At 38.1% G+C, this 115,163-nt stretch overlaps 5 protein-coding genes across 10 annotated transcripts; 1 reads left to right on the forward strand and 4 right to left on the reverse strand.

The window, feature by feature from the left end:
- The first annotated feature begins 4,630 nt into the window (after nt 1–4,630).
- On the forward strand, nt 4,631–7,029 carry ndr1 (nodal-related 1). The gene is made up of 3 exons (XM_056263087.1): nt 4,631–5,234; nt 5,957–6,705; nt 6,807–7,029. The coding sequence occupies exons 1-3, from the start codon at nt 4,964–4,966 to the stop codon at nt 6,957–6,959; spliced, it is 1,173 nt and encodes a 390-aa protein (XP_056119062.1). The 5' UTR covers nt 4,631–4,963; the 3' UTR covers nt 6,960–7,029.
- Nucleotides 7,030–7,496: 467 nt separating this feature from the next.
- Nucleotides 7,497–11,211, reverse strand: eif4ebp1 (eukaryotic translation initiation factor 4E binding protein 1). Its single transcript, XM_056262926.1, has 4 exons — nt 11,028–11,211; nt 10,730–10,929; nt 8,972–9,166; nt 7,497–7,988 (listed from the first exon to the last, which is right to left on the reverse strand). Exons 2-4 carry the CDS (start codon nt 10,866–10,868, stop codon nt 7,957–7,959), a joined length of 366 nt encoding a protein of 121 aa, XP_056118901.1. The 5' UTR covers nt 10,869–10,929; nt 11,028–11,211; the 3' UTR covers nt 7,497–7,956.
- Nucleotides 11,212–15,306: 4,095 nt separating this feature from the next.
- Nucleotides 15,307–96,740, reverse strand: ank1b (ankyrin 1, erythrocytic b). 5 transcript variants are annotated; one of them, XM_056262925.1, is made up of 44 exons: nt 96,377–96,740; nt 63,672–63,770; nt 59,290–59,391; nt 52,928–53,026; nt 51,731–51,829; nt 51,524–51,622; nt 51,262–51,447; nt 50,943–51,041; nt 50,759–50,857; nt 49,818–49,916; nt 49,509–49,706; nt 49,162–49,260; nt 48,457–48,555; nt 48,185–48,283; nt 47,898–48,095; nt 47,137–47,235; nt 46,931–47,029; nt 46,585–46,782; nt 46,310–46,408; nt 45,016–45,114; nt 44,810–44,908; nt 44,428–44,520; nt 44,174–44,246; nt 42,958–42,978; nt 40,339–40,462; nt 40,155–40,218; nt 38,500–38,612; nt 38,032–38,256; nt 34,867–35,021; nt 34,467–34,678; nt 33,887–34,091; nt 33,514–33,610; nt 32,851–33,079; nt 32,317–32,445; nt 29,035–29,154; nt 27,613–27,697; nt 26,535–26,609; nt 26,307–26,438; nt 25,113–25,271; nt 19,710–20,364; nt 18,311–18,596; nt 18,123–18,203; nt 16,960–17,051; nt 15,307–16,784 (listed from the first exon to the last, which is right to left on the reverse strand). In XM_056262925.1, exons 1-43 carry the CDS (start codon nt 96,500–96,502, stop codon nt 16,983–16,985), a joined length of 5,895 nt encoding a protein of 1,964 aa, XP_056118900.1. In that variant the 5' UTR covers nt 96,503–96,740; the 3' UTR covers nt 15,307–16,784; nt 16,960–16,982. The 5 variants fall into 5 exon arrangements, with proteins under 5 accessions (XP_056118900.1, XP_056118899.1, XP_056118898.1 ...); XM_056262924.1 differs by lacking the exon at nt 63,672–63,770 and having other exon boundaries at nt 19,710–19,779; XM_056262923.1 differs by lacking the exon at nt 63,672–63,770 and having other exon boundaries at nt 18,443–18,596.
- Nucleotides 96,741–105,811: 9,071 nt separating this feature from the next.
- On the reverse strand, nt 105,812–107,473 carry LOC130096544 (uncharacterized). Of its 2 annotated transcripts, none has more exons than XM_056263090.1 (6): nt 107,381–107,473; nt 107,252–107,281; nt 106,630–106,908; nt 106,409–106,513; nt 106,163–106,218; nt 105,812–105,965 (listed from the first exon to the last, which is right to left on the reverse strand). In XM_056263090.1, exons 1-6 carry the CDS (start codon nt 107,400–107,402, stop codon nt 105,852–105,854), a joined length of 606 nt encoding a protein of 201 aa, XP_056119065.1. In that variant the 5' UTR covers nt 107,403–107,473; the 3' UTR covers nt 105,812–105,851. The 2 variants fall into 2 exon arrangements, with proteins under 2 accessions (XP_056119065.1, XP_056119063.1); XM_056263088.1 differs by having other exon boundaries at nt 107,372–107,473.
- Nucleotides 107,474–108,398: 925 nt separating this feature from the next.
- On the reverse strand, nt 108,399–114,038 carry ftsj1 (FtsJ RNA 2'-O-methyltransferase 1). Its single transcript, XM_056262927.1, has 11 exons — nt 113,929–114,038; nt 113,494–113,634; nt 113,280–113,349; nt 113,057–113,156; nt 111,174–111,252; nt 110,780–110,832; nt 109,902–109,955; nt 109,681–109,783; nt 109,501–109,584; nt 109,254–109,357; nt 108,399–109,154 (listed from the first exon to the last, which is right to left on the reverse strand). The coding sequence occupies exons 2-11, from the start codon at nt 113,612–113,614 to the stop codon at nt 108,951–108,953; spliced, it is 972 nt and encodes a 323-aa protein (XP_056118902.1). The 5' UTR covers nt 113,615–113,634; nt 113,929–114,038; the 3' UTR covers nt 108,399–108,950.
- Between the last annotated feature and the right edge of the window lie 1,125 nt (nt 114,039–115,163).

A 115,163-nucleotide genomic window follows, 5' to 3' on the forward strand; every position in this document is an offset into this window, starting at 1 on the left:
AGCGTTTGACGTAAGCATTGCCCAACATGAGGACAAGAGTCTTAACTCTAAATTTAAGACTGTCACCGCCAATCAGATCAAAATTTGTTGACAAGGAGAAATGGATACAGCTCTGTAGCATGATAAACCAGACTGACAGTTTATCCAAGAAAGCATAATTCATCTCTCATAAGCCTCTTCCGCTCAAAAGAGTGTTTATTTCTTATTCAACAGTAGAAATATTTCTATCCAAAGCTGCGGTGTGGTGGTGCAAAATAAGAGATAAGGCGCTGTGCTGATGCATCACCCACTTCTGTGGCATACACACATCACAAACACACTTCAACCTTCAGAAAGTAAACCCTGTTATCTGTCGAACATTCATGCCGCTTTTTGAGTACAGAAAAGTAACCTCAATTTACGCACTGGGCCTAAAGATATTTGTCTGGACGTGACATAAGGGTTCTTGAAATCTTTGATTTAAAACATCATAGGAAGGTTGGTAGGAGAAGAGTTCCAATTTGTGGAGATGTACACCTTTTAAATGAAAGGAAATGCCTTTGATCTTAAAAATAAGCCAAACACTTTCATCTACGGGATGTAACCTTTGTTTACACGCGTCACCAATTTCTGTAACTCAAAGCTAAATTTTATGAAATGACCAATCGGCTTTAGATTGCGGGATCTTTTGAGAAAGCTGGCAATTCTAGATCAGGGGTTTTCAAACCTTTTAATGCCACCGGTCCCCATTTAGGACGAGCCCTTTTGCAAGGGACCCCCTTCCTAAAATATAAAGATAGATATACATTTTCCTCTATATTTTCATCATACATACATACTGGCCAAATGTTTGGGGTCAGTTTTTTTTTTATTTAAATACTTTTAATCCACAAAGTTGCATTAAAAAGCCTTGACAGTAAAGGCTTTTACACAGTAACAAAACATTTCAAATAAATGCTGTTCTTTTGAACTTTCTATTCATCAAAGAATCCTGCAACAATTTATCACTTTTTTCGCAAAAATATTAAGCATGTTTTCAATATTGATAATGCTACGAAATGTTTCTTGAGAAGCAAATCAGCATATTAGAAGGATTTCTGAAGGGTCACGTGACACTGAAGACTGAAGTAATGATGCTGAAAATTCAGCTTTGCCATCACAAGAATAAATTACATTTAATAATATATTCAAATAGAAAACCGCTATTTTAAATTGTAAAAATATTTGACAATATTACTGTTTTTACTGTATTTAAAACTGTGTACTGTCTTTAAAAACATTAACATTTTCTACTGCCTGCACAAATTTTAACAGTAGTGCATACAGTAAAAAAAAAGAGAGAGAAAAGATTATAAACGCGCTTAAAATAATATCATATTTACTTTGTATTAAGTTGGCACTGAATCTTTGCCCTCCATGAGAGTACCGTTAGATGTATAAACCTGAGGAGAAAACTAACAAAACTATGGCTGTCAATGTTATAAATATTTATAATTAATAAATTAAATTTGACTATTTTATTTTATTTTATTTATTTACATTTTTACATTATATTTAGAACCTTTCCACTGGCATCCCCTCATTTGAAAACCTCAACAGAAGGTTTTTCAACAGAATTTATTTCTGATCCTCACAACCATGGCTATTTTTCCAAAAAACAGTGAAACACAGCCATATTCTGACATTTTCATCTGTGATACTCCTTTTGAGTCTCTGAATCACGGAACAGCACTGAAATGCAGCAGCAGTGTTTAGAAGTGAGCATTTTGGCCAAATTTATAAAATCAAATCAAATCAAATAAATAAACAAATACTCATAATCCTGTCCCGGAGGCAAATGCTCTATTTCAGTCAATTCCAGCTGCCCTGAAAATCTTGATGTTTACCCTGGCAGATTCAGAGTGGCACATGGCTGGCCGTAATAGAGAGAAAATGACAAGATTCCTGACCATAATAGTGCAGACTAAAGAAAAGCTTTTACTCAGCTTTCTAATAAAAGCATTGATAAAGGATCATCTATGACCCACACCAACATTAAAGATGCATGAAAGTGGATTCCGTAAACGGCTGGAAATCAGCTAGCATTTAGCTAATAATAATAAACGAAAACTTAAATATATATTGTGCTTTCTCAGCAAGAGTTAAAGGTATGGTACATGGACCCACATCATTCTGGATTCTGAACCTAAAGCCATATTGACCTGTCCATGGTTAAAATGAAATCAAAGTGTCCGTATTGGAGCACATTGTGGTGTGGGATTCAAGCCCCTAACAACAATGATCTTTGTCAGCGTACAGTCCTGCCTCCAATGCTGCTAGGACAAAAAGTATAAAGAAAAAAGAAAAAAAAAGCGTACTTTCTGAGCTATTTCTTTGCTTTCGTGTCCCTGCAATTTCTGCTATCAGACTGATAGAGGGAAAAAAGCCATTCCTAGCGAACAATGTCAGGACTGTGGTTTAATGAGAGACGCTGATTCATCTATGGATTCCTGGCAGTGCAACCAAATTAAAAAGAGATAGCTTTGAAGGTGCTTAAAGACTATCTGTTTATCTCCTATACTGAGATATGTGAGACGCATGACATCCAGCCAGCTTTGAAAGTGTCAGGTCTGGCTAGAATTAGTAAATAATAATAATAAAGACTCATATCTGCTCTTCGATAATGAGGTGTTTATTAAACCAAAACAATGTTGTTTGCAGCAAAGCATTAGTTACACCAACCGTCACCATGCTGTTTTTGTGATGCAAATCTATTTATCATGGTATATGCATTCAAAGGTGTGCAGTCAGTCTGTTGACAGAGTGATCTCTCCAGCTGCTGTAAAGACAGAGACAGCATCTGCCTGAACCTTAATCAAATAGCACCATCTCACTGGATTTAAGTTGGTATCAAAGGCTTATTTCAAATGCAGGTGCTTCGCTGGACAGAGGGTAATTATCCCCATTATTCAAATGACACAAAGGCAGGCCCTTTCATATTTCATGGCCTTTTTGTTTTTTGTTGCCATCCCTAACGCAAGTGTGCACTTTTCTTCCAACGCCACACAAAGGGCTTGATTCTGTTTTCCTTCTCGATGCTCCCTTTTTTTCCCCTATACCGGAGAGTCCTGAGGTCTCTGTTTTGCAAACCGATTCACAGCAATCAGGGTCTCTGGCGATTAATTAGGCCGTCTGCCCAAAGCAAGGCATGTCTGTCACAACAGGTCAGCATCACCTATAGTTCTACCATATTATACCACACGCACACAAGCAATCAATAGCAAATACACTGATCTTGATATATGGCCAAAATCAGCAGTAGATCACTAAAAAGCTACCTAGACAGACAGACAGACAGAAAGACAGACAAATGGATAGATAGACAGACGGAGTCAGCTAGAAAGCTTGACAGATATGGATGGATGGATTATCTTAAGGTTCAAATGCATGGCAGAAAAGGAGCAATAGACAGCTAGAAAGCTATAGACAGACAGACACATGAATGAATATACACAAAAAATGTACTACAATTTCACAAAATTTATAATGCTATAGGACAATGAATTTATAAGATCTGACACTTATTAGCATCAAATGGCTAAGTATGTGGGAGGAAGGCTCAGTGCCAATTTCTGTCTTGCTTATTATCAGTGTTACTATGTGTGAGATTGCCACTGACATTCACAGCTGGTCTGCTTCAATTCTGTGACGAGAAATAATATGTGTGTGTGTGTGTGTGTGTGTGTGTGTGTGTGTGTGTGTGTGTGTGTGTGTGCGCAAATCAGAATCAGCACAAAGCTTGTCAACACATCACACGGGCAGTGTCAGGAGAAATAAGTGACGCAAGGATGAACAGTCTATATTTTAGTAGCCTACAGAGATAATCTTTGAGCTTTATCACTTTGTTAACGATTTGGCAAATCATTTTCGAAAGTCAAGGAAGGTAGCAAAAGGTGAAACTTTGAAGGCAGCGCCCCCTGTTGTATAAGATGCTTCAATACATGTGGAAAGAAAGAAAGAAAGAAAGAAAGAAAGAAAGAAAGAAAGAAAGAAAGAAAGAAAGAAAGAAAGAAAGAAAGAAAGAAAGAAAGAAAGAAAGAAAGAAAGAAAGAAATTGTCTGTGGGGTTCTGTGCTTCTCAAATCTATGCATAAAAATAGGACCTTAATGGCTGGGAATTTTCGGTTCAGAATCAGATTAAGTTGCTTCTTTTCGACCGGGGAGGTAATGCATTTAACATTTCATTGGTCATATATGGCTATAAGGTCACGAATGGCTATGTCTATGAATACAAAAAAAAAAAAAAAATTCAAATTTTATATAAAGCCTATAGGCTATATAAAAAGATAGCCTATAGGCTAAAATATTGTATTTTGACCACACTATAGCTGGACTCGGTAACAAACATCTACAAGAATATTGTATCATCATCATAACATTCTAGGTAAAGTCAAGCAGCCAAATGATGCGGTAGGCTATATCATGAATATAACAATGTTGCTGTTATAATGTGGAGATTTCCAATGACATAGGCTAATTACTATTTATGGTCTTCTGATATGGAAAGGCATAGAAACGACATTACTTCCTCTATTTTCAATCAAACTAAGAAATAATCCAGCATTAGGGGTGTTTTTCTCCTTTTAATCAAATGGACATTGATGAACAAATGTAGTCCACTAATATTATTGTTTAAGTACACTTTCAAAAGGACCTTCAATACACAGCGCTCGAGGAGAAGAATTAATGTTTTCACACCCTTCGACGCACAAAAGACTGCTGGTTTCGATACACGACGACCCAGGGACATGTATCCCTTTATGGATCACAAGGACACTTCAAAGACCCAAAGGACCTCACAGACCATCAAAAGACTTCAAGTTTCTATAAGTGAATTAAGATGGCCAGGCAGCACTCATGACACTCACTTTCCAGGGGACGGTGAAGGAGCAGGATCTCAGAGACAGGCTATTCCTCTGCGTGGTGGATCTTAACCTAGATTTGACATGTGGTTTATCTGCGGGGTCCTGAGCGCAGTTCTCGCGCTGGTGAACTCCACGGTGTCCTTTCCCGGATTCCACGATGCGTTGAGGAATAGGATGCGAGCACCTGGGAAGAGCGGCGGAGGTCAGGCGGGTCAGAGCCGACACACCAGCAGGTATCCGCTCTACATGATGCACCTCTACCGGACCTTTCTGACCGGAGACGACAAACAAACCAGCCACGAAAACCCAACTCTTTACGAGTCCGATTCTGTCTTGAGTCTCTTCGCCAAAAGTGAGTAGCCTACATTTTTTTAATCTTTAAATGAATTTTAAACATTACATTATACGTCGTTTTACAATAGGCTATAGCCTATGCCGATATTTTTTCCTAATTTTTAGATGTTTCTGATGATAATAAATAGGCCTATATACATACTAAATTGAAAAAAATATTTTCTATAAACAAAGATGTAGCCTAATAGCGACAGGTATTTTATTGCACGATCAATCGCTGCATTCGGCGGTCAAACATTTAACGTATCGCCAAACGGAAAATCTTTAAATGCTTCCTACAGAACAAGTGTAATAGCAGTAAAAAAAAAAAAAATTTAAAACAATATGCACATTTATTTCATAAGTAGCCGTGTATGCGGCTTTATGTAAAGTCAGCCGTCGGTCATTATCGCAAAACAAATCTCTTCAGGTTGATACAAGACCCCCGGGGAAAATAATTTGATAGGTAGTAGTTTAGCTGGTTCTAAGCTATAGCCAAGTCACGTATTATGTTTATTAGTTAGCGTGTGTATTAGCTGCAAGACGTCTGTTTCAAAGTGGCTTGGGCAGCAATACACATCTCAACAATAAGAACATTCTACTTTATTAATTGCTTGTCCCGAATATACCCATGTGTGAAAACATCCTTTAAGATAATTAAGCACCACACTTATCCTTTCTAGACCGCTTAACTAACTGTCCCTCGACCAGTAACTAATTTCTTGTCCAAATATTTTTCAGGTTGCTATCAGGTTGGTGACAAATTAGCCGTGACATTTGACATGTCCTCCATATCAGCAAGCGACGACGTCCAGCGGTCTGAACTTCGCATTCGCCTTCCAGAATTCACCTCTGAGATTGCGGTGGATATCTATCATGAATCCAAACGAGAGTGTGACAGAAGCCCCTGTGACGAAGTACGCCTTCACCTGGGCAGTGTGAAAGCCAACCCAAGTGACCCAACCTCCCATTCCTCCTGGAGGATCTTCAACATCACAGCGCTGCTCAAGTACTGGTTGCACCAGGGTGAGAGCGTTTCCTTGGAGGAATCCGTCCAGATGTCTTCGACTGCTGAGAAAGAGGGGCACGAGAGTTTCCAGCATCTTACAGCCAACAGGGTCATGATGGTGGTTTACTCCAAGCAGAACCAGGCAAAGACGTCCACCCTCATCCAGACTGCGGAGCACTCCAAGTATGTCGCTCTGGACCGGGCCGGTGGTGGAAGTGAACCTGTGCCTCGGCGTCACAGGAGGAACCACAGGACTGACGACAGAGTGCGAGACGCAGCTGCTAGCATGATTCCAGGTGTTTCGCAAGAAGGGGAGAAGAAACCTCTCTGCAAGAAGGTAGATATGTGGGTGGACTTCGATCAGATAGGCTGGAGCGACTGGATCGTTTATCCAAAGCGCTACAATGCCTTTCGATGTGAAGGTAACTGCCCTACACCCGTTGATGAGACCTTTACTCCAACCAACCATGCCTACATGCAGGTAAGAGTCTTTTTAAACCTTTGATATAGTTGTGATAATTACTTTAAAATGTTTTCTGTTTGCTAGACTGACTCTAATGTTTGTTGTCTTGTCATTTGCAGAGTCTTTTGAAGCTGCACCACTCAGACCGCGTCCCATGCTTGTCCTGCGTACCCACCCGTCTGGCTCCTCTCTCCATGCTCTACTATGAGAACGGCAAGATGGTCATGAGACACCATGAAGGGATGGTTGTAGGAGAATGTGGCTGCCACTGAGTCTCCAAATCCCAAATGAACTCAACACTAGCACTTTGGATATGCTCCTCAAACCCGGAAAAACATATTTAAGCACGAATGAATCTAAATTGTTTTCATTTGCACAGTATTTTCACTTGAAATAATTGAGGTATCCTGCACTGAGGCACCTGGATTACTTGATGCTATTTTTTGAAAGCTTTGTGTGTTTACCTAATTTGTAAATAGTAGAGTATGTAAATTACCCACTGTAATAAAATGTTTTCATAATGGTTATGCATTGTGTCTTATGAGTTTGAAAATCATCAGCAGCAAATGAATAAGCCACACACACGTAAATTCTCTGGTGTTTATTGATTTTTTTTTATGCTTAAATGTCTCTTACGTAATATCAGGGAAGCTAAGATAACTTCACAACCCAAAAAAAAAAGAAGGCATTTTACATTCTGTTGAATGACACTTTAGGTGAGAATACTCTTCAGGATAAACAAAAATTAGATTTTACCATTACAGAAAGTATCAATGCCAGATGGAAAGTGGTCAAATTCAGGTAAATTTATAGGAGTTGGCAATCTGGATTTTCCTCCACATGACTTTTGTTGAGACAACCACCAAGAGGTGTTGCTCCCCCTACTGATCATTCTGCAAAACTACACAAACAAATCTGTATCAAATAAACAATGTCACATGGTGGCCAGTTGAATGTCCCCCATGTCTTAGGCAGATGTATAGCGCTTGGGATGCACTATCTGACATCTGAGATAGTGGCTCTTTCAGGCACAACAGTGTTAGCTGATGTTGAGAATCTAAAGTAATGGCTTTGTGCGCGTCTTGAGCGACAGCATCCGTACAGAAAAGGAAAATATCATTTGGACAGTAGATAAATGAAAGAAAAAGAAAGACAGATGACATGGAAGGAGAAGTCTTCTGTGCATTTATCCTCTCAGGGAACAGTTGTCATCACAGTAATATTCATTACAGTCGTCGCCTCCTTCGTGTGGCAGGTCCTCTATTGTAGTTAGATATCCATTTCAAACTGGGCATCCTCCCCTTGAAACCACAGAACAAAATTAATATTTATTGAACATATGTAATCCTATAAAGCCTACTGTATCATATTTTATAGAGAATTTCACAAGTCCTCTAAATTGTCAACATGATCAAAACTTTGCTGAAAACCTGCTGTACACAATCTACCACATGATTTCTTTCGTCTGATAGTTTATACTTTTTTAGAAAGCAAAATGCCTTGTAGTATAGTAATAAAACTCCACTTTTAGGCTGTGGTACACATCTTTTTTTGCTGTGAAATCTTTAATGATTTTTATGAAGTAAATGCAAGAATAACTTTTATATTGTTCGTAATATTTCAAAATGAACACTTACTGGACTAAAGAAACTTAGGTTTACTTAAATATCCCCCTTTTTTTTTTTTTTTAAAAGTCATGTTAAAATGAGAGTATGATGCATTAGGCTTTTGAGGAATGTTTAACTGAACAATTTCTGTATTATCATTGTATAGCTTGGCATGGCATTATAGGTTTTGATCAGCTTTGAACAGCTACAGCTTTGATCAAAGCTAAGCATTTAAATATCATTTAAAAAAAAAAATCATATTATTGGAAGATATTTATATGTACTGTATATAAGCAGTTTGCTATACTGTTATAAAGAGCGCATCAATTAACATTACAAACCATCAGAATTTCATCTCACTTTTTGAGCATACAAACATCAGCAATCACACCAAATTGCATTTTGCAGTTTGGGCTTCTGAACGAAACTTGAAATATGAGGTCCATATTTTCATTCATCACACTACTACACAAGCCATAAAAACCTGATGTTTCAATTACGAAACTCAACAAAAAGCAAGTACGCAAATGTTTTTTTTTAAAGACTGTGTCTAAAGGTACAATAAAATGCTCCATTTCAAATAATTCGCTTTTTTTCTTCATATTATTATTTAATATGTCAGTCTTTACAGGGTTAATAACTTTTAGCTTCAGTGCACATCTGAAAGTTGCTTTTACCTGCGCTCTTGTCCGCTAGGGGGCTGATGCTGTTATTATTGACCGTCTGTTTGGGGTGGGCCTTGTCGTTTTTAATGGTGACCGAAGGAGGACTGGTTACCCCCGGAATGTCAGGGAGGCAGCAGGGCGGTGTGCGGGCCAACGGGGAGCTGCGACAGTCCAGCAGGAACTTTCGATCATAGATGATCCGGGTGCCTATATATAATTTAGTAATCAAATAAAATACAGCTGAGGTTAAGCTATGTTAAGGAAACGATGGTCCTGTATCAGGGTACAAGAGCAGAGTTGACCAACAAGACTGTGAAAACATGGAGGCCAGCCATGTGCGTTTGGGCGGTGCCATGTTAATGTTGCGAGCAGCATTCAATCCCAGCATGTCTAAACATGTCCCTATGACGGTGCATTTTACAACATTCAACAGTTGCATCATTAAAGGGTTGAGCTTTGTAAATCATCAATGTTTGACAAACTGCTTTCTCACATTTTATCCTAATCAGAATAGTGTTAAGAGAAAAGCACAAGACAACAGGCTGAAATGGAGCAGTGAGAACACGCTATCAGCTCTACTCATATCAGCCCTGTTGAACCTACTGTGAACCTTCACACACACACACACACACACACACACACACACACACACACACACACACACACACACACACACACACACACACACACACACACACACAAACATCCTTGAACTACATTCACTCAGTGAGGTAGTGCTAATGAGTGCATTACAGCAGCACCCAGAAACACCCGTAAACATAACACATAGGTTTATGCATAGAAATCAAGCTTGTACACCAATGAAAACACAAGTGATAAACATGACACACTATTTAGCCAATAAAAAGTCACATGACAAAAATTCCCCAGGGCAATATAACACACACCTAATTTGTCCCATGATGTATAGAGTGTTACATCATGGCTGAAATGATGATCTGGACAAACAAGCAGCTATTGATACACTGTTTACAATGCTAAGAACAGTTGCCCTTATGAGCTAGAAAAGCAGAAGTGTGGTGTACATTGGGAAACCAACAAAGTCACATGCTTCGGGTGCTGTCACATCCTCTTTTGTGGACTGTTTACAATCTCTGTCAACTAAAAACAACAACAACAAAAAAACTATACACATATAGACATTATAGAACATGCATTTAAATCTTCAGTTTTTCACAATTGTTCAAGAGCCTTAAACACCATGTCAGCATATCCAAAATCCACTTGAAGGTCGTTCAAGGCCATGATGTTTACTCATAAATGAAACGGTTTAATTTGACAAACGGACAAAGTTTCAATAGGGAGGTTATTTTATTACGGTCCCTTTCGACAATTTATAATTATTTAAATTAATATTTAAAATTAATCAACCCGTGTTTCTACGTTCACAATTTTATATTTAAACATTTTAATAACAATATTTCTGCAATTGTAATGTCTGAGCAGACCTGAGTGCAGAACATTGTTTTGCAAAGACAAATGCAAGATGCAGTCGTGTCAATAAAACAATGTTCTTCTTATCGTGACGATAACATTCCTGCATTTATTACCTGTTCACGGCTACAGTTAAAAGGCAAACAATACAAGACAAACAGGCTGAAGCATTTTGAGCACGCGCACCGCAGTCTGTCAAGCACAAAGACAATGCGAGCGGTGCGCGAGCTCTGATATGCATCGCTATGTCGCGATCAAAACAAAAACAATGCCTGCACTGCGACAGCTTCCAAACTGCAAGTTCGTGACATTTACCTCCAGGAGTCGTGCTAAAAAGGGTCCCTCCGGGAGTTGTAGAGTAATCATGAGGCATATGGGCCGCATCGTTGATTATGACTCGTCTGGTGGTCGGAATTGCCTGACTGGTGGTGGTCTTCTGACTGCTCATGGACATTTTCAACACTATTGCAACCACAAACTCAGCCAGCTGCCTTTATCAAATAGTGTATTTGCACCTTAAAGTAAATGAATAATACAAGTTAGAACAAATTTTACTGGGACATTTTTTTATACGTTAGCAGCAGTTTAACGTCAAGTTTCCCTAATTATTTACCTTGTCCGTTTGTGGCAAACTTGACTACATACAAAAATAAATACTACTAAATATTTGAGCCTGTATTACACTTCATTCACACACTCACACTCGCAAACTAGCTAAATGCTAGGCTTATCCGCGACCACGTTTTCTCTCTCACTCCCTCATGCACACACAACACCACGCACTCAACAAAACATGAGCAGGAAAGGGCTATTTAAAACGGAGAATCGATGCAACGGCGCCCCCACTGGTATGCGTTAGTACTGCAAGAGAGCGATGGGAAATGTAGTTTTTCCGATTTTTACAGGAGCTGTAAACTTCCGTTATACCGATTTAAAAAAACTACTTGTCATTCATTGTTTTTTTTTTTTTTTTTTATTGCAACATTTCCACTGAAATCAATCAGAGGTGATCACTAGAATGCGATTGTCTAGACATTCGACAGATTGATTTTCTCTTTATCAAATCAGGATATCCTAGTTTAAAAAAAAATCTTTATTTTAAGACGACAGCATCAGAATAACAAATTGGGGTACCCGCAGACTTTTTGTCATCACTTACTCTCCCTCATGTTGTTCCAAACCTATTCGTTTTTCTTCTTCTGCTGAACACAAAAGAAGATATTTTGATGTTGGTAACCAGACTTGACGGCATCCATTGACTTCCGTTTTGTTTTTTCCTACTATGGAATGGTTACCGTCAACTGTTTGACTACCAACATTCTTCAAAATATCTTCTTTTGTGTTCAACAGAACAAAGAAACTCATACAGGTTTGGAACAACATGAGGGTGTGTAAATGTTGACACATTTTTTATTTTGGGGTGAAATCCGTTTAAATTCATGCGCATCAAATTTAAGGCCATAAAAAGTCTTAATTATCTTAAGGGTATAAGAAAAGTCTTAATCATCATTTCAAGAGGTCTTAAATTTTGGGACAGAAAAACAGGATTCGCGATAGCCTATGGCTTAAAGCGATGATTAAACATCAAAAGGTAATGATTAAACTGAGAGCTGTTTCAAAGTAAAAGCACGTGTTCGTTCTACAGGCTCACGGTTTCAGAGCAATTCACAATGAATAAGTTAACTTACCTGCCAAGCGATTGCTTTGATCTGTTAACGAATTTGGTCAATGACTACTTAAAATGTTTTAAAGGCTGAAATGAGGTTTAGTAGTTTATAAAACTTTTTGTTTTTGTCAGAACATATAATTTGAACTGTAAAGTTGTTGAAATATTTTTTTATACAGTCATTTTATGGTTTGGGTGTAATCGACATTGTCCTACCTCGTTCATGCTATTATTTATTTGTGCAGGTCTTAAATTTGATTTTAAAAACCCTGCAGATACCCTAAGCTACTGCATTCATATAGTATGTGTTATGCAAAATAACAAATTTAGTCAACAATAAGATTTTCTGTGTGACTGTGGTAACAATTCAATAAATGGAGCTGAAAATAAGTTTAAACCCATCCTTTACATATTCTATTCATTCATCCTTTGAAGTTAAAACTACATTTATAAATACCAAAAATATTTGGCAAATTCTCTTACACACGCACACAGTGTCACAATATGTCACATCTTTCTTTATTAACTTTTGTAAATGATCTGAGCTGGTGTGCAGGATAAATGGTCTATACATTTCTTCATATTAGAATGATTCTGAATAAAAGGCTTGTGTACATATTCAATGTTCGTATTTCCTCTCTCCATTACAATAATAAAAAATAAAAATAAAAAAAAGGAAATTAAAACATGTTTAAATAGCAACAAAGCCTCTACATTCCCCATGACATGGGCATGTTCGTATTACTGGATTCTAACTAATTTACTTAAAGTACAGCCATAACAACTCTAATAAGGGTGCATAGCATTCTAATTAAATATAGTTTGTCATATATTTATACATATATTCTTTATTAAAAACATCTTTTTCTGTGCATGTGCGCAGTTGCATTCCTTAGTACAGAGTAATATGATATTGCGTTTATAATGTCATTAATCCATTCTAAAGGAGTATAGGTGAAGTCTAGATTTTTGCAACAGTTAAACATTGTACATAAACTCTTTTTTTTTATACATAATGATTGCAATGTCAAATCGTTTTGTTCCTTAAACCAAAAATAAATGAATGAAACATTCTCTTCCTTTACCCCCTTTGTTTTCAGGAACTTTGTATCGATCAACACTTACAGCAGCGACAAGATATTGAACAGGTAGGCTATCTATGTCCTTCATCACTCCCATTACGCACTTCCCAACACCCATGATAATCCTTATACTCCTTTGAGTGGACACAGGATTTACTGTTAAGTATGTATTAACTAGAATCATGGAAGAGAAATCATCTGTCAACACAAACCTGAGTGAACAGTAGAAAACAATATACAGTGAGGCAGAACTCATAAGTGTTTTAATGCGTTGGTGAGAAGGGAAGTGTGCAGTCTCACAAAGCACACTCATTTCATTGACTAAACAAAAACACTAGGATCTGATTAAACACTTTTCTTAAATATGAAAGTACAATCATTGTCATTCGTCCAATTGTCCATGCATTCCATAAATATTTGTTTGTAGTTTGGAGGATAAGTTCATTCATTCACTCACTCACTCACTCATTGACATCCATCGAATTAAACTACATGAGTCAGTATATCACGGTGTGCTCGTGACTATGTAAGCTACTGTGCTGTGATTAAATGCTGAGCACCATACCTGATTTCATTATGCTTGCCAGCCGTTCAAAAAAACCTTGTCCATTAAAGTGAAACAGCTACCGTTCAGTGAACTCGAGTTGGCATGTAGATCACGTAATTGCATACGGTGTGAGATACTCATGCATAGGGATGGGAATCGAAAACCGGTTCCACTCGAGAACCGGTTCTAAATTTTACGATCCATCGATATTGTATGCCCTCGACGTTAACGAGTCCTCTTATCGATGCTCCTGCTCTGAGTCAGCCATAGTATGTAGGCTACAGACCGTGAACTCACAACTGTCCCTTTTGTCCTTTTTCAAGCACCATAGCACCGCGTCCAAAGCTAATCTTTGTCCTGCAAAGTCTTATTTGATCAGTGAGTAAAATTGTCTCTCTCTGGTAATGTAGATGAACCGCTGCGCTTGTGACAGGGCGCATGTTAAACTGATCGAGCAGAGAGAGAGAGAGAGAGAGCCCCGGTCGCGCGCACGCACTCTCTCTCTTCGGAGCAAGGCAGAAGTAGGCTTCACAGTCTCAAAACTAAGCGCTGTCTTCCTCTCTCCCTCGCACATATTAATCAAAATAAACGACACGATGGTAAGGTAGGGAGACTAAAGTTTCATGTGGAGCATTCGGAGATTTGTTTTTCCTGAATTGCCGCTGGGTGTGAATTGTGCTAAAATACGTTGCCTTATCTTCTCTGAAAAGTGTTCCGCACATTCAGCTGACATAATCACACTTAAAAAAAATGATCCAGTGATGAAATGTTTTCTGTGATGACACACATCTTGTGAGATGTCCCAACTGCCGGGATAATCACACAACGCGCACACGTCTGATAATGACACGTCCAATTCGCGAACTAATGACTCATTTGAACCGATTCGTTTTAATTCATGGTTAAAACAACTGATCTTTCCAACACTGAACTCACGGGACGTTTAATCGGTGTATAACTAATCGGTAACACTTTACAATAAGGTTCCATTTATTACATAAATTACATAAAAAGTACAGTTTGCTTAGTCAAGTGTAAGCTTTAAAACAAATAAAACAACTTGTATTTTCCCCCGAAAAAGACTACTTTTTACCACACAGTGCTATCAGGAATCGATAAGGGAATCGTTAAAGAATCGGATCGATAAGCAGAATCGTTAGTGGCATTGATATTGATAAAATCTTATCAATTCCCATCCCTACTCATGCATGCTGTTATATCTCTTGAATCGTATACGTCTTACAAATGCTACTAAAATGTCGGGTTAATAGAGTATACACTGAACACACAGGCGCTCGAAGACCGAAAAACACACACACACACACACACGCACACCGACAACAACGCAGTATTCCAACTGTTGCAGCACGTTTGATATTATTGCTTTGGTAGACTATACTTCAAGAGTTTTTGTGTATGTTTGGGCTCTTTCATAGTAAAATAAAAAAGAATAACGGTGAAAATGCACATGCGAATGACGTTAATAGGGAACCGGTAACATGAAGTTGCAGTTTAAGCTTCCCATTGTTACCATAAAACCTTGTTGGTATGTGTTGTGAGACATCAGAAGCCAAAAAGTGAGACAGACAGTTGTGAGTTCACAGTTCAGGGGTCAATTTTAAGGTGGACTTTCACAGTGCTGTCTGTATATTTATCGGTCTATTTTTAACTGTACATCTAAATGAAAAAAAATGAAAAATAAATACAAACAAAAAGAATAAATCGAAGAGCATCATCAAAGTTTAAAACGCTTCCTTGTCACATAACTCAATCTGAAATCCCAAACATTACAAAGGCAGTTACTCAGAGATAGTCCCCAAGCCCCACACGTCACAGCTACAATAGTTTTTTTTTTTTTTTTTTTTTCACCAGCACAGCTTGATTAAAAATATAAAATCAATAAAAATGTCCGGGCCGAGTGCAGGCCCAAGAGAACAGCATGAAAAGCGGTGTTAGCCTGCATGCAATGCTACATTAGTCTCTGGAAATGGTCTGACGTGACGGTTTTAGTTGAGCAGCTGAGCTACATATGAGGGTGAATGGATGGTCGGTAGGTCGGAGGTTAAGGTTGTGAACTGTCAGACAGAGAAAGCACGTGCCCTCCATAGGTTGCCATTTGGGTGTTGTACGTACGAAGCTACGCAACCTCCAACAAACGAATCGGTTCGGATTTGAAAGGAGGGGGCCTTTGAATTCAAAACAAGAGATATAAAAGTAAAAGGTGGCTGACAGTTCAAAGGAACACGGATACGCTTAACAAAGTGAAAATAAACACACGCGGACGCTCACGAGTAGGAGAGCACAGTGGCTTGTTGTCATTCCCATGGCAAACACCAAATGAGCTCTGACCGATCCGGAAAAAAAAGCTCAGTACCAAGCCAGAAGCGAGTACACATGCGTTAGATACCGACACACACGCACACACACCGACGCACATTCACATAGCATTAGAGTGCATATATCACATTGAAGAACAGGATAAAGGGCCTGTGGGAAATGACGTGACGGGCTTAGCATCCACTATGCTGCTGTGTAATGACAATCTGTTTGACAAAATAAAGAACTGTTGCTTTTTTTCTTTTTTTTTTGGGCTGTTGTGTTCCCAAGACCCCTTGTTTCAAGAGTCTCTCATTTTCAAGATCAAAGGTCCAAAGGTTTCCCCCTTCCAACTGCCAGTCCTGGAACGGCCCTTTACCTTGTACCCCTTCAGTTTTTTAGATAATGACAGCTCATAGGTCATGCACCAGCAGTCAGTCATGCGTTTACAGTTGACAGGAAGCACTTTTTGTTGCTTTTTTGGGTGGTTTTCTTCATGTTTTTGTATAAAAAGTTCATGCCCTATGCTAGTTGTATGTTTTTATCTTCTTCTGTTAAAAATGTTACAAAACTACAGGTAGAGAACGCCTCGTCCTTGTTTTCCAGTGACACTCCGTGGTTGCTTGACTGTAGGACTTGGGTGCGATGTGTTGTTCTTTTGCTGCATGTTTTTTTTGGGGTTTTTTTCATCGCTCCATGTATCGTTCTGTCTCCCAGTCTTGTGTAGGTGAAGGATGGTTTGGCAGTGGATGTTCGACCCTGGAAGAGCAATCCTTCATGAACAAATAGCTCCTTCAAAGAGACTGAAGCAAAGTCACTCAAGCTAAAACATAAAACTGATGTCTGTATCGTTCAAGTTTAGCAAAGCTAGCTCGCCCAATGGGTTTTAAGTTGTTCCTTATGTAATGCACCAATCATTTTCCCTGTCCCGTACCTTCAGGACAGTTTGTGTTTATTTCAGTGCTTTAATCTCCGCAGACTGGAGCGCTTCACAGTCTGGACATCCCTCTTCACATCCACACCCAACTGGAGAAAAGGAGGGAGAAAAAATATGACCAAATCGAGTTTGAACAAATTTCATGACCTGAGATATCCTCACAAATAAACTGTTTCTTGTTTTCCCTGGCATTTCTCATTGTTTTGAGGACTAGTGCATCTTTGAGCCAACATTCAGTACAAGTAAAATACTTGTGTTCTGTTAAAATCAGATACTCTCTAAGACTTTTACTCGAGTCATATTGGAATTGGTAGGGGCAACTGAACAAAACATTGAACGAATCTGAGCAAATCTTTTTGGTGAATGGGTTCAAAAGAAGACACCACTACAGGACAGCCAATAGCCAATAAAAATATAGACATACTGTAAGAAATGTCTCATAAAATAACCTAAAAATGTACATTGTGTGGTATCAAAATTTACCGCAAATTTTGTAAATAAATATACATCCATCATTCTTCATCATAAGTGTAAGTAGTGTAGTGTAAGTGAAAGTAGACATTTATATTTAAAATAATGCTGTTTTTTAAACTTTATATTCATCAAAGAATCCTGATAAAATGTACCAGTTTCCACCAAAAATGCCATTTTAATAACTTTGATAGTAACAAGAAATGTTTCTTGAGCAGCAAATCAGCATATTTCTGACGGATCATGTGACTCTGAAGACTGAAGTAATGATGCTGAAAATTGAGCTTTGCCAACACAGGAATAAATAACTTTTTAAAATAAATTCAAATTCTATTCATATATCAGTTATTCTAAACTGTAATAATATTCCACAATAGTACTGATTTTACTGTGTTTTTGATCAAATAAATGCAGCCTTATTTTAAAAACATTACAAAACACAAGAGTCCAAAATCTTTGAAAGGTAGTATATATAGAATTAGTGTAGTTTAACAATAACAAATAGACAAAAAAAAGGAACAAGTTAAACAATTATTAAAATAATATTTATGAAATATTAGAAAACAGAAACTACATTACCCATCAGAATTGATGAGGATAATCTCAAAAAAGGTGAAATATAATCAGCCAGATCAATCGATATATTGGTTCAATACTATTATAAACATGAAAGAAAACGGAGGACCCACCTTGGTCACGACATTCCCATGCTCATCAGTGAACTGCTCTTCGTGTAGATGATCACTGGTGATCTCTATCGGATCATCCTTCTGCAAGGAGGGAATAATAGTTCAAATATCATTATTGACTAATTGAAGTCAAGACCGTGTCCAACAACATGCTCTTTGCTCAGACTGGACAGGCCCAGGACACACACCTGTGCCTTCCGCCTGTCCTGGTCCCATGCCCGTAAATCCCCCTCCTGACGGGAGAAGCCCAGCCCTTTATCAAAGGGCTGAGTGCCCAGCAGACGCCCCCGCAGGACCTCCGAATGGCCTGTATCACATACCGGTGTAAGCAGGGCCTCCTGTGCTACACGGGACTGATTGTGGTCCTGGGACGATGACATCATGGCCTCCATGGTCGGCCTGGCTTTGGGTTGAGACCAGCTTTGGAGGGGGTCTTTCTCCTGTGAGTAAGGCTGGAAGGCGCCGCCCCCGAGCCTGCGGAGGAGGGATGGATAAAGATGGAGTAAATGCTATCCGTCTAAAGGGCCATTCACACCAAAAACTATGATATCTATAACTTTAAAATGTTAATAACACCGCCCTGCATCATATTTGCTGAATGAAATCCAATACTTGTTTCTAACTAATTTTGGGGTGCTGATCCCAAAAATAGTGCCTGCTTTGCTCTAGCACCTCACACCTTCTCACAAAATATAAAGTGCATTTCGTGGCGTGTTTGCTTTCAACAATCATTTTGTAAGGTCAAGAAGACGTTTTTATTCCTTAATCACCAGAAAAACTGCCAGAAAGACATGGTTCTCTATCTTTCTCTGAGGCAAGTAAGAACTATTTGTTCAATTCTCAGCCGATTTTCACACGTATGACATTATTTAATGCCTAATCGTGATATCAAGGTTAAAATTATGGCCAGTGATAGAAGAAAATGCAAACATGACCCTGAGGTTTTCTGCTACATCTGTGGGTGTTTTACCACATCCAAACAGCGACAGAAAATTTTGCGAAAAAATACAGATTTTGTGAAAGAAATTGTGTTTATGAAAAGTTCCTTGACATTATTTACTAACATATTTGTCCACTCCTTTGAAGATTGCAAGTTAAATCAAACATTTTTTTTACTTTGTTTTGTCATTAAAACAGAAACGTTTGACATTTGATGGCTTTTGAAAAATCTTCATTCTTATTTTGTGAAAAAAACTGTAAGTGATTAAAAGTTTTTATTTATATTTTCTATCTCAGCATCCTCGAATTAGGTACTATTAGGCCTTTACAAATCATCAGATTTCCTCCCCCCCCCCCCCCAAGATCCATGGTTGATATCGTGTAATTCTATGAGAATAAGGAAGTCCACATAACAACAATAACGATGAAAGAGAGGAACGATATTGTTGGAATCACTTTCAGAGCGATTTTTTTCCTGCTGATCAAAGAAAAAAACATTTACAGCCAATCAGAATCCACCCGAGTTTAAAGAGCTTGAGCATTTAAAGCGTCGTTGTGTGTTTTGTGGATGCCAACACAGTTAGTGTTCTTGGTGTGAACAGACCTTAATGCTTGTGGAGTAACATGGGATACTAAAGTAATCCATACCTGTCCCCGTTGTGTTCTAGCGCTCGGGTCAGTCCAGTTCTCTCGCATAACTGAGCGTAGAGCTGTTGCCCTGTAAGAACAGAAAACTTTTCCTCTGAACTTGCCCCTTTTCCACCCTTTCCTCCTCCTCTAGTTACACCTATCACACTGCCGCCCGCCGCCGCCGCCCACTCTGTCCTCTTGCCCTCCGACCTCTGACCTCCAGCCTGCCCGTTGTTTGCCTTTGGGACGGCGCCGCTAGCCCATGCCTTTTCCGCACTTGCGGACACTGGCTCGTGCTGTATGTCGTCTTCCTCAAGCTCCTCTTCCTCCTCCTCCTCTTCCAGCTCCATGATGGAGCCGCTGGCCCCGCTGGCTCCACTGCTGGGCCTCCCCAAACTACTGCAGGGCAGGCTCAACGTGTTGGCCTCGGAGTCGTCTGCGCGGCTGCTGCCGTCCAGGGATGAGTCCTCCACGGTCACCAGGGACGGACTGACCCCCGCCGGCCACACCTGTACATCCGACATCTCCATCATGGTGTCCTCCTCAGTGGTGGCGATGGGCGCACACTCCAGGCTTGACACCTCCTGCCAGTAGGGCTCCGCGCCGAGCGGGGAGGGTAGGCTGTACTGCATAGAAGCGGGGGAGAGCAGCTCCTCCTGCACCAGCCCGTAACCTGAGGGATGGCCAGACAAGAAAGGCAACGCTAACACCACACAGACACAGTGGGGGTACGTGGGGAGTCCTGACCCTCTCAGAAAGGTCATGCAGAACACAGTGCTCGGAGTGCACTCAAAGTCTGGAAATATACGTGAACGGATGTGCTTAAATGCAAGGAGTCTTGATTTTAGCATTAGCATTATAACAAGGCCACAGAAAGGTCATTCTGCAGGTCATTCTTGTTCACTCACAACAAGCAATCCACTTTCAAAGTAACCTTTAAAAGAATATTCTGGGGTTTTCAACCTGGGGGCATTTGAAAAATAATGGCTTTAGCATAGTGCATCCTCGTATCATATACAGCCCTGTTGTTCCTGAATAGACTTTTCGGACTATAAAGGTAAGAATAAAACTGTTGTTTCTTCACTCCAATTCACCTGTTTACCATCACCATTTGACATTTTCCCTCTCAAACGCTGAAACAATGCGCTGTTTCCGTGATTGACCAACGCAGGTGAATATGACACACAATTGGGTGTATGTTGCCATAACATTCTAACTTCACATTGTTTCATACTACTCCAGAGCAGGGTTTAATAACCACAGTTAAAAAGCGGTGCTAACCCCAGGTTTAAAAGCAGGGTTCAGAACGCAAGAAAGCCAGGGTCTGGGTCTTGGTTCAAGCCATCAGTTGTTGACTGGATGGAGCTTGCGGTCGATTGTAATAAAGGGGTGGGGCTTATGCTGATGAAACGATTGGAGAAGATTGAGTTATGACATGTTAATTAGACTTAACCGTGTGGGCAAGTGCTCTCACATATAGTGCGGTTGCACTTCGGCGACCCGAGTTCGAGTCCAGGTCCAATTACTCTCTCTTCCCTCCCATGATTTCCTGTCTCTCCTCCTAATGATCTAAATAAAGGCAAAAAGCCACCAAAAAATATAACTTAAAAAAAGAAAATACATGGATGAACCGTTCAAAATAAGTTGATATTAATAATAATAACATGAATTTACTAAATATATAGGGTGAATTTTTATTTCATGCCAACTTTAATGTATTATTCATACGCTAAGGCAATAAAACATTTTAAAAATGTTCATTTAAAGTAAACTGAAATGTTCCCAAAACATTTGCAAACAACGAGGGACATTTAAAATATATCAATATGTTGAAAACCCAGAATATTCCTTTAATATACCTTCCCCCTCCCACATACACACTAATATGCTCGGATTCAGGATTGACTCATGTCTAATCTTTCTTTCTCAAATATGTATGAAAGTTGTGTACATGACCAGCTTAATGAGTATGCAGCAATGGCTTTTCTCTTGTATGTATGGTCAGAATGTAGGATATACATTCCTGGAAGTGTTCAAATGAACATGGAATTGCAATATATATATAACTGATTTGTATTTGCATGATGTGTGCAATAGTATGCATGATTAATACCAACACACAAGAGTATTAAAGAGACATTTTGCATCTTCAGGGTTTCTGCAGGTTTTATAAACGTAAATTTAAGACCTTTTAAGACCAATTAAGGAAAATCAATATGTTCTCTAAATGTAAATGTCTAGGAAGCACACAATGAGTTGTATTAGCAACACTTCAAAGTTTGAAAATACAATTTCCAACAGATCTCCATTACTTTAAAAAAAAATTTTTTTACAAAATAAAAATAGCTTTAAGTTTGAATAGCTCTGCTCGCAAACACATAATAATGGGTAACTTTTACTGTACTTTCCGATCACACTGGAAAAAAAAAGTGATGTTCTTTTTAGTAGTTTTGTCTTGTTTTCCAGTGCAAATATTTAAAAGATTAATACGGACATAAGATAAGAAATCTTGTGAAAATGATTTTATGATTAAAACAAGAACAAATATCTGTCAATGGGTTCAGAAAAATCTACTTAATTCAAATGAAAAAGTCATTTTCATACCCATTGACAGATACTTGTTCTTGTTCAATTTCTCTGGTTTAAGCTAAATTAAAACTTCAATTATTTTTTAAGCTTCACAATGTAAGCATATAAACAAAGTATGCAGAGATATATAAAACATATATGATGATATGACGTGATAGATAACTGATTCCTCATCAATTGTTTTTTTGTAGCATTAAGCTATTATTACTTGTATTCATTTATCAAACAACTGGCATCATATGAGCAAATGTTGTAGCTGTATGTAGGTGAATGGATGCATGGATGGTTGATGTTCCACTGTTGTAAGGAAATGATAATGAAAAGAAGAAATGAAGAAATATCGAAGAAGAGAATGAGGATGATTTATAGTGATGACTTAGTGGAGACCTTCACTGTGCCCCCAGTAATGAGAAAACACACACGTGAGTCCGACACACACAGTGCACACAGTGAGACACAATTCATCTACTGTCACTCAAATACAAAAAAAGCAACACATGTGGCAAATGTGTAAAAGCTTCGTTGATCGTACAAAAGCCACATACGAAGACATACACCTAAACACACACACAGGTACGCGTGCAAATAAATGTAAACACACTCAAACACACATCACATTACAGCACAACCCACAACATAATGCAAAACACAAAATCATGGCTCTGAAACATCTTGATTTCACACACAACATCATTCTGAGTGATCTGATTATGGCCTGACAGAGAGGTTAGATATTTCTCTCACACACACACACACACACGAGATTAGGACTGCGTTCACATCTTTATATTTAATATTGTGAATATTTTTCCAAACGTTGTTTCTATTGTTTAATTGTTCTATGCAACCATTTTAGCCAGATCTCTCTTAGATTTTAATCTTAAAGGATTAACCAGGTATAATAAAGGTTATACAAGTGAAATGTTATCGATTCAGTTTTTAGCCACTAGGGGCCCTAATGACTACACAATTTCCTTTTTTGTGAATACAGTCCATGACATCAGCAACATCACAGAGCCCTGCAGTTGAAAATGGTGTCACACAATCATTGCGTGACACACACAAACACGTTGGAAAAACACCAACAACAGCAATATATCAGTTAACACATAACATTCCAAAAATGCTTCTGCAACATGATATGGTCACAGATCCATTTTCCAGAGCATTATGTAAACTGTTGACAACAGAACAGCAGGGCCTAAAACAACAACATCAATATATTCACCAAAGATGAGAAGAAGAGTTACTGAAGTTACTGAAATTCAGGAGTTCAAGCGCCACTCAGTAAAAATATAAACAGGAAGAAACCCATACGTTGAAAGCATGCCATGCATACACAAGTTTGTTATAGAGCAACATAAACGAAGGCCTCGTTTTAGTCGAAGGCCCAACAAATACCTTTTTCCCCAGAAAAGACAAAGAAAGAGCACGTCAAGCAGCATGCGCATGCGTACAGACACATCACAGGTCCCACACAAAATAGGAATTAGAAAACAAAACAAAACAAAAACTAGAATGACAGGAAAAGAGGAGGCCCAGAGGAGGTCATTATGAGGTCGGAGGTCGAAGAGGAGAGCAGTGAGGAGGAAGAGTAGGGCGGCTGGGCTGCAGATGACATGTTTGGAGAAAGAGAGGAGGAGGAAAAGAGAGAAGGAGAGGTGCAGACACAAGTATGGAGGCCTGTTGTCTTCTCTTTAAGTAATCATCATACGAGCCTACATACTCCTATCTGTGCCTCACTGGCATATTTTTAAAAACACATTCGATTTGTTTTCTGGAGCATAACTGCTACAATATCACTCTCGCTATTTACTTACACAACTGCTCCGTCCTATGCCCTATTTGCATGCTTTTAAATATAAATATATGGGCCTGGTTTCACAGACAGGGTTTAGATTAAGCCAGGATTAGGCCTTAGTTAAATTAGGACATTTACATAGCTTTTACAAACATGCCTTAGAAAAATACGTTACTGGTGTGCATCTTGAGAAATAATGGCACTGACGTATTGTAAGATATATCAGTGCAAGTTGCTTTCGGTTAAAACAGCTCAAACATGCATTTTAGTCTAGGACTAGGTTTAAGTATTGTCTGTGAAACCAGGGGATGATATGGTTTCCCAATGTCATTTTTGCCCAATATCATTTTTCTATATAAAGTTTTATTGAAATTTGCATAGTATTTGCCAATTGCATTTCACCAAATTATACTATCATGCTATGCGTATTGCAATTGCATAGAACCTTTTTGTAAGTTTGGACGAGAAAATATGAGAAAAACATATATACAGTATATAAATATTATGGTAATGGGAAAATTTTTAATAAAGGATATAAACTGTATAACATTTCATACACACACACACACACACACACACACACTCCCACTCCAATGTTCCCATTATCATAATTACTTTGACTTATATATATATTGCTATACAAATTTGTATTTGCATTTGTTATGTACCTGTTGCACTGAAGCAAATCTCATATTTGTCAAGTAATGCCATCACGTGATAACAGTTTTTCCCTACTGAGAGGTTTGTTTAGTAATAATGAATGGAAAAGGCTGAAAATGGTGGCATTGCCATGGCATGCCTGATTAATCAGTGGAAAAAAAATAGATAAATAGAAAAGAATTCTCATTAAATCCTGTCTCGTACCCAAATTTCATGCTCTAGATTTTGGGAGACTAGAGCTAGTATGCAATTAGCGGCCAGCCCATGCAGCTTCAAACATCTAAGCCTTGCTTTACATGGAGTCTAATGTCAGTTCATTGATAAACGGACAGAGGATTAGAAGATCAGTGCAAGCTGCAGTCTGTTCTTACCATTGATGACACTAGGTGAAAGCAGAGTGGAGTCCCGATCATCCAGCCTGCAGGCTCCTTCCTCCACCGCCCCGGGAAGACCCTGTGGAGCCTGAGCCTCCAGACACTTCACAATATCTGCCCGGTCAATGTTCTTCAACGCTCCATAAAGGTTCTCCACTGAAGATATGATGATGGAGGAAGTGTTATAGTAGCATGCAGAGACAAGGAAACTGTCATAAAGAGTAAAACTAGTTTCTGTAAATGAAATAATTCTGTGTATGTTATAGTTTTGTGCTTTTAATTTCAGTTTAGTTTTAGTTCGTTTCAGCAGTGCTTTGCAGTTAAATTTACTGTTTCTGGCCATGACAACTTTTTATGGCAATAGTTTTGCTTAGTTTATAATAATAATACTGATGTATCCACCGTATTTTTAACACAAGAGTGGATGTGGCCATTTGTAACTTAAATGTGCAAGGCTTCTGGTCTCATCTGCTTTGTTATTTTAACTGAACAAAAACAGTCCATTATGAAACGCTGGTAAGTAGAGCAAATAGTTTTACCGTTTTATTCATCTTTGTTATTCATCTGGATACTTCCCTATAGCGGCTGATGAGTCAGAAGTCTCGCACGTTCACACAAAGTAGCTTACTAACATGTTGCCACACCCTAATGAAAAAAACGTATACCAAAATATATTTTAAATACATTTATTTCATACTAAGTACACTACAAGTCCATTTATATATTTACTGACATATCGCTTGAGACTTACTGATATAAATATTATAATTAAACTTTATTTGGAGTACTTCTTTAATGCACAATGCACATTCTTTAATATTAAGCCTAAATGTGTTTTAATATCACTATTAGTAAGGATATTAAATGCAAGATATTTAAAGTGTACCTAAAGTATATTTGCAATAGTTCCATTTTAGCATAGTATATCTTTAGTTGGACCACTATTTCTTGATATCTAAAGTGCATTAAGTACAAAATTATTTGTTCCAATTTAGCAGATTTGAAGCATACCAATTTAGTATACTAAAAGTACAACTGCAGGATAGTTATGTTACATAAGTTCATAAATATGTAAATGTATTTGTAGCATAAAATAAATGTATTTCAATTACATTTTAGTATATTTATTTTTCACTAGGGAAGGCGGATAAAGTCACAAAGTGGTAGAGTGTTTTTATTACGGATCCTCACTCTTGGCTTTCTTGCCCTCTCGACTAACCCACAGGTTGAGCAGAGCCAAACTCTGGTCCAGGAGAGAGTTGGGATTCTCCACTCTCATCCGGTTAATGTCATCCACACTGAACTGTAGTTCCCTCCCAAGTTCTACAACGAAACCAGACGGAAGCAATTATAGAATGTGAGTTGAGGGGAAAAAGACTGAGAGGTAATGAAAAGAGATACAAGAGGCAAAGCTCTTACCGGTCCAGCTCAGTCCCAGCTGTTCTGCTATTACTGTGATCTTTAGCTCAGTTCTCTCCATGACATTTACAGTGGCTGAATCAAAGACAAAATATACCACAGTTTTCACAGACGGTCCAATGATGAAACACTTTAATAACATACCCAGCTTACAACTTTATGCTAGTGGATAATATATATTACACTGTGGCTTTTCCTGAAAAACCCAGGAGACTTAATATAATAAACACTATACTATAGATCACATATACAATATAACCATATCCTTGGGTTGGTTAGTATATGGTCTTATCGGTCATATATAAATATATATATTTATATATATATATATATTTATATATGAATAATGAACATGTTCAGTAAAGATCTTGTCAATAAAGACATGAAAAACAGGAATGTAATGAAAACGGCCTCTTCTTGAAAGGCATCCATATATTTTATTGAGAACTATATATGAAATCAATGTAATGACATTAAAGCCACTATACTGTATGGTAAAACATCCTGTAAAAATGACCAGATCCAGTAAAATGACTAAGATTAGTTATAACTGATGACTGAAACTATAACGTTGATCGATACTTACCAAGAACTGGTCAAAATCTGCACACTACATACATTAGTTGGCTTCATCCGCTTCGAGAACAATGAAGATGTGATGCGTTTCGGACGGCAAAGCCACCTTGAACCTCCCGAACCCCCTCTATAATCACTCCTCCAACCTTCTACACGTCTAAACAGGCAACTTTTAACAGTCCTTTTCCTTTAAAGCTCATTCTCAAAGCTAGAGTTTGCCATGCTAAGAGTATTTACTCTGGAATCAAACCAGCACCATGCGTTTCATTACTGCTCATTCGCTCAGTAAATGTAAGGGCCACCCGTTTCTCTGAATTGTTTGTGTTAGATGTGGCCCCTGTGAGTGCAATCCCAGCATCACCCTCATAAAAGAGGGCAGTGCTCAGCATCCAATGCCCAGTCACAGCCATGCATGAGAGATTGGGCAGGTATAGAAGCAAGGATATGGGTACAGCATTCAGAAGCCCCCCTCCTCCACAGCTAAGGGGACGTTATGTCTTACCCAGGCTGGACTCGTTCAGGGCGCTGTACCTCTCCCTCAGGGCGAGAGGGGTCAACGTTCTCCGCCGCTCATCGCTACCCACCACCTGAGAGAAAAAAATTATTATGCACAGTGCTACAGCAGTTTTGTCATTCATACAGTATTTTATTGGAGCATGTAGCTCTATGCACATCAAGGCAAAGTGCTCATGTATAAAAATAGCTTGAAGGTGTTGTAATACACAGGAAGAGAATCTGAAGACAATATTACATCTGAAATGCCAACTGTACCAACTCCTTTTATTTCCCTTTTTTAATTTTTCAAACTTTTTATTTTCACATTTGACGAGCATTTGATGTGAGGATAGGATGAAACCAAGATGAATTGTGCAATACATTACATACTTTTTTAATGTCTTTAATGTGCATCATTTTTTTCCATTTTATGTTTGGTCTCAGTTTCTTTCCTGCATTTTTTCAGAAATATAGTGTAGCCACAGAAACACACTGAGGACAGAGGGAATGAGAATAAGTCAAGCTCAAACCTCCATCACCTATATTAGCCCCAAGACTTAAAGTATTAGGAGCAAATGTGCTGACTGCTGTGGCATGGCCCCAACTTCTCTTTCAATTTTAATCCATTTAAGTAGATTTTAATCAGTTTAACTGGAATGACAATGGTTTATGTAGCCTGAACAATATATGTACCTTTAAGGAATATCTTGAGATATTTCTAGATATATCCTAAATGTCATGTTCACAAAAAAAGAACGACAATTTCTTAGAGTTAGAGTGGTCTACTCTAGACAATACATATAGTAACTCCATTATGAGCTGGTGATTAGTTACTTATAACAAATTCATATGAATGTCATTCGAGTTTGGAAGGTCATAAAAAATACTTTTAGACAGGATTAGTTTTCCAAACATTTGGAATTTTTTTTAATTAATTTTTTAATTAAAAAAAAAGTTTTTATTTTAAACTTAATTGACAGATTCTTAAATAACATTTATTTATAAATAATATATTTAAAAAAAAAATGATAAGTATTTATTGATATGTTTTACATATTTATGTACGTAGTTCATTAGTTAGTTATTATTTTGAAGTACAATATTTTATTTTAATCTTGTTTTAATGTTGGATGTGATTCCAGCGGGTAGTCCTTGAACCATCAACTGCTATTTACCAAGAAAATAGATTAAAATTCACATTGAACAGTGGAATATCAGCAATCACAGACATTCGAATGCACATGGAATTGGATTTCTCAGAGGCTGCCCAAGTTAGTCCAAAAATCAGTTTTTCTTTTACTGAGGTTGAGTGACAAAACACAGCTGTGATCAATGTGTTTCTGTGAAACAAAAACTTCTCGTCAGTATAGAGTTCGTGAGATCATGTGCAGGTGTAAGTGATCACAGAGGTAATGAACAGCGACAGCACCTTGACACAGGGAGGCATGGTGATGTTGAGGTTGCACAGCACGTGTTGCGTGTCCTCGTACTTGGTGGACTTGCGCAGGAAGGACAGGAACCCGGTGGCTTCCTTATTGCCGTCTCTCACCTGATGAACCAGGGGAAATGGAGAGGGAGGGAGAAACAGATGGAGAGAGGAGAACAGGATGAAAGAGAGGAGGGAAAATGAGGCGAAGGTCAAATAAGAACAAAAGAGAGGGGGAAGATGAATAAAGGGAGAAAGAGAAGAAAGAGAGAGGTAGAGAAAGAGAGAGATTAAAGGTGTTAGACAGAGCAGCTGCCCGGCTGTGACTCATACAGGTTGACGGGAGGTGGGGAAGGGGATGGAGGCAGTCCATAGGCAGGCGAGAGACAGAGAGATTTACCTTTACTTTTACCTGGCCGTCTGTGAGATCAGACAGTAAGTGAGTGACCGTGAGAGAGAGAGAGAGAGACAGTGAGACAGACATACAGACAGGCAGGCAGGCAGGCTAGAAGGTGAAAGAGTTAAGGGCATGCTCACGTGACTAATACAACAGTTACGAGGTGAACCACTACGCCACAGAGCCAAAAATACAACACAGAGCAGCTCGTCTGTGGCTGACCAATCACAGAAAGAGATGCAGAGTGTAAGCCACAATGACAGACACCAAAATGAAGGGAGGGAGACAAGTGAAGAGAGAAAGACAGCACTGGGAAAAATCAGAGACACTGAAGACAAGGGCTGCACGATTTGGACCAAAAATATTGACAAATATTGATTCCAACTGCGATATGATAAAGATGTAACATCTCATATTGCTTACTTAAAGAACCAAATAGCATAACATTACATGGAAACAGAAGCTCTCAAAAACTAGGCAAACAATGCCTTTTGGTCGTTTTATCCACGCTCTACTGCCAGTAAAAAAAAAATAAGTGTTACTATTTAAGGGTGTTCACAATTGAGTCCTCTTAAAAAGAAAATGATCCAAAAGTGAACCGAGTTAAAAAAAGTACCCAGTTCTGTTTGGATTCACACTGGAAGTGGACTTGAAAGAGGACACGCATATCTTTATATCTTTTGTCCAGTCTTTTGACCACTTTATCTCTTTTGTCAACTTTCCACTCACACATTTAAAAAACAAACAAACAAACAAAAAAAAACACCACTTCAACATTAGTATTATTCTAACAATAAAAATACTACTACTAATAATTTAATAATATAATTAATTAATTTAATAATTAATGTAATTAATATTACATACAATATTAATACAACAGAATTTATTATAAAATAGTATAATAATTGGACATAATAAATAATAATTTCATATTAGAATGTGATTTATTAATATGATCTAGAATATTAGAATAACACATTTTTATAAAATAGTATAATAACTTGACATAATAAATTATAAATAATAATAATAATTTTATATTAGAATATTATTTATTAAAGCTCCAGTCCGTAACTTGTTTGGGTCAAAAATTATCCAAAATAAATTTGAGCAAGAACATAACCAGCCAGTGTTCAAAACTATCTGCTTGCTGTAGCTCGATTCAAAATGGTAAGCTTATAATAATATTTTTAATTCCAGTGGTACTGGTGGATTTCCGCGGGAGATTCGAGCATGTCTTTGCGTCATTACGTCACATCTGTACACATAAAGAAGGAGTCTCGGCTAGTAGGCGATATTGCGAGTGAGGATGTTGGAGGTGGAGATTTATAGCCTTTTCTCACAGCACTTGATATAATTAAACTTAATTTGATGGCGGATCCAAAAAGGTTCAAACGACAATCACCAGTGACAACTAGAGATTCACCCGCTGTAAAATGCAAAAGACTTTGGACTGAGAGTTTGGAAAAAGAGACTGCAACCGGACCCATGCGAAGACAAGGATACATATCTGAAGGGCATTACATGTAGTCACGCAATGCCGACGTTGTTAACATTAACAATTTGAGAACAAAGTATAATTTGCGCGGTTTGACGTGATATGATAATCGATCGTTAAATTTCATCAGTGCGCTTTATGTTACTTTGTTACTTTATGTTACAAGTAATGTTACTTACTTGTTCAGATTACATTTTAGGGTGAAAATTCGTATGTTGGTCATACTTCCAAAAAGTAGAATCTGTGATTCTGAATGCCTGTATCCACACTGGCGCGGTGACTGACAGCTGCACATTCTCCTCAAAACATTGGATTCTTCCGCGCTGTGCCGTGCCGAGGTACAACTCACGTAAAGTTGATAATTCCGCGAATGACTGAAATTGCAGATTTCAAACAGAGATGGCGATAAAGAGGAAAAACTGCGGACTGCAGCTTTAATATTATCTAGAATATTAATGTCACATCAGCCAGCTGGAGTGCCCACGATCTCCGCCAGAGGGCACTCCTTTAGTCTCTTGTGCAATCTCATCATGAACTCCATTTCCCAGTATCCATTGCCTGTTCTCATTATGTGTGATTACATTCAGCTGTGTGTCATTATCTGGTTAGCTTTGCCTATACAGTAAAAGCCCAGTGTTTTCAGTCATTCGTTGCGAAGTCTTGTATTTGTGTTACACTGCCATTCTGAGCGATACACTGGTTTTCTGTGTCTTGGTTTTTGATTCTCTGCTTGTTGTTCTGGATTACCCTGTTTGCCTGTGTTTCTTGGACCTTGTTTTATATTTGAATTGTTTGACCCTTGGCCTGTTATATGGATTACGATTCTGGATTGTCCCAATAACACTGCATTTGGATCTCCAACCCTAGTCTCGGAGCAGTTTGTAACAATTAAAATAATAATATATTATAAAATAGCCATAATCAGCATCTGTAATATTCCTGTTATAATTTTTAGCTTTGACCCAGTGTCACATTATTAGATTTTAATAACTTCTATAATGACAAAATGTTTGAAATTGCATTCTTGTAAAAATATAGTTAACAAGAAGCACTTTACGCTCACAATGGACACTATAAAGAAAGTGCAGTGCAAGCTTTAATTGAACGCTCTGGGGTCACACTAGGCCATTTTATTTTGAATACATGTGCAGCCCTACTGAAGACATTAGGGAGTACATAAAATTGACAAGATGATCAGACAATGCTAACACACACACACACACACACACACACACAAGATGACACTCAATGACACAAATAAGTGTAGGTTGACTGAAAAAATTATATTTTTAAAACAAGGGAAGCCGACATGAACTTATCAGCCTATATTTCCTAAGACACTCTCACGGATAGACAGAAATAGATAGGGAAAGACAGATGTACAGACCTTTACAGAGACAGGTAGCCGGTTGTCTCTGAAGGCCTGGAAACTGAAGCTACGAGGCTGCTGGGTTGCTTTCCTCACGGGCACCAGGTTTCCAGAACATTCTAAGTGCAGCGGCATCCCCTCCATCACCTGTGGGAGGAAAAGGAAGGAGTAACACAAGGAGAGCAGTGATTCAGAATGAGTCAGAGACTTAGCGTTAATGTAGCGAGTCGACGTCATTATGTACAGTACACAGCTGCATCATAAACTTGCATTTTATTACTTATTCCCTTTGAAAATGCTGAAAAATTTGTTAAAAATGAGATCTAAACTGCATTGTAAGAACAGAATCCTATAAATTAAAACTTTAAGAAAAATTCAAATGAGGCAAGACACATCATGCATTGCAAAATGCACATCAAACACATTCAGAAAAGACACTGGTGTTAAAAAACAATGCTAAAAGAAAATTGATCCTATTTATTTTTCTGATTTTTTTTAGTGTACATCAGAAAAATATATATGACATATACATATGCTTTTATGTCAGCTAACCTCAATGTCCCTGCTGCGGGCCACCTCGGAGAAGTTCTCGTGCAACTCAAGGGTTTTGTCTATTTTGTCATCAGTCATGCAGTAACAGCGCAGGCGGCCCTCTCTGGCATCGTTCATCTTAGCAAATACAACAAATTTGGCCATGTATGGAACTGACATCAGCTCACGGTACAGCAGGTTGGCGAAGGTCACGGCCTCTGCCGTTCGTGGACAGTCCGCCAGCCAGAACCTGCAGCGAAACAGCGGACAGACACACGTACAATAGGGTCACAAGAGACAATGTTTACATGTAAATGTGTATAAATATAAATGGGCTGTAATGGCAGCTGCCAGGACCCTGACGGGGGAATTCACCAAGAATGAATTGTTTTCAACGTTAATTGTGCAAAGAAAATAGTGCTGAGGCTTTTGAATAAAGCACAATTTAGAATGAGCCTAATTTACAGTAAAATGAGGTATGTTAGCGATGAAAAGAATGGCAATGACCTTATATTATTTATGGTACAGTGCTATTTTAACACATTTAGTGACTGCTTAAAACAGATATAGGTGTTTAATAAATAAGATGCATCTTTTTGTACAGAAATACAACGCACAATGTAGTGCAACTGTTCAGTAAATTTGCTCCAAGATGCTTTATCCTTGAATGCTTTTGTGTCTCACCTTGCAGACACATTGGTGGTGAAGTTGGCACAGTTGTGGGAATACATGAGCTTGGTAGTGCCAGTGATGTCTTCCCACTGAGCTGGAGCGGTGCCACCTGCAGAAGGTTTACATTTTTTTTTATAAAATCCTTTTTTTTTTTCAACCAACACCATCTGGAATGAACTTGCTGAGTCTATCTTTATCCCAGTGTCCCTCTCCAGGCAGGACACCAGTCTGTTTCAGCCTTTTCCAAGCAGCCTGGCAGGACAGCTACATCAAATCTGGCCGAGGCTGGAAAAGACTGGCGTTCAAGACAATCTTCCTTTCTCCCAAACACAAATATCAATTTCAGACAATGTTTTCTTTGAAATATATCAGAACCGGACTGTACCAATAACACTGCAGAGGAGGCGGAGGCTAGTAGTGTCTCCTTCGCCGGCATCGCGTGCACTCTCCCTCCAAGATGGAGGTAAAGGGATACGCAGCCCAATTGGTCGATGGAATTTGCGCCGACGAGGCTCTACTGTCACAACGGGACTGAATGTGGCCTGGTTTCCTAATTGCCGAGTCAGCAGCTCATCAGGGATTGGCTGGGCCTGGGTAGAGACAAGAGAAGAAGAAAAAGACACAAAGATTCATAAATCAGTTATTCCTGAGATCATTTTCAGTCATTCTCGTCTGAATTTATGCACCAACCTTGAAACTATATTTTAAATGTATATATTTATAAATAATAATAATAATTTTGTATTATTAATTTTATAATTACGATCTTATTTTTTACAATGTGTACAGCATTTTAAATAAACGTTTTGCCCTACAATACATAATTGTAAAGATCATCATCAAAGGTAAAAAAGAAAGAAAGTTGCACTCATAATCAAGTTCAGTTTAAATGGGCATGACGCTTCTGGTTCTAATGTGTGATTATATTGCTTTACTGTCAATCTCTCTACATTTTGAAAACTCACCTGTAGGCCAAGTCGGACCCTCTTAGTGACCGCCGTGTCGGGGAAAATGGCCTGGACCTGGGGCACCAGCTTACTTATCAGCTGACCTCCCTCTGGGCCAATAAGATCGCTCTCCTGTTGGACACGTGACACCACAGCAAAGTAAAGAGGGAAGTCTGTGGAAATTATGCGCCGGATTCTTTTCTTCTCCAGCTCCTCCTGATTTTCCAGATCTGATGAAGGCACCCAGAGAAAACAAGGTCATAAGGTCAGTCTTACAGAAATAATTGTGGGGGAAATGTAATGTAAAGTGATATGTAATTTGTCTTCTAGTACCTCCTGCTACATTACTGAAAGAGAAAATAAAACTCTTTTCTCTTTGGGCTTATGGAAATTCCTCTTAGTGAAACATAAAACCTACCTTCATCCATTCCATTGAGGATGGTCTCCAGAACATCATCGCCATAGCGATTCCGATGCTCTTTCCATACGGAGCCATTCTCACTTCGCAGAACCACTAGTTCCCGATCACCTCGGCTCAAGGAAGCAAAATGAGGGATCTCCACTATCACTGGCCTGAATGGAATGATGGGAAAGTGCAAGAGCATTAGTTGAAAATATCTTTATTTGACAACAAGACTCTGAGTGAATACAATAAGGATTAATTCAGAATGAAGAATGGACTTTCTCCATTCTGTCTTTCTCAGGCTACATCTACATGAATCCAGATACATTTGAAAATGGGGTTTTAGTTTTAAAAACCTGCACACAAAAGTTGTTCGTCCGCACTGAAACATCAGAAAATACTTAAATCATCTTAATGCATGTGTAAAATGTGATAAAAGCTTGAGATGACACCAGACATAATAAAGTTCTCACGTTATTCTACTAGCTAAAAAACTACTATAAAACTTGCTAATTGTTTTATTAGCAAAATATACTGGTGCATCCAGGTCACACTCAAAATCTCTATTCCATGTATGGTCTAAATTGCAATTCGCCTTTGGCTAAGCCACACCCTAGAATGTAGATTGACCAATCACAGCGCAGCCAAGAACGAGCTCCCACAGAGGTCCGACACTTTTTAACAGCGCTTCATTGACTTAAACACAGGAGTCTCATATTTTTGGTCTCGGCAGGCTATTACCGTCGTAGTTTTATCAAAAATATGGTTAAACGTTGTGCCTTGGGCATTTGTAACACAGATACGCGTTTCCCAGAGAGGTTGGAGGGGGGTGTGCGTTTTTTTCCCTTCCCAAACCGAAGTCAAATCCTGACAAGTGTCGTCTAGCACACGCTGCTAATAAATACAACGTTATACTCGCGTAGTCCGTTTGCTTTGTAATAACGATTATAGAAGTGAATAGAGACCTACCCAGCTTTGCATGAACAGTGTTGCTCCTTGATATTGTTAGTCCCAGCCTCCGTCTCGATTAGTAGGATATGCGGTGGTTCATTTTTTGACTGTGACCGGTATGCTTTTGCCTCTATTTGGATGCCTTGTTGTTCCTTGCGTTTCACCTGTATGTCGTGAATATAGCCTTCGAACGTATATTGCAGCCCCTTTTGCCTACTTCTATCGGACACTTTATTTGCTGCTTTATAAAAGTTTGATAAAATTTCAGCAGGAAGAGCTGTCACAGCATAAGCCATGTTGATACCAGAGCCCAGATGAAGTTTGTTTGTCGGACGTAGCAACAGTAACTAAGGGGGGCGGGGCTTAGCCAAAGGCGAATTGCCCTCAAGTTTTGCCACAGGACAGCAATTGCAAGTACATTTTTTTGTCATTTTGTTTTTGGAATGTAATATGAAGATTGTAATGTAATATGAAGACACATAGCACATGTCCCTATAACCGTAGATATCTATTGGTAAAATATGTCACATGACTGAACATCAGTGTTGGGGAAGTTACTTTTAAAAAGTAGTGTAACACGTTACTCGTTACTTCTTTAAAAAAGTAATCCGTTACTTTACTTAGTTACCCCATATAGAAAGTAACTTTTTACGTTACTCGTTACTTTTACGTTACTTTTATGTTGCTTGACTTTGGGCAGAACCCAATATCTGTTCCTAAATGTGTAGGCCTACATAAAGTTCTACTATGCATAATGCCATATATAATGCCATAAATGCATAATGCATTTTTCAACAAATTTTATATTTATGAAGAAATGCCGGTTAATGGATAGGCATATGCATGGGCGGCGCTAGGGAGGGGCTAGAAAGAAAGCCCCCAAGAAAGACCAAAGCACCCCGTTAGCACCCCCAAAAATCATTTCTGGAAGTAATTATATTCAGGCTGTATTCTATGGAAGTCCTGAACCGCATGGTGAAGAAAAAATCTTGTTATTTAGACATAATAAGGGGACATTCTAATCTGCATTAAGCCAAATTAAGCGTTCTTATAATGGTTTTCTATGGGAGGAAAATGCTTAACGTGTAAGTAAACACGTTGCGTTCATATTCTGGGCTCATCTGATTTTTTGTACATAGTATAGCCTACTTTATTATGATTTTAGTATCATAATGATTGATAAATGCACGCACAATTATCCGTGAACTTGATAAATGTTGCAGATATGTTTTACTATGCACGTAAACAAATGCCTTTCAACTTATGTGTGCAAAATTCAGAATTAAATGAATGTGCAGCAATATACAAATAGAGAGTCTGTAGGCCTACTATAGCCTACGTGTTGTAGCCATTAAATAAGCGCATTTAGTTTCATATTTGTTAAAATATTATAATGTTATTTTTTTTCTATCTATGCTGATTATGAAAAGTGAACAGCGCGAGTAAGATGATGCGCAATATATCGGGAGACATTGAGTCAATCAGACATGATTTTGACCACTTCATTAAGTTTTGTTTTGAAGAAAACCTTTCTTTAAAGCGAATTTCGTTTTGTATAAATTGTATCTTAATTTTAATCAATTTTTTATCGACCAAATGCCTGCAAGTAAGAAGCAAATATAGGAGACAATATAATCATGGAAGCGCCGGCGTGGTCACTTGCATTGCACGTGAACTGGAGCATCTCATCATAAATTAACCGAAACTCAACGTATAGAATTTAAGCTTGAAATGTCTAAAACGAAACAATTCAAAACGAAAAGAAATAGGCTACTCTCTGATTATGTAATCCATTATGTGCATTTCTCTCTGGGGCGTTCACTACGGAGATGGCGATCGCGGTCAAATCTATCAAATGACGGAGACCGCTGTCAAATCCCAGGGACAGATAATCTGTCCCTGGGGAAAGTAACGTTGCGCCGAATTGAAAAAGGAACTACATTTCGTTACCAAATTTTCAGTAGTAGCGCGTTACACTACTTTTTACCCGAAAAAGTAGTTATGTTACTGTAACGCGTTACTTTGTAACGCGTTACACACAACACTGCTGAACATGCATCATCGTTTTTGAATACTTCCGTGTTCACAGCCCACACTGTGAACATTTGCATTTTCAAATGTATCCGGATTAATGTAGGCGTAGCCTCAGTCCTACTAAAAGAATCATTCATGGTATCACAACTAGAATAGCAAGCAATTGCCATCCTTATTGCACAAGCACACACTTACCCTAGAAACTGCATACTGGAAGGCCCTAGAGAGATAATACGAGATGCCAGTCCCTCTCCCTCCACTAGAGGAGGTGGGGTGGTGAGTTTCTGCGGTTTGACCAGACGGCACGTGATACGTGTGGGGGCAGCGCAGGTGCGTGGCGGGATGATCACACGCAGACCATTATGCCTGCTGCCCCGCATGGACCCGCCTCTCGCATCCACCATGAAGCTGACCAGAAACCTGTCAAACAACCAGTCGGTGAGCAAATCAGGCACAATGAATTTTCAAAACAACCGGAAGCCCAGTATAAATCCAAAACCTCTTCAAAAGAGCCTACTCCTAGACACAAGATGACAGTGAAGACAGGTATAAAAATAAGCATTTATGGCCAACAGATAAATACGGAGATAAAAGCGGTGAGAAGTGTTCGTAACGTCCGTTTACTGGATTTGTTTAGGATGAATGTGAATTATGTGCACTGACCCAGTGTGGATGGGGCTGGCCACTGGGCTAACGTTGTCTGAGGTCTCTGTGGCTGGACTACTGGGGATTAGAGAGTCCTCGTCATACTCCTTTGGCAAAGGGACAGGTGTGTGCTGCAGACACACAGGAGTAGCACAGACCACACAGACACAAAGACACACACAAACAGAGGTACAATGACAGCTTTATGAGCGTAAAAGAGAGAAAAGGTCAACTCTGCTCGGATAACCAGGTCATAGCAGCTGGTCAAGCTGTTTAGAAATAGGGTTAATTAACTCAAGCTTCTTCCAGCTTAGCCAAGCTGGTTTACCAGTCCTAACCAGCTTTAAAAAAGGTTTACCAGGTTAGACCAGTGCTTCTCAACCAGGGCCTCAGCAAACTTTCAGGTGGGCCTTAAAATTACTTAAATGGGTCATGACACGAGAAATCAAATTTGCCTTGATCTTTTGACATATAAGAGGTCTTTGTACCATTAAACATCCTGCAAGTTTCATAGCTTAAAACATCATTCATTCTTTATGAACAAAGCATTTATTCAACCAACCTCCAAAAATGGCTCATTTGGATATTGTGGGATTTGTGACGTCACATGGCCTCCAGAGCAAGACATTAACGAATAGTTATATATCATCGCACCATAGGCTCGCCCACTTGCATTCACTCGCTTAAGAGCTGACATTGGCCTACACTGTATGTGAGCGTGTGTTGCATTGAGTCAAAAGCACACAGGACCCATTATAATCACTGATGCTGTCTACACTGGATACAGATGTGCGTTACTTCAAGCTGAAGAGTGAAAGAACGTTTGCTTTGATGCATTCTGCTTAAACAGCTTTTGCATCTGTACAGACTTCAGAAGGATCCCAGCGTCAGAAACAAGTGCACGGTTTATTTTAATGGCGTCCTGGATCGTGTCGGAGGATTATGTTTGTTCGGAGCATTTTGTTTTGTCAATGAGGCATAACTGAAGCAGCCAACTGTATCGGATCTGACAGCAGCTGCATCACAAACCATAAGTAAATGATTTCATGAAGCTTTGTCTGTAAATAACGGTTTTATATGGATAATGTTTTCAAAGCACTTACACACGTGCAATTTCCTATGCAATGACGTTAGCCAATCATAACAGTGATCATTTACTAACAATCCTTAAAGGAGCTGCCCTTTAAAACTGATAGTTTCAGACAGGGTAAAAATAAAGGTTGAAAATAAAAAATAAAAAATAATAAAAAATAAAAATGAAATAATTTTTTTTTCTTCTAGTTATGCAAAGCACTAAAATATTGTATTGGGTTATCCTTAATCTTTATCCAGTAAACCCTGAATCAATGAATGGAAAAGTCATGTAAATTCATTGGTCAAAAGACTAGGAACCCTGCATAACATTCAGTACTTAAAACCTCTGGAACACAACATTTTTACTATTTAAATTTTTGTTTTAATTAACAGAAACAAGAAGTGCCAATAGATTCAAATAAATTTTGAAAAACACATTGAGGGCAAAGGGGGCCTTCAAATATTGTTCTGGACTAAAGGTTGAGAACTGCTGGCTTAGACTAACAAATAAAAATCTTTGACCATTTAGATAACACCAGACCTGGATTTTTCAGCAAGGAATTTCTTATTTCAGCACATAAAGCAGAAAAGTACAATACCTGGTCCAACATGACAGTTTCAGGTGACACACATGGAATTCTGGGAATTGCGGGTGAGTAAGGTCTAGAGAGAATGAAGGAAATAGTTGTAATCTGACTGCTTTATTTTAAAGTAAAAAAAATGATTCTGTTCTAGCATGTTAGCCAAAGGACAAAATCGTTGCATTGTGCTCTTGTGACCTACGTCGTGCCCATCCCGCTCTCAAAATCTCTCAGGGTTTTCTTGGGGGACAGAAAATCATCATCCTGGTCTTTTAGGTCATCCAGCTTCAAATAGCGAGCCCCATCCATCCCGAGAAGTTCATCACCTACATACAGCACAAAATATGTCACAGACACTGATGTAGGAGGTTTGCAGGAAAAAGGATGATTAAGAGAAAGGAAGGAAAGCTCAGAAGTCATTTCAGCATTCACAATCCATCATTCCCGGTCGAGCACAAACAAGAACCTTCACTCATTCACTCATTCAAGTCCAAGCAATGAAGTCATACACACAGAGAGCCAATGGAAAACAAAGAAATCAAGAAATTCAGTAAGATTTCATGGTATTGGTTACTGAAGTGGGCATGCCCGGTAGTGCAGAGAAGATCACACTTAATCTGCATGGGAGAGGTTGTTTGATGTTATTGTAGGGGCTTAATCACAGGTGTTCAGAGACGCGTAAAACATACACTGTGTCATTTTGGAGCCCTCTGCTGAGTCAAATAATCATCATCAATTAGTAAAATTATTCACTCCCAGTGTGACTCCCTTAATGTTTGGATAAAGAGAACCTCATCTATGGGTGTTCCTTCAACTACGGGCTCTACGGGTCCCAGCGGTTGATTTTTATCGAAACAAACACATTTAAAAGTTTTTTCATGTCTTCATTATTTATTTTTGATAGTTTCCCAATACCTTTTATGTATAACTTTTATAGTTTTACCCGTTTTTCAAATTATAAAAATCCCGTATGTGTGTATATATATATATATATATATGTACACTCACCGGCCACTTTATTAGGTACCCCATGCTAGTAACGGGTTGGACCCCCTTTTGCCTTCAGAACTGCCTCAATTCTTCGTGGCATAGATTCAACAAGGTGCTGGAAGCATTCCTCAGGGAGTTTGGTCCATATTGACATGATGGCATCACACAGTTGCCGCAGATTTGTCGGCTGCACATCCATGATGCGAATCTCCCGTTCCACCACATCCCAAAGATGCTCTATTGGGTTGAGATCTGGTGACTGTGGAGGCCATTTTAGTACAGTGAACTCATTGTCATGTTCAAGAAACCAATTTGAAATGATTAGAGCTTTGTGACATGGTGGAAGTAGCCATCAGAGGATGGGTACATGGTGGCCATAAAGGGATGGACATGGTCAGAAACAATGCTCAGGTAGGCCGTGGCATTTAAACGATGCCCAATTGGCACTAAGGGGCCTAAAGTGTGCCAGGAAAACATCCCCCACACCATTACACCACCACCACCAGCCTGCACAGTGGTAACAAGGCATGATGGTTCCATGTTCTCATTCTGTTTACGCCAAATTCTGACTCTAACATCTGAATGTCTCAACAGAAATCGAGACTCATCAGACCAGGCAACATTTTTCCAGTCTTCAACTGTTCAATTTTGGTGAGCTCTTGCAAATTGTAGCCTCTTTTTCCTATTTGTAGTGGAGATGAGTGGTACCCGGTGGAGTCTTCTGCTGTTGTAGCCCATCCGCCTCAAGGTTGTGCGTGTTGTGGCTTCACAAATGCTTTGCTGCATACCTCGGTTGTAACGAGTGGTTATTTCAGTCACTGTTGCCCTTCTATCAGCTCGAACCAGTCTGGCCATTCTCCTCTGACCTCTGGCATCAACAAGGCATTTCCGCCCACAGAACTGCCGCTCACTGGATGTTTTTTCTTTTTCGGACCATTCTCTGTTAACCCTAGAGATGGTTGTGCGTGAAAATCCCAGTAGATTAGCAGTTTCTGAAATACTCAGACCAGCCCTTCTGGCACCAACAATCATGCCACGTTCAAAGTCACTCAAATCACCTTTCTTCCCCATACTGATGCTCGGTTTGAACTGCAGGAGATTGTCTTGACCATGTCTACATGCCTAAATGCACTGAGTTGCCGCCATGTGATTGGCTGCTTAGAAATTAAGTGTTAACGAGCAGTTGGACAGGTGTACCTAATAAAGTGGCCGGTGAGTGTATATATATATATATATATACAAACACAAAATATAAAAATGTTAATAACAATTTAATAAAATAATAATACAATATTAATATGAGACCGGTGTCTCAAAATATGAAAATCTATTAAAAAATAAGTATAAAAAACAACTGATACACAAATAAACACGTTAAATGATATACATTAATCTAATCTATAATATAATATATTAATGTGATGGAAACTGACAAAAAAAATGTCTGAATTCTCCTGTGATGCCCGTCTATACTCTTTTGGAAATTGTTGAGAAAAGTATGTTTTAAGTCTGTTTATTTATTGCACAAAGCCAAAAATACCCATAGTTGAAGAAACCCCCTTGCACAAACAGTGTTTAAGTAATTTCAGATGCAGTCCTGTTAATGATGGATCCACAAACACGTTACTGTCAGTAAAGGAAAAGAAACATCATGACCACACGATAATGAAGGGCCAACGCCGTAGTAAGACAAAGCGAAATGTTAAAAATAGAGAGCAGTCAGAGAGACTTGAGGGTCAGAGACAAGATGAGAGTGCTTGAAATGGAGGCACACGTTTCATGAACCACTGAGTACCGGACAACCAAGCCAGAAAGTGGGAGACACTCCTACCTAATGTTAGCTGAGCAACTCCTACAGCAGGAAGGAAGAAGGAACATTTCAGGCTGGCGATGCTACCGTAGTAGATTTACAGTAGGTTTAGAATATCATGAAATACTTGCTTTAGCTTTTTCATTCCATTAAAGTCCTAAATAAATGGAAATTTATCAATCATCTATCAGAAGAAACAAACACATATAATGATAAGAGCCAATGAGGCTTAAGGGGATAGATCAATGAAAAATGGAAGTTCTGTCATCTTTTAATCATTCTTTCCAAACTTTATTTCTTCCAGATCCTTAAAACACATAAGGAAATGTTCAGCAGAATGTCCAAGCTGTTCTTTTCCCTTACATTGAAATTGGATAGAGACCAATGGCTGTCAAGCATCAGACATTAAAGCACCATAAAAGCGGTCCATTTGAATCAGAGCAGAGCAGAGCAGTAATATTTAAACAGTAAACAGAGACGAACAACAAAAAAACAGTAAACTTTCTGAAGATTCCGCTCGGCTCGCTCAGTCCGCTCACTCAACCCAGAATGCTCTTTGTGATATGCTGGTTCGAGAATATGTGAAATAAGCAATAGGTCTAAGGTTATGGAGTTCAAATATTGTTTTATATAAGTTGCAAACCTTATACATAGCCTAAATGCATCAGTTAATAACGAAGAAGGATCTTTATCGTTTTTTGCTTATGGAAAAACATAAGTTTGAAATACCTTTGCAGCGTTAACAAACATCCCAAAGTCCACACTGATGAGAGCGGCGTTTAAACAAATATGTGAATGTGTGTGTTTTAATGGTTTTAGTTCATGATAATAACCCTGGTCACCATTCTCTATCGTTTTATGGAAAAGAGCAGCTTGGATCCTGCTAAATAACTGCTTAATAAGTCAATAAGCCTCGAAAGACATGGGGTGTGTAAATGATGACATTTAATTTAATTTACACAACTGATCCTACATGTGTAAATTACATTGTGCAGTCAAGTAAGTAATCTTTGAGTGTGATATCATCTCTAATCTCTAGTTCACTTCAGACTGTAACTTTTGGGATATGACCCAGCAACCCATCTGCCAACTGGCTCATGTTTTTAATTGAGAGTCTAGCACCAACCTCATGGTACTGAGAGACCTTGTCACAGCAGCTGAGAATCAGCGTTTTAATGTGGTATTTACTGCAGTATGATCCTTCAGGCTAAATCCAATAGGTGCCACACGTACGCACCTTCATCTTCCGACACATCCAGTATTTCATCCACCGTCTCTGGGAAACTCATGCGATGCTTCTCAGTGGTGATCTGAGGGAAAGAGAGGGAATATATGAACAAGTCAAGATGGCAAATGTTGTACAATTCACAGAAGACGACCAGATTGACAAGAGATGAAAGATGACGTAATAAAAGCCACAAATCAAGCTTTGAAGATTAAAATCTCATACTGAGATAAGATAAAGTTCATGAGGATGCAAACGACTCTCACCACAGATACAGATTCCTCAGTCACCAGTTTGAGCACATCAATGACAGAGATGTAGCCTAGCCGCTTAGCGATACCCAGGGGTGACGTCCCATTCTGCCACAGATAACACAGTCAGGTCACCAAATCTCACATCTACAATAAACAATATATAATATAATATAATACTAAATATACTTTTTAGGGCCACTGTATGCTAGCCATGCTGCTCTATTCAGCAGTATAATTCCTAAATAACAGCTTATGTTTACTGCCGAGGCCTGGCAGCATGACAGCAGAAATTACCCACACCAAATGCTCTTCATCAGACATTTAAGCAGTGTATACTATTTTATGGTGAGAAGAATTGTCATATTTCCAATATGGGGGAAGGGGGTCTGCTCACAGTGGTGATCTCATTAGGTAGTGCTCCATGTTTCAACAGCAGGGTGACGATGTCTGTATGACCCTGCTGGGCTGCTTGATGTAAAGGAGTGTATCCCAACTGGAAAAGAAAGATGGGGGAGAATGAGAGTGCAAAGGTACATATTAACAGTGAAAAGTGTACAAAAAGAGTCCTGTGTACAGTATATCCAGATGTGTAGCACTTACCCTGGTCTTGCTGTTAACGTGTGCTTGCAGCTGGAGTAAGAACTTTACCATCTTTATATTCCCATAGTGGCACGCCACATGTAAGGGTGTGTAGCCCATCTGAGAGAGATAGAGATTAAAAAGGGTGAGAAAGAAAAGAAAAAGCAAGTGAACAGCTAAATGGGTAGGTTCCAGTGCACATAGATGATCAATGCCAGCTAACATTACAATGCTTCAGGCCCTTTTATTCAGAGCCAGAATGATTTAATGGGGTGAAGAATGGATTAGGAAAAGGTTAAAGTCACTCACTGTGAATTTCAGCACACATTACAATATCACAATATTTAGTAGTTGTGTTTGCTAAACAAGCATTATTATTACTATTGCTGATATGGTTAGGGGTTTCGTTTTTTTTCAGACAAACCACAAATATTAATGCTATATATACAAATGACACCTAAAGCCTAGCAGCTTACATTGAACGAGGGATTTGAGCCATATTTAGGTATCAAAATATCAAAAAGACTTGAGGGTGGGCTTATCTGACCCGCTCTGGTAACAAAACTCTCTAAGCATCTTAGCAACTGGATAGCAACATTAAAAAAAACTCAGAACAAAATAGCAACTGCAAAACAACAACCGTAAAAAAAAAACTCCTTAGTGACTTTATAACAACACCTTAGTGACTGCATAACAACACCCTAGAAAATCAGGACACTTTAGTAACCGCACAGCAACACCCTAAAACTCTCATAGCACTTTTGCAATTGCATATTAACAACTTTTAAAAAACAATCAGAAAACCTTAGCAACTGCCTAACCATGTCAAAAACACTCAGAGCACCTTAGCAACTCTACTGAAACAACCCTAAAACACTCAGAACATCTTAGCCTCCACATAGCATGGCCCTAAAAACTACCCAAATCATAGCATGGGGTTACAAGGTTTGTACTGGCCAAACCCACTCATATTTTCTTCAGATAATGTGAAGATTTGGTTTTGTTTGTCGATTTAGCACTAGCATAGTCTATTACACAGGGCTTTGGGGTCAAAATTCTAGGACATTCTACAGATGGCACTGCTGTGTGTGTGTGTGTGTGTGTGTGTGTGTGTGTGTGTGTGTGTGTGTGTGTGTGTGTGTGTGTGTGTGTGTGTGTGTGTGTGTGTGTGTGTGTGTGTGTGTGTGTGTGTGTGTGTGTGTGTGTGTTTGTGTGTGTGTGTGTGTGTTTGTGTGTGTGTGTGTGTGTTTGTGTGTGTGTGTGTGTGTGTGTGTGTGTGTGTGTGTGTGTGTGTGTGTGCATTGAAGTGTCTTACCCTTGAGGCTGCATAAACCGAAGCACCCTGCTTCACCAGCATGTCTGCAATGCCCACATGCCCTTCCTGAGCAACCAGGTGCAGAGGTGTCAGTCCATTCTGTACACACACACACACACACACACAAAGGATGTCAGATAGATATTAAATGCATTTCTTCCCATTCCTCTTGTTTCATTCTTCCAACACGTCTCAATCTTTTATAGCTTACTATTTATTTTCTCTCAAAGAACTATACCAAATACCTATTAATCAAAGCTTAAACACTGTATCACCTTGTTGCCCAGGTTCACATTGGCCTGCTTGGAAATGAGAAGAGCCACCATGTCAGGTTGCCCCTCCTGTGACGCCAGGTGAAGCGGGGTGATGCCCTGTAGTGACTCTGAGTTGGCATTAGCTCCATACTGCAGCAGACTGCTCGCCACTTCCAGTTGGTTCTGTTTGGCTGCAATATGCAGGGCTGTGTAGCCGTTCTGTAAAAAGGAGGAAAAGTAAAAGTGACTGTTTTTTTTTCTTAAACTGCTTTTAAAATACTGAAATAGACTGCTACCCCTAACGTCACAGCTCAGAATAGTCACCCGCCAAGATCTTCTAAGAGTAAGGTGTATATGTGTATCTTACTCTCGCCGTGCTGTGTGGAGAGCCGCCCTTGCTGACCAGCAGCTTGACAACATCAAGGTTGTTGTGATGGACGGCCACGTGCAGAGGGGTCAAGCCATTCTGAGAGGGGAGAGAGGAGGCACATGGCCTCAGTCAGCTACCACTGACTGTCATCTGATATTAGAAGACGAGTACTGAGATATCAGATGTTCGTCTTGATGAATTACCTTTCCGGCTGCATTGGGATTGGCCCCTCTTTCCAAAAGCAGCTCCGCCACATCCACTTTCCCATATTTACATGCTACATGAAGAGGGGTAAATCCTTTCTGTAAGAAAACGCAGATAAACATACTGAGAATGCAGGTGTGCATATTTTATTGTCATAAATTACCCATTGTTAGGCTCCACCCTGTGTTACTGTTGCTACCATATTTTTTAATAATTTCTATAAAACACACAGACTTCAACGAACACCAAGAGTTTCTAAGGTATGATTGGTCGGTAGCATTTTAAAGTCACCGTGAAATCAAAATTAACAATTATTTTTTTGTGCAATGTGCAAAAAGCGATGTGCAATATTTTGCAAACAATTTATTCATGCACATCATTATTTTATTTTATTTTAATTCACGTGCCCTCGTAATCTTTAATCAAAATAACTTCCCCTCACTCGTGCCCTCGTAATCTTTAATCAAAATAACTTCCCCTCACTCTTGCAATGAAATCTCACCTCTTCTCTAATAGCTTGTTTACTGAAGTGAGGGCGGGACAACCTGTCACTGACATGAGATTACATCAATAGCAAACCATGACGATCCAGCAATCCAATCAATACACAAAATCAAGTCCCGCCCTACATTTTTGTCTTGTTTGAGGAGCTGTTTCACACAGATATATGTCACAATAGGGAAGAAAAGACTATTGCAACTTCAGTTTCATGCCGACTTTAAGGCGGGGTTTAGTAAAGGGTCAATTGAGAGGAGAGAACCTTGGTCATTTTGGTTTGTTGGGCATTCCCGTCGAGCAGGATGCGTGTGGTCTGGGCGTGTCCCTCGCGGGCAGCGATGTGCAAAGGGGTGTGGCCTGCCGTGGTGGCCGAGTCTGGATTGGCCTTATGTTCCAAGAGCAGCTTCACCAACTCCTTATGTCCCATTCGAGCGGCACAGTGCAAGGGGGTTTGATCATCCTGTGAAAGGAAAGAGAGAGATATAGGAAACATGAGATTTTTAAAACAAAAGATAAATGAAGATAAAACAGCTTGTATGATTGGCATACCTTCGCTTTGGCATCCACCTGTGCATTGTTCTGTAGCAGGAACTGAGCCACCTCACAGTGCCCCGCTCTGGCAGCCATGTGCAAAGGGGTCTCCACTTTCTACAATGGCACATTTTAATACAGTCACAAACATTAAGTTCTGAAAAGGAAACTGTGATTACTGCCACCATCGCTGCTAAAGACATTAGCCAGTTTGTAAAGCAGAATAGCAGTGCCTTGGGGATTCGATTGTTCAGTATATCTGAGGTGCCAAACAAATACACCGTTCTTACCACATTAGAAGCGTTGGGTGAAGCTCCTCTCTGAAGAAGACTCTTCACTATGTTGAGATGCCCCATGAATGCAGCCACATGAAGTGGGGTCAGACCCGACTAAGAGACAAGAACATGCATTTTCGCAAAGACTTTAAGTCTGTTATTCAATTGAAAGATTTTACAAATTTAAAATAACTGTTTCTTATTTTACTATATTTCAAAATGTAATTTATTCCTGTGATGGCAAAGCTAAATTTACAGCAGCCATTAGTCCAGTGCTAGGTGTCACATGAACATTCAGAAATCATTCTAAAATGCAGATTTAGTGCTCAAGAAACATTTTTATTTATTTAAATGTTGAAAACAACTGCTTAATATTTTCGTGGAAACCATGATCCATTTCTTTTTAGGATTCTTTGATAAATATAGAGTTCAAAAGAACAGCCTTTATTATCAATGTTTTTACTGTCACTTTTGATCAATTTAATGCACCCTTGCTGAATATATTTCTTTCTTTCTTTTTTTAAAATAAAAAAGTCATAATAACCTCAAACTTTTTAACTGTAGTGTATAATGTTAATATATTCTTGTCCAAAAGTAATCGTGAAAAAGCCATTTCTCATTCCTTCATAGTCTTTCTATTTTCTACAAGGGTCAAGATAAAGGAGTAGATGGTGCAAAGTGAGGTTATCCATCAAAGTGACAGCCAGAGAGAAATCTGACCTCAGTCACGGCCTCCAGAGATGCTGAGTGCTTCAGCAGAAGGTCCATGGACCGCATGTGGTTCTTCTTGCAGGCAATATGCAATGGAGTGAATCCATTCTAAAAAGATACACCAACAAATCAACTAATACATTTCACAGTGTGCAGCTGTAATTAATACTGCACTAAATGTATTATATATATATCTTATTGACCCTATTTATTCAATTCAGCTATTTGTTTTACGGATGGTAATCAGGGTTGTCGTCACATTAACTGGCAATATTAATTAAAAGAGATAAAAAATAAATAAGTAAAATACAGGTTGGAAAAAAGCAGAGAGAAGAGAAAAAGACTGATGCACTAACCAGAGCGCGGGCATTAGCTTTTGCCCCCTTGTCCAACAGCACCTTGACCATGCGGTGGTGCCCACAGTGTGCTGCAACATGCAGCGGGGTCAGGTGGTCGAGGGTGATGTCATCGATCTCTGCGTTGTATTGCAGCAGCTGCCTCACGCAGTCCATGTGATCGCCCTGTGCTGCCATGTGGATGGGAGATAGACCATTCTGCAAGGGGGAACACATTATTATCAACTGATATTACAAGCATGATTACACCATCAATAATGCTAAAAATCTGTTACAGTATGGCCCATCTTAGTAATATAGTTTGGCCACCTTGGTCTTGGCCTGAATGGGAGCGCCCTGGTCTAGCAGGATCTCCACCACACGTACATGACCGTTCCTGGCTGCACAATGCAGTGGCGTCAGCTCATCCTGCAGATAACGCAAAGAATAAGCATTTCTGAAGAATTTACCAGCCATGTTTTAATGTATCCTACATGAGCTGCATTTTCTGTCCTTATTCATGAACGAATTAAAGTATACCATTAAAACAGCAAGTGGTCACAAAGAGAAAACACCTGTTTTTACCATGAGGAAGTAAAATAGGTCATTCTAGAATTAAATAATTTCTGTCTCAGCAGTGTGATTTTTCATCTTAGCCAGCAAATAATGTCACTGTGAGATGTGATTACGACTGGATACAAGAGAATTGACTATTAGATTACACGAAATCTAACTTTGCAATGTTTAATCCATCTCATTTTATTTTGTTATAAAGAAAAAAATCCAGGTCTATATTCATACATATTCAGGTCTATATTCATATACATTTTATGAAAGATGTATTCTTTATTATTAGTATTATTTTTACAAACACATATTGAGACACTTGCGCTCTGTTTTATTCTTGCCTCTCTCTCTCTCTCTCTCTATATATATATATATATATATATATATATATATATATTTTTTTTTTTTTAACTATTTTTAATATTTGAATTAGCTTTTATTTTTGTTTCACTTAACTTTTAGTTTAAGGTCTCTATTTCTATTTATTGATTTATTAATATTTAATTATTTCTATTTAGCTTTAATTTAAATTTATTTCAGTTTTAGCTTTTTGTAATTTTAGTACTTCAACTTAAGCTCCATTTCAATGAATGAAAATGACATTAAAATAGCTTTAGTTTTAGTCAACAATAACAACACTGCAAACTGCAGACCATTCGATTATGAAAATATTTAGCACATCCCTAATGGATACTGTACTGTACCTTTGTCTTGGCATCTATCTGAGCTCCTCTGTCCAACAGAAGTCGCACCATAATAACATTCCCCCTCCTGGAAGCGATATGTATTGGCGTGATACCATTCTGCAAGAGAAAATTAGTAAAAATGAAAATTCATGTAATCTTTTATGTAGCAGGAAGCGGCATTTCACATGAGAGTTGAACTGACCTTCGGCGTGAAGTTCACGTTGGCTCCTCTGTTTAACAAAAGCTGTGCGACACTGAGATTCTCATAATGGGCTGCGATGTGGAGGGGAGTAAAGCCGGTCTACGGGAAAAGAGTGTAACATTTCATTGACTCAGTATATTTATAAAACAGTAACACCTACGCTGACAGATTTTTAAACAAACTCAGTACTGTTTATCTTGTCACATAGTCATCGCTGCAATTACAAGCCAAGAGCGGCTGCACTGAGCTCAGTGAGTCATGATGCGTAATCCTGCTCGTGGTGAGATAAAACCTTTCAGATGTGTACAAACACACATACTTTGCTGAGGACGTCTGGGTTTGGGTCGTTCTGCAGCAGTACGGCAGCAGTGCGCGTGTCGTCATTGCGTGCTGCGATGTGCAGGGCAGGCAGACGCACTTTGCCCTTGGTGCCGTAGTTTATAAGGAGGGCCACCACGTTCTCGTGACCCTGCTGAAGAGCTACCGCCAAAGGAGTAAAGCCATCCTGGGGGATGAAATCGAGAGTTGTAGGTTCATTTGGGTTTTATTTCTGCTGAGTTTGATTTCAAAGTGTCACTCACCTCGGTTGGAAGACTCTGATTGGCTCCATGTTCAAGTAGATATTTCACCACTTCCAAGTGGTTCTCCTGTGCTGCCATGTACAGGGGACTGAAACCTTTCTGCACAAAACACAAAATAACAACAAAGAACAAATTATCTACAATCTATAAGCTTTTCATCTACACAATTCTATGTTTGCTGATTCATGTCTTGAGGCTCAGACCAACCTGAGACTGGGCATTGACGTTGGCACCATAATTGATCAGTTCTGCAACCACTTTCTCTTGACCGGCCAAAGCAGCAATATGAAGGGCGGTATTCCCTTTCTGCAAAAATAATAGTCATGTAAATATAATAAAGAGAAAGACTTTTCAGACAAATAAAGACTTTTATATATTGAATATTTTTTTATTTTGCTTTTATTTTTGCCCGTGTTGCACGCTTTTGGTTTTATCTCTGTCTGATTTTTTTTTATTGATTTATTTTAATGCTGTCTTTTTTCATCTAAAATGTCTTGTACAGAATTTTGAGCTGTGAAGCACTTTTACCTACATTTTATGTGAAAGGTGCAACAGAAATAAACTGCATTATGATTTATTAAAAATATGTATTTAATAAAATTATTATTATTTGCTACTTGCTATTGTTAGTCGGTTAGTCAGTGGGAGGGACTTTCTCATTCTCCAGAATATTTCATTGGACAAAAAAAAAATATTAAAGAAAGTTGAGACAATATTTTTTAATCATTTTCCTAGAGGAGAGAAACTGCAAATTTTAAATGCACAAATTTGTACAATGGTAATGCTGTCAGCTTTTAGAAGTACTTGTCTTTATTAAATATACAATATGATAAATGTCAATGTTCAATAAGTAGTTATTTATTAAAAGAGATATTCAGAATAAATATTTATTACACCAGGTAAGAGTTAATTCTTAAGTTCAGCCTTAACTGTAAGCTAATTACTGTTTTAGGTTGACAAGCACAAACTGTAGCAACTCAGCCAATCAGAATTTAATGTGCGTCCCAATTTGCATACTTAATATGCACTATTCTATGACATTTTAATAATGCGAGTAATGTGTTCACACTGAAAAAGTACACTTTACATATCCGGATTATGCACTTAATTAACACATGATGCACATTAAGTGTGGAATATTGGACACTTCATGCGCTCAACTGTCACAGCTTTAATTACATTACAGAGGGGGAGGAGCTATCAGACTCTGATGTTGAAAGACAGAATAACCTTATAAAATGCATACACTGCACGCCACGGTTGAGTTGAGTACATAGTGCATTATAAGTGCTTAGTGCACGGTGTGTCATTTGTTACACAACTTTAGAGTCTGAACTATCTCATTTATAAACCTGTTTTTGGCTTGCCAGAGGAAGCCTGACTGACTGAAGAAAGTAGATTTACCTTTGTGTTAGTCTCCAGGTCAATGCCATTGTGCAGCAGCTCCAGCACCATCTTAACATGACCTTCTTTGGAGGCCAAGTGCAACCCGTTAAGCCCATTCTGCGAATACAAGAGAAAACATTAGGTGCTGAAAAAGTCAGTCTAAAAAAAACAACAAAAAAAACCCCACCCTGACACATCTCAAGTCTATCTCTTTATCTCTCCCCATCTACCTGTCAAATGACTCACTGAGAGGAGGGCAGCCTAAAAATAACACAGTGAAGCACTGACTGAGGAATCTACAGATCTGTGAAGCTCTCAGTAAACAGGGCTTGGAAATAGAACAGTGGAGGAAACCGACAAAAAGGCCGGGCGAGGTAAAGGTTGATCGGAGAACGGCAAATGGTACAGTGTGTGCTTTTGAAGGGATGCTAGGTGTGTAGCCAGATTTGGCCATAGGGGGGCTCTGCTCTGCTAGTCTGACTGGAATCCCCTTCATACTGCAGTGTCACTCATCTCTAATGAGCTCGTACTGCAGCTGCACAGTGCATGCGCAGAGGAAAGGAAGACAGAATGGAGAAGGAGGGGTGCTTGCAGACGGTGGGGAGGAGCTCTGATGAAAACTGCCACACGTGCCCACTTGGCATTAATATTCTCTAGACGTGCTTCATTATGTTTTAGGGAATGTCACAGTATTTGTGTGATATCCACAGTATTGTTATACGTGCATAGATCGCCAACACTGGATCTTTCATTTTTCTAAAATGTATTAAAATAGAAAAGTTATTTTTTACATTATAATAATACAAGATTTCTGTTTTTACTGTATTTTTGGTCAAATAAATGAAGTCTTGGTAGGAAAAAGAGACAAGATCTTACTGATCTCAAACTTTTAAATGATCGTGTATAAATATTTCAGACAAGTTAGGCCAAATTCCTAAATAAGGTCACAATTGTTTGAATGACTTTGTTCCCTCCGTTAAACACAGAGGAGAAATTCCGGTCATGACATTTTGAATGGGGACTGAAGTGTTCAAGCATCTAAGGACAAATAAGCATTACAATTTACATTTGTGCATTTGGTAGACACTTTTATTCCACAAGATTACTGCACAAGAATAGATGTCAAGATTTTAAGTGAATAATGGCTTAATTTTCACTCTGTTTTTTATACAAACTGTTGTATAAGGAAATGTTTTGTGCTTCAGTTCTTGCACATCCTGTCTGGCTATGTAGCTAGAATACAAATGGCTTTTCAAAAATAAATAAAAGAAAAGAATGAAATAAAAATGAAATAAAATAAAACAAAACAAAATAATAAGGACAATTTGGAATTTTTTTCTGATTCTTAGATTATTTTTGGCAATATAATCATTAGATGTTAATAGATAAAATGGCTAATAACATTAAGGCTATTTATAGCTGTTAGTTCATCACCTATACAATAAAGACAAATTACACTATGACAAGATCATCAATTGTCTAAAAATCTCATTAACAATACTTGCTTTAAGCTGAGGTGGAAATTAATCACATGCTCTGAGCTTTAAAATACGGTTTTGCTGATTTTCAGAATTTTCTCTAGTCCCAAAGCACTGTCAAAACCAGTCTAAGCTCCTCACAGTTGCGACAGCACAGAGACATTCACGCTCTGATATCAGCATCACAAACGGGAAGTATACTTCAGTTTATCCAAAGACGTAACTATAAAAACCTACAAGACGCATTGAAATTTAGTCTAGGTTGCATATCGTAGGCCGTGACAGGTTCCCGATGGAATCCTGTTGGTGAATGATGTTATAAGGTGGTGTAGTAGTCAACGTGTGTGTGTGTGTGTGTGTGTGTGTGTGTGTGTGTGTGTGTGTGTGTGTGTGTGTGTGCGTGTGCGAGAGAGAAAGAGAAAGAGACAGAGAGAGTTCAGGATGCAGGCATACAGAGTGGGCGTTCATTTTCAGTGCTTTTCAATGCGGGAAGCCAGCCAACTGCTCAGGTCCATTCACTAACCCGTCTCTGAGAACCAAACATAGCTCTCCTGCAAATATCACAATATGCTATTTAAAGCAGGTAAGCAAGTGTTATGATGCAAGTGCTTGCAAAAGCATGACCGGTGAGGGGGTTAGAGGAGGAAGACATGCTGGCATGATTAATTATGGCAATTTACTGATTAGGGCATTGAACACAGTTCTGCATTAACACTGTAAACACAGCTGTACTGTCCGACCACAGGAGCATTGGGGGGTTAATACAGACTCGAAAACACAAACCGGCACAAGCAAACACAAACACACACACACACACACACACACACACACACACACAGATGTGGATCCTAATCTACAATATGATGAATTTATAGCTCTTAATAGCAATTTCTGAATTTAGCCAGTACTATTAATGGGCTTCAAAGTTACTTTGGGCTTTCAAGGCGTGGATGTGAGACTAGTGGTGTCATGCAGTTGCTAAACTGTTCTTATATATTTCAAGCATGTTGCTATGGAGTTGCTAGGGTGTTTTGTGTGGTTGTTAGGTGGTTTTTACTCCAAAATAAATCTCAAGGATTCTTTTAGGTGTTTTATAGAACACAGAATTGAAAATTGTAATATTTTCTTAACAAATTCCATGATTTGTGCTTTAATATACCATTCATATCTGTAATAATAGTAATTTGGTAACACTTTACAATAAGGTCTCATTTGTTAAAGACCTCCTGTGGTGAAAATCTTTTAAAAAGTCTTTTGAAAGGTTTTTGTTGTTGTTTATATCGGTCTATGTGGTGTTTTTAATATGCTTTAAGACAAACCGTGTGGAAATTTATCAGTCAACACCATTGCTGAATATTTTCTTCTTAAAACAGCAGTGAACCAAAGACAGTCTCAAAACGCTGAAACCGCCCCTTATTTCTATGTCACAAACTTGTAACCAATCCCGTAAATGTGCGGGCGGGGCTTTTCCTATCATTATTTCTAAGAATGCAGATTTTTAGAAGGCAGCTGTCTGACTCTGAGATGGCGAACGGGAACATGATTTGTGTAACATTAGCAACACATTATTAGCTGATTGATAACGTAGTCAAACCAAAGGCTAATCATATCAATTACCTTTATGTGTCAACTTTTATTCAAATTCTGAATTTATTACATATAGCATAGAAGGCGTGCAAAGAGCACACCCTTTAGAATCACTAAAAACCTGTCACTCATCTTAGTTTGCAATCTCACTAAAAGTTCCATTATAATCAATAAAGTTGTCTATACTGCACAATGAATATCTTACTAACAATATGTCTAAACTTTGTTAATGACAGGATTCGCGAGCGTGCAGAACTCAGTGTGAACAAAAACTCTGGCGTTTTGACTAGTGAGTGGATTCTGACTAATTTAAACACCTCTGATTGGCCACTGCGTTCAAGAGATCAACAAACACTCTAAAAAATAATTCAGTGGCTTGGTAAATATCACAGTAATAATTAACTTTATTAACTTAATAAAATCTCTGAATATCATTTACTTGATTGTTTGAGTTAAACATACCAAAATAATTGACTAAAAATCCAACAGTTGTCTGTTGTCTAAAATTTACAGTTATATTTAACTTTTTTTTAACTAAAAGAATTTAGTATTTGACTTACCAATTATTTATTTATAATACACTTAATATATTTGTTAAATTTATCAAAATATTTGAGAATGGAGAATTAAACTGTTCTGTTTCAAGAACCACAAATATTACTTAATTCAAATCAATATTATTAATATACACTACCGTTCAAAAGTTTGGGGTCAGTGAGAATTTTATTTTTATTTTTTGGAGGAAAGAAATCAATACTTTTATTTATCAAGGAATAATTAATTTGATCGAAAGTGACAGTAAAGACATTTATAATGTTACAAAAGTCTTTTGAACTTCCTATTCATCAAAGAATCCAAAAAAAAAAAAAAAACTGTACAACTGACAGACCAACAACTGTTTCAACATTGATAATAATAATAAATGTTTCTTGAGCATCAAATCCTCATATTATACTGATTTGTGAAGGATCATTTGACACTGAAGACACTGACACTGGTGATGCTGAAAATTCAGCTTTGATCACAGGAATAAATTACACTTTACTATATATTCACACAGAAAACAGCTGATTTACACTGGAATAATATTTAATACTATAACTGATTTTTGTTGTATTTTTAATCAAATAAGCGCATCCATGGTTAGCAGAAGAGAATTCTTTTAAAAGTATTTAAAATCGTACCGACCCCAAACTTTTGAACGGTAGTGTATGTAACACACTTAAGAAATTGAGTAAGTTTACTTGATTAAAACAATGCTAAAATGTCCTCAGAACTGTGCACTGTTTGTTAATTGGCAGGTTATGGAGTCAAAGAGTGAAACCCAGGACGGTGGTCTGAATTCGAAGTTCCTCCGCAGAGAGCAAGTCCATCTCAGGCACGAGAACCAGCGCTGATACGGTGGAAATTGGATAACAGACCGGTTAATTACACTTTTAAAATGTTTCGTTTTTACTTCTAATATTTTTGTTTTATGAGTTTAAATGTAGGCAATGGGGTATACATGTTAAAACAGTATAAAATATGCTGTATTGCTGTACTCATCAACAACAAAGGCCAATGTCATGTATAACAGTACCTGTGGTTGTGTGGAGTATTTTACAAAGGTTTACAGGAAATTAAAAGTTAATATTACTCATAAATAAAAACAATTGATATTACTCATATTGTTTTTTTAATGTTTTCCTTAATTATTTCTACTCAATTTTATTTGTTAATGTACCAAATACAATTACTCAGATCTATTTAATTTTTTTAATTACATTTACTCAGTTCATATGGTATATGTAATTGATTCAAATTTAATCAATATTTTTAAGTGTAAAAATGTTTCACCAAAAAAAACTTAGTAAATCATAGTAAAAGTTTTTAGAGTGTTGGCTACATTGCTCACCGCTGCAAAAGTATATTGTAAATAGAAACATTTGACGCTCTCCAGAACACAAATATAGACTGTATTTACCAAATCTGTTTCGTTAATATGATACTATTACAGTATCAACTGAGGGTGCTCTTGCTGTCATTTGAGGGTGTTTAGCATCCTCAAGCACACCATACTAGAATTGGGCCTGATAATTCACTCTTTTTCTTCTTTTTCTGAATCAGTTTGTGGTTCAAACATATATGGCTGAGTTAAACCAATATTTCCACTTGCCATTGTGTAATGTTTACTACAGTTGAACAAGTGGAGTGGGAAACTGGTGTGATTGAGTTGAGGAGGGGACTAATTTGCATATTCATGAACCTACGTATAGAGAGCCTAAGTCCCGCCCCTCCGCTTCCGGCTCATGGGACCTTGTTTCGGAAAAAATATGTATGGTAGTCAATGGCGAGAGACAACTTATCTTTTTATTCCGTCTGAACTGTGCCCTGAATTACACATATGATGTTTGTCAATTTAAAAGATAATTATGAAAGTCAAGAAAGTCGCAGTTTGTCATAAAACAGAAGAGTAACATTTAGTTTTATGTGAAAATCGCTCAATGAACTACATCTCCCGGGAAGCGAAACAACAAGCAAGATCCGCTGCTCGTGTGTGTGTGCAGTCTGGTACAAAACACTCAGGCATGACGGCGTAACGTTACGATTATAACGTAAGACTATAGAAAAAATGACAGACGTTAGCTTCAGTAAAGTTAGCTTCATTCATTGAGAGAAAATGTGCGCCTTTTGGGTTTGTAGTCTTTGTAATTACGTATTTTCAAAGTCTTATACCTCAACAGTTTTACATCAAACTGCGACTTTCTTGACTTTAAAATGTATCTTTTAAATTGACAAACATCATATGTGTAATTCAGGGCACAATTCAAACGAGATCAAAATATTTGTTGTCTCTCGCCATTGACTACCATACAATATTTTTCCGAAATAAGGTCCCATGGCGGTCGACCGGAAGGGGAGGGACTTAGGCTCTCTATACTAAATGAAGCAAGGGTGTAGAGTTACATTCAAACTATTTTAAGGCATGAAGAAATTATTTTCACAGGAAAAAACGTTTAAATATGTCATTGTGATTATCAAAGATGAGTTTAAATGATACAATTATTGACTGCAGGGGGACTTTAACATTAGTTAACATGAACAAAGAAAGAACAATACTTCTAGTGCATTTATTGTATCTGTTAACAGTTAACTAACACTGTAAACTAACATGAACATTTTTATTAACTAATGTTACCAAATGATACCTTATTGTACAGTGTTACCAATAATTTTAAACATATTAAACCCTAAGGGTAATACTTACACATACTGTACACATACACTCACTCACACGCTTGGTGCTTGACATTGCAGGATGGGTTTTTCTCTCACCTGATTGGCTATGTTGATGTCTATTCCATTTTTGATGTGGTCCAGAGCTTTTTCCAGGTTACCTGAGCGTGCAGCACGGAGAAAACTGGTTGTTGTATCCGCCTGAGGGAGAGAGAGAAGAAAGGAAAAATAAATGCAAATCTGAATAGGAAAAGGTATTGTTAAATTGTCATCATTTTTTTGCACAAGGGTTCCAGGTGTTTAGCACTTAATACAACATCAGTGATACCGTGTACAGCACTAATTAGAGATTCATTCTGTGTTGTATTGAGTATCTGGTTTAAACTGGCTCAAGGGCCACATAACAGCATCCCAACAGTTACGGAATTAGTTTTTTAAATCATCTAGTTATGAAGTGTGAAGTTATATTCAGGGCTGGTTTTGCTCCTAAAGACATATCAGCATTTTAAGGCTGAAGTGTGTTCTTGTATCCCAGCTTATTTTGTAGAGACAAAGTAAGCAATTTGTTTTTTCCCTGGCAAAGTGTGCTGTGAGCTATCAAAACATTCCAACATCTCGACCATCCCATCATAGTAACATTAAATCAGCAGCCACATCACCCTGTAGCCCAAGACTGGTTGCCCACTGAAGCTAAGCAGGGCTGAGCCTGGTCAGTACCTGGATGAGAGACCTCCTGGGAAAACTAGGTTGCTGCTGGAAGAGGTGTTAGTGAGGTCAGCAAGGGGTCTCACCCTGTGGTCTGTGTGGGTCCTAACGCCCCAGTATAGAGGGTATGCATTGACGTCACTTTCCCGCCGGAACACGCCCCCTCGCCGGACTGAGTGGCAAAAGAGCCTGCTGTGTGACTTGATTTAATAGAGGAAACTGTGAAAGCGCGAGTAAAACAAACGATTATCAGTTTAAACTAAGGTTGGACTCGATATAGTGTTCCTTACAACTTACCAAAGATCCAGTGAGCCATGAATACTGACATGCAACCAGGAATCGTGTTTCCTGACATTTATATGTGCCATTCAGACACAGAGGAAATACATAAAGAAAATTTGCCTATGAACGTTTTATATAAATACAATATAGGTAGGTCTAAATCCGGGTGATCACTTATATCAATGTTATATATAGGCTATATCATCATATCGTCCAGCCCTAAAACTTGTATAGTTTTTTGTCAGTGTTCATTTAAAAACATCCAATTATGCAGAATATACGATGGCAAATATTTAATTGATGAGTTGTCAATACAATATATAACAATACAATATATAGGGTATGATTTTACCCCTAAATTTAGTGTATTGACACAAAATGATAACTGCAAATCGTAACGGCAGTCACTCCGGCCAACGGTGAGGTCACGCGCATAGGCTATGGCGGGGTCAACCTAGAACAAATTGCAACAGAAGCAAACTCAACTGATTTTGTATTCTCAATATGTCCTGAGTAAGGAAAAAAAGCCCCGAAGAATCCCATTAGGGGAAAGTTTCGAAAAAGACCCAAATATGGACTATTCATATGCCTATTCATTCTTTTTCTCACGTGAATAGGGTAAAAATTTGAACCTTTAGATATCATCATGAAAATTACATGAGTTGATTACTTACATCAAGACAAACAAAAAATGTATTACAAGTTTTTTTTAATTGTTTGTTAACATGGGCAAACGGTGCATAATCTAATTATGTATGTACTAATTTGCATAAATAACACAACATATCTAAACATTGGGTATAGCCAGGTGAAAATGTCTTGTAGAATCTTGTTCTAGAGCTTTTCAGATTCCCATCTGCACTGCAATATATCAAAAATATGAATTTATCCTGCTGCTCTGTATAGAAATCCATGAGTGATATTTTGCGGTTTTCCAAAGCGATGACTAATGCAATTTGCTCTGATGTGGTCACAGTTATATTGAGTCCTTGAATTGATTTGTCAGATACTCTGCAGTCTAGATATTGTAGATCATCTCTGCTCTGTTATTTAGTAGGGATGATTGACAGGCCAGTCCCCCCTCCCACCCCAATCCAAATTGTGGATGGAATACTGAGTCACTGAGGCAAGTCTTCAGGTGACATCATAGCAAAAACGTATCCGTCAACATGACTGTGCAGTAATAGTGTGAGTGTGCGCCATCATATCTTACTGAATTTCATTTTGGGACTAAAATTTCTTTCCCTCTTCTTGAAAAGCCAGTCTTTAGCGATCATTATCCACAATCAATTTTTTCACATGTGATTGACATATTCTTTAACCCATCCAGTCTGATACTCATATGGCTGTTTTCTTCTGTTTCACACAAATACAAACAAACAAGTTTTTTTCGTTCAAGCATTCGGTTAACATATTTGAGCTGGAAACTGTCTGTATGGCCTTTCTGATCCTGTAGCAATTCCCAGAGCACTTGCTCACACATTAGCCGCTTTTTCACCGTCGGGACAAACCGGTCTCATTGCTTAACCTTTCCATTCTGTGCCGATCTGGCCCAGCCAGTACAGATATGGTTTCATTTTCCACTGTGGGGCTGATAACAGAGCTCTTTGAAATGTAATACAAATGCGTCAGTCGTTACCTTGGTAAAGCAAGAGTTTACAGACAATATGAGATGTAAATAGTGACCGGGCTAAAGAGAAACTGGCAGCCAGGCAACAGACAAGTGACCAATCGGGAATGACGAAGTCACTACATGCATTCTACCAGCACAGTTCGGCATGGTTAAACAACCATGCTGAGAATACCAGGCCGAGAACGGTTTGTAATCGTGCTGAACCAAGCTCAAGTGGAAATATAACTGGAACCGTTCGGGCCGACGGTGGAAAAGCGGCTATATTAAGTGGGCCACTAACACATTCTGTGGTGTTTTATGGTATTGAGTTGATGCTCGGTATACAGAGTTCTATTCACCTTACTTATTTGATAGTTCTTGAACAACTTTGAGATGTGTTTTGGGTCATTTTCTTCCTGAAAAATGAATGTTCACCTCAAACGTAATTTTGATGGATTGACTTGTCTTTGAGGTGTATTGAAAAGGACATGCTGGTTGATCTTGTCATTGACTTGCCACCAAATTGTCATTTAGCATGAAATTGGCACAGCACCCATGATCATGACAGAGCCTTCTTCAAGCTTGACCATGTGAATATATTTTTAGTACCTGGTAAACGAGTTAACAAAGCAATTACTTAGAGAATGGCCAGTGTTTATATGTGACACACACACACAGACTCAAAAGTCTGGGGTCAAAACGATTTTTTTAAATGTTTTTGAAATAAGTCTCTTATGCTCACCAAGGCTGCATTTATTTGAAATACAGTAAAAACAGCAATATTGTGAACTATTATTTAAAGTTACTATTTAAAAAAAAAAATGCAATTCATTCCTGTGATGGAAAATCAGAATTTTCAGCAGCAGTTACTCCATTCTTCAGTTACACATGATCTAATATGCTGATTTGATGTTCAAGAGACATTTCTTTTTATTATTAATGATGAACAGTTGTGTTGCTAAATCATTTTTTTGGAAACCGTGATCAAATTTTCTTTTCAGGATTTTTTGATGAATATAAAAGTTCAAAAGAAAAGCATTTATTTGACACATAAATATTTTGAATGTTTTAAATGTCTTTAATTTCACTTTCGATCAATTTAATGCATCCTTGCTAAATAAAAGTATTAATTTCTCTAAAAAAATCTTTCTGACCACAAAGTTTTCAATGGTAATGTATATATACACATACACACATTAATTTGATATTATATTACATTTAATATTTTTATAACAAAATCTTTGTCCTTAAAAAATTAAGGCAGCAATTAAACGTAAGTTTTCAATTTTAGCGGGTTGATTTTTTTTTTTTTACACAGTAGCTGAAGCTTGGCACTCACACAGTGAATTTACTTAATACGTTTTAATAAAAATGTATATATCAGTTTGCATGCTTTCATGTATTTGTGTAAGGGCTCATTGTTAATGACAAGTCTACATTAGTCTACATTATCCCATAGTAATCTCTATAGTACATCTGTTGCGTAAGTGACATTCTGACAGATATCAGCAATCAGAAGAAACAGCAGGAGGACAATCTAGCTTTTACAGCAAAAACCATCTGATACACAAAAAAACCCCACACACCTAAACAAACACCCACTTAATCACACACACAGAATCTAATGTTAGCAATATGAACAGTCATACACAAAACACAATAAGAGCTATTTAGAATGAGAGGAAGATAAAGAGACACTACAGGAGGAACACCAGCGAAGCTAACTAAAGTTATTAGCCACGTCACAACATTCAAACACAAGAACTTCCACCAGCTACACAACCACAAGAGAACCACAGACAGAAACGTTTAAGAAGCCACACCAACACACAGGATTTTCCAGAAAGAGGGAAGTGTTGAGAGGCAGTACTAAGATATTTACTCTTCCATCAAAGTGCCATTTTCCACCTTGAGGCTCCGACGAACCCTCTCCACTCAAACTACTGTCCTGATGCACAAGCCAGCGCTGAACCACATGAGCCTAGAAGACACCAACACCACAAAGACAGAGCATGTTAATACACACAGACACACACGGAGACACATATGGGCAGGTGAAAACACCGAAACTGTGGAAGCAATGGTAACACAAATAGATCATGAAATGGTGCTCCGTTAAGTGAGTAATGTTAAAGGGATACTCCACTGTTTTTTCATATTAAATTACGTTATTCCCTTAACTAAGAGACGAGTTGATACATACCTCTCTCGTCTCAGTGCGTGCACTCAATCGCTCTGGCGCGCGAGACACTTTGATAGCACTTAACTTAGCCCAGTTCATTCATTAGGATCCAAGCAGAGAAGCGACCAAAGTGCACGCACTGAGACGAGAGAGGTATGTATCAACTCGTCTTAGTTAAGGGAATAACATAGTTTAATATGAAAAAACGGTGGAGTATCCCTTTAAACTTCAAGTATGACTATGAGCACCTGAAAATGTTTTTAATTTTCTTAAATGCTTCCAATCTTTTTGAATGCAACACAAAATTGTGCTATAACAAGAAACCGGCTATTGACCTTTGCAAAGGCCCAGGGAAAAGAGGGAGAATTACACAACAACGCCATATTTTCGTTTCAGTCTTGAGAGGGTGAATGCAGAAACCCAGTCGCATTAAAGGGATTCCAGCTCTTGGCGCACTCCAAGACTGGTTGCTTAGCAATTGCTAGGAGAACGATGACATCATTTTCAACATTCTCAAAAGCATACGACTAGACTAGAGTGTGACAACTACTGATGCAGGGACCACGTTGACTCTAAGCATATGAAGGCGCAGAGGGAAAAACAAATTATGTGACCTAAATTGTTCTGGTTTTCTGTCACATAAACCCACAAAATATGAGTGACATTGCACACAACAAATATCCAATAAAAAACAAATATATGATGCCTGGGTGGTTATTCCAATGCAGTAAACTATATATATATATTTATCTTAAGCAACTAGACATCATTCAGTTGAGTTTAATTGAGCTTAATATGCAAATAAGCTGTGACACAGTGCTGCAACAACCAATGAGAGTGCAGTTATTTGCCACCTCAGAGTCAGATACCGTTGCAGAGTATGAGCGGCTACTAAAAACAGCTGGATGAAATCCAATCATTTAAATAGGAATCCATGAGAATGGGAATTTTGCTTGAGGGAGGGTGAAAGATTTCGCCATGCAGATTTCACAACAGGTGGTTCAAGATGGTCAGGTGGATTCATCGAGTTGACCAACATAAAGCTGCTTGGTTTGAAAGTGACTTCTGCATGAGGAGTACTATATACATCACTTCAATATTACCAAATAGACTACTAATGGTAGTTTGAAGGTGTTTACCAGCCAGAGCTAACTTTTCCGGGAAGTTTGCTTTGGTTAGCTGTTTCAAACTCCTGAAACAAACACCAAATGAACTTTGTTTTGGCCTGATTTTGATCGAAATGACGTTTGTATATTAAATCGGGAATTTAGATGACACACATCAGTGGAACTGATCATCATTTACTTATGACAAAGCAATTAAGCGCCAGGCCTAGCCTCAGAGGACGAAATCCAGACGACTATTGTGAAGGAGAGGCGAGCAAAACCCAGACACACATATAGAATCGAGTTCCTCTTGGCAACTGTCAGTGTAACGTCACATTTCCCATCTATGTGAAGTACAAGATCAGTCAACTAATTAATTTTGCATAATCCCTCATGTATCACGAGGGCAGATTCAGATTAACATGCAGTTCGGAAAGTTAAGTGATGACATCATCTGCCGGTGTAATTATGAGGGATATATAACCAGTGAATAGAAAAGGGTCACGGTCACATTTTACAACCTGTCTGGCTTCTCACATACACACCTTTACATTCTCACACACTCGCTAAAAATAGTGACAAAGACGTCATTTGGAGCTCGACACCAGTAGGCTGAGAATGATGAATCGCAGTAAAGAACCCTCCAGGGTTTGCTTTGAGACCCACTTCTACAGAAAGAGAAACCTACATAGTGGTGCTAGGGTAGCCATTTATAACACACACTCACACATGCAACTGTGACTTTCACGCACAGTTGCACACTTAAATAAACACACACAAAATGTTAGATCTCAATACCTTTGGTTTGATTGAATGGTCAGGCAGTGCCAGTGCAGCAGCCGCTTTATACATGCAACGTCAGAAAGCAGAAATATAAAGCCTAGTAAAACAATCCTAGAAGGTCACAGCGTACTGCAGATCTATAAATAAAGATCTATAATTACTGCACACTATTATTATCGGCTAACATGACTATGACAATGCTAAAATCCATAACAGGCCAAGTAGAGCAGATTCTAAATAAATAGTTGGAATTACAGTTTTACAATTTTACAGTTTTTAAAGCTGTTCATCTCTTAAAGGGGCAGTTCAAGCAAAAATTTAAATTATGTCATCATTTACTCACTTTCACTCCTCTGTGGGGCAGAAAAGGTGAAAAATAAAATAAAATAAACTATAAAAAATTCGATTACTAAAATATAATATTTTAAATATTAATTAATGGTATCAAAAATTAAAAAGATGAATTTTTGAAGACTATTCTGATTGCTCTTTTCAATATAATGGAAGTGGATTGGGGCCATCAAGCTCAGAAATAATAAAAAATGTCCATTTAAGTCTTCTGATAGTTTTGCGTGGTGAACAAACTGAATTTTAAGTTGTTGTTAGTTGTTTAAAAGTCTGTACCATAGATATTAGTTTTTGCTATGGAATCAAGAAATATTTCTTTTGGTATAGACTACTGAAATTTTGGTATTGTAACAATAATACTTACTTTGCATAAAAGACTGTACACATTAACAGGGGCATGTTGCTTGTTTATCACAAAACAGCTTTTGGAAAACAAGGCCGTTTCTCTTGTTCTTCATACACAACAATTTCCCTGAAAACACTGGCAGCCGAACAGATCCAGTCGTGACCTAGAGAATGCAAAATCAATAAACAGACCAAAGGCTACGCTTAAGTGGGAGTTGATCAAATATTGATAGACACTCAGTGTTCATAATTGTGTGTATTCTTGTTTCGTGTGCTTGTATTATTTCTTGGAACATACTCTTGTGTAGCCTCAGCATCTTGTATAAATCAAGAGCTGCTTTCATGTCTCTAAAACAAAACAATCATTTGTGGATTCATTCTTGAACTATTTAGGAATCACAATGACTCTTAAATGAAACAATTCAGCCATTGAAATCAAGACTGACATATCTCATACTCTCATTTAGGATGTAAGAAAATGAAACCCTTTAGGAACTAATGATAACCTGCATCAGTATAAGCAACTTCCTGTTTCTTTACCCTGCTAAAATGGAACCACTGAAATATTCATGTGTATGTGAGGCTGCTGTGTCTGCAATCCATTAAAAACAGAACAGACTTTCTCTTAGATTTATCCCCTGACATAAATTACTAAAACACAGAGATAAAGACAAAAACCAACACAAAGAAACTTGGACACAGATCTCAGTTCCAGGTAATGACTACACTATTGCTCACACTGAAAGATGATCTGGATGCCCATTTCTAAATTTGGTGAAAGCAAACGCACATCCAAATGTCAGAAAGCTGACAGTCAGACCACAATGCTAAATTATTTCAATACAGTGTCAGTTATTCATGTTCTCATTTTAAAATCCCCAATATGTTCTGTTTAGTAAAGTAATAATTGCTTATTGCTTTTTATTTATATTAAAAAAAAGTGGCAACAGCAATATAATATGACACCAATATTCAATAAATGATTACATTTATAACAGTAATAATAATATTGTTGGTATCATTATTACCATTAATATTAATAATAACCATAATAACAATGTGTATATATAATAGCAATATGATAAGACATCAATGTTCAATAAATGTTTATAATAATAACAACAATACTGCACTTATTGAACATTGGCGTCTTATATAACTATTTATATATATATATTACTTTAGTAAACATAGGAAATATTGGGGACTTAATTAAAATAATGAATGACTGCATTAAAATAATGTATTATTTAAATATTGCAAAATAATGTAATAACCATTACCTTGTTGATTTTTGGATGCGTTTAATAATAATAATAATAATAGGCTTTTATGGATGCCAACCAATTCCAATCAGAATTGAGAGTTGTAAGTATCTGTTTAGTAACACAATAATAAAAAACATCAATTGTATTAAGATCCCATCCCTCCATTCAACAGATCACTCCTTTTTATTTCTATCTTCCTCTACTCTCAGTGCACTCCCTCTTCTGTCAAGCATCTCCATTTCATTCTCTCTTTCTCTCTGTCCTCTTACAGGAGCTGCAGATCTTCTCAGTCACAACACATTGCAGCGCCCAGCGCTTCCTCTTCAATATTCATGAGGACTGCAGAAGGCCTGACTGCAAAGCACGCTGGGTAGAGCCCCTCAGAGTCTCCTAATTACATCACCGTTATTGTGCTGACGTCCACCTCTGTTTTATCCCTGAATATTAGTCCTGGCTATGAACGTACATCTCATCACTCACACAAAATCCTTATGCACATAATCACACTATTAATGCCTAATTTCCCATGCAGCATTCTCATTATAATCTTGTCATCTCTTTGTGTGTGTGTGTGTGTGTGTGTGTGTGTGTGTGTGTGTGTGTGTGTGTGTGTGTGTGTGTGTGTGTGTGTGTGTGTGTTTTGCTTCTCATGCACATTGACGCAGGAGAGAAAATGAGTGATTAAAAGAGAATGAGGGAGAAATGAAAATAGACTGAGTGAGAAAAACAGAAGGAGAGCTGTATGTCTAAGTGTCAGCGAATCGCGTGTAAGACGCCAGCACATGGCCAGTGACTCCGCCTCCTTCCCCGGGGCCAATCCCTCTCCAGGGGACCAGGAGAGCAGCGACAGGGGGTGGCAGTCTGCAACACACACACACCTGCGCAAACTGAAGCAGACAATAAAAGCATACTAGACAATAGTATGCAGAATGGAGATAATAGGGGTGATGCTTTAGACCAGATTCCGGTTTATAGATGAATTACTATACAAATGGGTGACATTTCCAATATTAAAGATGAAAAAAAGAACACTAATGACCAAAAGTTTGGGATCAGTAAGATTTGTTTTGAAAGAAATTCACACTTTTATTCAGCAACAATGCATTAGATTGATCAAAAGTGACATTAAAGGCATTTATAATGTTACAAAAGGATAAATTAGATTTTGAATTTCTAATAAATGAATTTCTAATAAATTTCTAATAAATATTCTTTAATACTTTCTATTCATCAAAGAATACTGAAAAAAAATTATCACGGTTTTCCACAAAAACATTAAGCAGCACAACCATTTTCATCGCTGATAATAAGAAACGTTTCTTTAGCACCAAATCAACATATTAGAATATTTTCTGAAGGGTCATATGACACTGAAGACTGAAGTAATTACTGTACCATCACAGGAAAAAAAAAAGACATTTCAAAATAAATTAAAATTGATATATATATATATATATATATATAAAATTAATAACATTTTACAATATCAAATAAGTGAGCATAAGAAACTTCTTTCAAAAACATTTTAAAAAAATTACCAACCCCAATCTTTTTAACAGTAGTGTAGTTCTACTGTGTTCACCAAACAGCTTTCACAAAAATGTGATATTGTACTTTTAGTAACAAATCTGTTATTTGAAACCAACAAAGCCACTGCTAGAGCAAACACACATTTGTGTAATTGTAGTTTTGGCTCAAAACCTTATTCACTGATACAGATCTTGTGTCAACATCTCCAAGTGAACACTCAACTTGCTCTCCCCAATATGTAAAACTCTATGCGATAAATATGTTGATAAATATCTAAATAAACATAAATCCTGTTATATATATATATATGAATAATAACTCTATCACGACTGCTGCACTAGTCTACATAGCACAAAAGACACAACACAGCTCAAGGTAGTCCTGAAAAACACTTTCAAATATGAATAAATGATTCATGAAAATTCCTGTAAATTATTTTAGACCAAAAATTCTGTTTTTTAGATCAGTAGACCTTTGTACCACATCCTGTTCAAAGCACAAATAGGCTCAGTTGCAAACAGTTTCTCCATTTCAAAGCGTGAAGTATATGCCTTTTTTGTCACTCTCTTTGGAGCTCCTTTTTGCCCTGAAAGGCCATTTCACCACAGAGAGTCTCTGAGTGGCACGAATTCATGAAAATAAAAACATCCAGAGGACATATGAGCCGTTCTAAGAGTCTAATGGCAGCAACAGCTCAAGGCAATGTCAATTTTATCTTTCTTTTGTGCAAGTCATTTCTGCGGCCTTGTTTGACGTTTATGGTGAGGGGAAAGGAAATGGTGAGTGTGTGAGCCTATGGGTTGGGATGAGCCACACATGGCACATAAATAATGGAGGAACGAGTGAAGCATCTAATCACAAAAATCCACCATATTGTCATGTATGACATTGTTTTACAATTTTACTGGCTTCTGTTTTCTTTTACTATAAGTCCCATCAAAAACTAGACAACATACTTGAATAATGGTATAACAATATCAATCTTCTTAAAAATATTTTTTTTAAGTTATTTTTGTCTTGTTTCATTAAATATTATATTAGTTTGATAAAACATTTATTGAAAATTACAAATGAGTTTTTTTAATAAATTAAAATAATTTAATAATAATAAAACATTTCATATAAAATTATATTTATGATAAATCAATAAAATACCTCACTAAATTCAGTCAAATTTATGCTTAAAAGTAGAAGACAAAGAATGAAAAAACTATTTAACAGAAATGTAATAAATGTAATTTAATACACATTCTTTGAGAACAAGTCCCATATTATTTTGCATAAAAAAAATCTTTACTGGTTTACAGATTAGGAGAATAAAGACTTTTTGTTTACGTGAAACATCAATAAAACATAAATGTGTACAGGCTAGATGTTTTCGTCATAATCATGAGAAATAAGAAATCTGCTTCTAGTGTTTAAGACTGCCGTTGATTTATACTTGTGCACTTAGGTTAGCCAATCCTAAAAGAGGTCATTTAAATATTACATACAAAGTCAGAGGTACTTGCATACAAAGGTACAGTAAGTAGGGTAGGATATCTAAGGGAAGGAGATAGGGGAAAATGGCCATGAAAAAAAATGTTTACTAGCATTACAAGTGCTCTTCGGGGAAACAAAATTGCTATAAAAGTATATGATTGCTTTAAATGATACTTAACAAATTGAATGTCTTGATGTTGTTTCCCTGCCAATACATAAACCTGCAACCACAGTGCACCTGCCACCAGCTATACATCATCTAAGAAATATGATATATTTCAAATACTAATGATATGTTTCAATGCATAGGGTGTTGCAAGGAATATTATTTAAACCAGCAAAAATGTGCTGAAATTGCAGAATCCACTTCTAGTATGAGTCATAATATGTGTTGGAGAGACGAGGAAAATTTGTGGACACTGTCCTGTTCTGTCTTGACATTGAATGACTGACTCCCAAATGTGCCCTGTCATGAATCAGGACTGTAGGAGCTATTAAACTGTCACACACGTAAGCAATTGCACTACCACACACACACACACACGTTGGGGTTTTGTGTTTTATGGGGACAAGAATTTTGGATATTGCCATCTTTGTGGGGACATTTTGTCCGCATAACGTAGTATAACTAAACTACACACACACACACACACACACACACAACTAGAAAGCAAAAAATGTTCCAGTTAATTGTTTCAGATAAACTGTCACAGCAACCATAAATGCAACCATGCATTATTATCAAGAGCAGAGGCTCGCACACACACAGAAATGTGCTTGCATCATTCCTAGTCCCTCTGTCAGCATGCAGAGTGAGTGTATGACATATGTCTCACACGGCATGACTGTTTTCCCAACAGAATGTAGAAATGTAGACTTTACTCTCACACATACCCACACAAACAAAGAGAAGCGAGTTTGTACTGGATCATTTCACTCAGCTACAAAGACGCAACGCCACCTACACACACTATAGACATCAGAAGTGTGTGAAGACCTGCTAAAAAGACTAGCATAATCCAAACCAAAATTTTGAATGGTGTATATGAATTTCTTTGAAATTAAATGGATTGTAATTCTACATCCTTACATTTAAACTGCAATACTGCATCCTGTTGGCTACAATTCAAATTCAATGCAAATTCAGGAGTCAAATTGGAATTCTGTATGGTGCACAACCCTGTAACCAGCACACTGACATTCAAAACAAAACATTTGCTGGGTCAACTGTCAAGTGTGAAAAACACAAAATATCCTTGTTGGTCCAGGCTAGTTAGAGCTGGTATAGTGCTTACCATGCTGGTGACCTGCAAACCAGTATCCCATGCTAGTCCCAGCATACAACACATACCTAATGCTGGTGACCAGCAATGCTGGATTTTATTTGGGATTTTCAAGTCTGTCCACGTATTTTTATTGCATGGTCCTCATGCTTGGAGAATGATAGCTTTGTTAGTGCCTTCAGAAATGAGCTAGCAGCACTAGATGAAGGTGCAGCTCGGCCTGATGGATGGGGACAGAGTGTGCGTGTGTGGCTTATTTATACTTTCCTAGTATTTTAACGCTACACACTTCACCTTTAGTTTAAATAACTCATGCCCAGAAGTCAAAAACTCAAATTAAGAGCAGTGATCTGACTCAGTTTGATTCATAAGTCATGATGCAGTTGTCAAGTGTTCGGCATGGTACTATGTGAGAGATGAAAGGACAGGATTAGTGGAGAAACACAGTATCGCTCACTGTCTGTATATGAGGTAATGCCAGCGGGTCACCACTAAAACCTCAGTGGGATTCGGATGCTGCTTGCAGGGGATCGTGTCACTCCAGTCAGAGGTCACAGTCACACAGAGCAACACAGGTCACACAAATGCCACATTCACACTCTGAATCAGGCTTGTGCATGTTTAAATGACATATTTTAAGAGTTTACACATCAAAAACTATGGCTCAGATGCATAACAGCATTGAGAATTTGTTCATTTTCAGTGAATCGGTTCATTAAGAAACCAAAATTAACATTTCTTCCACTGAAACTCAAAGATGCTCTTTGGAATGGATCGTCTCAAATTGTGCTGGAGAACATCATCATAAGGTGTTACACAAGAATAGATTTTAATTTTCAGAAATATGTTAAATGTAAACTTTTTACTCAAGTAAATATGCTAATCATATGATGAATTTTTTTAAAGCATTAAAAAACAAATCCTTTCACTAGTGATCTCAGACTTCTGGACACCACTATATAAGTAGTTATGCAATCTTTAGAGTTAACAAGCCATGTCACATTAGCTGACGTGGCCATAATCTGACCCAGACACACTATCAGCACCATATAAACATCCTCTGCAATATCTCACTCCTTCGGGCCCTAGCGCTGGAACTCTATTACTCTATTTTCCTTCATTACACGCTCTTCTCGTGAGGAGACTTCCCCCCAGGCTACCATGGTCAAGGGCTAAATTAGATAAAAGCATAAGTTTAATATGAAAGAAAATTTGAGGGAATTAGTGGCTCGCTGAAGGCAGGGAGCTCACTGAAAAGGCCATTGGATCAGCGAAGAAGCTCTGGTTGAGTCAGAGCACGAGAGGAATGCTAAGAGAGACCTGAGCCAGATACACAATCATTATCCTACAACAGGACTCACAACAATAGCCAAACACCCCAGGCCTACTGTGCCAGCCACATTCGTGCATGGGAATGAGAGCTCTGACAGATAAGAGTTTAGTGAGACACTTAGCTGAAATGATCCACTAAGGAATGGATCCACATGAAAACCACACAGATGTCATGAATGCTAGAAAGGTATCTGAAAAAACAATTGGCAATAATAGGAAGTGTACAGTGACTCCCTCAAGCTAAAAATAACACATTTGCTGATCACAAGCATATGTTGTGTTTTAGATGGTGCTGGTTTCCCCCTCCAAGTTGCTTAAACAGCAAGACTTCCTTGCTCAACCAGTTTTACCAGAATCACAATTAACTTTACCAGCTAATGTTTGCTGGTGAACCCCATGGTTATAGGAGTCCACCAGCTAAACCAGCACTAGCCACCAAACAAGCCTAGAAGTTCATAATGATCTGCACTGGTCCTTTTTAAGGAGAGTTTAGTCCTAATTTACAGTACATTCAAAATACATCATGTGTGTGAAAAATAAATAGGTTACCTGTAAATTACCAGGCCTATGGAAGCCTGTTTCCACCTCAACACAAAAAAATAAACCAGATAATTGTGAGATAAAGTTTATACTGCGATATATATGAGAAATAAAGATGAAATTGTAAGATATAAAATCACAAAAATTAAGTTTCAATTGTGAGATATTTATCAAATGTGAAATATAAAGCCACATTTTATGAGAAATAAAGTGGAAAGTGTGATAATATAAAGTATCAATTGTGAGATATAAAGTCAAAATTATGAGGGATAAAATATAAGGTGTAATTATATATATAAGTAATAATTCTTAAATGTAAATGTAATGTCACAATTCCAGAAAAATATAAAAGTCGCAATAATATAAGATATAAAGTCGCAATTATAAGAAATAAAGATCACAATTAGGAAAAAAAAATATATATCTCTCAAAATAGTTTTAACATGTTATTGAATATGGCAATGTTTATGTATTTGGTCTTGGCGGACTAGATCTCTATGCTGCTGCTGCTGCTGAGCATGGACTTCCCACTGCTAATAAGATACACAGACACGCTGCTGCTGATGCACAAAATAGGCATATATAAATCCCATGGCAGATCTAGGCAGGTGGAGCTGGGGAAGGTGGAGGGTTTCAGAGGAACCCAGATGTTGGACTAGCATACAGCAAATACTGAACCAGAATATTTCAATGTTGAGCAAGCAATCTCATTGGCTGCAGGATCAGCAGAGGCCAATCAGCTTGTGCAATGCGGTAATAAAGTGATTGCTTGCAGATTCTGAAACTCTCAGAAAGGTTCTTATCGTGTTTCTTACAGCGTACAATACTACTGTAGTACTGTAGTGCAGCATGTAGCTGTGATTGCATTGTTAAAGGGACTTTGTTGTTTTTTTGGTCACTGCTTGCAAAACACTCACGTGAATGTGCACAAAAGTTTAATTTAACTAAATCATGAACACATAACTGAATGAAAGCAAAACAGAATGAAACTATGGAAACATAAGATTCACTCAGTTAACCACCTGAATAAAAACCATCAGTTTCTTAATTTAAAGCACCTTGGCAACAGGGCTTGACATTAACTTTTTTGCTCATCAGCCACTGTGGCTAGTGGTTTTCCAAAATTACTAGACACTCAGCATTTTCACTGGCCACAATTTTGACATCGATACCATGGTGGAAAATTTTATTTTATTTTGACATTATTTTGTGTGTATTTGACTGTTTAAGCGCAATAAGCAGAGGTGGAAAGTAACGAATTACATTTACTCGCGTTACGTAATTGAGTAGTTTTTTTGTGTAGCCTACTTCTACTTTTTTAAGTAGTTTTTAAAATCTGTACTTTTACTTTTACTTAAGTAAGTTTTGTTTGAAGTATTGTACTTCGCTACATTTGAAATCATATCCGTTACTGAGTAAAAAATAATAATACAAGGGAGAAAAAAAAAAATCACACTCCGGAAACTACTGCATTGGCTGAAGGGGGGAGAACAAACGCGAAAGAAAGGTGACGCAGACCCAGCTGAAGCTGAAAGCGCCCCCGAATTCTTATGAAGCGAATTATGGCAAGTATGCAAATACTTTGTAGAAAAAACGAGTGGTTGTCCTCGAGGATAGATATCCAATTTGCAAAAAATGTGGACGCAAAGTGGCTGCAAAAGGAGGATACATAGGACACCACCTCCTGCAGATAAAGGTATGTCCCGATGATTATAACTTAAGGCCGAATGACTTACGTGATGCAGAGGGAATCCCGGAATCCAGTCATGAAAATGGAATTATTCACATAACGCAGATTTCACGTAAAACACGCAAAATAATGGATGGATGAATACATGGAAAGTAGAAATGTGCAATAAATCCAATCGCGACATGGTCTGTGAATATTTAAGCACAAAAATACTGCTATGTAAATATATAACCTATTTGTTCTGCTGAGCTGCGCCGCTTTGTCTACTAACGTTACATACTCAAGTACGCGTGACGTTCATGGTGTTTTCAGCGTCTCACAAACAATTTGAGGACATGAATACATGAACATTTTCAGAGCTGCTCTGAGAGAACGCCTAATGAGCATTTTCATAATTTTATTTGAGAAAAACCATTGTCAAATACACTTTGAAACGGGTCTTCACTACAACCTGTCAAAATAAAAGTTCGATTTTACTAAGGAGAAATTCTGGGCATAGAATAGAACGAACTTCTCAAAATAATGATAACAACAATAATACATTTTATTTAAACATTATTTAAAGGAATATATATTTTTTTGTCCATGGTTTAATTTAGTAAATCTGTTTTTGCAGCGCTTCCCCAAAAAATAAAAGGACACAAAGTTTAAATTTACATTTGATTACCACCATTTTTGATAATATATTTGGATTAAATCATAAAAAGAAACATTAATTTTCTGAATAAAATACATTTCATAGGACTATATTATTCTTAAACAATTTAATAAATTATTAATGTTAAAAATAAGTTGTTAATCTAATTCATTATCAATTATTGAATTTAATTGATTAGACATGTTTTATTGAAATTTTAATAAACAAAACAAACAAATGGTTTCAAGTTTGTTATAGTAAAAGCATTTGTTCAACAAAAAAACCCCGTTTTCATTAATTTAACTGTCATTTTAACTAATGAAAATAATAATAATAACCATAATTTAATAATACTGTTTATTTATTTAACTTAAGTGTCACGGGCCCACCGGTGGGCCCAAATCCTTTACATTTTTAAAACAGTAATATCCTATACTAAACCTAAACTAATCTTGACAAACTATATATCATTTGAAAGCTTACAATCTCTAGTTTCCATATTTGGTGATTGATTTTCAAAATAAATTACAGAGGAGCCGTAATTTATCAATTTGCAACAATAATATTTTCATACTCTTAGACCTTTATTTTGAAATAGTGATGAACATGAAAAATCCTGAAAGAAGGGTAGAAATCTCAGTTTGTTTTCATGCCAAGAGTTCAAAAGATAGCATCCATTCAATTATTTAAAAAAAAAAAAAGGTCTGAAATTTTTTTTTTATATAAAGAAAAAAATTATATGATGTGGCAGGAAGCTAAAACGCACATGCGTGTTCTTTTTATGTTTCTTAGAGGTTGAAATCATATCAAAATCTGCCAAACTTCTCATATTACTTCTGAATAGGATGTCTACTTCATAAATTGTATGAAAATTGTGGAAATAATGGTTCATATCACTCAAAACACATATGGAAATGGAGGCGCCCTTATATGGGCAGTAATGGAGTCTGGTTGTCATCTAGTGAAAAAGTTTGGTACTGCGCCCAAACAAAATCTTACTGAAAGCTCATTTTTTGAGATATCAACCTAAAATTTGAAACACAACTTGTTCAGATTTTTGGCTTTGATTTTTTTGCAGTTTTAGAGTCGCCCAGGTTTTGAAAATATGTATTTTATATAAAATATGAATAATTTTTTTTTTTACATTGTACATTTTCATAAACTCAAACGTCTATAACTTTTTTTCTGTTTCACTTTCTTAATTTATTTCACTTCTACAAAAATCTGCCAAATGTCTTCTTTAAAACAAGACCAATCTTACGTCTATATTCCAAAGCATTCTTGAATTACAACCATTTAAGTTCGAAATGTGCATTTTCATGTATATTCAAAAAAAAGGGGGGTGACACTTAAAGGGTTAAAGGTGCTATATGTAACTTTTCTTCTAAAATGAATCCTTTTTTTATTGCCTGTGTGTGAAGGGGTTGTAATCACACATTACAATGATCCACTTGTCGGGTTCTGCTATTACCTCTGAAGGCCAGTATTCCTATTTCTATGTGAAGTCTCTGGGTCGGATTTTCTGCGAAAGCCATCGGATGTGACGTGCATGCGCTCCCGAGCCTCTCTCCTTTATATGCAGTCTATGCGACGGCACTGCAGTTGACGACATGGAGTCTGATAACACCAACAAACGACCTGCCTCCAGCACAACACACACTCCAACACAAACTCCACAAAAATATAAAAAACAAAACAAAACAAAAATGATCTGCTGAAGCTCGTCAGGCCAAACGTGAATCGGATCGACTTAGGACGAAAACACGGATCAACATCGGCAGAGCGTTTGAATTATGGAGAGACCTCCGCTATTTTTATTGCGATAAATTACAAGTTTTCAGATATGCTGAAATAATGTTAAACTATAATGAAATAGCAAGGTAAACTACAACATACATGAGACATGAAATGAATACAAAAGACTGTTCCAGGATAACAAAAAGTAGGTGCTTTAGGATGTAACTTTTATTTTATGTACTAGATCTACTGTCTAACGTCACTCATCCCACTACTATCATATTGTTTATAATACACATTTCCAGACACGTTCATTACAGTAATGTTACTTCCTACGATCTTACTGTTACACTGAAATTGTTCAGTCTAGTTCACTAACCGTTTTCGTTATCACATTCATCTATGTTGACATTGCTGCCTGATTGTGAAAGATACACGAATAGTTAGTGAAATGCCTTATGCTAGATAACACCACATGTAACGTTATCATGGTACGAGCATGGAGCATTATTGTAACGTTGCAGTGGGAGTTTACATGAGTTTCCAGCATGTTGTGTGATGCTTTCTCCGGTGTGTTGAAAGTCTCAGTGTGGCCGGTACCATGAGTGCTCGCTCTTGTGTTCGAGCAGGCGCAAGAGCATGAGTGCTCTTGTAAAAATTGGTTGCAATCTGAAACATCACCGATAGAGGCAGCTAAAAAATACATATAGCACCTTTAATAATTGATTAATACTGTAAACCGTGATTTTTTTGGAGACGTTATCATACTGTGAAAATCTCATACCATTAATACAACGCTACACGGGGGATTCCCACCCCCGCTGTTAAAAAAGTAACTTTTAAAAAAGAGTAAATTTTAAATGAGCTACTTTTTACTTTTACTTGAGTAGATTTTTAGACCGGTACTTTTACTTGTACTTAAGTAAAATTTCATTGAAGTAGTAGTACTTTTACTTGAGTAGAATATTTTATTACTCTTTCCACCTCTGGCAATAAGCAGTGAAAAAGAACTCAATTTAGTGTTGAGAGGTGGCTTTATGTGCGCACACTTTGGGTGCGAGTACAAAATCTGATGGAATGAGTAATTCAAGCCCTGTAACACCAACAATATTCATCCGGATCAAATGAAAGGAGTGAGTGAAGGGGGGGCGGGTTTGTGTGTAAACTAAACTCGCTGTCGGAGAGATGAGAGAGCGAGAAAGCGCTGCTGGTATCGTGTATCTATTCTGCAGAAAATGAGTATTGGAAGTGTTTCAGATATTTCTGTATCGATATGTATCGAAAAATCTATATTTTTGACAACACTACATTGCACTTAGTTTATTATTTCAGATGCCTTTTTAAAAGACTACAACTGAATAATATATATAGAAGTAATGACTGTGGTACACGCCACTACTGAAATCCACCTGCATTTGGCGGATGTTAATGTCAAGCCCTGGGTCTACATCTTATACTAAACCTCTGTTAATTAGTTAAATGAACGATACTTGCAATGCCTCAGCTGTTAAACTAGCATCCGGATCCAGTCTTGAATAAAAAGTCTTGATGACTTTTCTCTCTCCCAGGTGGAAAGTTGCAACATGGCTTGTTGTAACTTTGAGGCCCTGCAAGTGGGGAGGTCCTGCGGTCGGACCGGATGTCTCCTGTCTTTTCCACACAAACAGCAACAAGAGGTGAGGAGTCACTGGGGTAGAGGCATTTCTGTGGAGGTTGCACCTCTCAAGTTTGGCTTTATCAATGAAAAGGGTGTAATTTCAAGCGAGAGAAGTTCTTTTGTTTGGAAGCTGGCTCATTTGCATGATCAAAGTGAGCTTGCAGATTTGTGTGCCATTAAACTCTGATTAGTGTACGAGTCTCATTAAAGTTAAAAAGACGTGGTATAGCCCAATTTTTGTGATACTAAGAAAAGATCATTTTATATCAATCACGAAGCATGCATAAAACCGTATACAATATACAAAACAGTAACAATACACCCATTGTCCTGGGAATATGCCTGATCATTCATAGAAAGGTTTGTCTGTGAATTAATGGAAAGAAGTCCTTTTTATGGGGGTCTTTCGTTAAGAAAATTCACAAAAATCTAACCTTTCATTGAAGTAAAAGAATTAAAAGTGTGGGGGGGGAAATCACATTATGAAAATAAATGTTTTTCTCCAAAACATGTTGGTCACAATTATTGGCACCCCTCGAATTTAAAACATATCTGAAGTACAGTATATTCCCATTAATATTTAAAAAAAATTAGCACACCAGGGTGACTAGGAACATGAAATTGTCCAGCCATGATTCACAGGAGTATAAATATGAGGAAACACAAAGGCCAAATTCCCTTAATCATTAATCACAATGAGTAAAACCAAAGAATATAGTTCTGATGTGCAGCAAGATTGTTGAACTTCACAAAATAGAAAGTGGCTGTAAGAAAATAGCTAAAGCATTGAAAATTTCCATTTCCACCATCAGGGCAATAATTAAGAAGTTCCAATCAACTAAAGATGTTACGAATCTGCCAGGAAGAGGACGTGTGTCTGTATCGTCCTAATGCATGGTAAGGAGGAGAGTTTAAGGATCACAGATGGAGAATTGCAGAGATTAGTTAAGTCTTGGGGTCAGAAAGCCTAAAAAAATTTGATCAAACAACCCCTACATCACCACATGTTGTTTGTGAGGGTTTCAAGATAAATCCTCCTTGCTCATCCAAATACAAACTCCAGCATATTCAGTTGTCAGACACGACTGGAACTTCAAAAGGGACTGGGTTCTATGGCCAGATGAAACTAAAAAAATAGCTTTTTGGCAGCAAACCAACCAGATGGGTTGGTTGCAAACAGGGATAAAAAAGTACCCCATGCCCACGGTTAAATATATGGCTAAATATGTTGTGGGCCTATTTATTTTGCTGGAGGTCCAGGAAATCTTTATCAGATACATGGAATCATGGATACTACCAAATACCAACAAATACTGCTAGAAATCTTATAATGGGCCGTGGTTGGATCTTCCATCAGGACATCGATACAAAAAAAAACATCAAAATCAACACAAAAATGTGTCACTGAGCACAAAATGAAACTTCTGCCATGACCGTCCTAGTTCCCTGACCTAAACCCTATAGAAAATGAGTGGGCTGAACTGAAGAGAAGCACCACCAACATGGAGCTGGGAATATGAAGGATCTGGAGAGATTCTGTATGAAGGAATGGTCTCTGATCTCTTGTCAGGAGTTCTCCAAACTCATCAAGCATTATAGGAGAAAACTCAGAGCTGTTATCTTGGCAAAAGAGTACAGTCTTTTTCTCTATGCGATGGTGCGATTGATTAATTTATTACACAAAAATTATTTGAGTCTCGCCAAGAGAAACACACCAACTGCAAATACATTACCAAACTAACAAAACATATTCTGTCAATGAGTGTTGTCTCGAGTCGCTCTCTTGCAGATATACCCAATGACTTTGCAGTTAATGCAATTTATCAGCGTGCAAAAATTCAAGCCGCTTTAATTTTCTTCTAAACTTAATTTGTTGACTCCACGAGCCAGATCCCGGGACCCGTGCTGTTTTTTGACCGCCCACTCCCACCCGCCGCAAAGGTAAAACCGCCTGCTCCCGCAAGATTTCCGTGAAATAAAGTATGAAGCCACAATGATGAAAAAAAAGTAAAAGAATTATGAGATATCAATTTGCATTTGTGAGATATAAAGTCACAATTAACTCTTTTTTTTATAAGGGCGGAAATGCACTTCCATACAGACCAGAAGCCCTGCTAGAAAAACACAAACCAGCTAATCCAAATCCAGACACAAAAACCAATGAAAAGGCATCATCTCGACAGTAAACTTCTAGTTCCTAAGTCGATTTTTAGATTCTGGATATTCCCTCATTCATTTCATGCACTAAGTGTGTTTCCTTCCCTCACCCGAGAAAGGGTAGTGAGGAGGTTTCTGAAGTGTTGGAACACCTGAGGGTAGTGTTTGTCACTGTAACCTTCCTGTTTTTCCTCAAGGGCCCACTGTACCCTCTGTACTGCCCTCACTGCCAAAAACAGCTGAGTCAGAGATGCGAAAATGGATTGTGTAAGCATGTGCGTGCATCCTTTGCTGCATAAAAGTGTGTTTGGGTGTGTGTGTGTGTGTGTGTGTGTATGTTTTTGCCTTGACACCATAAGAAATACTACAGGGGCAGTCTGGTGCTGGTGCAATTGCCTGCAGCTCTGCACTGCATCCTTGTGCATGAAGCTCTCGGCCAGATGACACCAATGCTGGGGCAAATTAGACGGCCCATAAAGTAAGAGCTTTGTAAGTCACACTGCATAATACTGTCAGCTGGGAGCATCAATAATCTCTAATAGATGCAATGTCAGGAGATTGATGGGAGGGTGGAAGGCCAGTGGGAGGGAGGGAACAAGAGAGCTAAAAGAACATGCAAATGCACCAGAAGGTCATTCAGATGAAAATCTACCAACCCTGACAGCAGGAATTGAACAAAAAAATGCTTAACAACACCGATATACCAGGTTATGTTTCTGATGTTCATTATGTAACTGCAAGTTTCTTTAAGGTAAGAAATAATTGACGGATCATTGGATTTTCAACAACAACAACATTCAAACTTTGATTTAAAGCTAAAAGTATCTGAAAATGTGAGAAAGAGATTATATAGGCCTACATTCTTTTATACTGTAAGTTCTAAAAAAAAAACTCAGTATCAAACTCCCACTTCTCATGAATCATTGTGAAAGACATAATTGAATAAAATATTATGGTACAATATAAAATTATTGACTTATAGACATTGATTGTAAATGTAATATCTGATATATATATATATATATATATATATATATATATATATATATAAAAGATTACTGACGATTGCATTTTTCCCAATGCTCACAAAGTGGGAGTTTGCTACTGAGTTCTTGGTACAGTTCTTGTTTTCATGTTAATCCAAGAATTATGGTAGTTCCCCAATAGGAATTCTGAAATTAAACATTTAACATTAGTTTCATTTTCTTTCTTAATTTTTTTTTTACCTTGTGGCTTTTATAGAAGCATATATCATTGCTTCCTTAACAACATCAGAGCTCATGTTAGGTATGTCTGCAAGAGTTATGGTTAAAAAATCCATTATGAAGAAAACAAATGGGATTTTTACTTTCAGAACCCGCTGGCTACACTCTTATGTAGTTACGCAATATTTTAAATCACAACTTCCCTCTTACAATCTCATTCTCTATCTATGCGTTTCTCTCTCTTTCTGTCTTTCACCCATAAAAAAAAACATGAGACATGAAATTGTCTCTCAATGCTTTACTAAGATCTCTCTCTTTTAGTGTTTTTGGTTGCTAATCTTCAGCATGGGGTGCTGGTATTTCAACACTGATTGGATTAACAAGCAAGACTTACATGGTCAACCAACTTTACCAGTAGTGTGACTAGCACTGTCATTCAAGTTTTGCTGGTGGACATCACGGTTATATTAAACCATCACTAACCAGCATAAACCAGTCTGGATCAGCATGGGATTCATACTTGTCTTATCAGCAGCGACAAGTCAGAAAACATCACTGCACTAACCACAACTTTTACATTTCAAATGGCAAACTCCTTGTTGGACCTGGAACAACAACAATGATCAACCAATCAGATTTTAGAATTAGGACTAAACAAGATTCTTGTCAACCTATCATTTTTTTAGAGATAGGCCTACATGAGGATTGAGGATGAGGATTATAGTGAGATTTACCTGACAAGAATGTCCATAAAATATCTAGAAGCATTTCTTGGTGAAATCATGCTCATCCTACTTTAATATGGTTGATATTGAAGGAATTCACAGTACATTTAATCGCACAGTAAAACATACAAAAAGAGGAGTCAATATCCAACAAAGGCCTCATAACATTACACCACAAGCGAACACAAGGAGAAAAGACTCTGATAGGACATCATTACAGGCAGTGAAAGTGGATTCATCATCAGAGCCCAAGAAACACATGACGCTGCCCTCCATCTCTCCCACAAGACCTGCTTATTGCTTGTAATCAACTACTACTGTCAGGTTGTGCTCTTGTTATTATATCTGCGGCCTATAACACACAGGCATATCAGGAACACAACAGCATAACAGCAACAGCACTGGCAATATTACAGATCTTTTCTCTCTCTCCCTCCACGCTCCACTGAGGCACTGGACTGGAAAAGCCAAACCATGCTCGTATAAATACTTCATCGCTGATTCAATTTTAAACCGAGGATGGGAAGAAAGGAAAAAAGATTGCTCTTTGAACTTCACTTTCCCTCCATTAGTGATTACCTTCTTCCTCTTTTTTTTACTCTGCATCTCCCTCTCTCATATGTACACACTCATGCACGAATGCTGCCATTGGTAATGGAGTTACACAAACACTCATACATACACATCAGATATCGATACACACGCACATGAGACATATCCAGTCTTTGATAATGGAACAGAGAGAGGACGGAGGGAATTTAAGCCATTGTCTCTAACCAAGGTCATAAAGGTCATTATGTTTACCCTGTCTGAGCTCAATGACAAGATTGCATACATCATTTGAACATCCACAGCTTGTAATTTTGCTGAAACGGGCTGTTTTGAGAACGACAATGTGTCACAACGAAGAGGAAGGTCATTTGGTTTATGACAAGATTTGAGCCGCAAAGAAAGGAAAGGTCAAGTCGCGTCTAACATATCAAGACAGGCCTATAGAGATTAGTATAATTCTGCAAGACATATGACATTAATCTGGTAATATGAAAAAGAAACTGTTAACTTGTGTGGATTAGGACCAGGCCTCAGTGGATGTCACAATCTGAGGATAGCACTACGCAATTGCCGTAAATATTACATATCCAAGGCTCAGCTTGTTATTTCTGCACACCAAATTCAAAATAAAACTGTGTAGTATGCATACTATATCAATGAATAAATCTATGTATAGGACCTTAGTAGTGCATATTATTGAGCTATATACATAGTACACTGATCAAAAAATGTATAGCCTACTAGTACTAAACATATTTAGTGTTCATACACTGTAAAAAATAATCCTGTAAAAAAACGGTAAACTACTGGCAGCTGTGGTTGCCAGCATCATACCGTAAAAATATGTTGTGTTACCGTTTTTAAAATTAACAGCTAAATACCGTTTTGTCAGCTACAGCTATATGCTGTTAAATTACAGCACAAATTAACAGCATATAGCTGTAGCTGACAAAACGGTATTTAGCTGTTAATTTCAAAAACAGTAACACACCGTATTTTTATGGTATGATGCTGGCAACCACAGCTGCCAGTAGTTTACCGTTTTTTTACAGGATTATTTTTTTTACAGTGTAAATACCTTTAAGTACTGTGGTATTCTGCCATGTTTCTCACTGACATGCCCCCAACTCATAAAAATCAGGGCTTAAAGAAAATCCCAAGCTTTCCACTCATATTAACGACATTGTGGTGGAGGTCATGTGCAACTCGTAAATACGATCTTTCCAACATGGCTTGAACGCACCATTACATTCAGAGCCTTTGCCATCACTGTACGCTCATCATAGTAGTTGTGTTACTACTCACAACCCCATCTCAATTTTAAATATACCCTGCATTTTCTGTTATGTGGATAAAAAAGAGAACACAACACTAGATAAACTTTTTGATTTATTCTCATACAACACTAGAAAGACTTTTACAATATGCCTTAAAACAGGCATACATACAGTAATTACATACATGCATACCTTAACTGTTCATAAAATACAAATATACTCTCAAGTCAGGTTTCAATGAACACTAGCCCATTACTTTATATCAAAACAAATAGTTTATAAAATAAATATCAGTATTTGATACTTTTGGACTGATGGTTAAAGTCTTTTCTGCACAGTTTTCCAAGTTATTTTACACACCTCTTTTCTCCGTGCAGCTTTGGTCCTCTTTTACAGATTTATTCCAATAAAGTATCTGAAAAATAAGAGGAGAACATTTTCAATTAAATGATTTGCAGTGTATAATTTTGATTATTTAAAAATGTCTAATCAAAAACTACTGGATAATTAACTGAAGACTTGGAATAAACTGCACAGGTCAAGTTATGTGTCAGTCTGGAAATGTGAGCTTTGTTTTAGTGAAACAAAATGCAGACATATATGACATACTTACCAAGAATGATAAAACAAGGAGACACAGGCAAGCATTTTCTCAAGGTCAGCAGGAGTGGCAGACATCTATTGGTAAATAAAACAATTAAGATGACTGACAGTATCTGCAAATAATATTTTTAAAACGTAATGTGCTACTTGTTGCTTATATTCTACAGAGGCAATAGGCCTATCATTCAGAATATGAATGGTTTATGTAAAAATTATATTTTTTTCATTTACTCACCCTTATTCAAATTTAAACTCCAATGATGCAAAAGATGATATTTTCATTGGGATGAAATGTCTGTTTGTCCCTACAATGCAAAAGAAGAGAATGGGGATCAAACTTTCAAACACCAATAGTCATAGTAAATGAAGGATAAAGGTAATTCATATGGGTCACATGGTTTAACTAGTTTTCTGAAGTGATTCAATTTGTTTGGGTGAGAACAGACCAAACACTTTTCATCGTACATCTAGGCCTTCTAGTCTTCTGAAGTGAAGCGATGTGTTGGTGTAAGACAAATATCCATAAAACTTTATCAACTAAAATAACTAGTTTCCTGCAAAGGCCATACGCATTGATTTACGGCAAAAGAATAACATTTGAACTTGACACACAACGTAATGACGAATGCAGTTGCCCAGCCCTGTGTGTTTGAACTGAGAGAGGCGTCAAAGCTTACGCTACTCCTACATCTATGTCATACATTTTTAAGTGTTACTCTTGTGGCGTAGTTTTAAATATGGGCATTTTTCTTACAAGAACGCGTCGCTTCACTTCAGAAGGCCGTTATTAACCCTTCTGATCTGTTTTGGACACTTTTATGATGGATAGATGCACTTGTATGGACTTAAAAAAAATGGGGCCCATTCACTGACATTAGTTTGGAAGAGCCAGGAATTTTTTAAATATAACTCTGATTGAATTCGTCTGAAAGAAGAATGTCATATACACCTAGGATGGCTTCGGGGTGAATAAATCATGGGCAAATTTTGGTGAACTATCCCTTTAATTGTACTGTACCTTTATGTTCCTTTTGGAGCTTGGTCCCCATTCATCTTCCATTGTTTGGGCAAACAAACAGACATAATTTCTCCTCGACAATATCTTAATTTTTCCTCCAAGAGAAAGAGACAACATAAGGTTAAGTAAATGATGAGAGAACTACCATTTTTAGGTGAACAATTACTATTCAGGTGTTCATAGAACAAACAATAGGCAAACTTACAGTTTCTTGAAGAAGCAGTCATTGCTTCTCTACAAAGTAAGCCTTCATGAGTTGAACTACAATGACAAGAAAAACATAATGTAAAGAAAAGATACATAAAAAATAAATAAACAAAATAAAGTCTCAATAAAAAAGAAAAATCTGAAAATCGACATTCCGTCCATCCATCTGTTATGCTGCTATTTCTGCAGCGGTTTGAACACGCACGTTCACAGTACACAAGAATTATGAATTTTTATCATACCTCACGTATATTTTGCTAAGCTAAAGATTTGGGACATGTGTCCGTTGCATATGCATAAAGTGTGCATGACGGTAGCAAACCAAATGCAGTCTGAGAATGCTAACGAGCTCACAAACAAGCTATCATATTTTACTCGGTTACTTTTTCCATGATTAAAACATGCTATCATGTCATCTTACACTTAGCTGGATCATTTTTATACTGTATGGGGTAGTCTAACTTAGGCTACAGATCAAATCAAATACGTAGTTGCAAATAACAGTAGCAGATAATGAACAGTTTGAATCTCACTTTAAAATTGTAACCACACAAGAAGAAGAAAAAACATTTCACACTAATTTTTATACTCAGATAAATTTTAGGAAAATGTGCAAGTTGGATGAAAGTTTCTTACCCGTTTGAATGTGATGTGATGACAGTCTGTAGCCTACAATGGGATGACGTTCCTGTGGTATCTCGTGGATTAAAACAGTCTCTTTATCCGATTGAAATCCCAAAAACATCACTGGATGTTTAAAATGTAATATTTAAAAGTAATAGTTTACAAATAAATGAATAACAGGCAGAGCTGCAAAATGACCTCATGCAGAAACTAAAATGTCTTCTCACATGTACATGTGAAAATATGGTATTATACTGTTAAATAACAGTGTCATACTGTTGCTGGTCAAGACGAAATTTGAAGCGACCAAGTTCTCCCATAATGCATTGCAAAAAACAGTAACTTACAGTTATTACATGAAAACAGCATTTTGCTGCTAAATTTCCATGTAAATTTACAGGAATTTTTTACAGTGTACTACATTCATCAAGTACGACAACTATGTATTTACAATGGATTTAAGGTTTAGTTGTATACTACATCTATTTAGTATTCAAACTTCACAGATTTGCAGTTGACTATGAATGCAAGAAAAGCCTAAATGCTGTGTGACTGTGTATAAATTGCACACTTTAAAAAGGTTCAAGCTGAAGGATGTACTTGCTTCATGTTAAAATACGTTTAACCTACTTTAAGTATAGGCTACATACACTGCCATTCAAAAATTTGAGGTCGGTAAGATTTTTAGAATGTTTTTGAATGAATTATCTTATCAAGGCTGCATTTACTTGAACCAAAACTACAGTAAAAAAAAAAACAGGGATGTTGTGAAATAATTTTACAATTTAAAAGAGCTGTTCTATATTCTAATATAATGTTTTGTTCATTTTTCAGGGTTCTTTGATGAATAGAACATTCAAAAGAAAAACATTTATTTGAAAAAGTATATATTTTACATAGAAAGAAACTGACTGACCCTATACTTGTACTCGAATGGTAGTGTAACAGTAAATTAGCTTGTATGAAAGAAAAGTTGTATAAATTTGTTGTTGTATAAGTCAATGTACTAAGTCATGCACTGTATATGAACTTAGAATGCATATTACTTTGGAGTTAACATGGATACTACAAGTTTAAAAGGATTTAGTTGAATACTACGATTACGTAGTCATACTACATAGATTGTGTTTGATAATGAATACAAGAAAAGCCTAAATGATTGGTGGTTGTGTATAAACGCTTTGAAAATGTTAAAGAAGTATTACAGTTGTTAGAGATGAGAGTTACTGAAACAATAACAAAATTAGCTTGTGAGCATACAAACGTCAATTATGCAAAATATACGGGTAAACTACTAAAAAGAAAGTTCTGCTTTAATTACTGAAATTCAGTTTTATTCATTACTCCTCATACAATTATTGCTGGGACAACTGGGTGCTGAGAACATGTGAATTACTCTCAAAATTAATCTTTCAATACCGCGATGCGTATCGTGAGCATCATCAGCACAATTCTCTTGAAACCTCAAAGATCATCTGTTGCATCAAAGAATACAAGTTTGCAGCATTTGGAGGACGGAATGATCCAATAAGCGATAACATGCATTGCACAAAGTGCAAGAAGGAAATGGCAGCTGGGGAGACTCTGAGCATGATAAATATGTTAGGAGCAGAGTAACGGAGCTGCTTGAGTTGTTTCATCTTTAAGCGCAAGACAGACGAGAATTGCCCCACCCACATCTGTCGATAACACTGCTACAAAGCCTAGATGCTGAGTATGCATGCATGCAAGAAGGCAGCACGTGTGGGAGCACATCTCATGCTCTCTTCTTCTCCATTGTGCCTGCAAGGACATTATTGGTAAGCTATTTCATCCATGTCGTCCATAAGGGACAATATGTGAGGAGCATTTTATAGCGTTTATATAGACCAGCGGCCATTGCATATATCCAGAACCTGTGTCAATTTAATCAGGGTTGTGTAATCATAGCTTATGGGCTCCTTGCCTATAATGTGTGAGACAAAGCACTTTGAGTCTAATGGATGCTGCTCTGACATGTGCAAGGAATGTCAATATTTCTGCGCATTATGACTGGAACTGGGACCAGCAAGCTCAGGGACATATCCCTCAAGAATTAAGAGCATACATGCAATAGAAAAAAAAGCAAGGAAGAAGTTTGAACTGAATGAGATTTCATGCAGTGAAGTGAATGTAAAATCACTGAGGAAATATAATTGGTTCTTGTGTTTAACAGTTGAAATGGTGGCCATGTTATTCATATTAGTTTGTCATGTGCCTACTACTTGATGCTGGGGTCAGACAAAATGTCAAACACGGATTTATAGAAACAATCCTTCTAAACTGTCAAAGGTTTAAAAAATAAAACATACTCATGCATCTCATCAAACTGAATCTGCAATGTCTATGTAAGAGACAGTGGTTCGGAAAAAGGAAACAAGCTGCCCCTTGTACTATACTGTGAGTGTCAGCATGATGTAGTATCAAATAGAGGTCGAACGATATATCGAACGCCAATAAATATGCTCAAGCAACCGACAGAAACGTATAAACAAATCAGGAACATCTGATTTCATTTAAAAATACAATTTATCCTCACTTAAAAATACAATTTATCCTCACTGTAATACATATTTTGTTATTTTGACTAGGTAATCATAATGTTCTCTAAAAGAGAGCAAGAAAAGCTATATACATATACAATTCAACGCTATGGTCCTAGTCAGGCTCAGTTCTACGGGGGTGTTAAGCACCCTCAAACGACAGCAAGAGCACCCTCAGCTGATACTATAATAATATCATATTGGCAAAACAAATTTGTCAAAAGCTCCAGTGCGTATTTGTGTTTACGCTCTGAAGAGCCTCAAAGGTTTCTATTTACAATGTGTTTTTGCAGCGTTGAGCAATGTAGCCAATCACAGACATGTCTGTTGATCTTTGGAACGCAATGTCCAATCAGAAATGTTTAAGGTTACCCAGAATCCACAAAACACTGGAGTTTTTGTTCAGTGCTGATTCTGAGTTCTGCATGCTCGCGAATCCTCTCATTATAACAAATGAAGTGTAGACACGATGTAAATAAATAACAGATTTATTGTGCAGTATTCATTGATTGTAATGGAACTTCAACTATGTGAGATCGCAATTAACTTGTTGTTCCAATTAATTGTAAAAGTAATGGCTTGTAAATAATCTTGTAAATCTCTCACTGTGAATGGTGGTGCTTATGTTGTATACTTTTTTTATCTATTGCATAACAGGACCTGTTAAATGTCACCTGTTTCACACAAGTTCAAATTTTGTTGTGTTATTTTAAGTGTTTTTGATACATTTTGGATGTATCTATTTTTATTTGTTCTGGATATATATATTTTATTATCTTTGATTATAAATTTAGTTAATATATTTTATTTAAAAGTACAATGCATTTTTATGGTTCAGTCAATACTATTTATTTTTGTAATAAAGTTCAGCATTATTTTCTTTGAGTGTTATGTTTTGATTCAGTATCAGTTTTAAAAAACTATTGGTTAATTTAATAAAGGAAGTGGATGGCCCAAAAAATACCGAGAGGTACCCCCTCACTCATAAATAATTGTATATCTTGCTTCATACTTACGAATGTAGTAAAAGGAGACAGGTATGAACATACAATATTATGCCAATCTTTTAACAACCAGAAATGTTCAAATATCAAAGGCGAAACATGTTCCTTCATCTAATTATACAAAGCAGTGTAAGATTAACATAACAAACCATTGCTGTATCTCAACACTTCTCACTATTATATCCCTGTGCATCTAAGCATACAAAGAATGAAAAAAGGGCATTTTCTTTCGCTTGAATCAAATTTTAATTGTTAAATACTACACTTAGCCTACTTCCACAAAACCTGCAAAGCCAAGAAATTAACTGCAGTCCCTACAAGAATTAATATACAGTAGATTCAATCAAAAACTATATGCAAATGATGCTGACAAAATCTGAGATTTTAAGTCAATCTTATCAAACTTTGTGCATTTACATTTATGGGAGACACTATTGTAAGTTTGAGACAAAAACCTAGTCTCAAAGTTCATTATTCAACGAGTAAAAATTAATACATACAATCTAGCAGTCCTAATTATTGAACAGTTTTGCACTTTAGATGGAAGAAATGTGAAATACAGCCATTTTAAGTCAGGACAAAAATGATTCAGCTTTAGCTTTAATATTTAATTTTTTAGGAGATCTATTTCAAAGCAATTATGCCTGCAGAAAAAATAATAATAAAAAATTGAGAAGCTTCAAGGACAAATAGCTATTTGAGTGCCTTGACTGTACCAAATCATTTGAGAATACAAATGAACTTTTTTCTATAGAGCATCATAGGTCTTTTAAATACTGAATTTCCAGTGTATTATAACTTGTAAAGGGTTGTGAAACACTACAACATGTTTTCCTCAATGTTAACAGTGCACATTACTGATATCTTAATGAAAGAGAGTGATAAAAAAAATGTTATATTTCTGGGTTTCATGGAACAGAGACATATTTGTGACATTATTTGTCTATAGTAATAGAAATCATTCTGATATTTTTGTGTAAAATTTTCCTAACATTAACATTCGAATACAGCTAAAGTGGAAATGTAGCAAGGACAAAGAAATTTGACTTTTGAAGTCCAAATCAATTGGATTTCTCGGTCCTGACTTCTAAAAAAGAACCGTCCGGTAATATTCGATTACACAGGTATATGGGTATTTAATTTTTTTTGTCTAGGTAAGCATCCAGAGACATTTAAGTCTTTATCAGCAATAGAGATATTAAAGATAAGCAGTGCGGCTTTAATGGTAAATGTGGTCATATCATATTACGTCCACAGAAGGTACTTAATTATAATGCACTTGGGCTAACCTAACCCTGATCTCTGACATTATGCTGCTATATTTCACCTCTCTCTCCCAGTCTGCTGCCTCTAGTGGTGTAAACATGGCAATACAAAAGCATCTCCCCATATATCACAACTGAACCTTCCAGAATCCTGGGGAATGCATCCCTTCAAGTTGGCAGGATCACGGACAGATTGGTAGGGACTCGGGCACGGAATAAATATAGCCTGTGACTGAAGGTACTCACTGACACGTGTGACTTCACCTTCTCCTGCCTTTTCCTATTAGGTAACAAGACAAAATGCATGCTCTCTGATGTATGGGAATCTGGGCCAGGCCGTGTGTAAGACATATGAATGTGATACATAAGATCTTATACACAAAGCAAGATCAGCTAAGAGACATAAATGCACTGCTATGTTGTTAACAGCAGCTCTACTTCAGATACCATCTTTTAGGATACAAAGCACCAATGCAAATTATGCACTCTAGACCATTAAGAGTTAAATAACCAATATAAAGCCTTTGATCCATCTGTTTCTGCCTTTAGCCAATGACATGTTAAGAGGAGCATACTACTGTAACTTTTCTGGAGTATGCATGCTTGCTGTGTACAGAAAACAAAATGTATGCATGGTAGCCTATGCCAACATGAGTCATGACCCATGCTAAAATGTGTAGTATACAGACACTGAGCTAGATACTATATCCCGTAATGCACTTAACTTGACCAGTACATTTCCAGTGTGATGAATTAACAGCAAGTTCAAATTAAAATGTAACATAAAATCTATAAGGTCATGTGTCAAAAATATAGTGTATATTTAATGTTGCAGAACACAGGTTTTTTTTTATTTTATTATCCAGTATGCAGTATGCAGTAAGCACTGATATTCCATTCGAAACACAGCCAGTTTCTCTGCGTCTCACACTCTGGGCGCTTGACATCATTTTTCTCTGGACTTCCACCTCAGGGAGCTGTAAAAATCACAACACAACTGTTTGTCCACCAACAGCTGAAATCTCACAAGGCCACGAGCCGTCCAAAACACTTTTAGGCCTCAGCGAAACTGACACGTTTTCAGGAGCACAATGACACCAAATAGAGCAATCCTTGTGAAACGATTCATGAAGTGCCATTTTTAATAGCAATCACTGCGCCACATTGACTTCTGGGTGAACAAGCAAACCAATCTACTTTGTAAATGCATGTTATACATTTTATTGTGAATAAATTCATCCTGTATGTATACGTTTATTTATTTTTTTCCTTCTTCTTACATTTAATCTCGTAATGTTTAATCAAAATGTCTTAACTCAAACTTCCAGTGAAAACGACAAACTTCTCTGTGGTGATTATGTGGCAACCATTTAGTTTAGGCTACTTAAAGGGACAGTTCACCCACAAATGAAATTTCTTTCATTATTTACTCACCTTCAAGTTGTTCCAAACCTGTATGAGTTTCTTTCTTCTGCTGAACACAAAATAATATTTTGAAGAATATGGGTAACCAAACAGTTGCTGGACCCCATTGACTATAGTAGTCAAGTCAGTAGGGACCATGAACTGTTCTTACTGACATTCTTCAAAATATGTTCTTTTGTGTTCAGCAGAAGAAAGAAACTCATACAGCTTTGGAACAACTTGAGGGTGAGTAAATGATGACACAAATTTCATTTTTGGGTGAACTGTCCCTTTAAACCCCACCCTTCCACAATCAACAGCATGCTAACATACATCTGAGTAAATGATGACACAAATTTCATTTTTGGGTGAACTGTCCCTTTAAACCCCACCCTTCCACAATCAACAGCATGCTAACATAGGCTAAATCTTTAAGTGCACTGCCAAGATCTCAAAATCTAATCAACAACCGATCAACCAAAGTCCCTGCCCAGCAGTTTTTTCTTTTTAAATAATCCATTACACTCAGATGTTTATTTCAATATGGAAGAAAAGATCTGTTGCTACTTCCGCTAAATCGCAAAATTGTTAGAACATATCGCAATTTGAATAGCAAGACAGAGTATAATTCTATTCTTAAAGCTTGACTCACATATCGCAATGTTTTATTTAGTTCCTATTATTTTAATAAAAGAATTCTGAACATTTCTAAAATAAACAGCAAAATTCTAATCATATTCCTCTCTCTGTTTTTACATGTGTGCCAATTGTTTACCCTTCTGCGTGCCAATAGTTGCACACATGTGCATTGGTTTATGCCAGCAGCTGCACAATTATCAGTAAAGCTCATACAAACATTTGCATCACGCATTAGCTTTACTGTAAAGTCGCACGATATTAGGCCCTAGCAAACAAATATTAACATCTGCATTTTGAGTTTTTGATTTAAATCACCCCTACAAAACACAATTATGTCTAAATACATGATTATGAAAGAAGTTCCAGGCTTGCATAAGAATAAAATACTCAAGAGTGAGTTCCAAACTGCTTATTAAACACAACGCTATTTCAATCAAATCAAAAAAGCAACAGTATCATCAAACACGTCCCGACTTCAATTTCTCAGACCCCTTGTAATCTCAAGTGGTCACTGACAGCCTTGACAAATGCTTCATCAGACGTCCCACTGAAGATTAAACAGCCAATCCTCAAGGACAGCCCTCAGAGTGATCTTTAGACTCCGGTATCTTTTTTTTTTTCGCTCTCAGTGTCACTGCTTGCGCCTCAGCATCTCGGTTCCTCTGTTAATTGGCGCTACGCTGACATTCTACCACCGCCGGCCACATATCTCTGCCCGATCGCGTAGTTACACGAGCACGCTGATAAATGCTAAGCTGACAGGTTTTATGAGCCTTGGTGAGCAGACGGGAGTGGAGTCATCACCCCAGTCTCTGCTGATCTTCGGTCACGTGTACCTCTGCTCTCGTGTAAACCCAAAATCTGCATGCATGCGACCATTGCGTGCACATTTGTGGAAGGTAAGGTAAGCAAGTAGGCAGCCAGAGGGCTCAAAGCAGCAGAGCTCCCACAATGCACTTCAGCTCCCTCATCCAAACTGTAATGAGAATGGGCGGCAGAGGCAGGTGCAGACATTACGCTCACGTTCTGCCAAAGTTCACGCTTACGGCATCGATATGTGCATTCACTAGGTGGTGTAATACGCTGGTGACAGATGGAGGGAACGCGATAAACAATGGAGCGGCATCTGTTTAAATAAAGCAATCAGGTCTGCTTTGATGCAGCCTCATTTCAAAAACAACGTTCTAAATCGATCAAACGGGATGTTCCCTGAGGACCGAGGGGCTACTTAACCAATCATCTTAGTCATGACCCCCCCTCCCCTCGTCCACCCCACCAGACGAGCACCTTGCTTAAACATAATCTGTGAACGACCAGTTCTAGCTGACTGGTTAACACAATGAGTCAGTGATATGTGAAGGTGTGTGCGTATTCCCTTCACTGGGGAAAAAAGAGGAAGGAGCAAGCAGGATGGGTTTTTCTTTACCTTGCGTCTGCGGTCTCTCGATCGGTTCCTCTTCTTGGTCTTCTCCTCCTCCTTCTCTCGCAGCTCTTGGGCTGCGAGCTCCTGTAGGTCCTTGTTCTTGCGGAGCTGCTTAGCGGCTTGCGCCATGGTGCCGCTGCAACAAGCGGTGCTACGCCTGTGAAGGAGGCTGTCCCTGCAGCGGCCAGTGCGGGAGAGGCGGTGGCGCTGTGCGCGCCTGTGAGGAGTAAGCGCCCTACACGGCTCTGGGCGCCCAGTTCCCTCAGCAGCACGCCACAAAAGAGATGATGCTGCTGCTCGCCTGACTGCTTGCTCCTCATCCAAGCCAGATCCTTCCCATCCCCCCTCCCTTCTTCTCTCTCTCTCTCTCTCTCTCTCTCTCTCTCTCTCTCTCTCTCTCTCTCTCTCTCTCTCTCTCTCTCTCTCACCACACACCAGTCAGTCACGCAGTCCAAGGCTCAACAGTGTAGGGATACTGCAGCAGCTCGATTTTTCTCCCTCCGTTTCTCTTTCTCACTCGCAGTTTTTCTCAGCCATGATACTGCCAACTGTTTACCACACGTCTGTTGGTATTGTTGTCTTCTTTGTGCAGATCTGCAGTATGTAGAGGAAAAAAATCAGTGCACAAGTTCACATATTACCGGTAATTATTTGTTTCCACACAGACTGAAAGGAGAAACCCATCTTTGTTTGATCATTAACTGTATATTTGCCTCTCGCACCACCTACCACAGCATTAAGTTAGATTCATTTTCTGGTTCTAGTCGAAGGCAGGTTCCCCTCTGATTGCTAAGAATGAAAATGGTTTTGAGCTATAACAGCTTACCTCATAAAAACTGCATGTACGGTCTCTCTCTCATCAGACTGTGGTTTTCCATGAGAATGGGTTCATGCATTGTTGTTTATGCAGTAACTCGCTTCATTTACATCTGCATAGTATGGGGGAAAGACAATGTGAGGGTGCGTATATGACAAAGAGAGAAAGATAGGCTGAACAGTCACTTGTTTATTGCACTGAGGTACATACATACCAGTCGCTTTATGTCAGGGAATACCTTATGGAATAATCTGGATGCCTCCCAGAGCTCACATGTTGTTCTTCTCTTGTATTGTAATTCATACAGTAATGACAAATGTTCGCATGTTACTAGTGAACAAGTGGGATACAGTGTGCTATTTATCTCTGTTTATGTTACAATACTGTGCAAAATGTGGGATTGCGGAATAGCAGTTACGTAAAAAGGAGACAGTGCATTACAATTCAGAGCCCATCTGAAGTGAAATGCAGGCGCAAGCGTTTGCCTTTGAGAATGATGGCTGAGTCATGTGACCTCAGATGGATCAGTCATATTTATTTATGCTTGTCATGACACAAGGCTGTACATTATCCTTCATCTGCTTGATTTCCATTCCTCTAATCAATATGATCCACTGATTTCCTTCGGGAAGGGGGAACCTTTTGGGATTACAGTGACAGTCTTATGAATTGTTTGCATTACATAAAAAATTTACCATATTATAGGGTGTATAATATGGTATCACATATTTGGAAATCTGGTAATTAGGTTAATTTTAAATGATTAAGTCACACTTTTCACTCTGGATTCAGAGTGATTAACACGGCATTTACAGCTCAGATAATTGGATAAACAACTACAACCAGAAATGTGTGCATAGCTGGCAGATTTTAAAGCGCAGCCCGCACTGATGAATTGGAAAGCAAACCGATAGCTTTCTTAAGGGGTTATACACCTCATGGGTTTCTGTTGCGCTGGACAATATAGAAGTTGTTTTTTGACTTATACAGACACCTAATGGTGAGAATGTCATTTCTCACAAAAGCCAAAGTTTTCAGTTATCAACTACACTGTAGAGTTATTTGCAATAATCTATAATTAGGTTTATTCCACCAAAGCAGGGTGTCCAATCCTGCTCTTGGAGGGCCACTGTCCTGCAGAGTGCAGCTCCAACCCCAACTAAACACACCTGAACCAACTCAAGGTCTTACTAAGCATTCTAGAAAGTTCCAGGCAGGTGTGTTGAGACAATTTGGAGCTAAACTCTGCAGGACAGTCATGGCCCTTCGGGAGCGAGTTTGGACCATAGAGGTTTGGACACACCTGCATTAAAGCGACCTCCGCAGTTACCAGTTGAAAAAACACGGGTTACAGGTTGCCTGGAACGCGAAATTCACAATTAAAGTCCACCTGGGAAGTTCGTACGTGACGTGGGAAGTCGTGTTTACGACGGCAGCGGTGCGTTCAAGTCACTTTCGTTAGATGGCGGAGTACTTTCTCTTAATTAATTACACAAAAATACAGCAAGGTTCTTAAACTCGTGTTCTAGAAAATGAAGAACAAAGAGATGTGCATCAGGTGTAGGCTACTTTTTTATGTTTTTAATTACTTTATGAAGCCACTGGCAACTTTATCGTTAACGTACATGTAGCATTGTTATATTATAATGGCATATATTCTGTGCAGGCAATTAGCTTACTGCGCTGTAAATAGAAAAACCTGACAACATCACTGCTAAATACCTTTAAGTATTGTGGTTCTCTTACGAGAGGTTCTCTCGTATTGCGTAAGCTAGCTTACGCTACGGGAAAGATTCATCTTTTCTGAGAAATTGAAGCCAAAAATTATCCTATAATTTTGTATCTATTCACAACGCAGTTCAGCTGCAGCAGAGCATGAGCAGGCTAGCTAGCAGCTCATTGGCTCGCTCACAGGGAACTGCTTAAGCCTATGAGGAGACACGAATGAACTCTCGGCCAATGAGAGTCTGACCTGCTCTCATTGCGTCAGAGCCCGCCAAAACGGGCGTGGCCAGAGAGTATAAATTCGCCTCTCAGGCTGTAAATTCAGATTTTTCATATCTTCAGCGAGGCTACACGCATCTGCTGATCCTGAGAGAAGCCGCCGTCGTGGAAAAGGCACCTTCTAGCGAGCATCTGGGAGTCTGAGGAAGCCGGCCGTCTTCGCCACCTTCAGCCGTCCTGCAAGCTAGCGCCATCCGACGGATTCATATCCTTTACCAAAAAGCTTCTTGTATTGTGTGTGTGTGTATCTAAAAGAGCAGCGAGCGTCTTTTTTAAGATGCCTCACACACCTGCGGCTCATGCCGCGTCCCTCTCAGCGCCAGAGCCCGCCTTCTTCTGCGCTCTCTGCCTGGGACTGGGACACGCAGAGTTTTCTCTCGCCAACGGCGGATGTTTCCTCTGCGATTGGGCTTCTGTTGTTGACCCTGCGGGCTCGACTCGAAGCGTTACGCCGCCTCCCCCTCTCACCGCCTACGAGCGCTGAATGGGGGACGAGCCGCTTACAGCTGTGCCAACCGCGGCTAGCTTTCTTTACTTTACAAGAGAGCTAGCCCAGCCCCATGCATACGCGTCACCGGCAAGTGGGTTTATAGTGCGTTAAGTTCCGTCGAGGCCGAACTAGTCGCTGCTATCACACCCTCTTATCCACCGCCGCCCTCCAGGTTTCCGAGCGTGGCTAGAAACTATTGTGAACCCAGAAGCAGTGACTCTGCTCCGTTCAGAGATAGCAAAACTATTGTGCAAAAGAGCTATAGAGAGAGTTCCTCTATCTATGAGCGAGTCGGGGTTTTACGGCCGTTATTTTCTGGTTCCAAAGAAAGACGGCGGCCTCAGACCAATCTTAGACCTCAGATTTCTGAACAGAGTTCTCATGAAGAGACCGTTCAAAATGCTCACTATCAGAAAACTCCTCGCGCATGTGCGCCAGGGGGACTGGTTCATTTCACTAGATCTGAAAGATGCCTACTTTCAGATTCAGATAAATCCCCTTCCCAGGCCATTCGTACGTTTCGCCTTCGAAGGCCAGGTTTATCAATACACCGTCCTCCCGTTCGGCCTATCCCTAGCACCCCGCACGTTTACGAGGTGCATGGATGCGGCGCTCGCCCCCCTGCGGAGTCAGGGGCTGCGAATACTGAACTATTTGGACGACTGGCTGATTTTGGCACAATCACAGAGGGAGCTACTGTCTCATCGTACAGTCCTCCTCGACCATCTGAAAAGCTTGGGCCTCTCTGTCAACTGGACAAAGAGCGCACTTCAACCCAGTCAGACTATCTCCTTCTTGGGTATAGAGCTAGACTCGGGCTCGTCTGTCTACACAGCGCGCGCGTCGTGTGCAGCGTCTTGCCGCATCTTTTCAGATGAACAGACTCACACCTCTGAAAACTTTTCAGAAGGCGCTGGGTTACATGGCCTCAGCCTCCGCAGTGCTCCAGCTGGGGTTACTGCGCATGCGCCCGCTTCAGTTCTGGTTGAAGAGCCGTGTGTCTCACCGCGCGTGGACCACGGGCCGCCAGCTGATAAAGGTAACGCAGACCTGTATCACAGCTCTGCAGCCATGGACCATGACAGAATGGTTTCAGCGGGGCGTTTCCTTGGGGACCTTTTCTTGCCGAAAAGTAATTTTCGACAGACGCATCCAACATGGGTTGGGGTGCGGTCTGCGAGGGCTCACCGGCCTTCGGCCCCTGGTCAGCTCAGGAGAGTCAGACCTGTTTGGAGATGCTGGCGGTCGAGAACGCGCTCTGCCGCGCATTCACGGTCACCATGTGCTGATCCGTTCGGACAATATGGCTGTGGTCTCCTATCTAAAACCGTCATGGCGGCGTCAGATCCAGAATTCTCTTCCGGCTGACAGAACGCATCCTAGTTTGGTCCCAGTGTCACCTGCTCTCGCTCAGAGCGACGCACGTGCCGGGCCATCTGAACGACGGTCCAGACAGTCTGTCCAGGAACCCCATTCCCCCTGGCGAATGGTCCCTGCACACTCTTACAGTCCAAAAGCTGTGGCGAATATTCGGCAGAGCAGAGGTGGACCTCTTCGCCTCAGAAGAAAACACCCACTGCCCAATATTTTTCTCAAAACGCGCGGACGCGCTAGCCCAGACCTGGCCCAGCCGCCCGCTTTATGCATTCCCTCCGGTGTCTCTGCTACCACAGGTGCTTCAGAGAATCAGGGAAACACGCCACTCGGTGCTCCTCATAGCCCCGCGTTGGGAAGGTCAGACTTGGTTTCAGGAGCTCACTCAGCTGTCACAGACAGCCCCGTGGCCCATTCCAGTCAGAACAGATCTCCTCTCCCAAGCTCGCGGCACGATCTGGCATCCCCACCCAGAGCGCTGGGCGCTTCATGCGTGGGTGATCAACGACTACCCGTTGCTTTGCCAGAAGGAGTGTTAAACACGATCATGCAGGCTAGAGCGGCTTCTACTAGAAGGCTCTATGCGTCTAAATGGTCTGTGTTCTCTAAGTGGTGCACCGACAGAAACTTGGACCCACGGTCATGCGAGGTTCCTTCCTTGCTAGTTTTTCTCCAAGAGATGCTGGATAAGGGCAGGTCCCCTTCCACTCTCAAGGTGTATGTGGCAGCCGTCGCGGCGTTCGCTGAACCCCGGCGTGGCCAGTCACTGGGCAAAGATGGCTTAGTCATCCGCTTCCTCAGGGGAGCTAGAAGGATGAACCCCTCACGCCCCCCGTCGGTGCCGATTGGGACCTTTCCATAGTTCTCGAAGCTATGAAAGCCCCCCCATTCGAACCGTTAAACACCGTGGAGCTCAAATACCTTTCGCTCAAGACTATCTTCCTGCTCGCGCTCGCGTCAGTGAAGCGTGTGGGGGACCTTCACGCGCTGTCCAGCAGCGCTTCCTGTCTGGAGTTTGGGCCCAATGACTCCTTAGTCGTTCTCAAACCTAGACATGGTTATGTCCCAAAAGCGATTGGTACCCCATTCAGGGCACAAGTTATTTCTCTATCGGCTCTGCCTGCATCCGATAGCGAATCTGACTCTAATCTCCTGTGTCCGGTCAGGGCCCTGAGATTATACTGTACTCGCACTGCTCCGGTCAGACGAGCTGAGCAGCTTTTTGTTTAGTTCGGTGGGCGCACCAAGGGGTTGGCCGCCTCGAAACAGACTCTGTCCAGATGGATAGTTGATGCCATTGCAGCCGCATACGCGTCAAAAGACCTGCCATGCCCTCTGGGCATCAGGGCCCATTCCACTAGAGGCATGGCCTCATTGTGGGCTTGGTCCAGCGGAATTTCCATTCATGATATTTGTGTGGCAGCGGGATGGGCTTCCCCCTCCACCTTTATCAGATTTTACTATCTGGAAGTTCCCGCCTTGCAGGCTAAACTACTAGCAGTCTAGTATGTTACAGCTCTTCTGGTTGAGCTGCACTATAGGGAGTTATTCACGCAGACCGGTCTCGTTCTGTCCCTCCTTATTATGTGCTTATGTACTTCACAAATCCCCGGCCCGCTCCGCTGGCCTTTGTCACATGTACATATTTTATTCCCACTCATAAGGGTTCCCCAGGGTCCCCCCTGGGACTCATAGTGGATGCTTAGCACGCACGGCGTTGACCAGGTGTTCCCGTAGCGTAAGCTAGCTTACGCAATACGAGAGAACCTCTCGTAAGAGAACAAATCGGTTACCTAACGTAACCTCGGTTCTCTCTAGATGAGGGAACGAGTATTGCGTTCCTGGCCGTGCTTGTGCTACTAGCGTTCTCGCTTCATTCTATGAAAACCAGAATTTACAGCCTGAGAGGCGAATTTATACTCTCTGGCCACGCCCGTTTTGGCGGGCTCTGACGCAATGAGAGCAGGTCAGACTCTCATTGGCCGAGAGTTCATTCGTGTCTCCTCATAGGCTTAAGCAGTTCCCTGTGAGCGAGCCAATGAGCTGCTAGCTAGCCTGCTCATGCTCTGCTGCAGCTGAACTGCGTTGTGAATAGATACAAAATTATAGGATAATTTTTGGCTTCAATTTCTCAGAAAAGATGAATCTTTCCCGTAGCGTAAGCTAGCTTACGCAATACTCGTTCCCTCATCTAGAGAGAACCGAGGTTACGTTAGGTAACCGATTCGTATTCCTCCATGTTTCTCACTAAAACGCTCCCAACTCGTAAGATCTTAGAGAAAATCCCGAACTCCCCACTGGTATAGACGACATTGTGGTGGCGTTTAACTCAAAAATACGATCTATACGAGATGACTTGAACGCACCATTAGACATATACTACTACAGAGTCTAAGGATTTAAAATATAAACATATTCTACGGTAAATTAAGGTGTGATAATGTACAAAGAAACTCGCAAAAATGTATCTAATAGACTCATTTCACATTTTTGCGTTTAAAAATGAATAACCGGCCTACCGGATAACAAACTAAGCCTATTTTATATAATGTAGTTTTAATCTTAGTAATACTCACAAAACGCATTCAACACTGCATAGCCTACTGTTTTTTTTCCACATTTAGTACTTTGCATTTCGTCAGTGAAGCTCAATCTTGGTTTGCTAAGGGCAGATCTCGCCATCTAGTGGACTCTCGGCAACACTGCACGTTTTCAGTTACTAAACTACAGTCAGACAATCAAACGATGAGGACATAATGAGAACATTTCCACATTTCTTGTAACACATTTTAATTGTTTAGGCTTAAAAGAACTGATAGAGCATCAACATAATATGTGTGTATGTGCATGCGTGCCTGTTTTTTTGACATTTACATGTGAAATGCAGTGAAATATGGCTGTTTTCCTGAAATGCATATATTTAAATGATATGGCCCGGTTTCACAGACAGGGCTTAGATTAAACCAGGATTAGGGTTTAGTTCAATTGCAGGGGTCGGCAACCCAAAATGTTGAAAGAGCCATATTGGACCAAAAAAACAAAATAAAAATCTGTCTGGAGCCGCAAAAAATTAAAAGCTTTATATAAGCCTTATAATGAAGGCAACACATGCTGTAAGTGTTACATTAGCCCTCTAGTATCAAAATGATAAGTAGGCTACAAATTAGAGCTTAGATCGGGCCCAAAAAATCAAGCCCGAGCCGGATTTTAACCCGACCATTTTTTAATGCGTGGGTCATTATAACTGACGTTCTCAACTTTCTTTCTCCCGCCCGCAAAATTTATGTTTTGTCCCGCTCCCGCCCGCAAATACACTTTTTTCTGTACCTCCAAATACTTTCAAGTTAGCCTACGTGTCGCCACCATACATCCTCCTGATAAATGATTTGTTATTAAAGCATTAAAACACAAACCACTGTTAATTTAACATAAAAGCAAGCAGTTTACTATGCGTGCATGGTTTGGCATGCATGACTGAATGCGCGCAAAGTGCGCTCTCTTAATAATTCCTAAAAAGCTGACAGTTCATCGCGATCTCACACATCTCTGTTATTATCAATGAAGCTGACTGCACAATGAATCTTTCATAATATCCACACGTTGTTCGTTATAATTGGAGGATTTGCCAGCATACAGAATTCAGCACTGAACAGAAAAGTCAGTTTTGAGCGTGAGGGGAGTCTATCTTAAATGCTTCTGATTGGCCATTGCGTTCAAGAAATCAACACATATGTCTGTGATTGGCTATATCGCTCAACGCTTCAAACATGTTATGAATAGAAATTCTGGCCTGTAAATCGTTTCTATTTTGTTTTAGTAGAGTGAGTGCATTACCGCACGCGCTCGCACTCGGCCATCAAATCTAGTCCCGCGCCGCACTCTATTGCGTTGGGAGAGCTCAGCTATCTTTCTCTTTTTCCCCTTGGGATCCATGGCCCATGACACACCCGCCGGTTTGTTTGATTCTTTGTCAGCCACCGGTCTGGCATCAGGCCGATCTGACAGACACGTGTGTCACAGTCTATGACGTAAATTCTTCGTTGACAGAAATGTTGAAATGAAATATTTATTATACACATTTTTACAACATTGAAAACCTTTAAGAATGTTTGTCATGTTTTTCATCCTACAGAAATTATATTAAAACAAAAAATATTTTTTCCATTTTCGAATTTTTGAAAAAGCTCCAGGGAGCCACTAGGGCGGCGCTTAAGAGCCGCATGCGGCTCTAGAGCCGCGGGTTGCCGACCTATGAATTAGGGCATTTAAGTAGCTTTTATAAACGTGCCTTAGAAAAAAACATTAGGCTACTGGTGCATCTCGAGGCAAAACAATAGCACTGACATGTCAGTGCAAGTTGCTTTCAGTTAAAACAGCTCAAACGTGCATTTTAGTCTGGGACTAGGTTTAAGCCTTGTCTGTGAAACCTGGGGTATAAGTACTATATTTTTTGTATCCTTTGTTAACCTATCCTATTACCTACAGTATGATTTTTGTGGGGATTCAATCTAGTATAAAACGGTAGAAGAGTTTCAAGTAAAATACGCTTCCCTGCTGGAAAGAGTGGAGTTGTAGCAAACATGTCAAGTCCACTGCTAATTCATTCACTTGATTTGTATTAAACATTCAGAATGAAAATTTTCTTTCATGCAAGTTTATTTAACATCTTACACGTAAGTTACATCTAAAATCGTGTTCTGGGAAATTTGGTCCAAACCCGGCACATGCTGTTTTTTAATGTCCTCTTTGGTGATTTAAATCCTCAAAAATACTTTTTCATCCTGTGTTGTTATTCAGTGTATGACCACTGTGGCGTAGTCAGTTCCTGATTCATACTTCACTGCAGCAAACTTTTCACTAGCACCTGAATGATTCACTGTGGCGTACAATAGCTCATCCTCTACTATCTGTGAAAAAAAAAGTTAAAAGTTTCTGTTGAAATGCAGCATCACAAATTTGTATTTTTACAAAATGATGTCCATAAAAGCTATTTTTTGACAGATATTGTTACATGAAATCATTCAAAGTAAATGTATATTTTTATGACTTCCTGCAGAGATTTAATGCTTCTTTCAAAAATAATACAATGAAATTAATTACATACCTCTGTTTTTTCTGCCTGCACTTCAACAGAATTTGCACTTTGGTTTTGTCTATACCCTAAAGAAAGAAAGAAAAAAAAACTTTACTGAAGACACCAGGCAGTAATAAAATGGTCTTTTGATTGGCCCACTGTCTGTTGTCGGCTATATAAAACACCTGCATCTAAAATATTTGGTGTAAAATCATTTTTAGATAGCCTACACATAACCAGAAGTAAACATACAACATGATGTTTGTGGTTTCTTACCTTGTTTTTTGGTCATGTAGAGAATACATATGAATACGATGATGAAGATGAGCAAAGAGAGCAGAATCAGTGTCCCCAGAACCAGAAAAACAAAGTGAAAAAGAGCTAAAGATGGAAACAAAAGGAAAAGAACTTTAAATTGTTAAAAATGTTCCCAGTGTCCACAAAGTCATTTTAAAAGTGTTTTTTTGCAGCATAAAAATGGTTTAAATGCAATTTACATAGCCTCCACACTGTAATGGTGAAATTTTGGCTCATTTTGTCTTCAGGTTTGCTTTTACAGTGGACGATAATTGTCGTTTGGAGCTCTTTGCCAGCTTTTCCCAGTAACAGTTCTTCTCCACTGACAGTGAGCTTACAGCAATGCTCAGAGGAATTTCGATGGCCAATGTTTCTTGATTCAGCGTAGAAAACGCACTGTGGTATAGCCTGGTCCAAGCCACAGCATGTCAGATCATTCCAGCCACTGAGAGTTATCACTCCAAGACTAACAGAGATATCTGTATATGGTGGTTGAATGATACATATTACAAATATGAAAACATACATACAAGTGACCATATTATTACTTTGGCATGCTGTGAGAATCATATTAAAAATATTTCAGAGCCATACTTCACTATACTATATATTTCAGAGTGTGACCCTGTTAGTTTCAACAGTTTTAGGGAAAGTTTTCAATTGCTTTAAACAAGCATTCTAATTTAGCTACAGTCTGTTTCTGTAAAAGTTGATGCAATTTGAATCATCCTCGCATAATAAAACGCATATTTTCAATATGGAAACCATAATTTCAATTAAATACAAATTATATAATTAATGAACACAAGATTTGCCACATACCTGCATTTGATAATTTGGCAGTAAGACTCACTGAAAAATAAGCAGCTGATAGTTAGAGCGAGGCAACACAGATGTCAATCAGACAAATACACAATACATGTAAAATTAAAATGTACTTACAGAATATACACAGGTTTAACAGCTGGATCATAATTTCATGTATTTAAGCTGATACAGCTCCACCCGTTAAGACTATCAGGTCTTCATATAATATCTAGCATGTCAATGTCATCATTTAAGGAAAACAAATCATACTGACGAACAGGATGCATGAGTGATAATTTTGCGTACAGCTTCGCCCCCACTCAAACACTGTAAAGGTTTTCTGCATGACTGATTTTCCCTGGCCTATCATCTATGACCATCTAGCAATTCCACTTTTATTTCAATTACTTACAACTAAATATGACAATATTAAAGCATAATTTAGAACAGACCTCATCAGGGTCAAGCAGAATGCAGGTAAATAAAAAAAATGGTTATGCTATACGCAGACAGTGACAAATACTAAAGATAAGAAACTGCAGTATTACGCCATGGATCATTGAGCAAGTGAATAAAAAGGAAACAGATGGTAGATCTTCTCACTTGCAGGTTTGAGAAGTTTTATTTTTGTAACTTTTCAAAAACTTTTTTTTAAAAAGGTGCATTAGTCAAATGTGCTTAGTTTAAATCTGAGATTTAAAAAAAGGCTATTTTAAATGATCTGAAACTGCTTTGAGAGCCAAAACAATCTTAAAAATAGAATGAATTAATTTAAACTTAATTTGAAATGGTCTATCTACAAATAACAACAAACTCTGCATTATGGTAAATTTAATTGTGTTTTATTAAAGTGTAGAACTGCAGTTAAAAGTTCAAATTCACTCAAAGTTCAAATTCAATCAGGTAGTTTCTGCGACTCGTACAAAAAAACATTCACAAGGGAGAATCTTTGTGGATTTTGAGACTAATAAAAGTCACAGAAACAATTAAATACATAAAAGATGATTTACATGATAATTAAAAAAAAAAGTGCTTTTAGGGGCACAACACTGGGACAGTACCCTTAATAGGGATAACGTTGTACCTTATCTACCGCTAAAAGGTACATGTTGGAAGTAATAATTAGTAGTAATAGTAAAAAAGTAGTAATAAAGTAGTACTACTATGGGCCTTTTTTGGTGTAAATGACATGCAGGGGGAAAAATATTTAAATCGTTTCCACAACTTACTAATACTGTATGTCAGCACATTTTACTAATGCGTTCTCTCGTTTTACTAAATCATGAGCATGATATAATACTTCTTTCCCTCGTTTTACTAATCGTAAACACTAATCGTAGCCACTTTGTAATAATTTGTTCCCTTGTTTTAGTTCAATCAAAACAAGAGAACGAATTAGTACAAAGTGGCCACAATTTACTAAATCAAGGGAACGAATTAAGTCATGAGAACAAATTCTTAATTCATGGCCATATTTTAACTAAAACGAGGAAAGAAATAAGTACAGAGTGGCCACGATTTACTAAAACAAGAAAACAAATTCTTAACTCACAGCCACAATGTATTTTTGTCCGCATGTCATGTGCTGGGCTCTGTAAAGATGTTCCAGTGACAAGCTTTTTTTTGGTTAAAACCCTGAAAAAATAAATGTTGGTCAATCATGATAAAACAATAAAAAGATTTAAACAGAAGCTGTACAAATCAATAATGTCCATTAGTCTGAGGTTCCTGATGTGGCCGAGTTCGTGTCCGGACTTGTGCTGAGATGTAAAGCAGACAGGGCATCATCAAGCGGGCCAGAGGGCGAGTCCTCTTTGGCTAACAGGTTATTCTTGCGGAGCTGACAGGCTTGCTGGTAGGGAGGCCGAATCGGAGGCTGGGTAGGTGGTAAATACTGATACTCTTTACTAGAATCAAGCTGTTTGAGAATAAAGCAAAACATGCAAATCAGCAGACTACTCCCAAGTAATATAATTCATGGTCATACATTTGTGATTTGAAAGAAGCTGATCAGCACCTGAAGTGGATAAGTTCTGTCTGAATCAAAGGCACTAAGATCTCCACAAGCAAGGAAAGGAACTATTATTCGGTTTGGTCCCTCTAACTGGTTAAAGTCGACATCTGGATGGAAAAAAATTGCATTTCAATTGTGAGGAGGAAGACATGGGAAAATACATAAATATTTACAAGATGAAATGAGCACAAGTGCCATGCATAGGTGAACACAAGATACTGTGAAAGCACTAGTATAGGAAGCAAGTTACCGTAAGAGTGATCCAGTAAAGGGTTGGACATGTTGGGCACATAACCCTCAGGTGGAGAGTAATTCTGACACACCACAAATGCCTCTGAAGGTGAAAACACAAAGCAACACTGGTTCGTGTCTGAAAAGGTATAATATTGCCAAAACAGTTTTACATTCCCTCATGAAATTCTACTCTCACCTATGCTAGAGTTGCGGCTGCTGCGTGGTTTGGCACAGGTTACAGAGCTGAAGAAGATCTTGAGCTGGGAGTACAGAAGGGTCACATCTTTCCCCCTGAAGATCTATGTAGAAATAAGACATTGAAATTCATGTGAGATTGAAATAAAACATTTTATAGATATCATAATCTTGAACTGACAACATAAATATACATGAATGCATGACAATAAGACAGCTTACTTTTGCAACAAAGTTGCCACCTGGTTTGAGAACATGTGTGGTGATATTGAGAGCCTGTGAAAACAGAAAACCTTACATGAGGTCCAGCAAGATCAGTCTAGGAGTCACATAGTAAAAAATAAAAAAAATAAAAATCAAACATAAAATTATATTTACTATTAGTGTTTGCACGTTACCAAAATGTCAGTAGTCATTTCCAATACCAGTAAAATTTCACAGATTTCTGTACCAATTTCAGTAGCCTACCACAGCAAAAACTAGAACCATTTAACTATTTTATTTATCTATTCGAAAATAAGATAAAGAGTTAGATGCTATTATTATTAATGCTATTAATAAGTAAATAATACATTAAAATATTAGCTTCAATTTTTTTTCTTATTGGCCATTGTGTTCACACACTAAGCAATGCTCAAAACTTAAAAAAACAAATTGTAAATAGAAACTTTTGATGCTCTTAACAGAGCAAAGTACTGACTTGACTATATAAACGCAATTTACTATGTAAAAAGTAATAAGAAAATAATGGTAACACTTTACAGTAAGGATCCATTTGCTATCATTAGTTAACATGAACAATAAAAAATACTTCTAAAGCATTTGTTAATCTTAGTTAAATGTTAATTTCAACATTTATTAATAAATTATATAAATAAATAAAAGTTGGATCTGTTAAATATTATGTAATGGACTTGAACTAACATGGACAATGAAGTTGTATTAACCAATATTAAAAAAGATGAATAATTACTGTAACTATTTGTATTGCTTATTGATAGTTATTGTGAGTTAATTAATTACATAAAGTTAACTAATTGTCCTTATTGAAAAGTGTTACCAAAATAATAACAATAAAGGCAAAGTATAGCAATACATACCGCCAACAAGAGCTGTGCCTGAATGTACTCATCTACATCATGAAGTCCTGTAACTATAAAGAGAAACAGATGAAAAACCTTTAAGACTTGGCTTAATCTAAAATAGTCTAGAACAGCTAGAGAGGGACATCATCCCCCGGTTTCACAGACAAGGCTTAAGCTAGTAACAGACTAAAACGCATGTTTGAGCTGTTTTAAATTAAATCAGCTTGCATTGGCATCTGCTGTTTTGGCAGATGCACACCGTTAATGTTTTTTCTAAGGCACATTTATAAAAGATACTTAAATATCCTAATTGAACTAATGCCTAAGCCAGGCCTAAACCAGACTTAATCTAAGCCCTGTTTGTGAAACCAGGCCTATATGTTCAATACAATAAATGTTTATTTCTCACCATCAGGGGCACCATCACACACAACCAAGTCTGCAGACTGTCCTTCAAAATGTCGAATAATCTCCTGAGCTGTAGAAATCTATGGCACAATCATATAATTGGTATTGTGGAATATCTACTTTATTTGACTAAAAAAAAAAACTACTAAAAGCAATACAAATATTAACAGATTAAATAGATTTTAAAAAATGTAGAGATTAATGCTTTAATTACACATTATAGAATAAAATGCTATAATGACTTGCTTAAAAAAAAAGCTAACGGTAAAAATAATATGGACCCTTTTCACAGAATGTGAGGTTTTATTTATATTTGAAATTTTCCTAAATTTAATGTACATTTATAACACGTGCTTTGTTAACTTGCCATTGAATTACAGAAAACTGCTTAAAGAGGACCTATTATGCCCTTTTAAAAAGTCTTGATGCTTGAATTTTCAAAAACATCTTGTTTTCACATATTTGACATTGTTGCAGCACCTCTTTTCCCAGTCTGTCAGTAAAGCTCAGTTTAGTTCCTCCTGTCTCTATGAAACCCCTCCTACCAAAAAGCGCAATGAGCTCTGATTGGTCAGCTGGATCAGTGTGTTGTGATTGGTCAACCATTTCAGTGCGTTTCGGAAATGGCACGCCCTTTGCCATAACCGCGAGCTTCAACACACTACTAATGCAATTCAATGAGAAATATTGTGACCTGTACGCAGGGTTGGGGAGTAACGGAATACATGTAACAGCGTTATGTAATCAGGATACAAAAATCCAGTAAATGTAATTCGTTACAGTTACGTCAAAAAACGTAGTAATCAGATTATAGTTACTTTTTGAAAAAAGGGGGGATACTTTCAGGATTACAATGGTTTCATTTAAAACTAAATAAATCTGTATTTTGGCATAATAACACTATATTAAGCGTTCCTTGGTTAATGATTCACGACACGAGTCACGTGTGCCACCCGCTGGTGCATGCGCAAAATAACAGCGCTCTACAACAATCTCCTCAGACACAGATTGAATTACTGCTGCTAGAAACGATGCTGCCCACGGGTAAAAATGCTTTCATTTCTTGAAAATTCCGCTGCTATTTTGTTTTTAAAGAAGAAAATGCCAACAACATGGTTGTACAGTGCAAACTGTGCCTTCCAGCAACGAAAACACTTTCTTTATCGAAGGACTCGACACCCAACCTAAAGAAGCCTTTGCATTCTCTATTTTCCTGTTGAAGAAACATTTCCATTGTCTAAAAATTCTTTATTATATTTGCTTGAAAAAAATGAATTTGTATTCTCTATTTTCCTGTTGACGAAACACTTCCATTTTATTTTTTCCTTGTACATGTCAAGTTAAAAATAAAACAAAATAATCTGTAATACCATACTGTAGCCACTAGATGTCTGTATAGTCCTTTACATAAATATTTATTCAGGGCTGTGAAATTCTTAATAAATAAAAGTTGTTGTTTTTTAAAATAATATCTGTCCTTGAAGTAATCCAAAAGTAATCAGTTACATTACTTTCATATTGTGGTACTTGGATTACGTTACTGAATACTTTTTTTATTAAGTAATTTGTAACTGTAACAGAATACATTTTTAAAGTAACCCTCCCAAGCCTGCCTGTACGTTTCCGAAAAGAAAATATTTTTTCTTACTCTTTTGGAAAGTCATAGAAACACTGTTGTGGATTTTCTCTTTTGCTATTCGTGCAAATAGGAATGGAAAAATTATATTTGTTGTAGCTTCCATTTTACACTATAAAAGTTTACCCAACTATGACAAATTCTGCTTCTGAGAACCCCAGAAATGTGAAAAGGGTCCATTGCTTGCCCATACCAAAACCAGAATGCTGTTATTATTGCAATGAAGTTTAACGGTCCTGCTACTGCACCTTGGTGATATCTCCTTGAATTTGTGTGACACCTGGCAAAGGAGCCATAGCTTGCAGATCAACTGCCACAATTTTGACCTCTTCACTCTTGTCTTTTCCACTGAAACAGGACAGAAAAGAGTTGAAGTGGCAACTAAATCAACAAAATTTCACTGAATAGTATATCTATGTGTTGTTTACACTATCACGAACAATAGATTAAGTGCATTTGCATTGAACTGACCGGAGTTTGCGGCTCAGGACTTGACTCCAGCTCCCAGGTGCAGCACACAGGTCCACAGCACGACTAACACCTGCAGGCAGAACATACACAGTCATTAGAAATATAAAAGCTTACTATGATGTTGTCTATGTGGGCAGTTCACAAGCTTTTGAGACATAGCTTATGACCCATCATTCACTATCCAGTGCAGACTGAAGCAAAACGAAGATCTTGCCTTTAAAAAGGTTGAACTCCTCATCCAGTTGGAGGAGTTTGAAGGCACTTCTCGCTCTCCAGCCCTCTTCCTTCGCCAGCCTGTAGTATATATCTCGCTTGTCTTTAGAAGAACGCCCCATTTTACCTTCACTCACTTATTCTGTAGACAAATAATGATACAATTTTACTAAACCAGCCATGTTTAATAATGAATATCTGTCTATAAAAATGTACTTGCTATCTCACAGTAGAACAGATAATTTGAATACAACTGCGAACACATTCTTATTTTTTTCTATTTACCACTTTAATTTAACTCATTCTGTTCTTCGTCAACAGCATCTTTATAGTTGGTAACGAATATTAACGCTAACGGTTATACGCAAAACCATAATGTCCATGAACGAAATATCATGAAAGTGTAATAAACTGTAATTCCATTTAATGTACCTACATAGGATCACAGCGGAATGAGCGAGATTGATGTTTTCGACGCAACGTGACACTTCTTCTTCTTCTTCTTCTTCTCGCGTTGTTGAAGTCAGATAAACATGAGACAACACTGACACCTACTGGAGATGAGGTACTATTACACATGATGGCTGTGCTTAAATTCATCGTGGTACTTGTAGTTTGTTTTTGGACATTACACATTTAAACACAAATTACAAGCATTACGATTAGAATTATAACCATATAGTATTTGACAGATGGGTTTTAAACTTTCCATGGTAATCACAATTTCTACCAAAATACCTAGCTGATATAGGCCTAGCCTTCATAACTTGGTCAACACTCATTCAGCATTGAACAAAGAAGGAAAGAAAATCTGATAAAATGCCAGTTTAACAGTCACAATACCTTTTGAATTTTGTGACCAATGGTCACTGGATAACCAAATTAAAAACTGTATAGATAAACAACTTTTTTATTATTATTTTATTTTACAAAATACTGCAGTAGCTACTCACATGTTTCTGAGTAAACATCAACATTTAATTGCAAATACTAAACATTATACAATTATGCATATACTAATAAAAAAACAATAAAAAAAAAACAGAAAAACAACTACAAAAACAAATAGGCCTAAATATAAAGTGCCAGTATATTGAATATAAAATAAATCGGTACAGTATAAATAAATCAGGTACAGTATAAAAATAACAAATAAATACTTTGCAAAGCTCACAATCTTTTAAAGCCCTTTTTTGTATTGAAAGAGTTTCTAATCTGTCTGTAGACAGCCTAATTTAGCCAACAAAACCATTAAACTAATTTTATGTAAAATACTTATACAACGTAAACTTACAGTTAGCCTATAAATGTGAAATTTATGTCAATTAAAATAAAGAAATAAAATAAAGAAATAAAAGCACTTTTCATCTTATATTTAGAATAATTTGTGAAACCAAAAATACAGCAACTGCGAGAGAGGTAATGAATTTTTTTTTTTCACACCACAATATAACTGAACAAGTACAATGCCAAAATAAATGCAATCTTCATGATAATTATTAGAGTTTATATTTATACTTTTTTAAAATAAACTTTCTGTAAAGATTTGCTGCATAAAATATGAGTTTAATATTCAACATTGTAGCCTATGATCTGCGGTAATAACCAGACTTCTTCCACTTTTCCACTTAACAAAGAGTTCAAATGAGATATAACATGTGGTTTAGTAAC

Source organism: Rhinichthys klamathensis, unplaced genomic scaffold (genome assembly GCF_029890125.1).
Source record: "Rhinichthys klamathensis goyatoka isolate OS25496 unplaced genomic scaffold, OSU_Roscu_1.1 h1tg000197l_1, whole genome shotgun sequence".
Classification (NCBI taxonomy): Eukaryota; Metazoa; Chordata; class Actinopteri; order Cypriniformes; family Leuciscidae; genus Rhinichthys; species Rhinichthys klamathensis.

Bases quoted from the DNA above. Each gene is read 5' to 3' on its own strand.
- ndr1 (XM_056263087.1), top strand. From the start codon at position 4,964: ATGTGGTTTATCTGCGGGGTCCTGAGCGCAGTTCTCGCGCTGGTGAAC. The intron at 5,235-5,956 runs GTGAGTAGCCTA...AATATTTTTCAG, and splicing joins CTTGAGTCTCTTCGCCAAAA to GTTGCTATCAGGTTGGTGAC. The intron at 6,706-6,806 runs GTAAGAGTCTTT...TGTCATTTGCAG, and splicing joins CCAACCATGCCTACATGCAG to AGTCTTTTGAAGCTGCACCA.
- eif4ebp1 (XM_056262926.1), bottom strand. From the start codon at position 10,868: ATGTCCATGAGCAGTCAGAAGACCACCACCAGTCAGGCAATTCCGACC. The intron at 9,167-10,729 runs GTAAATGTCACG...AATTATATATAG, and splicing joins TTTTAGCACGACTCCTGGAG to GCACCCGGATCATCTATGAT. The intron at 7,989-8,971 runs GTAAAAGCAACT...TGTGGTTTCAAG, and splicing joins CCTAGCGGACAAGAGCGCAG to GGGAGGATGCCCAGTTTGAA.
- ank1b (XM_056262925.1), bottom strand. From the start codon at position 96,502: ATGGCGCAAGCCGCTAAGCAGCTCCGCAAGAACAAGGACCTACAGGAG. The intron at 49,261-49,508 runs GTTAGTGCATCA...GTATCTTTTTAG, and splicing joins AAGCTAATGCCCGCGCTCTG to AATGGATTCACTCCATTGCA. The intron at 44,247-44,427 runs GTGAGAGTCGTT...TCTTTCCCTCAG, and splicing joins CTGAGGAATCTGTATCTGTG to ATCACCACTGAGAAGCATCG.
- LOC130096544 (XM_056263088.1), bottom strand. From the start codon at position 107,402: ATGATCCAGCTGTTAAACCTGTGTATATTCT. The intron at 107,282-107,371 runs GTAAGTACATTT...CTTATTTTTCAG, and splicing joins GTTAAACCTGTGTATATTCT to TGAGTCTTACTGCCAAATTA. The intron at 106,514-106,629 runs GTAAATTGCATT...TTCCATCTTTAG, and splicing joins CATTACAGTGTGGAGGCTAT to CTCTTTTTCACTTTGTTTTT.
- ftsj1 (XM_056262927.1), bottom strand. From the start codon at position 113,614: ATGGGGCGTTCTTCTAAAGACAAGCGAGATATATACTACAGGCTGGCG. The intron at 109,585-109,680 runs GTGAGAGTAGAA...TTTCACCTTCAG, and splicing joins CAGCCGCAACTCTAGCATAG to AGGCATTTGTGGTGTGTCAG. The intron at 109,358-109,500 runs GTAACTTGCTTC...TTTTCCATCCAG, and splicing joins TTTACTGGATCACTCTTACG to ATGTCGACTTTAACCAGTTA.